The sequence below is a fragment of the Phocoena phocoena genome, chromosome 10 (assembly GCF_963924675.1).
Source record: "Phocoena phocoena chromosome 10, mPhoPho1.1, whole genome shotgun sequence".
NCBI lineage: Eukaryota > Metazoa > Chordata > Mammalia > Artiodactyla > Phocoenidae > Phocoena > Phocoena phocoena.
In genome coordinates, this window is record NC_089228.1 from 56295453 (window position 1) to 56439631 (window position 144179).

Consider the following 144179-nt stretch of genomic DNA (forward strand, 5'->3'; position numbering starts at 1 on the left):
TCAAAAGATGTATTCTCTTTCCTCTAACAGTAAATATTCGTCACAGCTTAGAAATATATAGCTCCCACTAAAAAAACAAAACACAACAGCACTTTTTTTCATTGTTTTAACATAGTGCCTAATTAAACAAAAAATAAGATTTGAAGGAGCTCTAATGATGCACAGTTGCCTAAAAACAGAAGGAGGCTGAGCCACAGTCAAGAGTTGTGCCAGGGCCTATATTCTTTGTTCAGATATTGCTTTGAAATCCAACCTACCCCAGGGTAAAGGGAATCTCACTGAAGCCAGTCCTCACTCTATCCTTCAGGAGCAGCTCCTGATGGGAAATATCAGGACCTTGGTGAGAGGATGGGAGAAGGTGGGACAAGGTGGGGGAGAATATCTTGTGTTACCTATTTTTTTGTTTACTACAACCTGTAAAACAGGACCTTTTAAAAAGTGCCTTGTGTCAAGTATATGTTTATAAAGACCTGAATCGTTTTGAAAATTTCAGACTTCATTTGTAGTTATAGAAGATGTAATAATGGTTTTTAAAAAATTGTCCCAAACCTGGCCGGTACAGATGTTTTTTTGGATGACTGTAATTCACAACTCCTCTCTTGCGGTGAAATGAACATTCCTGAAAAAAAAGCCTAAGCAACCTTCCAATAAACTTTAATAGAATTAAGATTTGCTCTGGAAAACCATCCACTCACCTAAGCAATTGACTATCAGTTAAGAGTCTAATGTCCCCCAAATTCCTTTCTTTCTGTTATCTACTTTAATGATAATTATCTAACCATTTTCTTTTCCCATAAAATGTCCCTACCAAGACTGTATCTTTTATTTGACTTATCAGAGGTCTTTTTCCTTACAGCAAGATTGTAATAAAACTTCAACTTCTGCTTATAACAAAGCATAAGTGTGGCAAGTTTTCTTTAATAATTTATTTGCTAAACTTAATTAAAGCGGATGCATAAGTGGATAGAAAGTGACCATTTCAGCTCAATTTAACAAATATCTGTATTACATTTTGTCATAACCTACCGTGGGTATGACTCTCCCCGCCCCCATTCCCTGGCAAAAAAAATTAGGATGTTTTACTTGACTAAATTGATAGGCTTATGCATTCTGAATAAGCAAATAGTATTGTTAATAAGACCCACTTTTTTTCATTATTATAATAGGGAAGTGTGTATTATTAAAACGAAAACAGACTGATCACATATAGTAAAATACTAAGTCATCTTATTTAGTCAGAGAGATAAGATAAAAATGAATTTTCCTTCTTTTTCAACAAGTCTCAAATTATTCTAAATTGTGAGTAAAGATTCAACATTTCTAGATCTACAAATCAGAAACCAGATTATCATTTTACTTTTGATGATTTTGGGGTGCCTCAACCGATTTTGTTAGCATTCTTCAAAAACTAGGCAAAATATACCTCTTGGTGGTTTGCTTTTATTCTGTAAAGCGCATTACCGAGCCAATCGAAAAAGGATTCTTGTCCAAAATATTAAAAACACTGCTCTTACGTCCCAGCCTGATAAACTGAAGTGAGTGGATCTTTCTAAATGATTACATTAATACAGATTTTAAAGTATTTTTTTAAATGTCATGTCAACTTTAAGTTGTGCTCTTTGCTCATAACAGCTGTGAATTTTCACTTAAATCTAAAGCAAAACGAGAGGCTTAACAACAACACAAAAATATTTTAAAGTAAACCCTAGAGCCGAATCCATCCTTGATGAGCTGACTGTTGGTTGATGAATTAGAACTGCGATGCGGGGCTTCGCTGGTGGCACGGTGGTTAAGAATCCACCTGCCAATGCAGGGGACACGGGCTCAAGCCCTGCTCTGGGAAGATCCCACATGCCGCGGAGCAACTAAGCCTGGGCACCACAACTACTGCGCCTGCACTCTAGAGCCCAAGAGCCACAGCTACGGAGCCTGAGTGCCACAACTACTGAAGCCACGCACCTAGAGCCCGTGCTCCGCAACAAGAGAAGCCACCGAAATGAGAAGCCCGCGCACCGCAACGAAGAGTTGCCCCCGCTCGCCGCAACTAGAGAAAGCCCGGATGCAACAACGAAGACCCAACGTAGCCAAAAATAAATAAATAAAATAAATTAATTTTGTTAAAAAATTGATGCAGAAACATCTTCCAACAGAACACTGACTCCAACGATATTTAAGTCCTTAGTCGAAAGGGCTGGGGAGGAGTATCACTGTTGCTAACTGGCAGTCAGTAAGGATAAATGCCCTATAATTAAACATTTTCTCCTTTATTCGTTTAATCAAAAATAGGCCTACAGCTGGAGGGGTTCCGTCTGCCTGCGACCTCAAAGGACGGCCCCCCAACTCAACTACTCGTGACCCCACAGCTCAGGCCTGTCCATCCTCTACCTGGCGCAGCCGGGTACACCCTCCGAAGTCAACAGCTTCCACAATGTTAACAAGAGCTGTGTGCCGAATAACTAGGGGACCCGGAGCAACGCCCCGAAACTAGTCGGGTTAACAGCTCCCCCGCAGGCGCGAATCGTCACGGGTCCCCAGTTCCCGGCCACGGCGAGGCGAGAACTAGAAACCTACAAGAGCGCTACTATGCGGAGCCAACACGCGCTACAACGTTCGGGGACCCCCAAGCGGACGCTGAGGGAAAAAGACGGCGCTGTAGGAAGCCAGCGACTCAACCTCCGCCAAGGCGGATAACGTCTTACCACACTGCGGCACCGCCTCCACCTCCGGCGTCGCCGGGGCCGCGCCCGTCCAGTCGCGGGAGCTCACTATACACGTAGTACGCCGCGGCCCCGCCCACCCTGCTGCGTAAGCTCACGACACGTAGCACGCCCCGGCCCCGCCCACCCGGCGGCGGAGGCTCACGGGGCGCGTAGTACGCTGCGCCCTCCTTTTCTGCGCACTTTTCCCCCACCCAGCCCCAGCACTGGCTTGGCGAACGCCCTCCCATCTTCCTCCGGCCTGACTTCCGGTTTGCTTGCGCGGCCCAGGCTCCGAGCCGTGGATTACTGGAGGCCCCGTTTCCGGTCGTGCGTCGGACGCCCTCCTGGCCAGCCCCGTCGCTGCGCTCCCCCTGTGCGGCGCGGGGCTAGGGCGGGCGCTGACGGGGCCGGGTAACCGGCCTTCTCCGGCGGTGGCTCGGCCCTCGGCCTTGGCTCGGCTCTCCTTCCAGACCCTCCCGGGCTGTAGCCGACTGGCCGGCCGCGCCGGCCCTGGCGCCACCGAGGCGGGAGAAATGGGAGTCCCTCCGCGGCGTTCCCGGAGCGGCTGCCTTTGCCGGGGAAGCGGCGCTGTCTTTGAGGAAACAGGAAGCCCGCGGTGACCCCTAGCGACCCGGTTTGTTTTTGGTCCGTTTCCAAACGCTGGGGAATCGAAACTCGGCGGCCCTGGGGGCGGCCCCACGGAGCCTGTGTTCTGGGTGAGTGACGCGCTTTGGCCGGCCAGGGGGCGCGGGCGGTGCCGGGACCACCCTCTGCTGCCGTCGCCGGTGAGGAGAGACGCGTCATTTCTCCAGACCTTGGACCAGGGAGCGGCCCGCCTGGCATCCTCGACCGCGTCTACTCGGCGCGAGCCGGGTCGGGCCCCGCTTGGTCCTCGGTTCTCCCTAGTGTTTGTTTTCTTACCGTGCTCTGGTTTACCGTGGCGCCTGCAGTTTTATTTCATTCATTGGGGCTGCATTTAAATGGGATACCAAAGAGGGGTGTATGGTTAGGACGGTCCTGCTTGGGGTGATGTAAATCGACCCCTGTACATCACCGAGGGCTAACAGTAATGTTAGGTTTTTTCAGGATGGTTTTCCATCATTTGTTGAGTGGCTACTACATGCCAGGTAGGCTGAGTCTCTCGTCCCTACAAACAAGGAACTCAGATACTTAGAAGTGAGAAAATACAGAAACTGTAATACAGATGAAAACAAACTGCTCCAGGATATATTGGAGATATGCTGAGATGATCAAAGACAACCTACTAGGATTGAAATTGATCCTTGCCTCTTAAACATAGAAGACGCTTGCTTTTTTACTTTTAGAGTTTTAAATTTGACTGAATAAGATCTCAAGACATGGTTTACATTACTGTTATCTAAACTTACCGTGTCTAATTTACCAACCTGTTGTGATCACTCCTTACATCGTCTGTAAGTTACGAATGGTACATCCTTCACAGGGTTGTTAAATTTTAATGCTGTGTTTTTCTAAGATGGAAAGTTGTACACAAATGTAAGGTTTTAATGTTAAAGAGACATTGTAGTGAAATGGGAAATGCACTGGATTAAGTCAGAACGTTAACTCAGAATCTGAGTGCTGAATTTAACACTCACTTGACGCTGCCTAAGAAACCAAAATTCATTTTCCCTATCTCTAAAATGGGAATAATCTTTCTCTCCAAGGCATCAAAGCATAGTTTCTAAGAGTTTGCAGCTCTAGAGTCAGCTAACCATTTTTTCATTACTGGCTCCCACTGTTTCTTTTGTTTGTTTTTTGTTTTTTTTTTTTGCTGTACGCGGGCGTCTCACTGTTGTGGCCTCTCCCGTTACGGAGCACAGGCTCTGGATGCGCAGGCTCAGCGGCCATGGCTCACGGGCCCAGCCGCTCCGTGGCATGTGGGATCTTCCCGGACCGGGGAACGAACCCCTGTCCCCTGAATCGGCAGGCGGACTCTCAACCACTGCGCCACCTGGGAAGCCCGCTCCCACTGTTTTAATTGCTCCATCTGTGATATAAGGGAATTCTTGCTCACCTCGTAGGTCTTATGTAGATTTAATGAATTGTTATGGAGAACAAATGAGCTAGTTCCCCTAAAAGTCAAGGCACACTGCCTGACATGCCAACACAAAGCATTGTCATGATTATTAAATAAGATGATTTGATGGAAGTACTTCATAATTCTTGAAGTAATGAAACCAGTGTAATTTAATTTTTTTCTTTCATTTGGTACCTATATTTTGGATTAAAATACAGTTGTCATATCACTATTAGAGAGTAAATAACACTAATACTAGTAACATTTAGTGGGTGAAGATGCTCAGTTGCATTGAGATGTATTATTTATGAAAGGAATGAAAAGAAGTAGACTGCTTTTCATACCTGTGCTAACCCAGAAAGAGTCTTACAATTCCGTAGCCAGGGTAAGCTTTGCTTTTTTTAAATTTTAATATTTCGTTCATCTTTCTCTTACGGTACTTTCTCTATAGCGCCATTGGTGATTAGATTTCTATCTACTATACTTTAGATGTATGGTGAATGTTTTATTTGATTAGTTTATGGTAGTAGTAGCGGTGGGAGGGGCTATGGGCTAGGTATGGTTCAAGATATACACGGATTGTGGAATCTTCTAGATGTAAACTAGATGCTTTGTTTAAGCTATATCTTGTTTTGTCCAAGCACACTTTCCAGTATGCTTACCTTGTTACAACTTGTCTCCTCTCGTATAGTTGCTTAGCATGGGTTAGTGAGCTGGGGCTTTGCTGTGATACTTGAGGAGGGTGACGGGCGGTGTGTGCGTGCTTCATGGCCTTATTCAATTAAGCACTCTGCTCTTAATTTACTACTAAATCCTCCTTAAGTTTTTAGATTTCATAAAAACTTTCGTGTGGATATAAGGGGTGTTCTTAATATAGAAAATGTAGTCCATTTTTTCCCATCCCATAGGTTACACCTTGACCTAACGTTTTTATTTATGGTAGTTATGCTTACTTTCTCTCCCTTTTAGGGTTTGCTGAAGATGGCGGTATGTAGACTGAAGTAGCAAGGGTTGGTGAGGTTAATCGGGGTTTATCGGTTACAGAACAGGCTCCTCTAGAGGGATATGAAGCACTGCCAAGTCCTTTGAGTTTTAGGCTGTTGCCAGTAGTACTCTGGCGAATAGTCTTGTTTTGTGACTATTTAGGTTTACGACTAAGCATAGTGGGGTATCTAATCCCAGTTTGGGTCTTAGTTGTCGTGTACTCAGATTGTACTAAAGTCACTTTCGTGGTTTAGCTTAGTTTTAATTATGGCTTTTTACAGCTTAATTAGGATTTGACTTTATTTTGTATGATTCCTTAACACTCTTTACGCCGTGTCTCTATTAATTTGGGTCAGTCGTATGACCACGGTGGCTGGCACGAAGTTTACCAACCCTAGTTAACATGACTTAGTCAAACTTTCGTTCATGGCTTAATTTTTATCACTGCTGTGTCCTGTGGGGGTGTGGCTAAGCAAGGTGTTGTGAGCTGCTAGTGTAGCGTGCTTGATACCCGTTCCTTTTGATCTTTGTGATTTGGAAGGCATTCTCACCGGGATGTGGATGCTTGCATGTGTAAGTCTGTTAAGAATTAATAGAAAGGCTGGGACCAAACCTTTATGTTGATGGGGCTGGCGAAGCCCATCTAGACATTTTCAGTGTCTTGCTTTATGAAAAAATTTAAGCTACATTAACCCATGGGGTGTAAAAGATGTTCGTATAATTTCATTACGGGGCTTGTATCAAATTTAGTATTGATTTATGAAAAAAATTGTTCGTAGATCTAGGGACGAAGCTGTCTAGGGGGGTGGTGAATATCTAAGCAGATGGTTAGTTTTGTAGGGGGTAAGGGGGGTTTGATCCACTATGAGATACAGTTTTTTGAGCCCGGGGGGAATAATGGAGTACTGTGTCCTGTAACCATTAATTTAATTGCACATGTTGGTTGTGCTAGTCAAATAACAAATACATACAAGTCCAGCTACAATTTGCTTGCCTGTGACGAGACCTTTTAAGGTCATAGCTGAGTCTGTGCAGCCCCCCCCCCCCGCAAAAATAAAAAATACCAAATGTATGGAGTCTCAGTTATGTGTGAGCATGGGCTGATTAGTCATTAACCCATCGAGATGTCTTATTTAAGGGGAACAAGTGGGCGATTTTAAGTTAAAATGGTCCTGAAGTAAGAACCAGATGTCTTATAAAGATCACCGTTAATGACATGTCCTATGTATGATCAATAATATTATGTAATATGTAAAATTAATAAAATTTAATATGACCTTTAACTGCTCGTGGGGAAAATAAATGAATGCACAGTAATACATAGTATGTATATGTATACATTTACAGGAAGACGCTATTATTGATATGTGGACATGCATGTGTATATGATTTACACAACAAAAGTATTATAAAATAAATAATTTTCAATACTGACATAGTACTGTAGCCTGGTGGTTATTCTACAATAAACCTTTTCAAGGAATAGTTTATGTAGAATTTCAGCTTTGGGTGCTGGTGGTGAGGTTTAATGCTTCTTCCTTGAGTCTTAGGGAGGTGTGAGTTTCTCCTTTTCCGGTTTACAAGGCCGGGGTATTTTGTTATACTACAAAGACTTCATTTTAGGAGTTTATTTTCAATAAGACTAGTTACTGGTATTAACACTAGGGATTAAGAGAAAATATAAGATGGATGCTAATTGGCCTACAATTATGTATGGGTGTTCTACGGGTTGGCCTCCAATTCATGTTAGAGTTAGGAGATCTGCGACTAGTACTCAGAATAAGAGTTGGCTAAAGGGTCAGAATATTATGCTTCGTTGTTTAGATGGAGGCAGTTAGTGGGTAGGCAGTTAGTGAGATAACTCGGTGAGGGTTATAAAAATGAAAGTGGGGTTTTTCATACTCTATATCTGGTGCTGGGTACATTTTTGGGCACTCACTGAATTATAGGGCATTGAAAAATGGCACTTGACAGTCCCTTCTTTATAAACCAGTTAGCTCATTCCTGCCCTTAATTATTTCATTAAAAAAAGGGAAAGGTGTTGGTTTCTCTCTGTAAGACTTAATCCTTATTCCATAGAAGTGGGCACAGGGATAGTCTGGCTTTTGAGGGGTAGAAAGATGATGAAAATTCTAGATAAGATTCAATTCAGGAGGCAATGTAAAGTCGAGGAAAGAGCCTACTAAATAGGCCTTGATTCAGACCCTAGCTCTGTCACATACTGCCAGTGTGAGTATAGACAAATTTGCCTCAGTTCTTTGAGCCTCTGTTTGCTCACCTGTGGTGACAATACCTTTCTAGTCAAGTTTGGTGTTGGCATAATATGTGTACTGTATCTTTTACTCAGTTCCTGGTAAAAGTGAATTCCCTTCTCTCTGTTTAGGTTGCCATACTGTATTTGCATTAAAAGTTTGCCTTCACAATATAGGAAGGGCAGCAGCATCTCAGTGATGTAGTTCAACCCTGGCATTTTATTAGTGGGAAAACTTAGATCTGGAGAGGTAAACTAATCAATAATAAAGGTGGCAGTTCTTAGACTAGAGTCTGGGTTTCTGAATCTCAGGCCATTGTTCTTTCTACCACTGAGTTCTGCCTTGTCCAGATTCTTATTGGGAAAATAAGACTCAATTTTGTATTGCCTCTCAGAATGTGGTATTAAAAGCATAAATTTGGAAGATGGCTTATCTGGGTTCACATTCCCACCTTTGCTGCCGATTCTTTATGTAGGTGTAGGTAAGGTATTTTAATTTTTCTAAGATTTGTTTATAAATTAGGAAGATAATACCTACCTGAGAAGTAGGAAAATGCATGCTGTCCAGAAGAAATTTTCCTCTACCTTAATATTATTGGAGCCAACCTGAGGATTATAATCCAGGAGACAGTCTTTAAGAAAGCTCTAAGGACTGTTCTGCCCTTTAGAGGTCAAAGCATAGTTATATATAAGTTTTTGAGACAAAGGATTATATGTCAAGTGACATATTTTTGACAGTTTACACAATCCAGATCTAAATGTACAAAGTGAGTAATGAGTCATGGGTCATTGTGGCCTCTTACGAGATTAAGAAGGAGGTTATCTCCTAGGGAGGTCTGGTTAATGCGATGTACAACACACCAAAGGGAGGGAGGAGGCCCAAAAGGGTAGAGAAGAATTTTATGTTTAAATTTTTCTTATCTTCTATAAAATATAAATTTTATCTCATCACTTCCCCCTTTTGATCTTTAATCTTTTGATAGCATTAGGTGATCAAATATTTGGTTGCCTTATGCCAGGGTGGTTGCTTATGTGCCCTGGGTCCATCATGTCCTTTGGTGTTGGGTCTTAATAGCTTGTTTTACAGAGTGGTACTAGTGAGATGTCTGTCAAGGACTAATGGTCAATTCCAGTTGTCCAATAGGACTTATGCCAATTCTACCTTGCAGGTGCGTTGTGCGTGTTCATTAATTTATAGAGAGCTATATAGGATTGACAATAGGAGTAACAGTGTCAGTAGTAAACGTTTAAGCCAAGATCCTCCTAAATCATAACATTTTCCTAGTATTTTTTCTAAATTGGGGAGAGGAGTATTCAGAGTGGAAATTTGACTCTTCATAGGTGTTATGAGTTAACAAATATCTCGGCCAAATGGTCATACTATTGGAAAAGTGATAGAAACCCAGCACACTAGCATTAAAGGCAAATTGGCAGTGGCTGTTTCCAAGGCTACCCATAGGTGACCTTTAGCCCAAGGGAAACCAGTTGCACATCTTTCTAACCATCCTGGAGACAGCCAAGGCCATAAACTTGTTCCATGAGTCCATTAGGTCCCATTAGGAGCTACCCAATATCTTTTCATCTAGTGAAAAGGAGTGTTTAGCACGTTCAGAACAGGTGTCATTAATTGGCCAGGTAAGAGGGTCCCACTTAGTGATATTGAAGGTAATGGGTAGCTTGCACAATACTAGAGTTTCTTCTAAAATAAAATAAGGGCCATCCAGTTAGAGCCTTGGAGAGGAGAAATCCTCCAAGGAAACTAGGAATACTGGACTTAGGTCCACAAACCTATGGTTTGTTTGGATTGATTTTTTTGAAACTTGCAAATGATTGAGCCCAGGGAAGAAATACATTGGATTCATAAGCAAAAGTGTGAGCAATTGTCAAAGTAATAGTGTGCAGGCCTGGGTCATCTTGTGTCAGCTGTCTACTTCAGATGTCATTGTCTTGTTCTGGTCTGGTAGTGCTGGTCCTAGTTAGTCAAAGTCGGGTGTCAGAGACAAGAGTTACAGTTCATTCAGGAGAGGAAGCCTGATATGGCCCTGTCCCACATGGCTGTACAGAGTCTTTTATCTTATGTCTTTTCCAGTGTGCATAATCTCCTGGTTGCAGGTCATGGTGAATCTGATCTTCATCCAAAAATAGATTATTGTGATCAGCTTTAGAAACAAACTAGAGTATTGTTTTAATAATTCAATTAAACTTTACAGTAATAAAGCATAACAACAAGGAGCCATCTAAGAAGTGAGTCTTAGGTGGTAAATATAAAAAAAAAGCCTCATTTAGCAAAACTAGAATTTAATATCCACTGAAGCATAATCTTTTTCTCTAAAATTACCCTTATTTCTACCAAATATAGCCATATTAATTTGTTTGCGAAATAAGTCTGTAATTGACCACATAGACTCATAAATTGGCTGTGTTGGAACTTTTCATAAGGAATCTTAGATTAAACCTTTAAAAGACCTCTCAAGGCCAGATAAATTACACCAAAGGCTTGCCACAGATTCTGCCTGCAATATCTATAGATCTGGGTGAAGTTCTCTCTTTTTGAGATCCCCAAAATACCTTGAGATTCCTGTACCTATCAGGAGGTGGCCTTCCTTATTTACCTGATAAAGGTGCTGGGAACCTAAGAGTTTCCAATTTCTGGAGGGAGTGGTTGGATAGAGAGAAAAGATAAATGTTTCAATTCTACTTACAAAGGTGTAATTTACCAAATTGCTGTAAGTCATAATTAGCTCGAGGGGAAAGGTTTCCTTGTATCCGGAAAGCACAGATTAAAAACCAGTGGTGTTTTAGCCAAAAATCAAAGGGAAGTTTTGGGAGTGGTAAAAGGACTGGTGGGCTTTAAATTGTGGAGCCACACCTCTGGTTCTGTAAAGACTGGATTTGTAATTTAAAAAAAAAAAAAGACACCTGTTTTTTGTTTTTTATGCGGGCCTCTCACTGTTGTGGCCTCTCCCATTGTGGAGCACAGGCTCCAGACGCGCAGGCTCAGCGGCCACGGCTCACGGGCCCAGCCGCTCTGCAGCATGTGGGATCTTCCCGGACCGGGGCACGGACCCGTGTCCCCTGCATCAGCAGGCGGACTCAACCACTGCACCACCAGGGAAGACCAGACACCTGTTTTTAATTACTCAAAGAATTGGATTGCCACAGCAATGATATCAAGACCTACCCATCCACCTATGTTGGAATGTTCTTTCCCTCACTGAGCTTAGAGGAGAATGCCAAAAAAAAATTCCTATCAGGCTCTGAATATCAGCTCTGGTCAGTTTAGTCCAACCAGTGGCCTTGCATCTTGGTAATCCATTTACAGAAACTTTTGAGGATCCTCCCTGGGTTTAAGAAATTCTTTAACTGTGGCCCTCAGTTGGCCTCTGATCTGAACTGGCTTACTTATAGCCTCGGGTGATTCCATTTCTAATGGTAACCACTTAATAGTGTCTTCAGAGTGGAAGGCAATTCAGACAGAGGATTACAAGAATGAGTACTTGAAGGGAGGTTAGAGGAGAGCAGTAGTTATGTCAGTCTTTTTTTTTTTTTTTTGGCCATGCTGCACAGCATGCGGGATCTTAGTTCCCAACCAGGGATCATCAGTCTTTAAAGGATTTTTTTTGTTTATTTTAGGTACTTGTTATAACATTAATATTTCATTAGCTTTCTACAACAAATCTTTCAATGAAGCTGTTTTGGCATTTTGAAGCCTTCTGGGGCTTCTGCATACCAATTAAAATAGATAAAATAATTTAAGATGAGAGCTCTCTAAAACTTCAAATTTACAAGTCTTTCTAATTCAAAGGAACTGAGGAGCTAGCCCTACAGATATTTTCTCATGCTAATGCTAATCTAATTTTAGAAACGGGAAAAACTCTTACCACTCTTGTTTCCAGTAGACCCTGTAGGCAGTGTTCCAGGAGACTGACTGACAGGGTAAGAACTTAGCTTCTGCTGGCTTTCTTTAACTGTGCATGCAAAAATCAGTTTTGGAAAGCCAAAAAAGAGCCCCATCTTGGCTGTTTCAGGGCAGGATATCCTTTAATTCTCAATTAAGTAAGCACTTGCAAGCATAGGTAAACCCAGCTGGCATCCCCATAGGTGGCAGTCTTTCTAGGAGCTGTTTGGCCTTTAAGGCACAGTTTCCCATTATGAATTTGGTAGTCTAATTCAGATATGAGATATGCTCTGAACAACTTTCTGAGGATAGAAAGGTGGATGGGATGTGTGCTGCTTCTCTCTCGCTCCCTGAAGAGTTACTCTTGGATTAGTTCTACTCTTCTACATGTCTCGGTTTCTCCCTCCCCCAGTAAAGCCTCTGAGAGTGTTCAGAGTGAAACTGAGTAGGACACTGTGGGGCTCCTGGGCACAGAAGCCTTCCTTGTACCCTGTTTCTTAACTCCAGCCTCCATGACTCTCCCTGAGTTCCAGAGGGCAGATTCAAACAGTTACTAATCCAGGAAGGGAGGGGATGCAGAGAGGAGGGAGGAGCAGCCAAGAAACAATTGTGCAGCCTTGGGGCAGGGTCCTGGTTCCCCCTCAAGGGATACACATAACAATGTCTTTAAGCTCTTTAAAATGTCAGCATTCTTCATACCAGAGAAAGACCACCTGAGACTACATTAAAGGAACCAGAGAAGCTCATTAAGCAGATTACCTGAGACCAGATGAAAGGAGGCACACCCTAATCTTATCAGCAACCTCACCCTTGAACCATTGCTATAAACTCATCATATCCTCCCAGGTCAGGACACACAGTTTTTTGGGGCAGGAGCCTGCTTTGTCCCCCTTTGCCTGGCAAAGCAATAAAGCTATTCTCTTCTACTTCACTCAGAACACTGTCTCCGAGATTCGATTTGGCACTGGTACACAAGAAGCTGAGTTTTCAGCATCAAGAGCACAAGACAATCAGTCTTTCTAGTGTGCACCTCTGGAAGAGCAGTATTTAATGGTTGTAGTGGGTTCCCCTTCCTCTGTAGGACTGCAACATCATGAGAGTTGATCCTCAGATACTTAAACTAGGTTCTCAGTCACTTGAGAATACCTTGTGGCTGGAAGGAGCAGCTGTCCCTTGTTCTTCAGACCTGAATTAATTCAGTTTCTCATTTCACTAGCAGAAGTTTTGTTCAGACCATGTATTGATTTGTTTTTTAAAATTTAACTCTAACAAAAACCTAGCCACCTATGTTTCCCTGGGCCTCCTGCCCAGCCCAGATCCCCTTAGGTCCCCTGCCTGGGAAATGCACCGGTTACCCTTAAGACTCCCAAGTCTTAAGTAAAAACAGCCTGAATAAAATTTATAGGATCATCGCTTAAAAGTAATGAGATCTGAATATCAGAACTCATCAGAACATCTGAGCTGGTGGGGCTTAATGAGCCCATGCTGGTACTGAGCACTGGTTCACAGTAGATGCCAGGTGTCCTCTGGTGGTAAGACATGGATGTCAACAAAAAGATTAATCAATAGTCTATCTAAGAAAGAAATGGGAAATATTATTTGAGCCAACCTGGTGATTGTACTGGAAGACAGTCTTTTAGAATGCTCTGAGGGCTGCTCCACCCATTAGAGGTCAAAGCACAGTTACATGTTTTTGAGACAAAGGGTTATACTCTAAATGCTGTGTTATTGACAGTTTATACAATCCAGATCTGCCAAGTACAAAAAGTGAGCAGTGGGTCATGGGGTCATCATGACCCCTTAAAGATTAAAGGAAGTTATCTCCTAAGGAGGTCTGGTTAATGCTGATGCACAACACACACTAAAGGGGAGGGAGGAGGTCCAAAGGGGCAGAGAAAACTTTTATGTTTAAATTTTTCTTGTCTTGCCATAAAATACGAAGTTTATCTTATCACCTTCCACGTTCCTTTGGCTGGTCTAAGAATTAAATTGACATGAGGGTAGGTTAACAGGAGAAAATGAAACAAAAGTTTACTAATAAGTATACATGGGAGAGACCCAGGAGAACTGAGTAACTTGCCAAAATGGTCAAAGCCCTCGCCTTAAATATTACCATTCTCAGCTAAAGACAAAAGGGGATGTTAAGGGTGGGGAAGAGTCAGTTATGGGAGGTTCCTAGAATGAGCACAGTAAACAAGGTTGTTATAAGAGTTTCTAGACATTTGGTCATCCTTGCTTTCTGGAAGAGAGAGGGAAACACCTTTACAAATGGATATTTCCCTTAAAAATGTGAATGTTTCTTACAAAACAGTAACTCCTACTTGGTCTTCACAGTTTTTCCCCACCTCTCTTATTTCTTAGAACATAACCAAAGAGACATATTTTGGGGGGGTGAATTTTCCCCTACTATGCAGAAGCACTAGTACCTGTCATATGGTTAGTGAGCAATAAATAGGAAATATTAAGATGATTAAATACAACAGGATAATCATTTTTTTCCTAGAAAAAAGACTAATCTGGTGTCAGAAAATAATTCTATGTTTTCTAGTCTCTCACACCCCAGTATGTATAGCATACCTCAACTGAAGTCCTCTCAATGTTGATTGTAGAAAAGAGTGAAATTTAAGGTCTTCTGAATTCTGATTAATAATGTTTGAATTTTTTTCTTCTTTTTACATCTCTTCCCTAGCCTTCAGCAACTGCTATTCTCTTTTCTACCCACCTCATCTGGCAGATTGTGCCCATCTTTCTCCATTAATATTGTGATATTGTGATATGTAAGAAAAACATATGTGGTCACTCATCTGACCAAAATATATTTCTCATATACATTTGGTCTTCATCCATGGTTCCTTGGCTCACAGCTCCCCAAACCCTTGGAATTACCTGAGGGATAAGAGCCATGGGAGCATCTTTTGCCATAATATTTGGTCTCTTGTCCTCAGTTTCTGAAACCTTTTCAGAGCCATCAAGGTGACATAAATGGATATCTTGTTACTTATAACAAGAGACTTTCCACCTTGACTGGATTTATGTTAATGAGGTGACTTTTGGAAAGCACAGCAGGATGAGGGCTGGTTGCCAGGGGAACTCACCAGGTGATTAGAGAATTAGAACTTTCAGTCCCATTGACCAGGGGGATGGAGGGTGGGGGGGTGAGATATGTTGAATCAGTTGCCAGTGATTTAATCAGTCATGCCTATGTAATGAGGCCTCCATAAAAACCCAAAGAGGGGAGGGTTTAGAGAGCTTCCAGGTTGGTGAACCAGAACATTTCCACATGCCACTATGCTGGCCCCAAACTCCAGGAGGCCAGAAGCTCCTTTGTTAGCACCTGGCCCTGTGTATCTCTACATGTGGCTGTTGATTCATACCCTTTAATATCCTTCGTAATAAACAGTAATCAAGTAAGTAAATGGGTTTCTTTGGTTCTCTAAGCTGCTCTAGCAAATTAATCAAATTCAAGAAGGTTGTGGGAACTCTGATTTACAGCCAGTTGATCAGAAGTACAGGTAACAACCTGGACTTGCTGATCGGTATCCTGAATTGGAGGGAATCATTGGAACCTCCATTTTGCAGCTGGTCCCTCAGAAGTACAGGTAGCAACTTGGGCTTGCCTTTGGCTTCTGAAGTAGAGGGAAGTCTTGTGGGACTGAGCCCTTTACGTGTGGAATCCCATGCCATCTCTAGGTAGATAGTGTCAGAATTGAGTTGAATTGTAGGGCACCCAGCTGGTGTCCAGATCATTGCTTGCTGATGTGGAAAATGCCTCCTCCCCAACACTGGAATTGGGTGATCACAACAACTGTTAATCGTTCTTGGGAATTTCATTGTTCTCAGCAATTGTCAACATCTTTCACCTCAGTCCTTTCTAATTCTCTTAATTTGTACTTCTCTTATGTAAACCTCTGAAAAGAAACAAAATCTAATTGCCAAATATATAAAATGTTTTCATAATTATATATAAATTTGTCTATAGATAAATATATCTCATCCTCCTATATTATTGTGGTTAGATGAAATGATGAATATGAAGTAACTTTCTGTAATAAGAACAAAATCTCCATGCAAAAGTTAGGTGATGACACTGTTGTAAAGCAGTTATACTCCAATAAAGATGTTCAAAAAAAAAACAAAAGTTAGGTGATGTTTACCAACTGATAACATAGAACTAACCATGCGCACAAATGTTTAAGAGTACTAGTTATCATTGGGATTCTGTAAATCACGTAGTATCCACTTAGCTCTGTTTCCACTACAGTAGCGGTCCTTAAATTGGAATGGGACTTAAAGTCACATGGACTGATTACTGACAGTTCAGTTTGATGATTTTCACCCCAACATTCTGATTTGCATAGATCTGCACTGGAGCCTAGCAGTCAGTAGTTTTGAAGAGAACTCTAAATGATTCTAAGGCAGTTGTCCATTCCTCACTTTGCAAACACTGCTCTAGGTCAGCTCCAGTTTCTTAGAATATTCTTGTAAAAGACCATTTTTTGTGTTGCATGTCCCTGTAGGATACATTTATCATTGACTTTCATGATAGAGAGAGGCCCACTTAATCTTGTTTTGGGATAATATTTTTGACATTTGTTAAGTTTTAAAAATTCATATTATCACTTCCTGCTAGGCTATTTAAAATACTATCTAATCTTTTGATCATTCTAATCTTTGATAATAATCTGCTCATTGTACTCACTTTTTAAAGATTAAAGTAAATACAGGTTTGTTATTTTAAGATAATTTAAGTTATGGTAAATAAGGTTAGATACAGTATAAATTTTCGCGAATGTTCTAGCTTTGTCTAGTGTAAGTCTAATAATAGCCAATTAGGCTTTTACCATTTATGCAGAAAATCAAATTTTCTGGGCCGGATACTTTGGATACCCATGAAGAGGCATTTCATCACAAAGTATATAAAACTGAATCTTACTTTACTGTGAGTTAGGCTACTGCAGCTCCCTTTATTTCTCTGTAGAAATAAGGTTGAGGAAGGATGCTTGCATAAGCAATAAAGCCAAAGGTTACACATAGCCTATTTTGTTACTTTGCTAGCAATTTTCCTTTCAGTATAGTAATAAATACAGTGGGATATCTGCCTTCTATTATTTGGTACCTTTCTGAGATCTCATTTTCCCTGGCCCTGCAGCTTTTAATCTCCAGAAGTTGGGTGTGTATGGAGTAATATGATAAGCATTAATATTTCTGATACTTATGTGATTTTATATTTATTTTTGCAAGGATAGAAATTAAATTTTTCATTTTCATTTCATAACAAATTTAAATGACAACTATTAAAACAAAATTTGATGCGTATCTGTGATGCAAGTGGATTTTCTCTTTGGTGTGCTTGGCTATTTCTCATATACTTTTTAAGACAGATGAGCAATTTTTTAGGACAGTGCATTCCAAGTCATGTTTATAGTATATAGAATAAATATATAGAATAATGATATAAAACTTGAAAAAAGATTTTTTAGGCAAATAATGTTTTCTTGTATTTAGAGAGAGACCATATGCAACTTTGGGTGATTTATAAATAAAATAGGAAACAGATATAAGTATATAAAATAAGCAATCTGACTATGCATTTTATCCTAAAAATGACCAGTTATCATACTTTATAAAATGTGACATCGTTAAATCATTACACTCCCTTCCATATAAGGTACTTAAAAACCTTCCAAAAGGTTCCCACTTTTGTAGTTCTTGATGAATTTAGTGTGTAAAAGATTCATTGGGTGGGCTTCCCTGGTGGTGCAGTGTTTGAGAGTCTGCCTGCTGATGCAGGGGACACAGGTTCGTGCCCCAGTCCGGGAAGATCCCACATGCCGCGGAGCGGCTGGGCCCGTGAGCCATGGCCACTGAGCCTGCGCGTCCGGAGCCTGTGCTTCACAACGGGAGAGTCCACAACAGCGAGAGGCCCCGCGTACCGCAAAAAAAAAAAAAGATTCATTGGGGAGGGAAAAGTACTAATAGTTCAGGCTCTGAAATCCAAGTTTTTGTGCTGATCTTGGTTAAACTTCATAACCTTTATGGGTCCCAGTTTTTCCGTCTGTGAAATGGGTGTAATAAGATTTTCCTACCTCATAGGGTAATCATGAGAGTTAATGGGGATAACATTTGTAAAACACTTAGCACAATACTACATTTGATTATGAATATATTTTATAGTGGCTGTATAAGTATTCCTCACATTCTTGAATCATGTCCAAGTTTTTCTTAAATTCCACAGAATAGGGACCAAATCCTATAGTCTCTTTATCATAAAGGACGATCTCCGTTGGTCTCCATTCTGTTTTTCCAATCTCATCTCTTGTCATTCCCCTCCTCATTCTTTTTCCGCATACTCTTTCAGGCCCTTGAACTTGTTACCCCTGCTGTAACTTAGCAAACTGTTAACATTTAAGTACAGAAAGTACAATAAAAATAACCACGCTCTTCACCTAAGAATGCAGGGTTAAGAGTCATTTGATCTTTCCCTGTACCTTCTTTAAAAACTCCTCCTCCTCCCCACTCCTCAATCCTTTTAGCATTCTCTATTATCTCAAATATATTACTTCCCTTTATGGCATAACAATTATTTTACTGCACAGCCGTCTCCCACATTGGGTTTTCCTTGCTGAGTAAATGATTGTTTCATGATAAAAATGAATGAGTAGGAAGTCACACTGCTGACCTAGTTAGAACTTTGCGTAAAGCAAAAGCATATAGGCTTGGATCCTCAAAGTGCACAAACTGTGGGACACCATCTGTTTCAACTCTGTAGAGCAGTTTTTCAGCTGTCTTTAGGGAAAAAAAGAATGATTCCAGTTGAATAAATCCTGTCCACTTGGTTGGATAGTAAGATATTTTGATTTAAGTCGATGTCTAAGATAGGCACAATTTTACTTCTCCTTAAGCTAGACTGCATCCTATCACTTAACTAGCCATGTGCTCTTATTCTGCTTGTTCCTCTTTTAAGATATAATGTGTGTGTGAAAGAGTGTTAGATAGAGACACATATGCCTACTTGAGGTTTGCAGTATGGGAATAACCCATACTTTCCTTTTGGAAAGGAAATATGAGGATTTCAGCTACTAGCAATGTGATTCGAATGATGTTTACTGTTATTTTGGAACAGAGTTGAATCCAGAGAGGAAAAAGTAAACCCTTCAGAGGAAGAAAACTTTACTCTTTATCCATCATTAGGAGAAAGTGCAGTTTTGTACTGGAAGCAGCAGGAGTTAATTATGGTTATGAGGATCTGCCATTTTGGGGGCATATTGGGGTATTTTTCAACTTTCTTGATAAACTGGCAAAGAATCTAACTTAAGGAGTTGTCCTACATGGTTAGAAATTGTTAAATTGGTGTTGGTGAAGAATGACTGAATCATAGGTTTCAACTACTCAGATTTGTAGTAAACACATTTATTTTTGCCTAACTTTCCTATAATCCTAGATATAAACAAATCACTGGACATGCCAAACTCTGACTTTAGTTGAGAGCAATTGGAAGCTTTCAGTTATAAAATCAGAAAAGCAAATAGATGATGATGGAAGACCAGACCCTGAAAACAACAAACAAAACCTTCCCTTAGTATTCCTGTTGTCTGAAATAAAGCAAAACAAACGTTACAGGCATGTGTGTGTGTGTGTGTGTGTGTGTGTGTGTGTGTGCGCATATTATATATACATAAACTGAATCACTGTGCTGTATACCTGAAGCTAACAGAACATTGCAAATCAACTATACTTAAGTAAAAAACAAAATTTTTTTAAATAAAGTATACAATGGAGAAAAGACAGTCTCTTCAATAACTGGTGCTGGGAAAACTGGACAGTTCATGTAAAAGAATGAAATTAGAGCATTCTCTAACAAGATATACAAAAATAAACTCAAAATGGATTAAAGACTTAAATGTAAGACCTGAAACCATAAAGAAGAGAACAGTCAGAACGCTCTTTGACATAATTCATAGCAGTATTTTTTTTTGGATCTATCTCCTAAAGCAAAGGAAACAAAAGCAGAAATTCACAAATGGGACCTAAATAAACTTAAAAGCTTTTTCACAGCAAAGGAAATAATCCACAAAATGAAAAGACAACCTACTGAATGGGAGAAAATATTTCCAAATGTTATGACCGATAAGGGGTTAATATCCAAAATATGTAAACACCTCATACAACTCAACATCAAAAAAAAAACAACCTGATTAAAAAATGGACAGAAGACCTGAATAGACATTTTTCCAAATACAGATGGCCAACAGACACAGGAAAAGATGCTCAGCATCATTAATCGTCAGAGAAATGCAAATTCAGACTACAATGAGATATCATCTCACATCTGTCAGAATGGCTATCATCAAGAAGCCATTGGTGCAGCTACTATGGAAAAGAGTATGAAGGTTTCTCAAAAAACTAAAAATAGGGTTACCATATGACCCAGCAAGTTCACTCCTGGGTATATATCCAAAAAAAGTAAAAACGCTAATTCAGAAAGATACATGCACCCCAGTGTTCATAGTACTATTTACAATAGTCAAGATGTGGAAGCAACCTAAGTGTCCATTGACAGATGAATGGAGAAGAAAAGATGTGGTATATATGTACAATGGAATGAATACTACTCAGCCATAAAAAAGAATGAAATTTTGCCATTTGCAACAACATGGATGGATTTGGAGGGTATTATGCTTAGTGAAACAAGTCAGACAGAGAAAGACAAATACTGTATGGTATCACTTATATGTGAAATCTAAAAAATAAACTAGTGAATATAACACAGGTATAGAGAACAAACTAGTGGTTACCAGTGAGGAGAGGGAATGGGGGAGGGGCAAGATAGGGGTAGGAGGTTAAGAGGTACAAACTACTATGTATAAAATAAATAATCTACAAGGATATATTGTATAGCACAGGGAATATAGCTAATACTTTATAATAATTATAAATGGAATATAACCTTTAAAATTGTGAATCACTGTGTTGTACACCTGAAACTTACATAGTATTATACATCAACTGTATCTCAATAAAAAAATGAAAAAGAAATAGGAGTTTTAAAACATTTCCCCAATATTCACATTATTCCAAATATACCTTCTTTTTTCTGCTCATTTATTCAATGAGACATTCTATTTTATGTTCTTAAATAGCTGTCATGGATGCACTGGTAGAAGATGATATCTGCATTCTGAATCATGAAAAAGCCCATAGGAGAGATACAGTGACTCCAGTCTCAATATATTCAGGAGATGAATCTGTTGCTTCACATTTTGCCCTTGTCACTGCATATGAAGACATCAAAAAACGACTTAAGGATTCAGAGAAAGAGAACTCTTTCTTAAAAAAAAGAATAAGAGTTTTGGAAGAAAAGGTAATTTATCTGTTTACCTTCATTATGTTTGTGACTTAATAATTCAAAGCATTTGAAATTTTAAATATTTTTCTGCTCTGTCTTCCATGAGTACCAAATTTCTAAGGATAACTCACTGCTAATCTCAAAACCCTGGGCATTTTACTTAGCCTACTGTGTTTCACTTATCATAGTGCTTGGTGAATGTTTGCAAAATAGGATTAACAACATGAAGGGATTAAAGTTCAAATATTTTTCTTACCTCTTTTTATCAGATTGCCTTACCTTCATAGCTGTATGTATTTTATTCAGGATTTTTAAATATGTGCAAAAAATTATATACCAACAAAGGAAATGAAGTGTCAAAGGAAGAAGTTCCTGGAACATTGTTCTGATATGTTTAATAATGTTTTCGTCAGTACTAAAATTTTACCACGACTGACATCTTTACCTCAACATTCTCCTTTGTTCTTGAACACATGTAATAAGAATGCATTTAACTGAAGAATTAATGTCTTCTGTTTACACCTTTTAATGCAGAAACTGTTATGGAATACATAAGCAAGGTAGCTGATTCAATTATAAATCATCAGATCTACTTAGTTTATTGGGAAATCTTCCTCACTCATCCATTTATTGGGAAATCTTCCTCACGCATCCATTTATTTTTAAAGTTTAACTTAGTTCATTATTCTTCAGATCATAGTTTATGATCCTTAGATCTTCAGTGTAGTGGTACGTTACAGACAGCAGCTTGCACAAAGCGGGAAGGAAATGATCTAGTTATAAAAACTTAAGGATAGGGCTTGGTAGAGTTTCACTCATTTGGAGGAAGTAAGAAAAGACTCAGTTGTAAAAATAATCAATTTCTTTGTATTCGTATGAATTTTCTTAATGACTATTAAATAAAATTGTGACATACTGGATAGAGTGACAAAAGGTAACATTTTGGAGCTTGTAGTTAGGTTTATTCTAAAAATCAGTAGAAAAATATGATTTGGTATAAGTAACATTGGAAATATTTTTGTACTTTGTGACCAACAATCCTAATAATTTCTCTTCTGGAATAATATAGGAATTGAACTAACACGTCTATTCCTTAAAATGTCAGGTACACACTAACTTGTTACTTTTCTGATGATGGAAATTAAATACTGTGTGCTGGCTTGGAAACACATAAGCACTATGAAAGAATGCTGTACTGTGTTTAGTATGACGAATTAATATTGTAAATAGTTACTACAAAGTATAAGATACTGATTAAGTAAAAGCCTGAAAGAAGAGTTTTAAAAGTATCTGTTCTGTACTTTCTTAATCAGTAAAGCTTAATTGTGTGGAAGTGAAATGTTCACTTAATTGTAGTCCAGGCTTTATTCCCTGAATTAGAGTAATTAAGGTCCAGGCTTTATTCCCTGCATTAGAGTAATTAAGGTAAGTTGTGCAGCCATAGAAGACTGACTTATTTTCTTATGTAGAATATCCTCTTAAGCCTTGTCTTCTAATTTTATACCATTAGCTTATAGGAGCTCGAAAGGATGAAGAAACAAGTTCTGTGGGACGAGAACAAGTAAATAAGGCCTACCATGCATATCGAGAGGTTTGCATTGACAGAGATAATTTGAAGAGCAAATTGGATAAAATGGTAAGTTGGTTTGAAAAGGATGGTATTTGTATGTCGTAAATGAGTTTTCTCCTTCAAGAGGTTAAAATTAGAAATGAGAGATATTTGCACTTATTAGATAAAAAATTTGCATGGTCAAGGCAAAAATAGAACATTTTGATAGGAATATTTCTAAGTTATTTCTATACAAAATAAGTACTCAATATGTAATGATGTTTAGGTCCTTTTTTTTTGATGTTTAGGTCTTAAGTACATCTAACACCACTAACTTCTTTTGAAAAATCATGACTTAGTAGAGTTTATCACTGTGTTTTTTTTTAAAAGCCAGTGAATAATATGTCCTAAGTTAGAAAAAGAGATTAGTGAAAAACTGAGTTCATTTCCCACCTTGCTTTTCAAAGGATAGAATCAGTTTTTTCAACATCTACCTGAAAATTAATATATAATACCAACCTATAGATTTTATTGAATGTAATTTGGCATTTTCTCTACTTAACTAGAATAAAGACAACTCTGAATCTTTGAAAGTATTGAATGAACAGCTACAATCTAAAGAAGTAGAACTCCTCCAGCTGAGGACAGAGGTGGAAACTCAGCAGGGTAGGCCACTTAAACGTGTTACAATTATTCTAACGCAATTAATACATTTTTCCATTCCTGTGTTATATCCATGATCAGTTTGCTATATCTGTATCCTAAGGACTTATTTTTTAATTTTTAGGCTTATATTAATTGCTCTGCTTTTACAAAGTATCAACTTTTAACTTTTCCTTGGATATAAATTGTACTTTTCCTAGAGAAAATTTGATGGTTTTTATTCAGGGCTAGTTTGCAGTGAAGTAGATGAAGAAAGGAGTAGAACCCCATCCTCTACAAAGCCTCTTGCCCACTGCTAGACACCCTGTCATTGAGTAGTTACAGTTGCTTCCCCCCGCCCCAATTTCTAAAGGTTGTTACAATGTGCAGATGAGATGCTATGTTGAAAAGTTAAGAGTGGGAGGTATGGGTATTAGCCTGCTCCCATGCACATTCATTCTGATGAGACAAGCTGACGAGTAGGCCTCTGAGAGACCTTTTGATGGGAGGTTGAGGTGAGATCTCTCATGGCAGCTGATTGGGTCTTTTTCTATGTACAGAGCCTAAGGAACCAAGTCAAGGGTTAGTCCATATCCAGTGGTATTGAGTTTGTACAGTGGAATGTTTATGAATAAAATTGTTTGGAAGTTATGTTCTAGGCCTGATGGTCAAACTTTATACTTTCTAAAGGGACTAGATGGAGTGATGAGCTGAGTGAGCATCAGTTTACTCACTTCATTTAATTCTTATCACTCTCAACCTTGACGTATATAGATTATTCATCCATCTATAATTTCAGCATATGCTTGATATGTGTTGTATATTTTAAAGTTTCAGGCTGACAAATTTGCTCTTTAACCTAAACCAAAAATCAGGGATGGGGTAATTAATACATTCTAAAATAAGATTGCTAGATTTCTTATTAGCATAGATACGTGAAAGTAATTACTGTTTTTCAGAAACTTAGTAATTGTTCATTATTTATATTGGTTTTTCTTTTAACCTGCATTTTATTAGCATAATCTTTTTCGAATTGCAACCAATGTAGAAGTCAGAAATAACAATTTTAATGTCCATCCTTTTTGTAGTGATAAGAAATTTAAATCCACCTTCATCCAACTGGGAGGTGGAAAAGTTGAGCTGTGACCTGAAGATCCATGGTTTGGAACAAGAACTGGAACTGATGAGGAAGGAATGTAGAGATCTCAAAATAGAGCTACAAAAAGCCAAACAAACGGTATTACAGAATTATTAAATTGAGAAATTCAGCATGCATATGTGTGCATCATATGTAGGATTTATAACTAAGTGTTAAATCATAGAGTTGACATAAATTATAACTACTTAGAGAGTCACATTATCTGAAAATTCACCTTTATCTTGCCCTTTAATCATTTTTGCTAAAATATGATAACTGTATACTTTTAGCATAATCCCAGAATTATATTATGATTTTGTTGTTTAAAAGCTAATTTTTAAAAACCTTATTAGTTTATTAATTTATTAAAGCTGTTCTTTCAGACTTCCTTTCCTTCAGTTTCCTTAAGTCATTTTTTTCTCTGTAAAGTTTAAAGAGAACTCAGGTTTTAAGTTTCCCACTTCATTTAACATAATAATTTGATTAATTTAGACATGACAGGAGACTTGCTTTTAGAATTATTAAAACAAAACTTTACAGCATCCACTAATTCTCAGAAGTCTAATACTTTTGGAGCAACTTTAATTTTCAGCTAATAGCTGAGAATGCAAGAATTGGGGTTGGCGGAGCGGGGGTGGGGGTGGGGAGCAAAACAAAAACCCTGCTTGAGCTGCTAAAGTGTGGTTAGCCTGAAGTCATCCACTGAAACACAAGTTGCCTCTCAGGTCCTCACCCAGAGTCTGTCTGCTAATACAGTGATCCCTGGACAATGGGGTTGTGACCCGTGGAGGTCTGCTTATACAAGGATTGTTTTCAGTAAGTATACAGTCGGTCTTTGGTATCTATGGGTTCCACATCTGTGGATCGAGGCCACCACAGGTTGTAGACTACGCTATCCGTTGTTGGTTGAATCCACGGATGCTGACCCGAGGATACAGAGGGATGACTGTGGGACTTGAACATACGCAGATTTTGGTACCCACTGTGGATCCTAGAACCAGTGTCCCATGGATAGGATACCGAGGGACAACTTTACATTGGGTTCAGAAAAGCTTGGATAAATGTTTTCAATGTCATGACAATGCTGAGAATAAAAAGAAGGAATGATAGAGAAGCAGAGCAGTGTGGGAGCAATGCTCCAAACACAAAGTTTATTACAAGAAATTGAAAAGTTTAATAGTCTGGAGTTCAATAGCCATTATATACATTCTATACACTTATGTATTTCAAACTAAGGTAGCCACGTAGATAATTATTTCTCAGGTCAACATTGTGCCCATCAGAGTATCCAGCACTACTAAGGAGCTATGTCCCCACCCTAGGTTCTTCTGAGCAGCCACCATCTGAAAGAGGAGCTCCGCCCACGCTTCCTGACTGCCAGCCAGCACTCTGCCCTGAGTCCCAAGTGTCCTTAGATGAGCCGACAGGTCTCTCGTCTGTAATGTGGTCTTTACTGAAGGTGACCACTGGTTAAGAATGAGACAGGCATTAAGAATAATATAGCATCCTACCTTGGCCTTTACCCAGTGAACTCCTCTGAACTGGACAGTGAGAACTTGATTTGGAGCCCCCAGGCCTGATAAAGGGGAAACACCCACTATAAAAATTACTATCACCTCCCATTAGAGAAAAAAAAAATTGTTTTTCCTACTTGACATCTGAAGTTGATTTTCCTAGCTTTGCACCCGTGATCACATGCACGATTCCTTTAGCAGCTTCCAGCATCCTGTCCTGCAAACCCAGTTGCCCGTAGCCCTTGAGAGGCTTCTTTTAAAAAGATGTGCTTGCAGGAAAAGATCTGCATCTTGAAGCTCTGAATTACAATTGTCAGTATATACTTTCTACTTGAAATGATTTGATAGCTTTTATAAATAATGGATATCTCCTTACAGAGTAGGAAGCAGAACCATGGAATCATAAAAACTTGGTTCATGATTGTGTTGCTTATTGTGACATTAGCAAACTCATTTAACTGAACTTTTTTCTATAAACTTGATATTAAATATCTAAGCAGCATGGTGCCTAGTACATAAGGTATTCAGTAAGTGAATGTGTTTCAAAAATTTTAATTAGGGTAATCCAGAAAAGCGCTTTAGGGGTGTATATGTGTATATGTGTTAATACAGTTCAGTTCTTATTATTTGTTTTCCACTAGGTGGTGCTAGAGGATAAATTTGCTTTTAGTTTAATTGGTCTTTCACAAATCACAGAAACAGACTTGAAGGTAGAAGACACTTTAGAAATCACTTGTTTTATTGCTGATGATGTTGCTTTATTGCTGAGTCCTTATTGCTGAGACTAAGAAACTTTAAGAGTTGAAGGTGAGGTAAGGGAGGAATTTGTTTTTTGAAAAGGGGATTTAAGACACGGTCCCTTCTTCACAGGAATTTATTTGGCTGAAGGAGGGGAGATTTAAAGTCAAAAATGCTCACAACTAATATAGAGATATGAACCAAGGAAAGATGGAGTGGAAATTTATCAATTTATCAAGGGTTCCAAGTTTAAATCTTGGTATTGTGGGATGTGTACATTTCAGTCTTGTTTCAAAGGTGTTACTGGTCAGAGTCCTCTTGGATATGGGAGTCAAAGAGCAAGCTATGGAGAGAAAATTTATTTTCACATTAATAATCTTATATCTACTGTAGCCATACTTACAGATATTTTTAAGATGGTACTTTCTGTGAAACATATTTTATAACACCTTCTGAAGTGTGAAATAGCATCCTACATGGACAGAATAGTGGGGCTTTGGGGGCTTTGCTTTTTTTTAAAGTACTTAGTGAGCTCAGTTGATTGTTTGGTATTAAATGAGGTCAAGGTTCCAGGGTCAGTTCCACTATGGGCTGTCTTTACTTTCTGTATCCTCCAGTTTTCTAGCCACTTATATTCAGAACAGTGGATTCTTTTAGAAAAACAGACACTAGGACTGAAGCGTAGGAAACACTGGCTCAGTAAATGGAGTTGGTGTAGATGCCTAAGGTAGCCAATGACAGCCTCTTTGGAGATGCACAGTGTGCTGTGTGTACTAAAGGTTCTGAGCAGTCCTGAAGTACAGGAACCTATTTAACTTGAACAGTGTTTCCGAGGATTTTGTAGCTATGGGCCCATTTATGTGAAACTCCAACATCAGATGGCACAAGTTGGGAAACATATCCATTACTGCCTTTAGAACATAGCAAACTGATGACTGGCCAGGGACAGGGTCTTTGAGTATTAGAGACAATTCCTTTGTGCTTTTTGCTAATTTACGTTAGATTTTCTGAATTGTTAGGTGGTAGCTGGAGAAATACTTCACCAAGCAAAACTGTTAGGTTTTTTGTTTTGTTTTGTTTACTATCATTGGCTTTAAAAACAAGTAAGGTTGGGCTTCCCTGGTGGCGCAGAGGTTGAGAGTCCGCCTGCCAATGCAGGGGACGCAGGTTCGTGCCCCGGTCCGGGAGGATCCCTCATGCCGCGGAGTGGCTGGACCCGTAAGCCATGGCCGCTGGGCCTGCGCGTCCGGAGCCTGTGCTCTGCAGTGGGAGGGGCCACAACAGTGAGAGGCCCACGTACTGCAAAAAAAAAAAAAAAAAGTTTCCATTGTGCATATATGTATAAGTATACACTAATTAAAATGTGTATTTTTAATTAATTATACAGAGAAACGAAAAGTGACTTGATCTGATTCCTTCATTTCCTATGAGGAACAGGAAAGGAAAATGTCCAAGGTTATGTGCTTTGTTAGTGGTCAGACTTCCTCTGACTTGTGGGCCAGTTCTGTTTCCCCTCTCCACAGGGCTCCCTGAGATGCAACTAAATCATTTACAGTATTTAGTTGGTATTTTCTGAACAATCAGATCCAAAGACACTTTAACTTCTGTAGTACATTTTTTTTTTTTTGCGGTACACCGGCCTCTCACTGCTGCGGCCCCTCCCACTGCGGAGCGCAGGCTCAGCGGCCATGGCTCACGGGCGCAGCCGCTCCGCGCGCACGTGGGATCCTCCCGGACCGGGGCACGAACCCGCGTACCCTGCATCGGCAGGCGGACTCCCAACCACTGCCACCAGGGAAGCCCTCTGTAGTACATTTTGATATTTTACACTCCCAAACTCAGAGGACTCATGAAGTCCTTTTGTGGCTTTTTAGTGTTCCGCTTTAAAAAATATCATTTAGATTATATAAATAAGAAATGGTAAAGTTAAATTTTGTTTTCTTAGTTTATACTGGCCATTTCTGCTAATAGAATTAGTGCCTGTGGTAGTCATTTTTATTTGTTATAGACCCAAAATTGAATGCATTGCAAACAAGTGTGTTACAGAGTTATCTTAAATGTATTAAGTCCACTTTTAAATATCTTTTATAGGTTCTTTTTGTCATCTATAACCTAAACTACTAAAACTTGGAAGTATATAAGGACTTTATGAAGTCCTTTCCCTGTCATTTTCTTGTGGAAAGAAGAAATTTATGTTAATCTTTTTAAACAATAATCTGTTAAATTTTGGTACTTCTTTGTAATAATATCAAAAAGTGAAATACCAATAAACTTCCATTTTCTGGTGGAATTCACTCAGCTATACCTGAAGAAACAGTAATTTGATCAATTTGTTACCCTTTTTTGAATATAGATTTCAGATTGGTATCATCAGAAATAGATTTTGTAAGACTCCAAGGTCTTTTATGTGAGAGCAAGTGTATTTTTTAAAGAAAATTAAAGCATTAATGACTTAAAATAATTGGAAATGATTTAGAAATACCTGGTATAAATTTGGAGTTATTTCATTAAAATTGAATATAAGATACTAGTTTTATGCTGTACAGTTACAGATGTATTCTGTAAAAGCTGAAGCACGTGTAGGGTAATAAAGTATTGAGAATAAATAGAAGGTAACAATTACAACTTTTAAACTGTTTTTTAAACAATGACAGTATCCATCTCAGGAAGACAATCTGAAGAGCAGAGATCTCCAAAGACTAAGCATTTCAAGGTATGAACATCTTTCAGCATTTAATAATAATACATTATATAACAATAATAATTATTCTGTAGGCCGCTTTGTATAGGTACATAGATTTCTGTTATGATTTAACCTTAAAAACAGGTTGACACTATTTGGGTACTGCATGTAATTTCTGATCACAATGTATTTATAAAAAATATTTAACTGTTCCTTAACAACAGGCTTGAACTTGAGCAGTAGAAAGGTGCATATTGTGATGCCTTAGATAAAATTTTTGAACATTCAGTAATATTTTAGATAGGATTTTAGGGAGCTAGTTGTACAGAAGTATTCTGTAATTCTGATTTTTACATGAAGAATTATGCATTTCCATACACAGCAATATCACTTTGTCTTAAGGGCAAACTTGGACAGCCTTACTCTTTGATAATGACATGAATTTTAAGAGAACTATTCTCTTGGGGTAGGAATAAAAGTAGCTATCAGAGTTCATGTATGTTACTTCGGCCCTTTTTTTCCTCAGATATATATATTATTTTTATTTAAGTAACATAAGTGCATTGTTTTATCTGATAATTTTTGTTCTGCTATGTTAACATCCCCTCTCTCCATGGATGCTTCCACCCAATGAAACATACTCATTTGACTTCATGGTTTGCTCGTTTGGCTTCCAAAATTTACTGAATTATCTCATACCTATTCTTCCTATCAAAAATCTAATGGAGAGAAATGCTCAGTTGGGGAAAACAGTATGAGGAAACATGGTGCAGCCCCTCTTCCTGTGTGAAGGGCCAGCAGTAAGTATTATAGGCGTCATGGGCCAGAGTCTCTATTGCAGCTTCTCAGCCCTGCCATTCAAACAGTAGTTCACTTATACCTTCAACTTTCATCTAAATATACAGCAAGGAAGTTTTTCCTTTTTTTAAAACATGTGTCTAGTATAGCATCCATGTGAATTATTTTTCCAAGGTGTCTTCTATGTCAGTTACCTTCTTTCTTCCTGTCAACCTAGGTTTCCCCTTATTAATTTTGTTGTATTTGTCATTTTTATAAGCTTTCTTAAACCATTTTTGGAAAGAAGCATGTTAGAATCAGTAGGTCAAATAAAAGGGCTTATATAGTTTATTAGAAGTACATGGTATAGAACAGGGCTTCTGCTTCCATTCATGGGCAGTGTTACATAATTTGGATCACTTCTTTTGAGAATAACTTGAAAAGTTGTCCGCCACCCACCAAAAAGATGTGTGTTTGAAGGCATCATATAACTAAAAAGATAGTGAAGGATCTCTAGGCCAGGATTTGGAGGAGGAGGAAGGCCCCAAAAGATGAGTCTGGTTTCTGAGGCTGAGAACTATGTAATTGTGGCTTTGAAGTACAGTTTTGAATTCTCTAAAGCTCAGTATCAATTCAGGGTATCAACTGAGAAAAAGCTTTTAGAATGAATTAAGTTCAGTCTAAGAGTTTCTGTATGTTAAAGAACTGTGTAATTAAAGCGGGTCCTAATGGCTCCCCAGTGCTCAAGTACATTTCTGTGTTTGCAGACCCATAGCAGTGTGGATTGCAGAACTGATTAGCTCTCCCTCTTCTGGTTAGCAACTAGAAAACTAATAACCAAACTGTAGCTTACCCTTGGTAAACTTTATATCATGCATTTTTATGTTAGCCTCATTCCTGACTGCATTTTATCTTGTTTTTCCTTTACCTTATCATTTATACCTATTTACAGTTTATAGTCCTATGTTTTATTAGTCTTTAAGTTACGTCATCCACTTCTAAATGGAACAATTCAGATGATAAATTAAGTTTACTATATTAGAAAAGTACATAGGAATGTTTCCATAAAACCATTAACTAAAAGTTCAGGTATTTTTAAGGATTATTTTCCAGTTATTTGGAAAACTCCCCTTTTTGGAACACCTCCTTTTTTGCATTTCCTCCATCATATTGCCAGGGGAACAAGGTGGTACCATATTGTTTCCTGAGTGAACATGTTAATTATTGGAGGCCTTTTATATGTTCCTCATTGTATACAGTATCATTTAACAATAACAGCCCTGGCATCAGAAACTTGGCCAATGTCCTGCCAGTGTACTAGTTGGGGTTACCTTTATGTTGTTGCCTTCAGTTCTTAAGCCAGATCTAGGTATGGGGTAACTTCTTCAGATGCAAATTCTTGGTTTAGAAAATAGGGATTAGGTTAGTGTTTTTCACACTGTGCTGTGTTGCCTTAGTTGATCATGAAATTTTGTGAGTTAAGACAAGCATTTTAAAAATAAGAAAACAGAATAGGACATAACAGAATATGGGTTGTAGTGTAAAATGATTGCCTGCTGTGCCTTACAATTAAAAATATTTGAAAGATGCTTGTTTGAAGAAATCACAGTTGTCAAGATATACATTTCAAAGTCTCTAGTTCTTGGCTAAGACTATCCCATACTTTCATTTTAATTCCTCTGGGGAATGTAATAGTTCAATAAATTTTCAAAAGCTAAAGAAAAATAGGGCTGAAGTAAAAAAAACAAAATCAAGTAGATTTTTCTTATACAAGGAACATTCAGTATTAAAGAGTTGAATGTACAGTGTCAATTAAGAAAACTGAGCTTTTACACAGTTTTTACTATGTAAGCTGGACATGTGCCCCCTTGTTGAGATGTGGATAAGCAGGTTTCATTACGTTTAAAATTTAGAGGTGTGGAATTTTATACTGGGACGAAGAAGGTTGTGTTGGAAGTCAGTAGTTGGCAAATGTGATGAAGCTGAAGGTTATGATGATTTGAAAAATGTTACCCACAAAGGGCAGCAGTCAGTCACAGGACTGGATAGCTGAAAGGCAGCTTTGAACAGCAGCTTGTTAGAGTCAGGAAGTTCTCTGGCACCTGCTTCCTTGTGTGTGAAGTGAGCTCCCAGGTTGCTGCGTTTGTGTGAGAACCGGGTGAGGTGCCTGTCTAGCACATAGTACATGCTCAACCACCGTTATCTTTTTGTCTCATCTGTCTTATTTCTTAGGGTTTTCATTTGGGGTGCTTTGGTGTTGCATCTCAGTGTTCAAGTAGCTTTATGAGTTCTTTGTACACAACTATATATATCATTAGGATTTTGCTTGTATGGTATTTAAAGCAAAATTTAACTAATTTATATTCCCAGCTGGTGGGAGGTAGAAGGGGAACAGTTTATAGGCTCAAAAATACCTGGATAAGTAAAGGTTAGCTGGAGCTCTGCTAAAGATCTGTGGATGACAACTGTCCAGTCTTACTTAAGCAATGATTTGTTCAAGTAGAATTTTAAAAATTTTAACACACTTTGAAGACTATAGCACTTTAATATAAATGAAGTGTAAAGTAACTGCCATTACTTTGTTATCCACAAGAGGGAGAGCTCATACTTAGTAATAATTTTAGTTTTTTATATCTGTAGTTTTCTATTCAGGTGACATTAAGGGCAAAAGAAAAAGATTAGACATATGTTAAACTAGGTGACCTAGTTTTTGGTGTCACCTAATTTATACGCAGTCTTCATTAAATTGAATTGGAAAATGTGTATTAGTGCTGCATTAACACCTCTATTTTAATTTTCTCTTATTTTATATGGGTAGCTATTTTGAATGATGCAATGTTTGATATTCCAGTATCCAAACACTGTCTTGAGTACTGTACTTGCTTTTCTCCAAGTCAGGTACTGATTTACAATCTTAAGCCACTGTTTTTAATCTGTATGATTCATATCATGACTGTCTGCATGAATTAGCACATGTACAGTGTTTACACTTAGCTGCTACGTAATGTGAGTAACTCTTTTTGGGAAGCATGCTGAATGCCCAGAATTGCACCAAGGAACCACTGACTCTTCACACTTCAGACAGTTCCTACGTGAGACACTCATTGTAGCACACGGCTCAGATGTTGACTGCCGAAGCAGAGGTGGTTAACTAATTTTTGTGAAGTAATTATTTCATACCTATCAAAAACCTGCAAAAATCCCTGCGTTTTTTAATAGACTACTGGTTAACAAATGACGTTACAACAGATTAAAACAAGTAGATTTTTCTCAAAAGCAGTATAAAGTTTATTCTCCTGCTCCTATTGAAAGAATTATAGTCTGAGTGGAATGGGAATATTTTGACAAAAAAGGAATGTCATAATTCAAAATAACGGTTTTTGAATATATCTGTTGTTTCCATAATTAGAATAAGATATTAGATTTAGATATGAAGAGTGTTATCCTTGTAGTTTGTTTAAAGGTTTTTGTTTATAGCTAGACAGAAATTGAAGCATGACGTGACATGTTTGTTTAATTTGATTTCATTATTACTAAAATTATACTAATATCTTTAAGAGGCAGTAGGAGTTGTTTGAACACTATGAGATCAGTTCTTAAATATGTGTTGAAGATTTTGACTTATTTAGTTGGCAACTAAGAACCTAAAAAAAATCATGAATATGCAAATAAGAATGCTTAATGGAAGATGAAACTCAATAAAATTAGGTTTAAAATAACTGATTTATAACTTTTCAGATAATTGAGGTAAAATGAGAGGTATTTGTGAAGTTTTTATTTCTGTTTCATATAATCCTCTCTCCAGCTCCTTTTCCCTTACCAGGAAATCAGCTGGCTCTTCATGTCTTGTGCTGTCATGTCACATTGGTTTAGAACCAACAATATGAGACAGCCCAGTCAAACATAAAAGACTGGAATGCATGAAACCTAAATTTTATTTTAATGTGGGCTTCGGTGTACATTCAGAATTGATAACAGCATTTCAATTCACAACATCAGAACAGAATAATCAAAAGATAAATACAAATTCAAAATCCATCCATGAATGAATGTCACTTTATTTATTTATTTTTTTTTGCGGTACGCGGGCCTCTCACTGCTGTGGCCTCTCCTGCTGCGGAGCACAGGCTCCGGACACACAGGTTCAGCGGCCATGGCTCACGGGCCCAGCCGCTCAGCGACATGTGGGATCTTCCTGGACCGGGGCACGAACCTGTGTCCCCTGCATCAGCAGGCAGACTCTCGACCACTGCACCACCAGGGAAGCCCTATTCTTGATCAGATTTGCAAGTGAAGACCATATTCCTTACTATTAAATATATTAACGCCACTGCACATCATAGGCTATCTATCATAAAATCTCAGTCCTGAGGAGAGCACTATTAAACTCATCGGTTAGAATACTTTTTATAATACCCTTCTGTTTAATATAGTTCAGTTAATTGATAAAAATTAGGTCAGTGTTATTGTGAATAAGATTTTTTCACTTGTTATAATGCTCTATTTAAATATTTTAATTATTTAATGAGGACGTTTTATTTAATTTGTATTATTTCAAAACAATTTGAGCAGAAATGAAGATAAGCTCATTTCTATTTTAAAGTTATTCCCTTCTCTCCACAGAGAATAATAACCATTAACTTTTTTCTTTTAAAAAAACACAACCCTGTATTTCAGTGATAATATGCAAAGTGCATACTGGGAACTGAAGAGAGAAATGTCTAATTTACATCTGGTGACTCAAGTACAAGCTGAACTGCTAAGAAAGCTGAAAACCCCAACTGCAATCAAGAAAGGCAAGTCAGGGTTTGCCGGAAACCACTGATTCCAGCCAAACTGCTCAAAGAGCAACTCGTTATCGTATCTTATCGAAATCTCATCAAATGAGTTTGATAAGCCAAAGTATATGTAGTCTATTCACAGCCACCCATTCTCTGCTCTGGCTTCAGCCTCATACTGGTCAACTTCACACATAAAGGTGTTGCTGATGTGTGTTTCTTCAGTACTGTATTCTTTTCCCCTTGTGGCTTTTTTCTCAGCCAAGTGTTGCTTATGTGTTCAAGGCTGAGGTGTTAAGTTTGCTCTAGTTGACCTTTTACCACAACTACTTCATATATTAAAAAAAAAAAGACACCAAAAGCTACTTTCATTCCAGTGCTACAGAATATACCAAAGACGTAGCTCTTTAAATTGTTTTTAAAGAGAGAACTCTGATTCGTTATTTGGTTATTTTCATTTTTTGTAAACTTAATTTTTCTTTCCTTAAAGGACAGATTGTTTTGAATAGAGACTAGATGCTATATTCACTTAGCCTTTTCAACCAAACAAAAATTTTCATTGCTTTGCATATTTAACTGCTTGGCTGATTAAACCTTTTCTTGAGTTTTGTGTTAACTAGTAGTGGCTACTTTGCCAAAGCTATTTCTATACTGAGAAAAATCAGTGCGTTTGTACCTTTTATTACGTAATGATTGTATTCCTGTAAAGTTGTGTAATGTAAATTTGAATGCTGTAAACTTTATTTTTAAAGGAATGAGATGTGACTTTTTATTTTTTAAAAAATCATTAATTTAAAATTGTCATTTACACCTCAAATTGTCCCTAAAGAGGGCACAAGAGATTTTATAAATAGTTCTCCTCAGAAATGTTTCCTGTGGGGTGGGGGACGTTGCATGTTGGGACAGAAAGCTAAATTCAGAATTGCCTTTCTGTTTCTAGGGTTAGTTACTTATGAACCAGGCAAAACAATAAGGTACTTGGGCACACCCCAACTTAGTTTACGGTTCATTTTGTCCTCAGGTTTTCCAGTGACCAGGGTTACATATGGGACAACTTTAAGTTGATGGTAGAAATAAGACCTCTCTTAAATGAGACTCATGGAGTAATTTTTCAGTGAGCCTCTTATATACTAAATAGAACTTCCAAAAAATAATTAAGGAGAAATGCTCTCTACTCATTTGGAAATGCTTATTGTCGTGTCGTTTCTGAGCTGGTGAATGATTGATCTTTGCTTTTAACCGTAAGTTTCTAGCACGTTTCCTACGACAGTGCCAGGCCTGGGGCCACCACTCTCCACAAAGAATTGAGTGCTTTGCGGAGTGGACAGAGATAAACCCAGGTCACCTTTTCTCTAGACCCACATGTCACCCTGTCCAGAAGCTGAGCACTGTCACCTCCTCCCAAGAAAAGGGGCAGTGAGCTTATTTTTTAATGTGGTTCAGTTTCTTTCTCCTTTAAAACTAGAGTCAGGCCTTGGTGGCACTTGGTATCCGTCCAGCGGGAGGGAAGCACACCCTTGCTTTGTGTTGTCTGTGGCTGAACAGCAGCTGGAGAGCATTCTGTTTTCTAAGCCATTACATGTTACTAAACTCATTTTTTTTGCTTTTTTTTGACCTATATTGTGACCATAGCAGAATTTACATTTACCATTATATATATTTGACAAGAAATGAGATGATTTTATAGCTTTTAATTTAAATTGTTTTATCCATAAAAGCCTTTAATATATATCAAATTTCAGTTGGGTCTCACCAATTCACAATGTAGTTATTTCTGGAAAAATTTACTTTTGGACCACCTATGGAAAACAGATTTGACTAAGCTAAGGAATATTATATCTAACAAACAAAATTATTAAAACTTAAGAACAGCTTTCTTAGTCTCCACTGACACATTCTGCAAGCCTTCTCCAGCCATATTAAGAGCCAGGAACAGGGTCTTTACTTGTATTTTAAGTGAATTGGTTTCCAGCTTTTTAAAATAGGAATTTCCTCATGTTCACTATGATATGGGCGGGACAAGATTCCTGTGTCCATTTTGCAGACGAGAGAAGTGACACCTGGAGCAGTCAAGTGTCACCCTGTCAGTAAATAGCGGATCCAGGATTAGAACTGAGATCATCTGTCAACTTCAAGTCACACTGCCACAGTGATCGCACTAACTTGGAAATGTCCATTTCCAGTTCTAGAATCAACCAAATTAACAAAGTGTTTGTTTACTGTTTTGTGATCATAAATACCAGGACAGCTGATGCTTAGCCTGTGCTTTCTTTTCAGCTTGTGCCCCAGCAGGATGCATGGAAGACCTTGGGAAAGACAGCGCAAAGCTGCACTTGATGAATTTTACTGCAACATACAAAAGACAGGCCCCTCTCTCACCAAATGGCAAAACTCTTTGTCATGCCACGTCTTCCCCTTTACCAGGAGATGCAAAGGTTTTATCAGAGAAAGCAGCTCTCCAGTCATGGACAGATCATGAGCGATCCATTCCTCACGATGGCACAAACTTTCAGGAACACAATTCTTATGGCAGAAATTCTCTGGAAGATAATTCTTGGGTATTCCCAAGCCCTCCTAAATCAAGTGAGACAACATTTGGGGAAACTAAAAATAAACCTTTGCCTTTACCCAACCTGCCACCACTGCATTACTTGGATCAACATAATCAAAACTGCCATTATAAAAATTAATTATGAAGAGATTTATGATGTTCTCACGAGGTTGCTGTATCTCCCTCAGTGGTTTTCTTGGGAAATCATTAACAAACTGAAAGCAGATTTTGATTAAACTTTTGCAGAGTTCTTCAGTATTTACATTTGCACATAATGTACCATATTATGTAGTTGATTTTTCAGTATGAAAGAACACCCTCCAGCTCCATATTCTGGCTAAGAATCAGATATGTGTTACTAATTAATAAACCTAAGGTATTTCACAATGACAACTCTACCTTTGATGATAATTGTACATTTCTGCCCCTCACATGAAGAATGGAATTGAAAGTTTTCAGACACGGTTTTACAAAGCATGTGAAATGCCTAACTCATAAAAATAAAGGAGACCATTGTTCTCAGAGAAAAAGCATGTTAATTTGCATAAAGGAGTAAAATGGCAATGTGACTTAGGTTATATTTCTGCTGACCTTACAACGCGTAAGGATAAGGAAATTACAGTGGAACAATATTATCTGGGTTACTGCATCTATATGTGCTATTGTGTCTCAAAGTATAAGATTTAAAGTCATTTTATAATCACGATGTTGATAAAATTTAAAGTACAATTTGGATTTTAAGACTTGAAATCTGCTCGTTGAAGCCAACTCTGTCCTGGTACATCCAAGTCTTAATTGAAAAAAAGTGATGAAATAGTTGGAAAACTATGTGGTGTGTGAATAAACTATTACAGTCATATACATTATCCAGTTAGAAGTAGGAATAGTATCACAAAGGCTTCAGTCTAATCTGTCCTTCAGTGCTATAGTGAAAATCCCAATGGGTGTGTAACTGTATAAAGCCGTTTTCTTCAAAGGGTCTACACCTGCTTGTTACGTAGAGCAGCTTATTAACTGGTTAAACTTTGTTTTGAAATGTAATGATTTTACTTATTGAGAAAGTGGTTTTCAATTAATTAGAATCCTAGAAACCAAATTCTGTGCTGTATTGATATATGATAACAGTATAATCATGAAATGTCCCCCAACGCTTTGATTCTAAGAGCCTATCATTTATAAACAAGTAACAAGGATAGCTTCATATGGAAATTTCTCTGTATTCTTTCAGGGTGGTGGTATTAAGAATATTAGTAATACATGTCTCCGTTCCTACATCTTTTGCCTGAGATAAAGCGTTTCATGTAGAAGGCCTTTATCCTTTTTGATAGACAGTTGCAAACACCTTGGACTCAAGAATATTTCAAATCTCTTCTACATTAACTGAATAGCATACATATATAAACAGTGTTCACCATTCACCAGATATTTGTCTTTCTATTATCTTACTCACTTACTCAAGCTTGTCTGTGATTAATGGAGTTGGTGTCAGATGCTGGAATTTATTCTAACCAATGAACACAGCTGACTCGAGGGAGTACAATCTCCTGCCAAGTAATAGAACAAAACCCAATATGCATAAAACAAATACAAGACCCCAGGCTTTAGCTGAAGGAAGCAACTACCTGTGTAATAACAAAGCAGCAGAAACTATTTGTCATGTGGCTGCATAGGCTGTACATTATATCTAATCTCTAATGTAGCTTACTGGTTTGCCTTTTTTAAAACCAAGATTGAGTATTTTCCTTTGTAAAGAAAATAAGTCATATGACATAATGGCTTGATTAATGTTTTGAACAATGCCAAGACATTACTTAAAATAAATTATTTTTGTTTGAAATTGAAGTGGAAATATTGTCCTTGCCTAAATATTCCAGGGTCATGTACTAATTATAGGTTGTTAATCTGATTCATGTAACAGACATTTGTCTTGTTAAACCAACTTCTGAATGGAGACAATGCTTTTGCATCTAAACAATAGGGTAGCTATCAAACAGGTATGCTAGATGTTCTTGACAGTTTAGAGTGCTAAACAAATGATGTAAAACGATTTAGGAAAGGGTAACCAAAAGAAATTTTCCCAGTCATAAATTTTTAAATGTATTTTATGATCATTTCTGTTATTGGTAAGATTCAAAGAGAAGTGAGAGAATGGCCCATTTGTAGCTTATTTAAAATGGAAAATTTTGTTGACTTGTTTCATACTAGTTGAAGCTTGCTCCAAAGGACTTCCCTTGAAAATTTCTTTAACCTCCAGATTTTCATAAGGATAACCCAATTCAGCACATCCATAACTCAACAGAGTGAAAAGAACACGGATAACAACAACAAAAGCCTCTCAATCCTCCCCATTAGCTAAAATAGCAGTTACATCTTCTCTAAAAGGAAACTGATGTTCTGCTAAAGTGGAACCTAATTCATAACTAGAGCAGGGATGTACCTCTGTGGAACACAAGAACCAAAGTAGAGGGGAGAGTTCAGGCTTCAAGCACTAAAGGACTGAATCCTGTGAAAACAGTCATGGTCTCATGCAGAAACGCTGTCTGGAGAAGGCAGATCGTACGGGTAGAAGATCTGTGGCCTGTAACTGAACAGGAGAGGGTCAGCAGAGGTGCAGGGGTACCAGCCAGAGGAAGAGCCGAGTGGACGGGGATGGATTCCCCAGAGTACCATGCATGCAGTGGACATTTTTATACTCTATAACCTAGTCTGTCTAGCACTTGTTGGGAAGCAACATCTACATAGATGAGTTTTCCACATAAAAATGAAGCTGGCCCCTCTAATTCTAATTAAAATAATTATAAAATAACCACAAGTTGTATATTTTTAGTAGCTTTTTAAAGTAACCATTTTGCCCTTTCCTCACTTAAGTCATTGAAAACAAGCTAATTCCTGTGCTCTAGGAAATCAAAAGGCCCCCAGAGAGCGTGGGCTTGTTTACCCCCATGCCGTGTGTTCTCTGTGGCTGTATCTTCTTTGCTTGTCTGCTCCTGCTGTCTCCCTCCTTTTGATCTGTATACCTGGAAAATGTGGTCTCTCTGGGTTTCAAGTAAGAGTCAAGTAGTTCCTTTGAGTGGTCTACTCAAGAGCAAAGTGTGGAACTTGAACATCGCATGGTTCTTTAGGGTCCTATTCACTTTTAACTCGATGGCCTAAGTTAAATCTTGTCCTAGTAGGCAGGAATTTCTATTTGTGATTTTAATAAAAACTATGTAAATACATAAAAACTTTACTTACCTGGAAACTAGTTGCAATGGCTATGGTGAAGAGTTAACAGCTCATAGGAAAAAAAGCAACTTTTAATATAAAAGCTGAACCTGGGATCAAATTATTACATCGGGGCAGAAATTTTTTACACTAGTTCCTGAAACCACTACTATGTTACAAAATGGTCATTCATCCTTATAAAGAAGACTTTTTAAAAGATTAAAATATTTTCAGTAGCAGAATTAACAGGTCAAGGAATGCCACTACATTTTAGGAAATTTTCTATTAAAGATATAAGTAAAACTAATTCATGTACAAGCACTTATCTCCTCATCTATGTTTCCAAATAAGCCTTTACTTCTACTAATAACCATTAAAGCGCATTTACCACGTCCAAGACTCCAAGTATGTCCAAGTACATACTCTACTTACCTACTCAGTTAATCCTCAGTGGTGGAGCCAGGTTCATGACCATCCTGCTATACTGCCAAGTTTTTAACTCCTTTGAAGGCTGTCCATTCCTGCTTTCCTTTAGTTACTTCTGGCCCCATGATTAGTCTATAGATTGAAGAGTAAGATTCATGTGGAAGCCTAAAGACTGGTATCACTGTTAGAGAACTATAGCTGTTCTCTATATGAAAAACCCCATTACAACCCAGGCAAACCATGTCCCATTTCCCTGCTTATTCCTATGCCATTCAATAAACTCAACTTTGAAGTTTAAAAAAAAAATATTTATTTTAGATAAAATTATTTCCATAATTAAGGATAAACCCATTATGCCCAGGTAAACCATGTGCCAATTCCCCACTTACTCCTATCCCATTCAATAAACTCAACTTTGAAGTTTAAAAAAAACCTTTATTTCAGATAAAATTATTTCCATAATTAAGGATAAAGCAAACACTTCTTTGAGTCCATCATTTCAGGTGACTGATTTCCACGAACATTGGCATTACTGAGTATCATTTGAATATTTGCCTACATGCTTGTGGGAAGCTTCTGCAGCCTTTTCTTGGTAGGAATTCCAGTTTTTCTGAATTCTTCCCTTTCCTTCAGGTATTCCATTTTGCATTCTTCATAAAAGGCTGGATCATTATAGCTATGAGAAAGAAAATGAAAATCTTTTAAAGTGAATCACTTTGTAAGCATATAAGCTTATTTTAACAATAAATTCAGACATCCGGTTCATCAGGCACAACCTTTAGAAGCAGGCTTTTAGTAATGGTCATAAATTCATTGTAAACATTAGGCTACCAAATTAAAGGAAAAAAAGACCTAATGGTTCTTTTCTGAATACCAATGTCCCAGGATAGGACAATGGGAAGTCAGGACACCCATCCTCAGGTATCCACGAGAGCAGACAAGACTGCATCACAATTATGTACACAAAGTACTACGGCAGTTGTGGCCCGAAACATGGGGCAGAGTGGAAAAAGGGGAGCTGTCAGGGGGAGACGTTTGAGTTGCATTTTGAAGGACCAACAGAAACCCACATAGAAGGCACATGTGGAAAATCCCACAGATGAGGAAAAACTGTGATGCATGAAGAAGTACAAGTAGATTAGTACCACCATAGCAGATCATGTGCAGGAGAAAGGGCATGAGATGCTGGAATGGGGAGGGCCAAATCATGGCGATTCATTCATGCCCCACTGAGAAGTCAAATCTACCCTGAACGGGCACTATTCACAAAGCAACTGTAAGATTAGTTCTGTGCCTTAGATCGGGGGCCCCCAACCCCTGGGCCACGGGCCGGTACTGGTCTGCGGCCTGTTAGGAACTGGGCTGCACAGCAGGAGGTAAGCAACGGGCAAGGAGCAAAGCTTCATCTGCCGCTCCCCATCGCTCGCATTACCGCCTGAACCATCCCCTCCCCGCCCCCACCGTGGAAAAACTCTTCCTCGAAACTGGTCCCTCGTGCCAAAAAGGTTGGGACCACTGCCTTAGATGACTCTGACAGCATGTGGCAGATAGGCTAAAGGTGGGCAGCAAGGGTGTCCAATAAATAAGCTATTACAATAATCCAGACAAGAAATGAGGAGGACCTAAGCCAAAGGAAGCACAGTTCTGATGGAAAGGATGAAGTGGATCTGGGGGAGAATGACGAGATGAAATCAACAGGAGATCAGGAAGATTCTAGATCCAAGACAACTATAATTCACAAAGACACGAGGCAGGAGTCAAAGGAGCTCAGTTCGGTTTCGGACCGGCAAAGGGAAGTGGAGACATGGCATGACCCATAGGAAGCAGCTGAATTCCACGGGTGCAAACTGAGCTTTCTCAGATTTAAAACGGAGAAGAGAACCTGGGGAACCAGCTTTAAGGAAGAGGTTAAGGAAGAAAAGGTGGAGAAGAAATAGGTAGAGATGCCGAGGAGACAGGGAAGAGCTTAAAGAGGGAAGCCAGATGGAAGGGACTTCCAAGGGCTTCCAGAGAGGGGTCAAGTATCAGAGAAAAGATGGAACCTCCGGGAAAAGCAGTTCCAGTGTCGTGAGGGCAGAAGCCAGACGGCAGTTTACTGAAGGATGAGTGAGAAGAGACGGGGAGAAATAATAGAACACAAAACTGACTCAGGGTGTCACCAGGCGGAGATGAGAGAGGGTAGTGGTTCCACCCATGGAATGTTGACAGTAAGTAAAGCAGAGCCCCCACTCAAGCAAAGACAAAAAAGCAGTATTTCTTAGAGTATGTTGAGACTTGAGGTCAAGTAGAATTCTTCCTAATAGCTCTCATTTCTTTCCCACAAATGTCAGTCACTCCTCTTGGTTTGCTCCCCTCTCTTCTAAGCAGTTACAGCCTCCCCCTGCCCCCCAGGATGGACTGGGACCTGTTATCTTCTCCATCTCTAGGGGGCGAGAGATGGCAGGATATGCCAATGATTAATATCCAGATAACAAAAGCTAACAAATAACACAGACAAACTTTTAAAAAGAGCTAACAATTACTGAGTACATAGTATCTCCTATGTGCCAGCGCTGGGGTGACGTGTTTCCACGTGAGGAAGAATCACCCCACCTGACAGTGAGGACCCTGCATGGGTTGCAGGGGGAGCTACGCCCCGGGGTACCCAGGAGACACCAGCTCGCTGCCTTCCCCACGGTCCCTGCTCCTGGCTCCAGTGCTGCCCTGTCCCAACTAAGAATAATGAGTCCCTATGATATGATGACTGAAACCGAGGTGTCAAAATCCTTCAATCAATGTACAAAAGGGAATTTAACAAATTCAGTCACACAAATGTGAAAGAGGTTCATCTATTCATTCAACATCTCTTGGCAGCTCTAGGGACCAGAACTCTTACTTCTCCACAGTTAAACACTTAGTGCAGGTCTGGGCTTATAAAAAAGAGCAGCTATTAGAATTGTTTATTGACTTGAGCAAAGACATGCGGACTTGGAGTATGTTTCCTCATCTATAAATGTAAAGGTTCAGTATTCTGAAAGAGTCTATAAACTCATGTGTACATTATTTGTTATTGAAAACAATTTAAGATTCAGATAATCACCACATTTTATGTAATTGCCTAAGAAGTATCAAACAATCCTGACATAGATGCTTCACAGGCTAGGGGAGCAGAGTACAGAAGGAAGTAAGGGTTCGCCAAAACTAAGATCTCACGGACAACTACCAACTCCCTACTCACTAAAGCACTATATCCACAACACTGCCTGTCAATAATGTGGGTGATAAAACATGTGGGGAGATGAGCAGAAAGCAGCTGCATTCAAAGACCTCTGCATATTTTTACTTTAAGATTCAAGGAACTACAACAGAATATCAGTGAACATGATATTTAAGAATTATTTTTCAAAGTAATTTAACTTCAGAAATCTAAATTTACCTTTGTAGCCTTCATTTGATTTATTGCAACTCTCCTAGAAGTTAAATTACATTAGTCCAAAAGATCCCAAGGCTGGCAAAAGTACCTTTTCATTAGAAGAGATAAACATATTCTATTTTCTGTTCATGAAAAGGAATTTATTAAATCATATGAAAAATCATGTATTTTAATCAGATAAAATGCTGACAAACACACAAAACTTGAAAAGACCCTTCATAAATATGTTGTATCGTTTTTCTTAGAAGAATCTTTAACAAATTAAAATTTTAGACTCAGCCAACTATATGACAAATTTGGTGGGGAGAAGTAGAGATTACATGTAATGAGTTAAATAACATACTCTTATCTACTACACATACTACACACACACATTATACACAGGAGCACAAACGCTGAGGTAACTACTTACTAAGCAGTTAGACATTCTTTCAATGCAGAATTTTCTTTGCGGCATTTTACTACCATAAGGATTCCAGAGTCCTTGCAACATTTAGTGAAATCTGAAATAAAAAATTTGGAAGAAAAAAAATGACTTGTAATTTCATCACTGTAATCGTTAACAGCTCTAAAATATTCACTCATTTAACATCTATTACCTAGACTGTGCTTGGCTCACAGGACATGCTCCACGAAAGACGTGTACATGGATAAAAGGCAGATTAAAAGTCCTTTACTCTGTAGATTTGAAAGGGGCAGAGGAGACCTCTGAGGTGAAGAGTGAAGGGACTTCACAGAGGCAGAATGTAGAGAGTAAGTAGGATTTCTAATTCAGACAGACTTCATTGTATTGCATTTTACTACTGTGCAGACACTGCATTTTTTTTACAAATTGAAGGTTTGTGGCAATACTTCTTCAAGCAAGTCTATCGGCACCATTTTTCCAACAGCATTTCCTCACTTCATGTCTCTGTGTCATATTTTGATAATTCTTGAAATATTTCAAACTTTTTCAGTATTAATATAATTGTTACGGTGACCTGTGATCAGTGATCTTTGATGTTACTATTGTAACTGCCAACACAGAGAAGATAGCGAGAGAACTGGAATTGGAAGTGGAGCCTGACAATGGGACTGAATTGCCGCATCTCCTGATAAGACTTGAACAGAGGGGAAGTCGCTTCTTATGGATGAGCAAAGACAGTGGTCTTGAGATGGAGTCTACTCCTGGTGAAGATGCTATAAAACTTGTTGAAATGACAACAAAGGACTTAGAATATTATATAAACTTAGTTGATAAGGCAGCAGCAGGGTTTGAGTGGACTAACTCCAGTTTTGAAAGCAGTTCTACTGTGGGCAAAATGCTATCACACAGCACTGCAGGCTGCAGAGCAATCATTCATGAAAGGAAGAGTCCTTCGATGCAACAAACTTCATTGTTGTCTTATTTTAAGAAATTCACCCCAACCTTCAGCAACCCCACCCTGATCAGTCAGCAGCCACCAACATCAGAGCCAGATCCTCCATCAGCAAAAAGATTACGACTCACTGAAGGCTCAAATGATGGTTAGCATTTTTTAGCAATAAACTATTGTTTAGTTAAGGCATGTACATTCTTTTTTTGGACATAAGGCTATTGCACACTTTAATATAGTGTGAACATAACTTTTAAATGCACCAGGAGACCAATGAATTCGTGTGACTCACTCTATTATGATATTTACTGTATTGTAGTGGTCTGAAACCAAACCTGCAGCATCTCCAAGGTCTCCCTACAGAGAAAAAGAGTATATTCTATGGATGAACAACAAGGTTCTACTGTATAACACAGAGAACTATATTCAAAATCCTGTGATAAACCATAATGGAAAAGAATATTAAAAAAAGAATGTATATATATGTGTAACTGAATCACTTTGCTGTACAGCAGAAGTTAACACATTGTAAATCAACTATACTTCAATTTAAAAACAAAAAGAGTATATTCTAGAAGAGATGAATAGGAAGAGTAAAAGGGGAGTTGTGTCCAGACACAGGCCTCTGGGGGCCAGTTTCTGTGTGTCTTCTGATGGCATCAAGTTACCCTCTTTCTTTCACACAACCTGCCATGGTCCTTCACTTCTGATAATAGGGCTCCCATCCCATTCCTGAGTCAACTCTGAAATGCCCCAGAAAATCCAAACGGCTTTCTATCACATTTCCATTCTGGTAGTTTCCCTTTTAAATTGTACTGGCCCCTTGGCATCCTGCCTTCTCAGGACCACCAACCCAGAAAACCCAGGTGCCAGAGGCCAGCCACAGTGGGGCCCTCTGCTTCTCTACTGCGTCTGCTTTGGGTCAGACCAGGTCCCTCCTCAGGACAGTGTGTGGGGTTCCCCTGCTTGGGCAGCAACTCTCCTGAACTCTTCTGGTCCTTCTCCTACCCACTGGGGGTTCTAGTCCCAGCCCCGGCCGCCTCCAGTCTGTAACCAACCATGTCCATGTCAGACCTTAAAATATGACATCATCCTCACAGAGAAGCTGGAGAATAGCTTTTATAACTCTTTTAGTACAAAATTATCAGGATTCCCCTCTTTGCTTGAGCTCTGTATTACCCTTTCAGCTACTAAGAAATAAAATTTATAATCATCTTAAAGCAAGCAAGTAATTTCAGGAGTCTCCATGAAGACACAAAATGTGTAACAAAAGTGAAATTTTAAACCACAAGCAAACTGAAAATGATTGAGATTTGTAAATGCACAAGAAACTCCTTCGAGGGGCTGTGCCAGACCAAGAGGCCTATGGCACGGACGTCCAAGTCCACTGCACAGTCTGCAGGATGAGGGGAGATGGGAGTGAGGACAGCTGATGTGGGAGAAGACCTGACTTCAAACGGTGTGTGTGTCTGGTCACACACAGCGGGGCAGGGATGCTCTAGCTCAGAGCATGGGCTCCTTCAGCTTGCTGTTCACCAGTCTCAGAACTGCCACTGTTTACTGAGTCCTGAACCAAATCAGGCATCTTTTTCACTCAACTACAAATGTTCTTGTCATCTCTTCACTGATGAGCTGGGCACGTGGGCCAAATCAGAGCAAGGGGACTTCCTGTGTCCTTTGATGAGGATCCCCTATGACTCAAAAAGGCAGAGCAGACTTACAATCAGCTCGTTCTCATCAAAGGTCCTGAATGGGGGGCCACAAGGTTATTGAAAAGTCCACTAACTTCCACTCTGGAAAGCCATTAGCATCCCTACATATGAACTGCTCTTCGTACAGCCTGATGTTAAGACCTGCCTTTCTAGAGGCAAGGGTTATGATCCTAAATAAGAATTAAGACAGGAGCAACCCTCAAAGGGAATGTGAACATAAAGTTAATCCAGAAGTGACTAAATGTTAGATGGTGGTGACAAACCGTGGGCTGACTCTTCGCAGCCTCACCATCACTCAGAGACCTGGATCAACCAGCGCACTCAAGTATCATCTACAGAAAGGTCATGAGCATTGTGAACTTTACCTCATGAACATATGCTAGTTGACCAAACCCCAATCCCTTGCAGGAAAACATGAATACAAGGGCTATTACCAAAAGTACACTTTCTGAATTTAACACACCCAATACCTTTACACTTGACAAATTCACAACAGAAGGCTTAGGCATTGAAATATGCTAAGATTTGTTTTCCCTAATATGACTAAAAATGTCCTCAAGTAGGGACCTGCCTCCAGATAGCATTTATGTGTTCTGATTACAATAAAGGCACAGTCTCTGTATTTTCACACTTGTCCAGATCTCTTCAGGAGTAACTGTGACTGGCCTGAAGCCTCAAGCTGTTTGTAAGGTTTCTGTCACTTGTTTAGCAACAAGATTTTAATGAGGATCCTTCTTTCAAACCACATTAGCAAACATTCATATATCAGTGATGCTGCCAGATTCCTAGGATGGTATTCTGAAACAAGCCCAATTTAAATCTCTTCTGTCTCTCAATATTAAGTGTTAAAGAGCTTGTATACCTGTATATAAATTATTCACCATTAAAGACTATGAAAATGAACTTTCATTCACTTACATATATCTTAAGGTAATGCAAATAAATATCAATAAACAGTGAGAGAGATGATTAAAAGTTATTCCAAACTTTAAAGAAATGTGCTTAAAGATAGCACTCAAGACTTTTTTCTTCAAAATATCAAGAACATGAAAGTCTATCCTTCTTCTGTAAACACTCATTTCTCTGAAAGAAACCACCTAATAAATAAACTATGGGTAAAAATATTCTGTGGGCATGATAAAATTTGGATCAAGTGAAGCTAGGGAAAACAGAAAGACATAAAGTTGTCTCCTATTAGTCTAGGATAATAGGCAAAATAATCATACTGTGATTAAATACAAGAAGTCCATATAATTTCCAGTTTATATAAGAAAAAACTTGGGGAACCTCCATATAAAAGCAGTAAGAGAAAGAAATGGTCTGGAATTCATTGCTTTTCACACATTTAATTTATGGAACTTCTGAATGTATTTTAATATTTAAATAACCTCCAATAATAAGGTTTCTTGATTAAGCCAAAGGATGAAGGGCAAGGCTGTGCGTGGGAGCAGAAACGCTTACCTTCCACACGTTTCATTTAGTCAGTTTCAAGCAACGTATTATTTTGCAAAGGCAGTCATACAGGTAGAACTAAAGCATTCAATGAGAAATGACAATTTAAAAACATATGATATTAAAAGAAGTAATTCCAATGTTTCATATCTCTGACCAGAACCACTCCTTTTATGATTCCACTAACTTATATTTTCTAAAAAATCCTGAGCTTATGAATTTTTACACAACCATCTTTAGACATAGCACTTACTTCTAACTTTCTAGTACTTTTATTTCCTCAATCAGTAAAGTACTTATAGAGTACCTATTTTGTTTCCAGCATTACAAAAAGCAGAGCTCTATTTGGGTACCAACGTAATTTAGAATTTTAACATATAAGCTCTGTGTAATATTTCCATGACTACACCACCATCTTGATGGTTTCACTTTTAAATCTGGAACTTCAATTTAATCTAAAGGAAAGACATTTAGGAGGTCTTGCTTATTAAAGAAATGTAGTAGGCAGATTTTTAAATCACCCTAAATTCAAAACATATAATCGACTCTACAACTGGAAATCTTACGCATAAAACGGCTTCCTTATAGTGAGCTAGATAATAAAAACAGAGATGTACTTGATACAATGTATAAATGATCTGTTGACCAGTTACTGAATCAGAAGAGGTTTTTAAATGATACAATTTGGGGACAGTCTAGGTAGGTGTCAACTTTTCTTAAGATTTCACTTCAGACAAAGGTGTCTGTGAGTTTTAGATTTATAATAGAAATTGAAATCTAAAGCTAATTTTCCCAGGAGAAGCTATCTTCTAAGTGAAGGCCTGTGTGCAGAGCCTCCTCAAGCTGTGGAGGCAGAGGGCCCTGGGTGCTGAGCTCACCAGCGTCTCGTGCAGGGGTGAAGACCCGAACCAAGGCATGTGTCCTCTCCCTCCTAATGGCTGCTCAGAGAGGGCAGCCATGGCCACAGGCCACAAAGCACATTATCTATATAATCAACAGTATTTCATGAAGTTCATGGGAAATAGTTTGTAAACAGCTCTGACTTTATGAATACATTTGTTTATAAAATTTAGTAATGAAACTGTAAGAGCTCTTCACAACCTCTGAGTCCATGATACCAGTAGTATGGCTTCTGGAAAGAATTCAACCCAATCCAACCTACAAAAAAGCCAAATATTATAAATAATTCTAGACTGGGTGAGAAGCTACTTAGGACAAGCTCAATTTAGTTGCAAAAAGTGTATTAGTGAGTATCTGCCGGCAAACACTGTAACAACAACAAAATTCCATAGACAATTTTTCAAGAGATCCATAAAACTAACCCTTCAATGGAAAACATAACACGCAGAAGCCACCTCATCTTTTATGAGACACATTCACTGAAACACTGGTTTCTTCACTGCACTCACACCTCAAAATGTTTCCATTTCCAAAGGTAAATCAAAAATACTGGGGCTTCCCTGGTGGCACAGTGGTTGAGAGGCCGCCTGCCGATGCAGGGGACACGGGTTCGTGCCCCGGTCCGGGAAGATCCCACATGCCGCGGAGCGGCTGGGCCCATAAGCCATGGCTGCTGAGCCTGTGCGTCCGGAGCCTGTGCTCCGCAACGGGAGAGGCCACAACAGGGAGAGGCCCGCGTACCGCAAAAAAAAAAAAAAACTGCAGGTGGGAAATCACCAAATCATGCCATCACCTTAATGTTTAAGAAGAGATCCAACTGCAAATATTTCATTTCTTTTTATTTTTTATTTTATATTGGAATATAGTTGATTTACAATGTTGTGTTAGTTTCAGGTGTACAGCAAAGTGAATCAGTTATACATATACATGTATTCATTCCTTTTCAGATTCTTTTCCCATACAGGTTATTACAGAGTACTGAGTAGAGTTCCCTGTGCTATACAGTAGCTATACAGCTCCTTGTTGGTTACCTACCTTAAATATAGTAGTGTATATATGTTAATCCCAAATCATTTATTTTTTTCTTAAATTATCAGAGTAGAATGAAAAAGAAAAAAGTCACTTACATTCCTGCCTCATAATAGTAACAACAACAATAATAGCTAACATTGTACTCATTACAACCCAGGCACTATCCAATGAGTTAATTCAGGCTTTCAGTTATTAACTGATTCAATAAATTAAAATTTAAAATTTTTTCAAATATTCTTTCAGTACTTATCCCATAGGCTCATAAAATATCAGTCATTCATTCATTCAACAAACATTTTCCAAGTACTTACTATACGCCCAGCACTATGCTAGGTTCTGTGGTTTCCACGCTGAACAAGACAGAGGGAACCAACAGTCCCTGAGGAAGACAGACAATTAAAAAGTGCTACCGGGCGAGTGTGGTACCCACTCAGGGGAAGGCAGGGAGGGTGCTGTGGAAGCACAGAATTGGGACTCCAAACCCATCCAAGAGGGGCTTACCATCCTTGTAAGCTATGATCTACACTGAGTCAGCTGGTGGACGGGAGGTAGAGGAGGACAGGCATGTACCACTATGACCAGCAGGCAGTGCTCAATGTTTAGGCTTTGTCCTGAGGGGAAGGGAAATCCTTAGAAGGGTTTTACACAGTGAAATGCCACCATCAGATTTTCTTCTGCAGAGAACTATAGGAGCTGGCAGGGAGGCAGGAGTGGGAATAACAGGGAAACTGGTTAAGATGTGAGTACAATAATCTGAGCAAGAGATGGCAAGGGGGTAAAAGGCAGAGGAGTAGAAGCATCAGTTCAGGGGGTAACAGACAAGGAGTCAGGGATAATGCCTATACCAGGAGGCCCCAACCCCCGGGCCGTGCCTGTTAGAAACCCGGCCTCACAGCAGGGGGCGAGCAGCGGGCGGGCGAGCGAAGCTTCATCTGCTGCTCCCCATTGCTCGCATCACCACCTGAACCATCACATCCCCACCCCCACCCCCCCACTGCCCCCCAGCCCATGGAAAAATTGTCTTCCACGAAACCGGTCCCTCGTGCCAAAAAAGGTTGGGGACCACTGGCTTGCACTTTTCACTGGGAGCAGACGGCTCAGTCTGATGACTCAAAACACCAGAAAAGAAACACATATGACATTGTTCTGTTTTGGCTGCAGCCCGTGGAGGGAGATGGGGAGCAGACGAGAACGAGTTTCAGACACAAACAGCTGGGGGACCTTTGAAATATCCAAGTACACCCATCAGAGCAACCAAAACTCATTTCTATCTTGCAATTATCATAGAGGTTCATTGCATCTTTGTATAAGGCTAAGACACAATATAGACTCCTAATGATCTTAATAAAACATTTTACTATATTATCCTAGAACTTATTTCATCATGACTCAGCAATTATTCCCAACTATGCTAAAAAAGGCTAAAATAATATGAAAACAAAATGATGGAATCACCTAGAAAAATGATGCCACAGTGAAATAAACCATTATTTTCTCAGTTTTTTTATTGTACTGCTTGATGTATTACATCAACAGTCATGAATACATGAGTAGTCTTTTGGTTTTTGCTTTCCTTGAACACAGTTGAGATTTGAGATTTTTTTTTCACTTTCTGATTATGTTAGATAGAATAGCCCCCCAAAATGTCCAAATCCTAATCCCTGGAACTGGTGAATGTTAGGTTACATGGCAAAGGGGAATTAAGGTTACTAAGCAGCTGACCTTCAAGTAAGATTATCCTGGATTATCCAGGCAGGGCCCAAGTAATCACAAGGGTCCTGGAAAGTTGAAGAGGGAGGCACAGATGAAGAGAAAGAGACGTGATGATGGAGGCAGGGTCAGAGGGAGGTTATCCTGCTGGCTGTAACAATGGAAAAAGAGGAACACCAGTCAAAAAACTGGGTGCCTTGCAACAGACTGAATGTTGGTGTCCCCACAAAATCCATGTGTTGAAACCCCACTGCACCCCCACGACCCTGCCACATGATGATATTAGGAGGTGGGGCCTTTGGGAGGTAGTTAGGATGAGATACGGTCAGGAGGGTGGTGTCCTCATAAATGGGGTTAATGTCCTGATAAGAGTCAAGGGAGAGAGCTGGCTTGCTCTCTGCTCTCCACCATGTGAGGACACAAAGGTCTGCAGCCCGGAAGAGGAACCCAACTGTGCTGGCACTCTACTCTAGGACTTCCAGCCTCTAAAGCTGTGAGAAATGAAGTCTTGTTGTTCATGAGTCCTCCATTTGTTATTTTTGTTAGAGCAGCTCTGCTAAGTAAGACAGGCCTCTAGAAACTGAAAAAGGCAAAGAAATGGATGTTCCCGTAGAGCCTCCAGAAGGGAATGCAGCTCTGCCAACATCCTTTTTTTTTTTAATTATTTATTTATTTATTTTTACTTTCTATTTTTTGTGTGTTTTTGGCTGCATTGGGTCTTAGCTGCAGCGTGCGGGCTCTTTGTCATGGCACTCGGGCTTCTCTCTAGTTGTGGCATGCGGGTTTTCTCTTCTCTAGTTGTGGTAGGCAGGCTCCAGGGTGCGTGAGCTCTGTAGTTTGCAGCACATGGGCTCTCTAGTTGAGGCGCATGAGCTCAGTAGTTGTGTGGCGCGGGCTTAGTTGCACCGTGGCACGTGGGATCTTAGTTCCCCAACTAGGGATTGAACCTGTGTCCCCTGCATTGGCCCGTGTACCGCAAAAAAAAAAGATACAGCTTATGGCTCTGATTTCTTGCTCCTGAGCAATCACCTAAAATAAAATAACACCGGATACCTCACCCTCTGGCTCCACACCTCCTTTTCCAGAATGCCTATAAAAGATATTTAAATATTTAAAATAAAACTTGTAAATACTTAAAATAAAACTTTTAAATATGTAAAATAAAACTTGTAAATATGTAAAATAAAACATATTTAAATATTTCAAATAAAACATTTAAATATTTCAAATAAGGATTTTACACATTAGAAAGTGGCTTCTCCAAACAGTAGACAATGAAATGCTAAATTCTGTGCTTGGGATTCTAAGTGCTATCAGAATTGGAAAGGTAGACGTTAGCACAGCCTAGTGTGCCCAAGGAAAGCACCAAATCACCCCATCTCCTAAAAAAAACTGCACATGAGAAAGGCTTTCAGTCTCCCCTGATAAGAAAATCCATGCATATTACTGACAATGACAGAGGAGGAGGATTTAGAAAGTGACAAAGCAAGAGAAATTAAGTGAATGAGTCTGGTTTACACCACACATTTTTGCTACATGTTCCCTCTTTGCCTGCCCCCAGCCTCCAAAGTTAAAGACCTATTCATGAATACACACCCATCAGAGCAACCAACAAGGAAGCCAGCCCCTTTCTGAACATGGAGATTTCCGGGCTTCCTTGCCATCCCCTAATAAGAAGCAGGATTACACAGAAGCAGTATCAATGCTATAAGTAACACAAATAATGCAAGCAATAAACCAGCCTGTTGTACCTTCCCATTCCAGGAGATGGCTTTACAGACTATTCTGGGGATAAGCATGGGTCAATGGGGACCATTCACCACCACTCATGGAGGGTCCAGGAAAGGACCTTGTTCTAGACTTCTGGGGTGGAAATGGCCAGAGGAGGAAGGACTTAGAAACCATAAACCCTTCCTCAATTCAGAAAGTCCTTTCTAATCATCTCACTGTGCAAACACTGTGGGGACAGAAAACTCCTTATCTCACAAGGTAGCCAGTTTCATTGGGGTGTGTGTGTGCATGGAGGGGGGGATTTATAGCCTGGAAAACTAGAGTTAAGTCTCCTGCTGCTGCCTTCCTGTCAAATACTACAGACAATAGCATTCCTATCTCTTCCTTTTCCTGGCTCAGAACCAATGTGAACACTGCTCCCTCCTTGTCGGATGTAGTTTCCACACTATTGACAAAACCTGCTCACCCTCTTCCTAGTCTGCTGGTTTGTCAAGTTTACTGATGTATCTAACACCTTTGCTTTGCTCCAAAAAAGGATTTGAAACAGCCTGACATTTCCCTTAAGACACAGCATTTGAAAAGACGGTAAGTTCTTCATATCCAAACACAGGAGACAACTAAAATATAAAAATTACTATGGTTATGCCTTTTTTTTTGAATTTTAATTTATTTTTTTTATACAGCAGATTCTTATTAGTTATCCATTTTATACATATAAGTGTATATATGTCAGTCCCAATCTCCCAATTCATCACACCAGGCTATGTCTTTCTTAATGAAAATAAATACATAAATAAATACATAGCAAAAATCATTTGCAGAGAATCATTAAAAGAATGGCATATCACTAGCCATTCCTCATCCTGTGTTCTCTTAGCTGAGGCAAAAAATACCTTCACATAAGTAAAAAATAGCATTTGGCACCATTCAAAGCCACTTATCAGCTTTCTTTTAATCTAACAGTCACACCAACAGCCAGAGTAGAAATACTAAACCACAAAGCACTATCTGGCTGCTAAAGAAAGTGCACTGATCAGGGATGATCTCCAAGACTCAAAGTGAAAACAGCAAGGACACACACACACACATGTGTACATATGTGCACCTATACAGACAGATGCTTGTGTAACACAGAACGGCTGGGTGGGTTGTGGGGGAGGATATGAGACTGGTGGTGGTGGTGGTCTTAGGAAGAAACCTGGGGCCTGTGGGAAGAACTTCAGAAATACGTTCCTACTGTATTTTGGTAGTTTGTCCATGTGTCAACCTTACAAAATGTAATTTAAAAAAAAGAAAGAGAAGAAAGTAACACCTTTGGGTAGAGGAGAGGGGAGAAAGGAGCTTTGACTTTGATGCGCAGAGTGAAAGGTCATCTCTTGATTTTTTTCTTAAACAACCCTTTTCCCTTTTCCTGGAATTGCTGCTTACCGACAACAGGGTGGAGACCCCTCTTTCTCTCACCAAGAACACCCCGTTCATCACACTCAACGGATACTTCTACCTGGATGGCTTAATTTCATTAGATGCTAACTGTTCGCAAATACAAATGTGGTCATTCCTTTTTGCAAAATATAGAGCTGCAGAGATCCAACTATTTCCATCCCACGGATGCTAAGTGAAGCAGTCGTCCAAGGTAAAATGACACCATCAAAAGTCACACTCCTGGTTTTATTTTAATTTAACACAGTCACACCAACCGCCAAAATGGAAGAAATCTGACACTGATAACACGTGCTCCCTTGCTAATAAATCGGTCCCAATTCTCAGTTTTAAAGAGGAAAAAAAGAATAGAAGACATGTGATGCTAAATTTAATTAGGCATTTAATAAGTGTAGTATCCCTACTTAACAAGGCAAATCCATCCTTTCCGTTCTGGCTGCAGTTTATTTAAAGACTTTACAATTTTACTACTTAAGGGAGAGTCCTATGGAGGTGTTATCTCACCATTTATATTTTCACAACACTTATGATATTGCTATCACACTCTTAAAATAAATAAAAAGCCCATGCCATGTCGTAGACCAATATAATGTTACATACTCTATTTTTATTTCTGGAAATAAACATTAAAATTTTTCTGTATTGCTCACTTGATTCTTGCAATGTTGAATATTAAAAAAAAAAAAGAGTAAAGCTAAGTTTTTTTTTTTAAGTCCCAGGTATTACTTGAAAAGCAGAGGTTTTATCACTTGGATTTTTAAATTAGGTACTAGAAAATATATCATTAGAAAATTCTGACAAAAGCATTTTATGACAAAATTATTATGCTTTTAATTTTCTATTAAATTGTGATTTATTAGCTTGCTACTTTAAACATTAGACTGGGTACAGAATGAATTTAGTGGTGCATTTAATGAGACAAGCAAGTAGAGGATGAACATGGAAAGATGATTTAACATGGTGGTGCATGAGCTATTTGATAATTCTAACACAGCACAAAAGAAAGCTTCTCTCTAGATTGACCATGGTTCGCTTAACATCACTGAATATCTAATACCTCCAACTCAATTAATTCTCACCTGATTAAGATCAGACTGATATTCAAACTAAATCATCTCTCCAGTCAAGTAGAAATCAATATTTCTGATTTTACTTTTAAATTACAATAGAAATAAAATGTGCACGTCTTCAATATGCCAAGAGTAGCTTTTCTATTCTAGTCTACCATGGCATGGATGACACAGTTGATTAAAGAATTATTCTAATTTGAGCACGAATATGTAGTCAGAATCTGATTAATTTGAACACAGAGATGGAATAAAGTAATTAAATATATCTTATACAGGGCAAATAGAAAATTGACATAAAGTAAACTTGACTTCTTAAAAACAAACTTCACTATTTATCATCTCAAATAGTTAGGAATGTGCTTTTATTACAGACTGATTGCTCTCAAAGAGGAGTCTTGTTTCGGGCACAGATATTTACAAGGTGGGCAAAGAAAAGAAACAGTTCTTTTCAGGTCATCCTCTTTCCATGACAGCCACCTCCAAAAAGCATGCACACACCTAAAAACCACCAGATTACTTTTATGACTTTTCTAGAAAAAGCAGGATGTACTGAGCAGGGTAAAAATGAGTGAATCCTAAAATGACAAAAGGCTGGCACATCTGTAACTTACACAACTAAAGAGAACATGAGATAGATCCTCCTTCCCTTTCACTCTTGAACACTCTTCAAATCCAAGACGGGAGAAGAGGAAAGCCCATTTGTTGGGTTAACTGAACAGAAAGTATTGTTTTGTTTGTTAGCAAACTCAACAATTCAGATGAAAATGACAGAAAAATTGCAAATTTTAAACAATACATTTAACAAAGCAAAATCACAGCTAAATGTACTATTTATTAGAACTGAAAACAATATGATTTAGAGTACTTAAGGCATGTCAAACATTGCTCATTATATATATTATGTTATATATAATATGTAAAATATTAGATTTTATATAAAATATATGAAGTATATATTTATTATCTATTATATTTAAACCTCACAAAGTAGGTTATTACTACGTACTAAATAATTCACAGGTATTACTTACCTTAGGTGTACCTTTTCTCGTGTCTTAGATACCGTGTCATAGGAAAGAATTTGAGGAGCCAAAGAACTATGTAAATTAACCTGGAAATTTATATTTCCAAAACTCATATCCCATGAGAAACAACCAAACAAGTTACTTATAGACCCTAACTAGGGGCATGAAAATCAAAATTTGTTAAGATATGACACTCTCCAAAGACTTGTAGAATTTGAGGCTGGGGCTGCCTGTGCAGCATGGAAGGTGGACCATCTGCATGTCAGACACAAAAGAATATTCTTGACTTTCATGAAAGACTCTGTCCTATTTTTCTTGAACCACACAGACATGTCAGTTGGATTTTCTTACAACTGAAGCGTATTTTCAGAGAAATATTTTTCTAATATAAACATTATATACGTATAATGTATTATATATGTATAATATCAAACAGTATATTTATAATATAAAATATTTCATATGTATATAAAATCACAGTGCAAGCACAAAGACTACTAAACCAGTGTACATGCCCCATGTTTAAAGGGGCAGCTGTTGCTTTATTCCAGATACTGTCTGCCTTGCAGGAATGGCAACAGAATCCCAGATCTGAGGATTCATGTTTTTTTAAAGCTAGAATTTTTGTTTTATGTAAAATCTCACAATCTTAAGTAGCTCGGTTAACTTTGTTTTCTAAGACACCATGCACAGGAAACACAAAATACAAAACACGTATGTCTGCATAGTGGCTCCTGGTGAAGGCTGATGGTCTGTGTCACCAGCTTGAAAGACTCTCATGAACACTTCAACTCCAGAATAAATACGCACATGTGGTAATCCCCTCAAATCCTACCATCACGCATTCAACAACCACTAAAGCAGAAGTCTCCTAATAATGCTAAATAGCATCGCAGCCCTAGAAACAGAGGAATTAACTAACTCCCCCACCTCCTATTCTACAGACCTCAGCCTTTCTACGGTCCCGCAAGGCTGTGATGGATGGAGAACATTCCTTTTGGGAACGAAAAAACAGGGCATCGAAATGGGCCCTTCACTGAAAGTCTACATTCCCTCCAAGCCTGGGCTGGAGGGATTCCGTGTGGGTTGCTGAACCTCTCTGACTGTGAGCTCCAAGAAGCACCTGAGCTAAGAAGGGTGCTTCAGTTGGATGGACACTACTTTATAAAATAAATATGGGGATTCTTTTCGTCCTCTATTATATTACCAGACATTTAGTAAGCTAACAAGTAGTTTGTTTGCTGTCCTCCAGAAGTTTCCAATGGAGCAGCAGAGCAATGACATGTAAAACTAAACAGCAATTATGGAAAAATACAACAAACATCACACGGTGATCGCCCAGGAGGGCAAGTGCACTGACTATAATAAGAGTCTGAAGGGCGGGGGGGGGGCGCGGGGAGCCCTCACCACGACTGCAGAGAGGAAGCAGGAAATTTAAAGGGCTGTCCCTATGTTTGCAAAGATGGATGGAAGAGTCCCAAGAAATGCAAAACTACAATCTTTACCTTTCTTCTCCTACTAAATAGTCTATTAAACAGTCTGTGAGTACAAATGATGAAATGAATAATTATTTTAAATATTTCTAATAATTTTACACTGTCAGAATCCAATATAATAGCTGTTCATTATATTCATGCATTATGGCGAAATCTAACAGGTCATATACATGGGGCTTGGTCTTAAGAAGCTACTTTACATAAGATACTGCTAAATAAGACTTTTACTTTTGGTCTATATCTTATTAGCAACTTTCATTAAAATAATAAAAATAAACAGTGAAAATTAAATTAAAATATAAAATATTCAAAGTATAAAAATAAAGGATTTGGTAATTTTCTGTCATAAGAACAGAAGAAAGTAGAGAAAGTGGCTGTCACAGAGTTTTATTTGTTAAATTCCACAAAGAATATTTTTAATTTTAAAATAGAATGTCAACAGGGTTGATTGAAATAAAGAGAAATAAATTAATGCTAAATAATTACTAAGGAAGTTTTGTTTATGGAAATGAATAATTCAGTGTTTTGCAAAGTAAATTCAAACAGCAGCTGATTTGCTGACATTAAGCTAAAAAGAGCTTTGGCAAAATGTACAAACTTTAAAACTAGAGAATCATCATATTTTTTAATGTCAAATAGAAAGAGTTATTTCCTGGGTCTTCTGGTTTTAGTGTAAAATAATACACGGTTACAATGGTAATCGACCAACCACTTAAGGAGTCTCCCCATTACGTTTTTCATGGGGCATATCTGTCACATTCTAGTTAACTGAATATATGCATTATTCCTGGCCTGTTGAGTCTTGGGACAGCTGGGGGAGATAGGAATTTAGATTTCTAACAGTCTGCTCCTAAGCCACTTGGTCCTGGATTCTATTCAGATCTCGAAATGAATCTATCGTTGCTTTCCACTCCACTGCAGTTTCATTTCTGTCTCTGAACTACTGGCTCTGTTTATGGGGAAGGAACTCTTCCTCCTTCAAAAAGAAATGAACCCAAACGTAAAAAAACAAACACACTTTAGAGGAACTGCATATATTACAAATTAAGTTCATTTTTACTAAATAATTTATCCATGGTTTTTTAAGAATCAGTTTCTCAAAACAGCAGTAATATAGAAACATGAAAAATACTCTTAAGGACCAATTTGAAATGAAAAAAAAAAAACACTTCCAAACAGTCACGTAAGACAAAGAGGGAAAACCAGGTTCTACTTACACAAAAATTTTTTAGGTTTATCTATTGCCTAACGCAAACTGAAGTCTGTACCCCTTTAGTGGATCATGAAAAGTTAGCAGATTGCAAACAACATTTGTTTTTAAAAATGAAAGAGAAGAGGAAATAATGTACACCGTGCATTTCATCTATATAAACACATACATAAACACAAAAGTGCATATGTCTGTATACACTGGGTTGTACTTTAAAATGTATTTCTTACCATCAGCCGGGTGAAAAAATATTTTGAAAGCCACTGGCCTAGTCCACGCTAATTCTTATCTTCTACAGCAGTAGAAAAAGAACTCAGACAACATATTCTGACTTCATTCTTTTGTTAAATATTTACCATTTCTATATGTACCTATTCTAGGTACTTGGAATAAATGAGTAAAACAAACCAGACTCTCTGTCCTTGTGAAGCTTACTCAAAAGAACAAGACAGGCAAGAAATACAATATTGTACAGCAGGCTAGAATGTAGACAAAGTTATAGGAAAAAAAGGAGAGAGAGGATCCGTTTTATGTAGGATCGTTGAAGTAGGACCCTCTGACAATTTCGGGGGGAAAACTTAAAGCGAGTAAAGGAATCAATAACATTTGTATACCCAATGATAGCATAATACAAATACTGTAGTTTCTAATTCCACACATGAGAGCTCAAAAAATATCTATAAGGAAAATGGACATGAGGAAAGAATAACTGTAGATAAGACTAAATTTCCAGAACTGGATTCCTAAACACAAGGCAGGTGCCCCCTCCACCAACCACCAAAGAGAAGGCATAGCTGCTAATGCCAACTACATGGCTCTTGTGGAAATCAGGCAGGGCTTAATTTTTTTTTTTTTCCATCTTTTTTTTTTTTTTTTTTGCCGTACGCGGGCCTCTCACTGTCATGGCCTCTCCCGTCGCGGAGCACAGGCTCCGGACGCGCAGGCTCAGTGGCCATGGCTCACGGGCCCAGCCGCTCCGCGGCATGTGGGATCTTCCCAGACCAGGGCACGAACCCGTGTCCCCTGCATCGGCAGGCGGACTCTCAACCACTGCGCCACCAGGGAAGCCCCAGGGCTTAATTTTAAGATGCCATGAAAATGAAGGTAAAGACTCAAGACAAAAGAAATACATAAAAACTGATTTAAAATCTTAAAGCAAACTGAGCTCAGATTAAAACACATCTATTGAAGAAACATTCAGTAACAGTATTTCTAGGGCAGCAAAGTGTGAAAAGTGCATTCTCTATGCCTTCCAGAGTTAGATTCTTTATCTTTGTTTTGCTAAAAAATCAGTAACATACAGTAAACATCTCTGCAACTTCTACCACGGTAACAAAACAACGAAGAAATAAGTTTGGCTAATTAACCCAAGCCTGATTTCTAATATAACTAGTGCCCTGAATAACAGGGAATGTGAGTACTGGCTGATGTTTTGGAATGATAAATCTAGACGTTACCCTACTAGCATCCACTAAGAACTTAAGTCCTCTATTTTGTGTAAGTCAATGAACACAGACAGATTTCCTGAAGAGAAGATGGGAAAAATAAGATGAAAGGATGTCAGGTTAAAATGAGTTTTTAACTTGTAAATACAGAGTTTTCTTTCTTTTTATTTATGAAACACAAGCAGTTTAGTAGTTAACTTCTGCTATTCACTACTGTCCATGCAGCCATACAAGTTCTTTATCTTACTTACTTTGCAAAAGCCTGTGAAAAACTCTCCTAAATCCATCTGACATCTGAAATGGTTAATAAAAGTTTGCTTGTCATATATTGTAGATGGAAGAAATTTATTTCATATAAGAAAAAGAAAATACTGGGACTTCCCTGGTAGTCCAGTGGCTAAGACTCTGCACTCCCAATGCAGGGGGCCTGGGCCTGATCCCTGGTCAGGGAACTAGATCCCACATGCCACACCTAAGAGTTTGCATGCCACAACTAAAGATTCTGCATGCCACAACTAAAGATCCAGCATGCCGCAACTATAAGATCCCGCATGCCACAACTAAAACCCGGCACAGCCAAACAAACAAGCAAATATTTTTTTTAATGCTAAAAAAAAAAAGAAAGAAAATACTTTCTCCCAATTTTGCTATATAACTCCATATGTGCAACACTAGAAAGCTGTTCAGTAAGAAAATAAAGCAATTACAGAAATTTTTGTATATCAGTGGGAAACAAGCATGTCTCTTTGCAATCATAACACTCGAGTAAGGCTCTCAAAACTGTAATGCTCGTTCTATCTATAATTTTTTTGATGGAATTCATTTACGTCATTGCCCCACAGCCGGCACTGGCAGAATCACTAATGGGCATACATCGTGCTATGGTAAACAGAAGATCCTGGGGCAGCCCTTTCTACATAACTGGGCATTACTATTGTAAAGACCTTTTTTTTTTTTCGGTATTTGGGCCTCTCACTGTTGTGGCCTCTCCCGTTGCGGAGCACAGGCTCCGGACGCACAGGCTCAGCGGCCATGGCTCATGGGCCCAGCCGCTCCGCGGCATGTGGGATCTTCCCGGACCGGGGCATGAATCCGTGTCCCCTGCATCAGCAGGCGGACTCTCAACCACTGCGCCACCAGGGAAGCCCATAAAGACTTTTTTAAAAAAAAAATTACTAACTTTACATTTATTTTACCCAATTTTTTTAAAGATGTGGACAATATTTTATTTCAGCTTATAAATACGTAGAATTATTTTACCCAATCAAAATGAGTTCTTAAAAAACAATTCTCTTCCCTTAGTTGAAATCCACACAGTTCAAATTTAATCATACATACAAAATATAAAAGGTCTTAGGGAAAAAATGAACACAGATTTTACAGGACTCAAAACAAGGTTTTGAGTTAAGAAAAAGAATACTTTGAAAAGGTGTTTGTTTTGCTTTAAAACCTTATTGTAATGCCTTACATTAGAAACCTAAGACTAAAGCAAATTTCTGCTAAAAGCTGGGTATCTTGCTGGATATGTTACAACCATCTACCTCAGACCTAAGGCGTCCAAGTTCACTGCTTCTGGAGAATCATATGAAACCAAACTTTTGTTAAGTGTCATCAGACCTCTCTTCAGGGGCCTCTTCAATCATCAATTCCTGCTAATGTCTCCTCTGATTAAAGGTGAAATTTCTGGGCTTCCCTGGTGGCACAGTGGTTGAGAATCTGCCTGCCAATGCAGGGGACACGGGTTCGAGCCCTGGTCTGGGAAGATCCCACATGCCGCGGAGCAACTAGGCCCGTGAGCCACAACTACTGAGCCTGCGCATCTGGAGCCTGTGCTCCGCAACAAGAGAGGCTGCCATAGTGAGAGGCCCACACACCGCGAGGAAGAGTGGCCCCCACTTGCCGCAACTAGAGAAAGCCCTCGCACAGAAACGAAGACCCAACACAGCCATAAATAAATAATCAATCTACAGTTACAGAAATCTTGTAAAAAAAAAAAAGAAAAAGGTGAAATTTCTCAGGAATAAATACAAATTCCTGCATTTACATTTTAAAACAACATTCAAATTTTAGAAGAGAATGACAGATAAAGTCAATGTGATCCCATGATATGAAAAACAACAGGACACCTGGACCACTCGTATTAAAATCAGTGTCACAGTTGCAGTGGCAGCTCACAGCCTATCTGTGCTCTTCTCTGGGGACCACACATTGAGATGGATCTGGACAAATGAGCATGTTCCTAGAGAAAGGGATCAGAAGACTGGGAGGTCTAAAAACCGCAGGGGTACACAGGCCATGTTATGGACTGGCCATGTCTTGGAAACCGACCCAGGGTATGTATGGGAAACTGGAAATACTTAAATTTAGCCAGAGCCGAAGCTCAAGAAAAAAAGCAAGACTGTGACTAGTAGAGCAGGCTTAAGTAACATCCTGGAAGACCTTAAATGTAAGAGTTTAGACTGGACCCTACAGGCAGTGGAGAATGACATGGACCAAACAGTACCCTTCAGCAAGCTCTACCCAGCAGCAATACTTAGTTAGGGTAAAGTTGGGGAAGGAAAGGAAATTTTCTAGAAAGAGAAATCTAGTCTATACACTAAGAAAACAATTCAGGCAACAGATACTGGGGATAGTTCTGGCTACAAACTGCAGGATATTTCAAGTTCATAAACTCTTCCTCAAAAAAAGTAAACAAAAGTTGTTTTAAAAAAGGAAACATTGGCTAGCTTCCACAATAAAGTAAAAAGGTATAGCTATGGTCTTATACCATAATTTAAAAAGGAATAGTTGAGAAAGAAAAGATTCTGGCAAGGCTCAGCCCAGCTTCCACCCCCACTTTACCCCCAGAATACACTGGGAAGAGAAAATGAGCTAAGAAAGTCCTGAGAATTCACACTACTAGCACCCCTCATCCTTGAGAGAAGCAGACTAAGGGCATAAACGGGAATCCTAGAGAAAAGGAAAAAAACAAAACAAAAATTCTAGAATAAAAGCCTTCAGCCCCTCAGAGGACCCAGCAGGGGAAGAAGAGCCCCCAGGGCTGCCATTCCCCAGGCTCCCCAGTTAACAGAGATGGGCACCCAGAGGCAACCCCATAGGAAAGAGGACACAGCCCCAAGGGCTATTTAACAGAAACACTGCACTGGCCTGCGAGCTCCTTCTCCCTTCCCTCCAGGCTCCCACTAGGGATGAGAAACATCAGAAAAAGGTGGCAGGAGTGTTAGAGAGAATTAGCCCATAACTTTTCAAAGAAACAGCAGGGAAACTCTGCAAACACACCCTAAGGAAAAGAAGATTCATCTCAGATGTCACACTACATAGGAACTGCATAAAACATAAATTCAAGAAAGCTAGACTTCAAGGAATGGCTGATAAAACAGAGTGAGATGAAAGAAGAGATAAAAATATAGACTGAAGACCAAAACAAACCCATAATAGTGGTAATAAATAATAGGGAATAGAGTAGACACAGCTAAAATTCAAGTGAGAGATTTTACAAGAATGACTTAGGATAATCACCATAAATACAGAGGAAAATTTAAAAAGGTCATGTAAAGGTAGAGAAAACCAAGGTGTGGTAGGCAATTACTGTAGGCAGATTCTAAGGTGGCCTGGAAAGACCCCAGCCTCCTGGCACCCACGCCCTGTTTGAGTCCTGACCCACAGAAACAGAGAGAAGATAAATGTGTGCTGTTTGAGGCCACTGAGTTTGGTGTAATTTGTGATGCAGCAAATAACATCAAGTGTTAATCCCATGTCAAAGTTCATGTCAAAGGATGACTGGCATCTTAGAGGTAGAGAATTCAAAAAAGGAAAAGAAAAAAAGATATTTTAAATGACAATTTAAGAAAAGTTCTCTGACATGAAGAATTGAATCTACAAAGCAGAACACCCGAGATGCCAAATTCAGGGGTAAAGAAAGAATTTTTCTACTATCCAAACACAAAAAGTCAAATCATCTATGGCAAGATGGTTGCAAGGTGGAGCGGGGACCAAAGTCAGGCTGGCCTCTGACTTCCCAGAGCAACATCCAATGTCATAAAACATGAATGCAACATGTGCAAAGTTCTGAGGGGAAAAACATGACCTGACAATTTTACACCCACCCTACATGTCACACACGTATAAGGCAACAAGTAGTCATTTCCAAACATGATAGTAAGGATTCTAGACCCCAAAGATTCTTCTTAAATAAACTATGTGACAATGAAATCCAGCCCATCAAGCAATGGATCAAAACAAAGAAATACAACTAGGAGAAGATGTGGTGAGCAATGAATTCATAGTTATAGAAAAGAAGTATTATAAATTGAGACCATGTAAAAATACAACTTACAAAAACCGGGACCCTAAAAGTCAGGATGTGGAGGGAGTATAATACTATTTTCAATACTGTTCATAACTAGAATATGAAATTTAAAAAACACAATGACTCAAGTTTATGAATGGTTTTTATATAATCTTTTCTTAAGATCTGAGGCAAATTTGGAAGTAATACATTTTTTAATCCAGAAAATTTTACCTGAACTTCAGCAAATCTTTCAGTTTAGTTTTGTTTTGCTAAATTCAACTTTTAAAAATCATGTATTTTATGTTATCCCTTCCATATATGTTCACAGAGAGATACCTGTATTTGTAAATGTTGACATTTAGGGTAATTTTGTGGAGGGGGTTTCATACTTTCGATATTCCTTACATTATATAAATTGAGAATTTATAATTTTTATTGAAAGAATGATGTTTTCTAAAAAACTAACAATCAGATGCAGGAGGAGGTAAATAATAAAAGTCTGAATTGGAGCAGAGCTATTGAAAACGGAAAGTCTCATATATTGTTGGAAAGATTCCTGAACTGGGACTAGTTAACCTCAAAAGCTCCATCTAATGCTAAGTTTCTAAGATCACAGAGTTTCCCTAAATAAAAAGCTTTGCTACATGGAAATCCCTGTTTTCTATTATATTAGGTCTAGACTTTTTTGCTAGGCTTTCAAGGAGCTCCAAAACAGGGTCCTAAACTAGTCTTATAATTAGGCTAATCTCTGGTCACTGTCCCAAAAAATGCTACATTGTATTCAGCTCTCATGTTTTAACTCCTATTCGGGACACCTTCTAAATAGGTTATTTAGATGTTACCCATTTATAGGCTATTTCTTCCCTAATAGTTAATAAGATAAACAAACGGAGTTTAGAAAGGAAAAAAAAAATCTATCTAAATCTAACCTAGCTTCAAAGTCTATTTGTTGCATAAAATTCTTCCTAAATTCTTGGAATTTAACTAAAATTTTCTTTCAGAATTCCTAGAGCATTCATACTTTCCCACATAAAAACTTAACTCTAAATTAATGTTGCTTTGTAAATTAATTAGTTAACTAAAAAAAAAACACTTAAGCTAAAAGAATATAAAAATTAAGAATATTAGGTTAAATATAATCTGTTAAAAAAATTTTTTAGAAATATTTTTAATTATTTAATTTAAAATATTTTAAATAAATCTGATTCAAATAAATCTGATTTTAAAGTATGTTCTTAGGGCTTCCCTGGTGGCGCAGTGGTTGAGAGTCCGCCTGCCGATGCAGGGACACAAGGTTCGTGCCCGGGTCCAGGAAGATTCCACATGCCGCGGAGCAGCTGGGCCCGTGAGCCATGGCCGCTGAGCCTGCGCATCCGGAGCCTGTGCTCCGCAACGGGAGAGGCCACAACAGTGAGAGGCCCGCGTACCGCAAAAAAAAAAAGTATGTTCTTAAACCTTTGATATTTCATACTAGGATTTAAAAAGATAATTTTATGCATTTATATGGAATGCTATAGTTTACAAATTGTTTTAATGCTCATTTTAAAATTTACTTCCAAAAATAATTTTACAATGATAATTATCCACAAAACCGCTGAGTACATTCAAAAACTAGAAACTTTAAAAATCAAAAGTATTTTTAAAAAAACTATTTGGCAGTAAGAAACAATTCATGGAACTTCATAGATTTATCACAGAAACATATTTACCATAATCCTCTTTAACAATAAAAAAACTACATCTGCACATAAGCAGCTAAAGCTCTCATATTTGTTTTTCTCTCAACCATGACTAAAATGTTTGTATTCTTTGTTTTAATATTCCAACATATTCGAATGGCAGCTGTAGTTCTGGATTTCCCCCTTAATAGTAATTATAAAATCTGAAATTATTTTTAACTGGCTCCTTGAATAAGACCTAAAACTTTGTTAATAAACACTTAATTCATTTACAGTAATGAGAAAGAGCAGGGTAAGTCAGTGTAAAGATGTATACAGTTTAACTATATTCTTAAGAACAGGATTTCCATATATTTCTACCACAAGATGGAGATAAAGTAGATACATTTACATATTTCAAAAATACATAATTTTTATTACAGCATTTGATATCACTTAGCTTGTAATAAAGGCTGATCTTTAAGATAAATAGAAAGGTAAAAGTATTTCATGTGTGATCCGTTTCAATTAGTTATTTCCAAAATATTCTTTTGATTAAAGAGAAGAAAATATAAAGGCATATAATGTTTATACGTTTCAGTTCATTTTACACAGGGGGCTACCAATATTAAGATGTTTTAAAAAATACACTGAAGAAGATGCTGTCCCATAAAACTTTCTGCAGTGGTGGTGATGATTAGTGTCTGGATTATACAGTATGGCAGCCACAGTCCACATGTGGCTAGTGAGCATGTGAAGTGTGGGTAGTGTCACTAAGAAAAATGAAGTAGCTCCTGTGACTAGTGACTACTAAACTGGACAGCACAAATCTACACCACAGCCAATTTAATATTTTAATATATATCAAAATCCAATGAGTTTTCAGGTATTAAAATAATTAACAGATAAAACCCAAACTTTAAAAATAATTACAAATTAATGATAAAATAAAGGTTCTGATGGTTAGTAATCAAGGTTTTTCCATAACCATGAGAAAAAGAATGGAAAATCTCAATATAACTACAGAGGTGAAAAATATATATTTAAAGAAGTAAAGTTTTATAGCACCCTTCCCAAAGGGAATCAAAGAGCATTATTAAAACATACATGTGCACACACACACACACACAATACACACTAACGATTTAAAAATATATCAATAACCATGTGAATTTTTATATTTGATATACAAATGTGCTGAAATATACAGAACATTTAAATATCTACACACAAAATAAACTCCATATTTACCATTTACTCAAGTCCAAGTTCAGTTAACACTTTCAATAACGGAAAAAAAAATTGCTCCCTCTTTCTAAACAGTAAAGAGCCTAACTCTACAATTACACAGTAGAGCACTTTGTGCCAGAGACAGAGTCCAAAGAGAACTGGACCTCAAGCAATATAAAGCTGGGCACCATTTAGGCTGGAGACCCAGTCCACAAAGATGCCACTCAAATCTCATTATCACATCCTCAGAGAATTAAGATTCACAATTAAACCACTTCACTAGGGTCTACACTGGGTCTGGGCAGAAGAGGGAAGGCAGCCGACCTAAAAGTGCTTAAGAGGTGACACTGAGGAGGCAAAGGAGTATCAGAAAAGAATTCGTGGATCAATCACCAAATAATTCTTGAAAGTACGTTGATGGCTGGATTAGTCTGGCCCATATGCTCTGACTTTAAAAGCAAACCAAAAAATCCCAAAAAGGATGTTTGATTAAACTGCCTGTAGGTTACAAAACAGGGACATTCTCATTTTAACTAGCGAAGTCAGCTTACTCTGACTAGTCACAGGACACAGAAAATGAACAGACTCCCCATTCAGCAAACGGACCCCTCCCCCAAAGATCTCATTACTTATTTCAAAATGTGTTGTGTCAAAACTGAACCCCTAGAGGGCAACTCAGCTTCAATTTTTACTCCATAGTATACGTCAGTTCCTAACCAGTTTATAGATGCCATGACCTTGGAACTTTTCCTTTAAAACGAAAGGGAAATAGAAGAAAACTGAGATATTCCATCTACTACTGAAAAATATCATTACGGAATGTATTCTTTAACAGTGATAATTTGAAGGTGAAGAATATGGTATATTTTTATTAGGCATATTCCCGAATAACCCCCATCACAAATGAATATTTGAATATTAACACTCTCAGTAGGAACCATGTAGCAGATAGGAAAGACATACTTAACAAGTCTATTTAATATGAATGCTTTGCATAACTTTACATTCATTAAATTGCACGTTAAAATGTGTAGGGAAAAAGGTGAAGAATCCAATCTCAATAACAATTAACCCTATAAATTACCCAGTATAAACCACTATGTATAGGAAAACCAACGTTCCTTCAAGGTCAAAAACATGAAGAGGTTTGCTGGCTGCCCATCTAAACTGACTCTGCATTGTGAGGCAGAAGTGTTTATATTCAAATAGGCCCACTCAAAATACTGACATAGCAAAAGAAAGAGTCATCGTATCAATGTGAAAAGAATATTACCCACCAAGGACACTAACTAACCTATAAAACTCAACAATGGTATATTGGACTCAGCCTCTTTTTAGTGAAACTCAGAAACTGGGCATATACAAGTCTAATATACATCTATGACCAGAGTTAACAGAATGAGCTGAGAGTTTCCCTGGATGATATACAGGATTACAATAATAACGTAATAACTTGATAAGTCATATATGTGTGTTTTTTAATACAAATAAGATTTTTAAAGGACCAACTCTCATGCTTGTATATATACTCTATAATACATACTCACTAACTAGAATAAAATTTTAACTCAATTTGTAGACAGTTTTTTTTTAACATTTTTATTGGAGTATAATTGCTTCACAATGGTGTGTTAGTTTCTGTTTTATAACAAAGTGAATCAGTTATACATATACATATATCCCCATATCTCCTCTCCCTCTTGCGTCTCCCTCCCACCCTCCCTATCCCACCTTTCTACCTGGTCACAAAGCACCAAGCTGATCTCGCTGTGCTATGTGACTGCTACCCACTAGCTATCTATTTTACATTTGGTAGTGTATATATGTCCATATATACACTCCCACTCTCTTTGTCCCAGCTTACCCTTCTCCCTCCCCATGACCTCAAGTTCATTCTCTAGTAGGTCTGCGTCTTTATTCCCACCTTGCCCGTGGGTTCTTAATGACCTTTTTTTTTTTAGATTCCATATATATGTGTTTAGCACATGGTATGTGTTTTTCCCTTTCTGACCTTTTTTTTTTAGATTCCATATATATATGTTTAGCACATGGTATGTGTTTTTCTCTTTCTGACTTACTTCACTCTGTATGACAGACTCTAGGTCCATCCACCTCACTACAAATAACTCCGTTTCATTTCTTTTTATGGCTAAGTAATATTCCATTGTATATATGTGCCACATCTTCTGTATCCATTCATCTGTCGCCAGGACACTTAGGTTGCTTCCATGTCCTGGCTATTGTAAATAGAGCTGCAATGAACGCTGTGGTACATGACTCTTTTTGAATTATGGTTTGCTCAGGGTATATGCCCAGTAGTGGGATTCCTGGGTCATATGGTAGTTCTACTTTTAGTTTTTAAGGAACCTCCATAATGTTCTCCATAGTGGCTGTATCAATTTACATTCCCAACAACAGTGCAAAAGGGTTCCCTTATTTCCACACCCTCTCCAGCAGTTATTGTTTCTAGATTTTTTGATGATGCCCATACTAACAGATGTGAGGTGATATTGCATAGTAGTTTTGATTCGCATTTCTCTAATGATTAATGACGTTCAGCATTGTTCCATGTGTTTGTTGGTAATCTGTATATATTCTTTGGAGAAATATCTATTTAAATCTTCTGCCCATTTCTGTATTGCATTGTTTGTTTTTTTTGCGATTGAGCTGCATGAGCTGCTTGTAAATTTTGGAGATTAATCCTCTGTCACTTGCTTCATTTGCAAATATTTTCTCCCATTCTGAGGGTTGTCTTTTCGTCTTGTTTACGGTTGCCTTTGCTGTGCAAAAGCTTTGAAGTTTCATTAGGTTCCATTTGTTTATGTCTGTTTTTATTTCCATTTCTCTAGGAGCTGGGTCAAAAATAGAGTGTTCTGCCTATGTCTTCCTCTAAGAGTTTGATAGCGTCTGGCCTCACATTTAGGTCCTTAATCCATTTTGAGTTTATTTTTGTATATGGTGTTAGGGACTGTTCTATTCTCATTCTTTTACATGTAGCTGTCCAGTTTTCCCAGCACCACTTATTGAAGAGGCTGTCTTTTCTCCATTGTATATTCTTGCCTCCTTTATCAAAGATAAGGTGACCATATGTGCGTGGGTTTATCTCTGAGCTTTCTATCCTGTTCTATTTATGTATATTTCTGTTTTTGTGCCGGTACCATACAGTCTTGATTACTGTAGCTTTGTAGTATAGTCTGAAGTCAGGGAGCCTGATTCCTCCAGCTTCACTTTTCTTTTGCAAGATGGCTTTGGCTATACAGGGTCTTTTGTGTTTCCATACAAATTGTGAAATACTTTGTTCTAGTTCTGTGAAAAATGCCAGTGGTACTTTGACAGGGATTGTATTCAATCTGTAGATTGCTTTGGGTAGTATAGTCATATTCACAATTTTGATTCTTCCAATCCAAGAACATGGTATATCTCTCCATCTATTTGTATCATCTTTAATTTCTTTCATCAGTGTCTTATAATTTTCTGCATACAGGTCTTTTGTCTCCTTAGGTAGGTTTATTCCTAGGTATTTTATTATTTTTGTTGCAATGGTAAATGGGAGTGTTTTCTTAATTTCATTTTCAGACTTTTCATCATTAGCGTATAGGAATGCCAGAGATTTCTCTGCATTAATTTTGTATCCTGCTACTTTATCAAATTCATTGATTAGCTCTAGTAGTTTTCTGGTAGCATCTTTAGGATTCTCTATGTATAATATCATATCATCTGCAAACAGTGACAGCTTTACTTCTTTTCCGATTTGGATTCCTTTTATTTCTTTTTCATCTCTGATTGCTGTGGCTAAAACTTCCAAAACTGTGTTGAATAATAGTGGTGAGAGTGAGCAACCTTGTCTTGTTCCTGAGGATGATGTTGGCTGTGGGTTTGTCATATATGGCCTTTATTAGGTTGAGGTAAGTCCCCTTTATGCCTACTTTCTGGAGAGCTTTTATCATAAATGGGTGCTGAATTTTTTTGAAAGCTTTCTCTGCATCTATTGAGATGATCATATGGTTTTTCTCCTTCAATTTGTTAGTATGGTGTATCACATAGATTGATTTGTGTATATTGAAGAATCCTTGCATTCCTGGGATAAATCCCACCTGATCATATTGTATGATCCTTTTAATGTGCTGCTGGATTCTGTTTGCTAGTATTTTGTTGAGGATTTTTGCATCTATGTTCATCAGTGATATTAGCATGTAGTTTTCTTTTTTTGTGACATCTTTGTCTGGTTTTGGTATCAGGGTGATGGTGGCCTCGAAGAATGAGTTTGGAACTGCTCCTCCATGTGCTATATTTTGGAAGAGTTTGAGAAGGATAGGTGTAGCTCTTCTCTAAGTGTTTGATAGAATTCACCTGTGAAGCCATCTGGTCCTGGGCTTTTGTTTGTTGGAGGATTTTTAATCACAGTTTCAATTTCAGTGCTTCTGATTGGTCTGTTCATATTTTCTATTTCTTCCTGGTTCAGTCTTGGAAGGTTGTTCTTTTCTAAGAATTTGTCCATTTCGTCCAGGTTCTCCATTTTATTGGCACTGAGTTGCTTGTAGTAATCTGTCATGATTGGTCTGTTCATATTTTCTATTTCTTCCTGGTTCAGTCTTGGAAGGTTGTGCTTTTCTAAGAATTTGTCCATTTCTTCCAGGTTGTCCATTTTATTGGCACAGAGTTGCTTGTAGTAATCTCTCATGATCCTTTGTATTTCTGCAGTGTCAGTTGTTACTTCTCCTTTTTCATTTCTAATTCTATTGATTTGAGTCTTCTCCCTTTTTTTCTTGATGAGTCTGGCTAATGGTTTATCAATTTTGTTTATCTTCTCAAACAACCAGTTTTTAGTATTACTGATCCTTGCTGTCATTTCCCTAATTTCTTTTTCATTTATTTCTGATCTAATCTTTATGATTTCTTTCCTTCTGCTAACTTTGGGGTTTTTTTCTTCTTCTTTCTCTAATTGCTTTAGGTGTAAGGTTAGGTTGTTTATTTGAGATATTTCTTGTTTCTTAAGGTAGGATTGTATTACTATAAACTTCCCTCTTAGAACTGCTTTTGTTGCATCCCATAGGTTTTGGGTCATTGTGTATTCCTTGTCGTTTGTTTTTAGGTATTTTTTGATTTCCTCTTTGATTTTTTCAGTGATCTCTTGGTTATTAAGTAGTGTACTGTTTAGCAACCATGTGTTTGTATTTTTTACAGAGTTTTTCCTGTCATTTTTATGTAGTCTCATAGCATTTTGGTCAGAAAAGATCCTTGATGCGATTTCAATCTTCTTAAATTTACCAAGGCTTAATCTGTGACCCAATATATGATCTACCCTGGAGAATGTTCCATGAGCACTTGAGAATAAAGTGTATTCTGTTGTTTTTGGATGGAGTGTCCTATAAATATCAATTAAGTCCGTCTTGTTTAATGTATCATTTAAAGCTTGTGTTTCCTATTTTCATTTTGGATGATCTGTCCATGGGTGAAAGTGGGGTGTTAAAGTCCCCTACTATTATTGTGTTACTGTCGATTTCACTTTTATTGCTATTAGAATCTGCCTTATGTACTGAGGTGCTCCTATGCTGGGTGCATAAATATTTACAACTGTTATATCTTTTCCTTGGATTGATCCCTAGATCATTATGTAGTGTCCTTCTTTGTCTCTTGTAATAGTCTTTGTTTTAAAGTATATTTTGTCTGAAATGAGAATTGCTACTCCAGCTTTCTTTTGATTTCATTTGCACGGAATATCTTTTTCCATCCCCTCACTTTCAGTCTGTACATGTTCCTGGGTCTGAAATTGGTCTCTTGAAGACACCATACATATGGGTCTTGTCTTTCTATCCATTCAGCCAATCTATGTCTTTTGGTTGGAGCATGTAATCCATTTACATTTAAGCTAATTATTGATATGTATGTTCCTATTATCATTTTCTTAATTGTTTTGGGTTTGTTACGTTAGGTCTTTACCTTCTCTTTTGTTTCCTGCCTAGAGAAGCTCCTTTAGCATTTGTTGTAATACAAGCTGGTTGGGTTGTGCTGAATTTTCTCAGCTTTTGCTTGTCTGTAAAGGTTTTAATTTCTCCATCAAATCTGAATGAGATCCTTGCTGGGTAGAGTTATCTTGCTTGTAGGTTTTTCTACTTTATCACTTTAAATATGTCCTGCCCGTCCCTCCTGGCTTGCAGAGTTTCTGCTGAAAGATCAGCTGTTAACTTTATGGGGATTCCCTTGCATGTTATTTGTTGTTTTTCCCTTGCTGCTTTTAATATTTTTTCATTGTATTTAATTTTCGGTAGTTTGATTAATATGTGTCTTGGCGTGTTTCTCCTTGGATTTATCCTATATGGGACTCTATGCACTTCCTGGACTTGACTATTTCCCTTCCCATATTAGGGAAGTTTTCAACTATAATCTCTTCAAATATTTTCTCAGTCCCTTTCTTTTTCTCTTCTTCTTCTGGGACCCCTATAATTCGAATGTTGGTGCGTTGAATATTGTCCCAGAGGTCTCTGAGACTGTCCTCAATTCTTTTCATTCTTTTTTCTTTATTCTGCTCTGCAGTAGTTATTTCCACTATTTTATCTTCCAGGTCACTTATCCATTCTTCTGCCTCAGCTATTCTGCTATGCATTCCTTCTAGAGAATTTTTGATTTCATTTATTGTGTTGTTCATGAATGTTTGTTTTCTCTTTAGTTCTTCTAGGTCCTTATTAAAACGTTTCTTGTATTTTTTCCATTCTATTTTCCAAGATATTGGATCATCTTTACTATCATTATTCTGAATTCTTTTTCAGGTAGACTGCCTATTTCCTCTTCATTTGTTAGGTCTGGTGGGTTTTTTCCTTGCTCCTTCCTCTGCTGTGTGTTTCTCTGTCTTCTCATTTTGCTTAACTTACTGTGTTTGGGGTCTCATTTTCGCAGGCTGCAGGTTCGTAGTTCTCGTTGTTTTTTGTGTCTGCCCCCAGTGGGTAAAGTTGGTTCAGTGGGTTGTGTAGGCTTCCTGGTGTAGGGGACTAGTGTCTGTGTTCTGGTGGATGAGGCTGGATCTTGTCTTTCTGGTGGGCAGGTCCACGTCTGGTGGTGATTTTGGGGGTGTCTGTGACCTTATTATGATTTTAGGCCGACTCTCTGCTAATGGGTGGGGTTATGTTCCTGTCTTGCTAGTTGTTTGGCATACGGTGTCCAGCAGTAGAGCTTGCTGGTCGTTGAGTGGAGCTGAGTTCTGGCGTTGGGATGGAGATCTCTGGGAGATTTTCGCCACTTGATATTACAGGGAGCTGGTAGGTCTCTGGGGGACCAATGTTCTGAACTTGGCTCTCCCACCTCAGAGGCACAGCCCTGGCGCCTGGCTGGAGCACCAAGAGCCTTTCATCCACACGGCAAAGGAGAGAAAGGAAGGAAGGGAGGGAGGGAGGGAGGAAAAGAAAGAAACAAAGGAGGGAGAAAGAAAGAAAGGAAGGAAGGAAGAACAGAAGGAAGAAATGAACAAAGAAACAAAGAAAGAAAGAAAGAAAAAGAGAGAGAAAGAAAGGAAGGAAGGAAGAAATGAAGAAAGAAAAGAAAGGAAGGAAGAAAGGAAGGAACGAAGGAAGAAAGAAAGAAAGGAAGAAAGGAAGAAAGAAAGAAAGAAAGAAAGAAAGAAAGAAAGAAAGAAAGAAGAAAGAAAGAAAGAAAGAAAAGAAAGAGGTAAAATAAAATAAGTTATTAAAATACAACACAAAATAATTATTTAAAAAAAATTTGTTTAGGTAATTAATAAAAAAGAAAGTAAGAAAGAACAAACTAAAAAACAAATCCACCAACGGTAACAAGCGCTGAAAAGTATACTGAAGAAAGAAAAATGGACAGACAGAACCCTAGAACAAATGGTAAAAGCAAAGTTATACAGACAAAATCATACACAGAAGCATACGCATACACATTCACAAAAACAGAAAAAGGGGGAAAAAATATATATATATACACATATATCATTGCTCCCAAAGTCCACCTCCTCAATTTGGGATGATTCGTTGTCTATTCAGGTATTCCACAGATGCTGGGTACATCAAGTTGACTGTGGAGATTTAATCTGCTGCTCCTGAGGCTGCTGGGAGAAATTTCCCTTTCTCTTCTTTGTTCGCACAGCTCCTGGGATTCAGCTTTGGATTTGGCCCTGCCTCTGCACTTAGGTCGCCTGAGGGCGTCTGTTCTTCACTCACAGGACGGGGTGAAAGGGGCAGCTGCTTCGGGGGCTCTGGCTCACTCAGGCTGTGGGGAGGGAGGGTACAGAGTGCGGGGCGAGCCTGCGGCGGCAGAGGTCAGCATGACATTGCACCAGCCTGAGGCGTGCTGTGTGCTCTCCCAGGGAAGTTGTCCCTGGATCACAGGACCCTGGCTGTGGCGAGCTGCACAGGCTTCCGGGAGGGGAGGTGTGGATAGTGACCTGTGCTCGCACACAGGCTTCTTGGTGGCTGCAGCAGCAGCCTTAGCGTCTCATGCCCGTCTCTGGGGTCCACGCTGATAGCCGCGGCTCACGCCAGTGTCTGGAACTCCTTTAAGCAGTGCTCTTAATCTCCTCTCCTCGCGCACCAGGAAACAAAGAGGCAAGAAGAAGTCTCTCGCCTCTTTGGCAGTCCCAGACCTTTTCCCGGACTCCCTTCCGGCTACCTGTGGCACACTAGCCCCCTTCAGGCTGTGTTCACACAGCCAACCCCAGTCCTCCCTGGGATCTGACCAAAGCCAGAGTCTCAGCTCCCAGCCACCCACCCTGTCCCAGCAGGTGAGCAGACAAGCCTCTCGGGCTGGTGAGTGCTGGTCGGCACTGATCCTCTGTGCAGGAATCTCTCCGCTTTGCCCTCTGCCCCGCTGTTGCTGAGCTCTCCTCCATGGCTCCCAAGTTTCCCACCCCCCCAACACCCCGTCTCTACTAGTGAAGGGGCTTCGTAGTGTGCAGAAACTTTCCTCCTTCACAGCTCCCTCCCACTGGTGCAGGTTCCGTCCCTATTCTTTTGTCTGTTTTTTCTTTTGCCCTACCCAGGTACGTGGGGAGTTTCTTGCCTTTTGGGAGGTCTGAGGTCTTCTGCCAGCGTTCAGCAGGTGTTCTCTAGGAGGTGTTCCACGTGTAGATGTATTTCTGATGTAACTGTGGGGAGGGAGGTGATCTCCACATCTTACTCTTCCGCCATCTTGAAGCTCCTCCTGTAGACAGTTTTTGAGTGTAAATGTGTCGTCACACAAGGCCTGCCTTCCAGCAGGGCATCACTGGGGGCTCCTCACCTGCTGTGCTCAGGGCCAGGACCACCACAGTGGGGAGGGCAGAGGACAGGCACAGGTTGGTTAAGGACCACATCTCCAAGTCACAATAAGTGTCTTAACTGAAGTTGAAAACTGATTACTCACATGATATCCTATGAATTCAGGGATCTTAGACAACCACAAATCAAATCTCTGCTCACGTAGATTAGAATCTAGATTTGCAATTTGACAAACCAAAGACTGTGCTGATGAAACACAGAGAAGGGACCATTACGTAGGGTGAAGTTTGTGGGTTAGCGACTTTCTTAACAGGAAAGAGGGAAAGGGGGTAGCCATGTAATTTACAGGATAAAAGGGGTTAGGGTTGAAGACTGCAAAAGTATACTTGGAAAATGCAAGAAACAGTTAACAAGGACCTAGAAGACATAAAGATGAAACAAGCAACGATGAACAACGCAATAAATGAAATTAAAAGTACTCTAGATAGGATCAATAGCAGAATAACTGAGGCAGAAGAACGGATAAGTGACCTGGAAGATAAAGTAGTGGAAATAACTACTGCAGAGCAGAATAAAGAAAAAAGAATGAAAAGAACTGAGGACAGTCTCAGAGAGCGCTGGGACAACATTAAACGCACCAACATTCGAATTATAGGGGTTCCAGAAGAAGAAGAAAAAAAGAAAGGGACTGAGAAAATATTTGAAGAGATTATAGTTGAAAACTTCCCTAATATGGGAAAGGAAATAGTTAATCAAGTCCAGGAAGCACAGAGAGTCCCATACAGGATAAATACAAGGAGAAATACGCCAAGACACATATTAATCAAACTATCAAAAATTAAATACAAAGAAAGCATATTAAAAGCAGCAAGGGAAAAACAACAAATAACACACAAGGGAATCCCCATAAGGTTAACAGCTGATCTCTCAGCAGAAACCCTACAAGCCAGAAGGGAGTGGCAGGACATACTGAAAGTGATGAAGGAGAAAAACCTGCAACCAAGACTACTCTACCCAGCAAGGATCTCATTCAGATTTGATGGAGAAATTAAAACCTTTACAGACAAGCAAAAGCTGAGAGAGTTCAGCACCACCAAACCAGCTTTACAACAAATGCTAAAGGAACTCCTCTAGATAAGAAATGCAAAAGAAGGAAACGACCTATAATAACGAACCCAAAACAATATAGAAAATGGGAATAGGAACATACATATCGATAATTACCTTAAATGTAAATGGACTAAATGCTCCCACCAAAAGACACAGATTGGCTGAATGGATACAAAAACAAGACCCTTATATATGCTGTCTACAAGAGACCCACCTCAGACCTAGAGACACATACAGACTGAAAGTAAGGGGATGGAAAAAGATATTCCATGCAAATGGAAACCAAAAGAAAGCTGGAGTAGCAATTCTCATATCAGACAAAATAGACTTTAAAATAAGGACTATTAAAAGGGATAAAGAAGGACACTACATAATGATCAAGGGATCGATCCAAGAAGAAGATATAACAATTGTAAATATTTATGCACCCAACATAGGAGCACCTCAATACGTAAGGCAAATACTAACAGCCATAAAAGGGGAAATAGACAGTAACACATTCATAGTAGGGGACTTTAACACCCCACTTTCACCCATGGACAGATCATCCAAAATGAAAATAAATAAGGAAACACAAGCTTTAAATGATACATTAAACAAGATGGACTTAATTGATATTTATAGGACACTCCATCCAAAAACAACAGATTACACATTTTTCTCAAGTGCTCATGGAACATTCTCCAGGATAGATCATATCTTGGGTCACAAATCAAGCCTTGGTAAATTTAAGAAAATTGAAATTGTATCAAGTATCTTTTCTGACCACAACGCCATGAGACTAGATATCAATTACAGGAAAAGATCTGTAAAATATACAAGCACATGGAGGCTAAACAATACACTACTTAATAATGAAGTGATCACTGAAGAAATTAAAGAGGAAATAAAAAAATACCTAGAAACAAATGACAATGGAGACACAACGACCCAAAACCTATGGGATGCAGCAAAAGCAGTTCTAAGGGGGAAGTTTATAGCAATACAAGCCCACCTTAAGAAGCAGGAAACATCTCGAATAAACAACCTAACCTTGCACCTCAAGCAATTAGAGAAAGAAGAACAAAAAAGCCCCAAAGCTAGCAGAAGGAAAGAAATCATAAAAATCAGATCAGAAATAAATGAAAAAGAAATGAAGGAAACGATAGCAAAGATCAATAAAACTAAAAGCTGGTTCTTTGAGAAGATAAACAAAATAGATAAACCACTAGCTAGACTCATCAAGAAAAAAAGGGAGAAGACTCAAATCAATAGAATTAGAAATGAGAAAGGAGAAATAACAACTGACACTGCAGAAATAAAAAAAATCATGAGAGATTACTACAAGCAACTCTATGCCAATAAAATGGACAATCTGGAAGAAATGGACAAATTCTTAGAAATGCACAACCTGCCAAGACTGAATCAGGAAGAAATAGAAAATATGAACAGACCAATCACAAGCACTGAAATTGAAAGTGTGATTAAAAATCTTCCAACAAACAAAAGCCCAGGACCAGATGGCTTCACAGGTGAATTCTATCAAACGTTTAGAGAAGAGCTAACACCTATCCTTCTCGAACTCTTCCAAAATATAGCAGAGGGAGGAACACTCCCAAATTCCTTCTACGAGGCCACCATCACCTTGATACCAAAACCAGACAAGGATGTCACAAAGAAAGAAAACTACAGGCCAATATCACTGATGAACATAGATGCAAAAATCCTCAACAAAATACTAGCAAACAGAATCCAACAGCACATTAAAAGGATCATACACCATGATCAAGTGGGGTTTATTCCAGGAATGCAAGGATTCTTCAATATACGCAAATCTATCAATGTGATAAACCATATTAACAAATTGAAGGAGAAAAACCATATGATCATCTCAATAGATGCAGAGAAAGCTTTTGACAAAATTCAACACCCATTTATGATAAAAACCCTCCAGAAAGTGGGCATAGAGGGAACTTTCCTCAACATAATAAAGGCCATATATGACAAGCCCACAGCAAACATCATCCTCAATGGTGAAAAACTGAAAGCATTTCCACTAAGATCAGGAACAAGACAAGGTTGCCCACTCTCACCACTCTTATTCAACATAGTTTTGGAAGTTTTAGCCACAGCAATCAGAGAAGAAAAGGAAATAAAAGGAATCCACATCGGAAAAGAAGAAGTAAAGCTGTCACTGTTTGCAGATGACATGATACTATACATAGAGAATCCTAAAGATGCTACCAGAAAACTACTAGAGCTAATCAATGAATTTGGTAAAGTAGCAGGATACAAAATTAATGCACAGAAATCTCTGGCATTCCTATATACTAATGATGAAAAATCTGAAAGTGAAATCAAGAAAACACTCCCATTTACCATTGCAACAAAACGAATAAAATATCTAGGAATAAACCTACCTAAGGATACGAAAGACCTGTATGCAGAAAATTATAAGACACTGATGAAAGAAATTAAAGATGATACAAATAGATGGAGAGATATACCATGTTCTTGGATGGGAAGAATCAACATTGTGAAAATGACTCTACTACCCAAAGCAATCTACAGATTCAATGCAATCCCTATCAAACTACCACTGGCATTTTTCACAGAACTAGAACAAAAAATTTCGCAATTTGTATGGAAACACAAAAGACCCCGAATAGCCAAAGCAATTTTGAGAACGAAAAAAGGAGCTGGAGGAATCAGGCTCCCTGACTTCAGACTATACTACAAAGCAACAGTAATCAAGACAGTATGGTACTGGCACAAAAACAGAAAGATAGATCAGTGGAACAGGATAGAAAGCCCAGAGATAAACCCATGCACATATGGACACCTTATCTTTGATAAAGGAGGCAGGAATGTACAGTGGAGAAAGGACAGCCTCTTCAATAAATGGTGCTGGGAAAACTGGACAGGTACATGTAAAAGTATGAGATTAGATCACTCCCTAACACCATACACAAAAATAAGCTCAAAATGGATTAAAGACCTAAATGTAAGGCCAGAAACTATCAAACTCTTAGAGGAAAACATAGGAAGAACACTCTATGACATAAATCACAGCAAGATCCTTTCTGACCCACCTCCTAGAGTAATGGAAATAAAAACAAAAATAAACAAATGGGACCTAATGAAACTTCAAAGCTTTTGCACAGCAAAGGAAACCATAATCAAGACCAAAAGACAACCCTCAGAATGGGAGAAAACATTTGCAAATGAAGCAACTGACAAAGGATTAATCTCCAAAATTTACAAGCAGCTCATGCAGCTCAATAACAAAAAAACAAACAACCCCATCCAAAAATGGGCAGAAGACCTAAACAGACATTTCTCCAAAGAAGATATACAGAATGCCAACAAACACATGAAAGAATGCTCAACCTCATTAATCATTAGAGAAATGCAAATCAAAACTACAATGAGATATCATCTCACACCAGTCAGAATGGCCATCATCAAAAAATCTAGAAACAATAAATGCTGGAGAGGGTGTGGAGAAAAGGGGACACTCTTGCACTGCTGGTGGGAATGTGAATTGGTTCAGCCACTATGGAGAACAGTATGGAGGTTCCTTAAAAAACTACAAATAGAATTACCATATGACCCAGCAATCCCACTACTGGGCATATACCCTGAGAAAACCAAAATTCAAAAGGAGTCATGTACCAAAATGTTCATTGCAGCTCTATTTACAATAGCCCGGAATTGGAAAGAACCTAAGCGCCCATCATCGGACGAATGGATAAAGAAGATGTGGCACATATACACAATGGAATATTACTCAGCCTTAAAAAGAAATGAAATTGAGATATTTGTAATGAGATGGATAGACCTAGAGTCTGTCATACAGAGTGAAGTAAGTCAGAAAGACAAAGACAGATACCGTATGCTAACACATATATATGGAATTTGAGGGGAAAAAATGTCATGAAGAACCTAGGGATAAGACAGGAATGGAGGCGCAGACCTACTGGAGAGCGGACTTGGGGATATGGGGAGGGGGAAGGGTGAGTTTTGACAGGGCGAGAGAGAGTCATGGACATATACACACTAACAAACGTGGTGGGGTGGATAGCTGGGGGGGAAGCAGCCGCAAGGCACAGGGATATTAGCTCGGGGCTTTGGGACAGCCTGGAGGGGTGGGAGGGGGAGAGTGGGAGGGAGGGAGATGCAGGAGGGAAGACACATGGGAGCACATGTATATGTATAGCTGATTCACTTTGTTATAAATCAGAAACTAACACACCATTGTAAAGCAATTATACCCCAATAAAGATGTTAAAAAAAAAAAAAAAAAAAAAAAAAAAAAAAGTATACTTGGGTTTATCACTTCCTAAGATGAGTTTGCTAAGAATCTTTGGCGCTCTGGAAAAGAATTTGAACGCTGGCCTACATAATTTGGGGCTCGACCTCCATGATGGAAGTAAGGGAAATAAAGATTCAGGAAATAGAAAACATACACACAAAAACTAAGAATAGCTACAACAACAGAACAACCAAAACATATATAGTTAATACAAAAAAGAGTACCCCAGGCAGTGAAGTAGGTAATTTTAGTATATTCAAAATGACCTGAGAACAGAGTAAAACCCATATGGCTAATTACTATACGCTGCTTTAAGGGACAAGTCTGTGCCTTTGGCTAATCCCTGTTTCTCAACCTTGGCTGCACATTGAAATCACCTTGGGAGCTTAAAAAAAAAAAAATACTAACACTTTTCTTTGAAGAGAGAAACCTGTGCATTGGTATTTTAAAAAAGATTCCCAGATAATTCTGATGTACAGCAGGGGTTGAGGACCACTGATCTGGCCTATGTGACAGATGACGATCAAATGCACTTCAATCAGCAGGGCAGAGCAGAGGTTCCACTGTAAGAATATGATGAGTTGAATTTCATCATCTAAATAGATCTGACCAGGGAAGATATGGAAGGAAAAGATAACACAGAAGAACTCACATGAAGCCTTTATCACTGAGGCACTGGACAAATAGGCCCACTCTGAAAATCACAGGGTACTAACAGAGAGTTCCTTAATACATTCAACAATATGGTCTGTTGAGGCCAAAATAAGAGAAAAACAAACAGTTCAGATTTTTCACAGTAGTATATCCAAAGGTATGGATATTTGTTACATTTGATATTTTAAATCACCAATATACCCAACACTCAGAAACAACTTCTGTTAACATTTCTTCATAGCTCTCTCTCCATACTATTAGTCATAATTTTGGTTTAAACATTTATTTCGTAACTATCCCCCTACCATACTTAAACTCCATAAGGATGCAGACTGACTTGGTTTCAGTCATGCTTATGTACACAGAACAGTGCTAGGTACACAGTAAGTGCCCATAAGAATTTATGGAATTAGTTAATTTTGGTAAGCTCTTCTGTATTTTTTAAAAACTTAATTTAATTAAACTAGGGATCAGGAAATTTTTTCAGTAAAGAGGTATATGGTGAATATTTTAGGCTTTGTGAGCTATGTTGTCTCTGCTGCAACTACTCACATCTACTATAGCAGCATGAGAGCAGCCACAGGCAACATCTAGGTAAATGGCCATGGCTGTGCTCCAATAAAAGAGAGACAAGCAGAGGGAAGGATTTGACCACTGTAGACCAACAACCCTGGGTGAAAATGATACATTATGCTAGTCTCTCATATGAGTAATGCATCATTATTATCACAAGTTTGTGTATATCATCATTTCTAGTACCATAATTTTTAAAACCAGACTCTGTTGACATCAAAGTTTTTGACAATATTTTATATTATATACAATGCTATGTCACATCTCTGATAATTTCCTTACAACACATTCCTACCAATAGAGTTGCTAGGTGAAACAGTAGCCACATTTATGAATTTTTGTTAATTACTTAAAATACTCATAAACCCCTTTCCTGACATCATGCTCATCTATATTCCAAGCCAGCAGTGTAAATACCTGCTTCTCCAAAGCCTCATCAACGTTATACATCATATATGTTTTCTTACCCACAAATACTTTATTATGCACATGATTAGAGTTCTATATTTACTTTTTCTTATTAGATGACATTTATATACAGTGAAATAAACAAATCTTAAATAAGCACTCAACAAAAGCATACACCTGTGCAACACAAATCAAAATACAGAACATTAAAATCATTCCAGAAAGTTCCTTTAAAGTCCCTTTCCAATCACTACCTGTCCCACTAGCACCCCAACAGTGCCACCATCGTTTGGATTAGTGCAGCCTATTCTAGAGCACCATGTAAATGTTGCCTGTTCTAAAATATAATATTTTTTAAAAGTATGTACTCTATTTCCTTCATATTTACATTCCACCCAGAGAGACAGTTTTGAGATTCATCTCTGCTATTAACACTATAACACTAGTTTATTCCATTTTACTGCTGACTAGTATCCACTGCGTGAGTATACCACAGTCTACCCCTTCTCCTTTGGAAAGATACCTAGGTTATTTTTAATTTTTGGCTATTTGAATAAGCTACTATAAGTATTAATTGTACAGAAATGAAACATCAGTTTCATTTCTTCTGGGTAGAGTTGCCAGGTCAGCAGGCAAGTGTATGTTTAGTGAATGCTATCAGTGTTTTCATAGTAGCCATTCCGGTAGGTATGCAATTCCAATTACGTAAAGGTTACTATCTTCATGATATCTTCCTACAGGTCCCTGCAATTCGGTTCACTTTCAATCTTTTTTTCTCTGTTCTTTAGATTGACTATTTCTATTGATCTATCTCTAGATTCATGACTTCTTCTGCCATTTTTATTCTAAAGTTTTTACACCAGATATTGTATATTTTCAGTCCTAGAAGTTTGATTTGGGTCTTTTTTATTGTTTCAGATTCTCTTAAGATTTCTTGTCTTTGTATTCATTGCAATCATATTTTCCTTTACATTCTTAAACAATTACAATGTCTGAGATAAAATCCTTGCCTGCTAATTCCAACATCTTAGTAATCTTGAAGTTAGCCTCTGATGATTTTATTTTAAGAATGGGTCATATTTTCCTGTTTCTGTGTACACTGAATAACCTGGCATTGATCGTGAATATTGTGAATGATATCATGTAAAAAGTCTGGATTCTGTTGTTTCTCAAGAATTTTTTTTCCTTTTTCCCTTAAGCAGTCAATTTTCTTTGCTGAACTCAAATGCAGAAGCCTGTCTCCCTGGCAATGTATAGTGGGTAGCAGCTCAAATTTTGGTTCAGTTCTTTTAGCCTTAACTAAGCTACCTGTCATGTGCCACATACATGGACTGAGCCAGGGTTTATGCACAGAATTTGATGCTCCTCTTCTCTGGCTTGATCCTTGTTGGGATTTATGCTCTTCCCCTTCCCTCCATGTATAAATACAAATTTGCCAGGGCCTGCAGTTACACCAAACCCTGTGCTTGGTTCTTCAAACCATCAAGACCAACATGTTTTTGTTTTTGTTTTGGTCAGTCTCAGCCACCCTACAGGGCAGAGAGTCACCCAGTCCTACTCCCTTCCTTCAACGTTTGACTCTCCTATGATTTCCATCTGCTTTTGCTTACCCTCCAATGCCTTCAGGTAGTTGTCTTGAATATATTTTTTTCTACAGAAGGATGTGTGTGATAAGAGCTAGTAGGCCAGGTCAGAAGCAGAAAGTCTCCATTATGAATTTTTAAATCATATCAAGTTTACAGGTTACATATAGTAATATGTATAATATACTGTATATGGGTGTATACTATATGTATAATATAGTAATATGGGTGTGGTTTGCAATTAACCCACTGAAAGTGAGAGCATGTTTAATAATATACTTAATAATATGTAATTTATCAGGAAGAAACTTTGTGTCCTTTGCTCATTTTTTAAACTGGATATTCACTGATTCCTTACAGATAGTAAATATTTATATACTAAGGATATCAAATCTTTGTCACATATGTTAGAAATATTTTCCTAGTTTGTGATCTTTCTATTATGTTTATAGAATGTAACATACAGAAAAATTTACTTTTTCCATATTTATAGTTTTGTTGTATTATAAAATATAACATGATTCTTATATGTTCATTATGAAGAACAATCTATAAAAATAAAAAAAATCACCCATAATCCACACTCTTCCTCCCATATCCCTTTAAAAAAAAAAAAGTAATGTTTTCATTTTGGAGAATATGAAAAAAACTACACGTAGGAAAACAAATAACCTATGATCCACCTTTTTCCTTCCCACATTTCCAGGTATTAATTTTTTTTTTTTTTTTTTTTTTTGCTGTACGCGGGCCTCTCACTGTTGTGGCTTCTCCCGTCGTGAAGCACAGGCTCCAGACGCGCCGGCTTAGCGGCCATGGCTCACGGGCCCAGCCGCTCCGCGGCATATGGGATCTTCCTGGATCAGGGCACGATCCCGTGTCCTCTGCATCGGCAGGAGGACTCTCAACCACTGCGCCACCAGGGAAGCCCCTTATTATTAAATTTTGAATATATTTTTTTCTATATGAATCTATCATTTTGTTATAATTAGTATAATACTAGGTATACAATTTTATATCATGCTTTTTTAAACTCAGCATTATGAACGTGTTCAGATTTGTTAATGATCCTTCATAAAATCAACTAGTAATTACCACATAATATTTTGAGTGTATTTTTCATATGATTAACAAGGTTAATAAAAATCAAGAAGACTCAATTTCACTAAAAACTAAACATCAGAAAGTATTGTTTTTTTTTTTAATTGGGGTATAGTTGTTTTACAATGTTGTGTTAGTTTCTACTGTACAGCGAAGTGAATCAGCTATATGTATACATATATCCCCTCTTTTTCAGATTTCCTTCTCATTTAGGTCACCACTGAGCATTGAGTAGAGCTCCCATGTTATACAGCAGGTTCTTATTAGTTACCTATTTTATACATATTAGTGTATATATGTCAATCCCAATCTCCCAATTCATCCTGCTCCCCCCTTACCCGCTTGGTGTCCATACGTTTGTTCTCTACTTCTGCCTCACAAACTGGTTCATCTGTACCATTTTTCTAGATTCCACATGTACGTGTTAATATATAATATTTGTTTTTCTCTCTCTGACTTACTTCACTCTGTATGACAGTCTCTAGGTCCATCCACATCTCTACACATGACCCAATTTCATTCCTTTTTATGGCTGAGTAATATTCCATTGTATATATGTACCACATCTTTATCCATGCAACTGTCTATGGGCATTTAGGTTGCTTCCATGACCTGGCTATCATAAATGATGCTGCGATGAACGTTGGGGTGCATGTGTCTTTTTGAATTATGGTTTTCTCTGGGTATGTAACCAGTAGTGGGATTGCTGGGTCATATGATAATTCTATTTTTAGTTTTTTTTAGGAACCTCCATACTGTTCTCCATAGTGGCTGTATCAATTTACATTCCCACCAACAGTGCAAGAGGGTTCCCTTTTCTCCACACCCTCTCCAGCATTTATTGTTTGTAGATTTTTTGATAATGGCCATTCTGACCGGTGTGAGGTGATACCTCATTGTCGTTTTGTAAATTATGAAAATAAACATTTAAGTTCAACATGTACCTCAAATTATTATGCTATGTGAGTATGACCACATTTTTAATGAGTGAATGGTCTACAGTGTATATATGTTAGGGCTACAGCCTCCAAAAAGACTGTTACAGAAAACAGCCTTAGAGGTCTTCCCAGAAAATGAAGTGAATAATAAAAACTGCTTAAGCTATTGGAAGAAAGTAACTTTTTAATCTAGGTGAAGGCAGGGATAAATAATACACAGCAAACAAGATCCGTAACTAAAAAGCAGTTAACTACAAATAAACTAGCACGTAGGCTGAAAGGACAAGTACTAGACAAAGCATATCATCACCTACCAAATCCACCACTCACGTCTGACACAGCACCAGTGTGCTGGGCAGCCACTTCCAACTCATCAGAGTCGGCATAGAGAAATGGTATTTGCTGCCTTTGACCACGCGTCATTTGACACAAATGGCTAATTCAGCCTCTTCACTGTGGTGTGAGACCAGGTACCCAGCACCAGATACTGCAGCCAGCAGTACTGAAGGACAGTTTGATGAATTAACAAATCAATGTAATCATGAATTAATTCTGGAATGAAAGTGGTCCAGGTAGAACCTTAAAACCAAGGAACAAAAATGTCAGTCTTTATCACTGTCCAAATCGACGTGCATCAAACACAAACCAAGAGAATTGACACTTACACAAAAATATTAGAAAAATACCAGAACCACCACAATTGGATAAACATTCACCTCCTTTGTTTCCCTTGAAAACAATGACGAATTTTTATTACTGTCCAATACAGTGGCTTCAAACTTAGACGTCTACCAGACACCTCAAAGTTCACGTCCAGAACTAGACTCCTGATCTATCGATCGCCAAAAACTAAAATAAAATAATAAAATTTCTCCACACACAGGCTTCCCCGTCTCTGTTAACCACAACTCCATCCATTACTTGCTCAGGACAAGTAACAGGGAGTCGTCTTTTTCTCTCTTAACTCTGTCTTCAAAATACACCCTGGGTGTGCTCAGTCTCACCATCTCCACCATTACCACCCCTCCACTTCACCACCCTCTATCAGGTGGACCATCATGGTAATATCCCTAAACTGGCGCCCCTGGTCTGCCCTTGCCAGGGCATCTACTCTTAACGCAGCGGCGAGTGATGCTAGCACATTGCAGATCAGACCCCGTCTCCTTCCACTGCTCTAAGCCATCACTACCTTTCATTTGGCTCCTCAGTGCCCACAAGACCCTGATTCTATCCACTGTCACCCTCCTGAACACTCACTTCCCACTCTCCTCCTCAACTCATCCCACCCTAACCACAGGGACCTTTCTGGTGCTCAAACATGCCAGCCGCATCCAGTGCCTCAGCATCTTTTCACGTGCTACTCCTGTTCACATCATTCCTCCCAGAGATACTGCACATCTCACTCCTTCACCTCCTACAAGAATTCTGTTCAAATGTCACCATCTTAGTGAGACCCATGCTGACCACCTACTAAAAACTGCAGCCCCGGGGATTCCCTGGTGGTGCAGTGGTTGAGAGTCTGCCTGCTGACGCAGGGGACGCAGGTTCCTGCCCCGGTCCGGGAAGATCCCACATGCCGCGGAGCGGCTGGGCCCGTGAGCCATGGCCGCTGAGCCTACGCGTCAGGAGCCTGTGCTCCGCAGCGGGAGAGGCCACAACAGTGAGAGGCCTGTGTACCACAAAAAACAACAAACAAAAAACTGCAGCCCCTTCTAACACCAGCACCCTCCCCACGGCCTTACCCAACTTTATTATTCTCCAGGTCACTTGTATTTACTTATAATAACTTACAATATTTATCTCCCTCCTTTCCTGAAACCTAAGGGCTATCATGGCAAATGTCTTTGTCTGTTTTATTCACTGTTCATATAATGGTGACTACTAAGTGGGAAATACTCAGTAAATGTTTTTGAATGACCACGTTCCATATAACCCTAAGGGTCCATTCAAGTGCCTAAGAGAATCTGAAAATTCCATTTTGGCTTTGTAAAAATATATTTTTAGTCATGTAATAATTGACCAACACTAAAACATATGCAAATAGTATTATCAAATGCTAACACTTTGGAGACAGCCAATATAGTAAAATATGATGCCAGAAAAACTTGTTTATGGGCCTCAGAACAAAATTTTTCTATTATATCTATTTAATTGAACAATACTCTGAAAATCTGAGTAAATCATAAGAAATCATTACTATTTAGAACTACTTCCTTATGTGATTTCAGATTTACTCTATATTTTGCTTCCCTCAAAAAACTGAACCACAAAAATTAACTGGGAGATACATACTAGGCAACAACTGTTATAACATCTGATTTCAAATTTGCTTCCTGAAAATAATTGTTTTCATGTACTGACTCTGTAAATGTAACAAAATCAGTAACTTGTAATGATACACACAAAAATACTGCTTTTATCTGTTTTAGACATTACAGTTTGAAACAAATTCTAGCCCCATCCCAAAAAGAACTGATTATTTTTTAAATAGTTCTAAACCTACCAGTCTAGTGCATTCCAGGGTTCTGTACAAACCAAACTTCCCCTTTATTTTCCACAGACATACAAGATTTCTCTAAGAATGTATTTAGTAAAAATATAACTATTTGTGTGTATTTGCAAGAAGTTTACCAGTCACAGGCTCTGATTAGAATCCCAATCACAACTCAAGGATCATCAGATAGCTTAAATGAAGTGTGATCTCGTACTCAGATTTTACATACAAGGGCATGGTACTGTTTAAAGATGACACTTAGTTTTGGATTAATTGCTCATAAGATGAAAGGATTTAAGTCTATTACAGTAGCAAAGTAATTGAAAGTCAAATAGCTAGGAAACTAGGAAAATAATACAAACTTGTTAATACTGATAGAAGTTATAACACATTTTTATTAAGAATATTTACTCATTTTAACAAATATTTCTAAGTTTCAAGCCATGTAATTTTTTGGTTTTGTGTTCAAATGTAGACTTTTCACTCTTATACCTTCAGAGATGAGTTGCATAAATCAGTTGTTAAAAACACTAGATTCATCTGCTCTGACAATATTCCCTGCTAATTTAGCCAATTAAAGATTTAGCTGAAAGTGGGGGGGTGGGTGATGAACTGGGAAATTTATACACTAATATGTATAAAATGGATAACTAATAAGAACCTGCTGTATAAAAAAAATAAAATAAAATTCAAAAAAAATTTTAACTTAACTTCTAAAATTAAAACATACTGCACCTTTGTGAAAGAAGAACTAGCCATTTTATTCAAGAGGAGTACTAATGTCCAATTACAGATAATTTTATTACAAAACTGCCATTATTCAGAAACAAGACCAATAAGTCAAGACAATCATTAAGTCCTACAACAGAAGTGTGAATTAATAAATGTAACTGAGAACTACTAAGTCAATGAGCAATGACCATATCATATACTTTGTTCAGTTTTAAAAATCATTCAGCTGTACTTGTGACTGACAGAGGTCTATTATTCGTGATGCCACTGGCATGACATCAGCCCAACAGACATACATAATAACTTTGATTGAACACAATTATTTAATTAAGTATTGTAAAGTTATTAAATACATAATAACTTTTACTGTGTCCATGTGCAGAAAAGAGTTACCATGGCAGGCCTGACACCGCTCTCCTTAGAAAGGCCTGCTTACAAGGCTGGCCCTTAGCTGGTGTCAGAACCTGGATTTGGGAAGAATTCCCACCATTCCCTAATTGATGAGAGCTGCTCACTGCGCCTAAACTGTCTGGGTAAACCACGTAGTTTGTGTTCAACACCTGCTTTCCTTCTGGGAGTCTGGAATTTTGGTACATGCTATGCAGAGGCTGCCACATTGACTGACTCCCAGTTAAAAGTCTGAGGACCGAGTCTCTAACGAGTTCCCCCGGAGACATTTCACACGTTGTCACAATTCAACCATGGTGGAATTAAACTCACGCTGAGTGACTCTACCAGGAGAGAACTCTAGGAAGCTTGCACCTGGTTTCCTCTGGACTTCGTCCCATGTGCTTCTTCCCTTTGCTGGTTTTGCTCTAATAAATCTTAGCCATCAGTATGACTATATGCTTAGTACTATGAGTCTTTGTAGGAAATCACCAAACTCAGGGGTGGTCTTGCGAACCCTGACACAGACCCGTGTAGGTCCAAAGAAGAGGACTTGTGCTTTAAATCTCTTTATATTTCTTAGAATATATAACATACTCCTATACATAAAAGATACTCATATTTTGTGATTTTATATATTATCCTCCTAACATATCCAAACCAGTCTAAAGATGTGTTGAATCTCTACATCAGTGTAACTTAACATTGGTGAACCGGTTAAATGGCAAAAATACATGTGATAATACAAGTACAATTCAAACAACAAAGGAAAAGCTTTGGGCAGGTTCAAGTAACAGAGTTGGTTAGAAGATTGATTACTTTGACCATTTACAGTCTGCAGCCATCCAATTTGTTTTAATGATGTCTTGATAGTTCTCTGCCTGCAAATATCCTAAAGAAGATCCTGGGGCTTCCCCGGTGGCGCAGTGGTTGAGAGTCCACCTGCCGATGCAGGGGACACAGGTTCGTGCCCCGGTCCGGGAAGATCCCACATGCCACGGAGTGGCTGGGCCCGTGAGCCATGGCCACTGAGCCTGCATGTCCAGAGCCTGTGCTCCGCAACGGGAGAGGCCACAACAGTGAGAGGCCTGCGAACCGCAAAAAAAAAAAAAAAAAAAAAAGAATATCCTAAGCATTCTTAATTTGAATTTCTTTTTTTGTTAATTCATCCATCTTTGGAATTTAGCAAAATATAACATATTTCAGTTGTGTGTGACTGATAAAGACGGCAGGCATTTTATCAAGCTTCTGTGTTATTTAACGACAGTTCTGTGATGTGTCAAATAAACAATCCATGCTTCCTTATACTTGATACAATTCCTTTAGAACCAATCCTACCTATTGGCCAGTAGATCAAAAAGACTGCCACAGAAATCACTGATAAAAAAGAAACACTGAAATATGATAAAAGAAGGCCCAAGGGATGAAAGGAGTGAGTTGGAGAATATATCCAGGTTAAAGAAATTTCCAGGCCACCCCTGATGTCAAAGTACTTTTCTGGTCTTGATCTGTCATAACAAAAAGCAAAAAAGGTTCTTACTATTTTTAAGGCAAACTTCTTTACTCAGCATAGAGATGTTATATCAAATGCCAATTATGCATTTCAAAAAAGCAAAGAAATACAATGAATTTTTACAAAACACAGCAATTCGGTGACTCTTTTTCTTATGAAGGCTCTATTTCCAGAAAAAAAATTATAGCACTAGAATGCATACTTTACCATTATGTATGAACAAACAATATTTTTAAAAATATTACTAACACAGAAAATATAAATCATTAAATTAGTGAAGAGTCAAACACATGGGAAAAGTCACAGAGCGGGAAGTAGCCTCCAGAGGTCATCAAACCATCCTCCTAAAACACTATACACATTGGTAAGTCCCCGATTCAAGAAAAAGCAATGATTCCACCATCACACTTGATGGAAGGGGACTTCTGTTTTGGCTTTTGGGAGGTGGGGAGATTGAGGGGAGAAAGGCAGAGACTGGCCATTCTAGAATTTTTCTTCTGTACCATTCCCAGTGTATTCAGCATTCATTGTGTTACTTTGGTCGTTTATTTTAGTGGCTCTACTCACTGCCACTAATACCACTGGCAAAAGAAGAACATTATGAAGTTTTCTATTTAAATCCATTGTTCAACTGCCTTTCTTTTGATGTATGCTTTACCAACAGAGTTTATAATCTTGTGAAAGTTTATGTAGTAGTGAGATCCAGATTCTCAATTCTGTATCTAATCACCAAGTCAAGCCATCTTTACTCATCAAATCAAAACTAAGCTATAAAGGAAAAAAGTGATGAGCATTCTTTTTCTCTTCAAAAGGAAACAAAAAAAATCTATTTTATAAAGACAAAGATTCTCAAGTTGACACCAGTTTACTACAACACTGCTTAACTGTCACCCAAAAGCTGAGACTTTCTTGTTTCAGGTTATAATTTTCATTATATGGAAACGGCAAGGTTACCATGACTTCATAAAAATTAACTGTAGAATTAGAATCTTGTAATTATAGATAAAAGTTAAATTTTATTAGTATCAGGGGCTATAACAATGAAACATTCTAAACATTATCCACTACTTAAGACAAATTTTAAGTGTGTTTAAACATAAGGTGAAATGTGCAATGCAGACTAAATCAGTGTAGAGTAAAAACCCAATAGTGTACATATAGATAATGAAGGGATCAGGGAAGCTGGTTAAAACTTATAATGAAGAGAGAACTAGTAAGAATATAGCAACCTGGCTGAAATTGATATTCATTAGGGTACCCTCACATCAATAGGGAGCATTTGGATGCTGTGGTCTTTATCAGTGTCCCAGCTGGTAATGGTTGAAGGTTAATGCCTTACCCCATTCTGTTCAATTTTCTATCCTAATTAGCCCTCCAAATCTATAGCTGTGAGCACCAAGTGTCTGTGCTCAAAAGAAACTAATTAATGCTAGCAAATTAGATCAAGTCCAAAGATCCAACAGCCAAACTCTTAGTTAAATGCTCCTTGTTAATAGGAAGTGTAGCTGTCAATAACTGCTGTTGGTGACTATAATGAGGCATCCTTTTTTTCATTGAAAGTGATTTCATTTCTCTTTGTCACTGGAAAAGCTGTTCCATTCCCTTCACAAACCTAAGTTGCTGGCAGCCTGACCCAGTTCTTATGATCAGCCAGGTTGAAATGACATGAAAAAATAAAATAAAATCAAACAGAAAAGCTTTCCTACATAATCATGTTTCAGGCATTTAACAGAAAATCAGATCACTTATTAGAATTCCTATATCTTTACTCAAGAACTGTACAATTAGGATGCATAATGCTTTTATGTAAAATCCTGTAATTATTTAATAAAACAAAGGCTATAAACAGTAAATAAACCACAATGGAAGTGTTCTGATTCTAAATTCCGTCTTATTGTTCAGTTTAAATGTAGCTGTTCTGCTCCCACTTGAGCAATGCCAGTTTATGTTCTATCCTAGTTCACATGGTTAAACAGGAAGATCATTCTTTTATAAAACAATCAATTTTAGATTCTAAAACACTGTTTTGGACCATATGGCCTGACAAAAAATCAATATATGACATCTATAAAAATTCAAATACTCAAAGATCATTTGTTATAACGTGTTCTAGTAGGGACAAATGCATTGAAATCACTCAAATGGATTTCAAATTTTAAGATGCTTTCAGTCTTCAGAAGATTTTAAGTATGGTAAAAAAAAAAAAAAAAAGATCAACATCCTAAGCAACTTAAGTTTTTATAAAGAAGCAAAAACTAAACATTTTCTTTTCTGTACCATTACAAAGTAATAGGTGTGTAACACAAATATTTTAAAGTTATACTCTATTTCTTTCATTTCAAAGACCAAAGTTTCATTGTCTAAGAGCAAAGCAAAGGTAGTTCTGAAACCCAAACTCGACCATTTCACATTTTCACCTGAATCATGTAAGAAGTCTATAATTGAGTTATCTAGCTTTCTTTCATTCTAGATATCAGAATAACATGTTACAAAACCCTATAATTTTATTATCCATTTTTAAGTTTTATCCTCCCTCACCTGAATCAGGATATTTTTTTAAAGTCCTATGAGGCAGGTGGAGGGTTACCTCTTGAGACCATCAGCATGACACCTGCTGACGCCAGGTGTGCACTGAACCCTACCCGCAGGTGCCAACGGAGTAACTTCTCCTGACATCTGGGGGTGGGGGAAAGGAAGGTGCTCTGATTATACAACTAATTCATAATGAAAGCAAGACCATCAAATGATAAAAATAAATTACTGATAACTTGTTAATAAATTTATTTACAGATGGATTTAATTCAAACCTGATTTATAGGTGGATTTAAAATGGGAATAGCTCATGATAAATCATTTAAGAAAAAGAAATTACCATCACACAATGTCAATTCTGAGGAACTATTCTTTTATTGGCTTTGTCCATCAGTCCCAGAGGTCATTCTCTAAGGAGATAGCATCTAAGGGACAGAAATGTGCCTAGCACCCAAATGTTATTGACACAGTCCCCAAACTACAGCTGACACAGCCTGGCTTCCTGCGGAGAAACTTGCCGGGCACTGCAGCCCATCAGCCTCACTAAGCATTACTGTGGTCCCTCAACGAAGGCTACAAGGGATGCTGGGAAAACAGTCCACATCAGCACAATTTTACCACTGTTTCTTTGCCATGGACATTCCAAGAGGAAGATTTTTATTAAAAAAACATTTCTACAATAATACTGCTATCTGCTTTTCTAATTACCCATCATTTATGGCCTCATTTTTCATCTTCTACGCCTTTGTATTTTTCACTATAATATTACATATTAATCAACATATATCTAGATTTATAGAATACAGGCATATTTTATACTAAAACATTTTTCAAAGAATACATGCATATGTGGGTGTCTAGTGCATGCATTTACATAGATATCTTCTGCTCAGAAATGTAGAATATAGAAAAGTTTTTAAAAAGACTTGTAAGTACTACTGAGATTCCATTAACAATTCAATAATAGACAACAACGCCAAAGAAAATCATCTTAGACTATATTCCTATATGAATATGTTGATAGAGGAAAAACAGGCACACATTACATTTGATGTTTCTTCTTTCCCTATCAGAATCACCAGAATAACTTGTTTCTCCAAAATATGAATACAAGTTTTTCTCTCTATATAACTGTACATCTGGGAAAAAATGCTTTTTACTAGGAATCTGGGAGAATATTTTTAAATTGTAAATGAATTGAACACTGCCTGGAAGTTCTGAAAGCTGAAATACTGGTATCTGAGTGAAAGGATAAGAAGCAATTCATACATATTAATTCATTGACTACTTGATTCCAAGGCTAAGGATTAAATTCAGATCATGATATAAAAAACGTATTTGATCTTCATATGAATATTTGAATCTTACCTTGAACTTGTTCAGAACATCTCTCTCGGGCCTTTTCTCTCATTATTTTGGGGATCAAAACATCTTTTTCGACATGTCTGAGATGCTGCTCTGAAAAAAAAAAAAGACCTTCCTTTAATATAGTAAAGTCTCAGGTAAATCACCAGTTTGGGGAAAAATGAGCACTCTGGTCTACTTAAAATAAAAGCCTAGGCAAATATATTAAAAAGTGACTCTTCTATGACCTCATGAAATTGTGACTCTTCAGTCGCTGAAAATCATTCTAAATATTGTTTTATATACAAAAGAAAAAATGTGAGGGTGTAGGCAACATCTTTTAAAACATTCTGCAAACTATGTTGCAACACTTTTATTTGATAACACATTCCATGTAGTCTTGGCAAAATTAAAGTCATAAAGTGTTATAATTTTTTAATTCATATAATCCACAAAAAGAGGATTTTAACAATACAGTACTGAGATCCAACGATAGATGAAGAGATCCAAGATTAAGAGACATGTGAGTAGTTTCTCTACCCAGTAACAAGAGTAGCTTAAGAAAGAGCTGGCAGAAGAAGAAAAAGTGGAACTCGTGTGCATAGAAAAACAAACTACAGGAGGTTTCTATGCACTTTAAATAGAACTACCTCAGTTAGACTAACACAGCAGCCGGAGCACCTGCTCCAGACTCCCACCTGCTCCTCAAATTCCTAGAGAACCCTGAAATCCAAAGGGGTAAGTATCCTCCAAATGATCAGGAATTCTGAAAGGCAAAAGGCAGATGAGATCAGATTAAAGGAGGCAATCTTATCCCCAGAGTTTTTTCCCAGGAAAAAACTGATACCAAAAGTAGGAAGTGGGCTTCCCTGGTGGCGCAATGGTTGAGAGTCCGCCTGCTGATGCAGGGAACACGGGTTTGTGCCCCAGTCCGGGAAGATCCCACATGCCACGGAGTGGCTGGGCCCGTGAGCCATGGCCACTGAGCCTGCGCGTCCGGAGCCTGTGCTCCACAACGGGAGAAGCCACAGCAGTGAGAGGCCCGCGAAATGCATAAAAGAAAAAAAAAAAAAAAAAAAAAAAGTAGGAAGCATGCTCCACGCTCTGAAGCAGGAGAAATGGGGAGGAGACATCCCTAGAGGAAACCAAAGCATTAGTGGTCGAAATACCACAGCAGGAGCCAAAGGAGGTCACTCTTCTGCTGCCTTCAGACCACAGACAGGTAAAATAAGTAAATACAGGCACTTATCTCCATAAGATCAGAAAGTCTCTCAGTATCTATCTAGTGACACTTAAGACCAGGAACCCCTAAACTTTTCCTGGTTCCCAACATCCTCTGGATGCAGCTATGAAGTGATACAGTATTTGTAGAGAGGGTAAGAGGGCATCTCAAAAAGCAAACAAAATCAGCAATAACCAAACAGCCAAGAATCACCTAAATTTGTTGAAGGACAACACAGTGAAAAGGAGAACCCAACTGTAATTAATCAAGAAGTAAACAACTCCTAAGAGGGTGAAAAGAATAAAGAAAATAAGATTTTCAAATAAATATAATATACTGAAGCAAATAAAAAGACATGAGTCCTCAGAAAGAAACAAATCATAGGTCACCTAAATGCACTTTGATGAAATATCTGAAGCTCAAAAATCCTAAAAGCTTCTAAAGGGAAAAAAAAAATCACCACACAGAGGAACAGGACCAGATTTACATCGTGTTTCACAGGCAAGATGTGGATGCAAGAAGATAATGACGAAATAACATCAAAGTTCTCAGAAAGAATTACTTTATATCCAAGAATTCCAGAGCCAATTAGGAGTGAAATTAAAGATATTTTCAGATATGTAAGAACTGAAAAGTTTCTCTCTTTCAACCCCACCAAAAAAGAAATGATCTTTATCATAGTGTGACAAACCAAGCCACTAATCCAATGTGGTGATGGAAAACAAGAATCCTTCTGTATGCACAGGGAGCACATGGGCAGGAGTTCAGGCAGGTAGAGCAGAAGTGACTCTTCTCTGCTTCTGTGTCTGGGGCTCATCTGGGAAGACTCCAGCCACAGGCCCTGACTTCAATAGCCACAAAAGCTGGGGCTGGAGGATTTACTGCCAAGAAGACTTCTTTCTTCACATATTTATCTGATGTGTGGACTGGAAAGGCCAAATCACCTACACAGGGTACAGTGGGTAGGTGGCCTTTTCTGTTGTGGAAGCCGTGCAGCCTTGTTCCTGCTACCTTATATGTTGATTTCAAGTCACTGGGCTCAGCCTACACTCCAGTGGAGGGAGGGCCACATCACACAGAGCCTGAGGGAGGGAAGATACTGTTGTAACCTTCTTTGTAAAATAAAATCTGCCACAAGAAGTAATAGAGAATGTATTCTGATCAAATAAAATGAATCCATGATGTACAAGTGTAAATATATAAGGCATAATAGAAAACATACATTTAAATTTACATGTTAAAACTGTAGAGTACTTGAAAAACATCATCAACTAACTTGACCTAACGTTTATAGAATACTCCACTCAATAACAGCTGAATATTTACCAACATAAACTATAGTCTGGGCTAGGAAACAAATCTTAATAAGTGTAAAAGAATTCAAATCATACAAAGTATGTTCCCTGACACCAGTGTATTTAAAGTAGAAATCAGTAACAAAAGGATCTCTTGATAATCTTCAAACATTTGACACTAAATAACACACTTTAAAATAACCCATGGGTCAGGAAGAAATGAAAAGGGAAATTAGAAAGTATTTTGAAATGAAAGAAAATATATCAAAATTTGTGTGATGCAGCTAAAACAGTACTGATAGAAAAATTTATAGCACTAAAAGTTTACATTGGAAAAAAGGATGGTCTTAAATCAATGACTTAATCTTCCACCTTGAGAAATTTGAAAAAGAATAAAGAAACACAAAGCAAAGGAAAGAAATAATAAAACCTAAGCATAAATCAATGAAATAGAAACCAAAATAAACAAGCAAAATGATAAAGAAAAGCAATAAACCAAAACTGGTTCTTTGAAAACATTATTAAAACTGATAAACCACCTTGCCAGTAAAAAAGGAGGTCACAAAGATCAGAAATGATACACATTTTTATATAATAATAATGTATTTAAGTGATCTTTAAATGTAGGTCAATAAATTTGACAACGAAGATGAAGTGGACAAATTCCTTGAAAAACACAAATAACCAAACCTAACTCAAAAGGACATATAACCAGCAGAGCCCTATATCTATTAAGAAAATTGAATCTGTAGTTAAAAGCTTTCTCACAAAAAAATTCCAGACCCAGAGAGCCTCACTGGTGAATGTGGCCAAACATTTAAGAAAGAAATAATATCAATTCCATACGAACTCTTTCAGAAAACTGCTCTGAAGCCAGCATTACCCTGATACCAAAACCTGGTAAGACATTACAAGAAAAGAAAACTACAGTCCAATATCCCATCATGAATACAGATGTAAAACTCTTTACAAAAGATGAGCAAATTGAATTCAGCAATACAAAAAAGGATAATACCTCATGACTAGGTGGGGTCTATCCCAGGATTGCAAGCTTCACTTAATATTCAAAAGTCAAGAAATGTAATTCATCATATTAAAAAACTAAAGAAGGAAAGACAAGTGGTTATGACAACAAGCCACAGAAAATACATTTGACAAAAACCTAGTATCCATTCCTAATTAAAACCCTCAGTAAAGTAGGAACAGAAGGAAACTTCCTCAACAGGATAAATGGCATCTAAAGAAAAACCCACTGCTGATATCATATTTAATGGTGAAACACTGAAATGTTTTCCTCCTAAAACAGGGAACAAAAGATAAAGAAGTCTGCTCTTACCATTTCTATTCAGCATTATACTGGATGTTCTAGCCAGTGCAATAAGGCAAGAAAAATAAAAGACTTCCAGATTGAAAAGGAAAAAATAAAACCATAGTTACTCAAAGATCATATAATCATCTATATAGAAAATCCAATAGAATCTACAAAAAGTTACTAGAACTAGTACATGAGTTTAGCAAGGCTTCCAGATACAAGATTAATATACAAAAATCAAATGGAAATGACATAATAAAAAGTCAGAGGACTAGAAAATAATTCAATAATAACCTTCCAATCTATAAAATACAAAATAGCTTTTTAAAAAATGAGCTGGGGCTCAGGAACCTGCAAGACAAGAAAAGATCTAACATTGATTTTACCACAGTCTCAGAAAAAGAGGTAAAAAGAATGCAGGGCTGAAAAAATATTTGAAGAAATGACTGACACCTTTACGAACTAGTCAAAAGACAAAAACCTATTAATTCAAGAAAACAATTGAAAACCTAAAGAAATACACACCCAGACAAATCATAATCATACTTCGGAAAATGAGAAAGAAAAATCTTCAAGGTGCAGGGCAGAAGTTGAGACACAGATGTAGAGAACAAAGGTATGGACACCAAGGGAGGAAAGCCACGGTGGGGAGGGGATGGTGGTGTGCTGAATTGGACGATTGGGACTGACATATATACACTGATGTGTATAAAATTGATGACTAATAAGAAACTGCTGTATAAAAAAATAAAATTCAAAAAAAAAAATCTTCAAGGCATCAGAGAGAAATATAGCAGAACAAAAATTCAAAAGACAAAGGCTTTCTCTTCAGAAACCAGAGGCCAGAAGGAAGTGTCACAGTATTTTCGAGTACTAAAAGAAAAGACCTGTCAATCAAAAATTCTATAACCAGAAAAAATGTTTTTCAGAATTGAAGATAGAATAAAGATAACCCAGAGGAAAGGAAGCTAAGGTAATTTCTTGCCAGCAGACCTGTTGTAAAAGAATGGCTAGAGGAAGTTATTCAGACAGGAAGGAAATATTAACAAAAGGAAACTCAGAACAACAGGAATGAAGAAAGGGCAACACAAAGAATAAATGTAATAAACTATTCTTTTCTTGAATTTCAAAAATTATTTTTGACAGAAGCAAAAATTACAGCATTCTCAATGTATATAGAGATAATATTAAAGATGACTTCCAGATAAAGGAAAGAGGATAAAGCAACTTCGGTGGTAGTAAGATACCTACATTTTATTTGAAAGATAAAATGTTGATGCTAGTAGACTGTGATAAGCTATGTATGCATAATGTAATCTTTAGAACAACCACTTAAAAAAACTAAGAAATAAATTCAGAAACCATACAGATAAATCAAGTGGAATGGAGTTAACCAAACAGTAGTAACAGAAAGATAGCAGGAAAACCTCCTGACACCTGGAAATTAAATGACACGCTTCTAAATAATTCATAAGTCGAAAGAGGAAGTAAAAGAATACACTGACCTGAATAAAAATGAAAGCATAACATATCAAAATTTGTAAGACAAAGCTGAAGCAGTGCTTACAGGGAAATTTATAGCAATAAATGCTCATATTTAAAGTCTCAAACCAATACAGTTGACCCTTGAACAACACGGGTTTGAACTGTGAGGGTCCACGTATATGCAGACTTTTTCCAATACATGGGTACTACAATATTACACAATGGCAGTTGGTTGAATCCACCACATTTTATTAGGACAGCATTACTCAGATACCAAAAGCAAAGCAATATTTAAAAAAAAAAAAAGCCCTAATATCCTTCATGAATACAGATGCAAAAATCCTCAACAAAATATCAGCAAATCAAATCTGGCAATATATAAAAAGAAAAATACACCACACCAAGTGAGCTTTATTCCAAGGATGCAAGGTTGGTTCACTATTTGAAAAACAACCAATGTGACCTATCATATTAACAGTGTAAAAAAGGAAAGCTATAAGATCACATCAATTGACGCAGAAAAAAAACATAAAATTCAATGCTATTCATTAAAAATGAACAAACAAAACTCAGTAAACTAGGACTAGAAAGGAACTTCTTCAATCTAACAAAGAATCTGCAAAAAATCTATAGCTAACATTATACTTAATGGTAAAAGACTGAACGCTTTCCCTTTAAGAGGAACATGGAGTAAAACTGCATAGACCCATACACACAAATATATGCATGTATATAAAAACTGGTGAAAACCGAAAAGGTCTACTGTCTAGTTAACAGTATTGTACCAACGTCAAGTTTCCTGCTTTTGATATTTGTACCACAGTTACGTAAGATTTCACTGTTGGAGGAAGCAAGGTGAAGGGAACAAGAGACTCTACCCATTAATACTTTTTATAACTTCTGTGAGTCTGTAATTATTTCAAAATAAAAAGTTAAGGGGAAAAAACTGCTAGAAGAAATCATAGGATAAGATCTTTATGTATTTGCAGAATATTTAGACTTGCTTACCCTCGACCATAAGAAAACAATCCAATTAGAAACGGGCAAAATATATGGATCTAACAAAGGACTTGACTCTAGAATATATTTAAAAACTCCTAATTATCAATAACAAAAATAGAAACAACCCAATAAAAAAGAGGCAAAAGGCTATAGTGGACACTTCAAAAAGAAGATACACAAAACTGTAAATATATACGTGAAAAGGTGCTCAAAATCATTAGTCATTAAGAAAATGCAAATGAAACCTATGATGTCATTTCACACTCACCAGAATGACTAAAATGAAAAACAGTAATGACACCAAATGTAAGGAAGAAACATGGAGCAACTGGAACTTTCATACATGCAGGCAGGAGTGTGAGATGATAAACTTCTTTGGAAACCTGCTTGTTAAGTTATAAAGTTAAATATACACCCAGCCTATTTTCCACTCCCTAGGTGTTCATTCACCCAAGATAAACGAAAATATATGTCCAGAAAACAACCTGTACAAATCAGTTTATAGAAGCATTATTCATGATAGCCCCAAACTGGAAACAACCTAAATGTCCACTGAATACTATTTAGCACTACAAAAGGATGAACTACTGGTTTACTCAACTTGGGTGAATCTCAAAAATTATGTTGAGAAAAAGAAGCCAGGCACAAGAGTACATACCATAGGATTCAAGAACATGCAAAACTAATCTACAATGATAAAAATTAGAACAGTAGTTATCCATGGGCATTGAGACGGATATTCTCTGAGGGATGTCCTGTTTGGGGTATATGCATTTATCAAAACTCACAATCTGGGCTTCCCTGGTGGCGCAGTGGTTAAGAATCTGCCTGCTAACCCAGGGGACTTGGGTTCCAGCCCTGGTCCGGGAAGATCCCACCTGCCGCGCAGCAACTAAGCCCACGTGCGCAACTACTGAAGCCCGTGCGCCTAGAGCCCGTACTCCACCACAGCGAGAAGCCTGCACACCGCAATGAAGAGTAGCCCCACTCACCGCAATTAGAGAAAGCCCTCATGCAGCAATGAAGACCCAAAGCAGCCATAAATACATTTTAAAAAAAAACTCACAATCTGTAAATTTCACTGTATATATATATTTTTTTACTTCAATTGACAATATGTTAACATTAAAACATGATACGAATCTATACTCAGTGGGTGATTTTAACAAGTTAACTATCAGAAATTAAATAATTAAGTAGACAAGAAGTTTTATAACTTTCTCCTTCAAGATACTATTCATCTTTTATTAGATTTATTTCTATCAGGAAAGGTATCTTTTCATAAATAATATGTAATTATTTATTGCTGGTACGTAGGTTCAACTAAATTTTTTATATTGTCCTTGTAACCAATACAACCTTACTTAATTCTCATTAATTGTAATAGTCTATCAATAGATTATCTTCCAATTTCCTTTTTTTTAAATAAATTTATTTATTTATTTTTGGCTGCGTTGGGTATTCATTGCTGCACACGGGCTTTATCTAGTTGCGGCAAGCAGGGCTACTCTTCATTGTGGTGCGTGGTCTCTAGGCACACAGGCTTCAGCAGTTGTGGCACATAGGCTCAGTAGTTGTGGTGCACGGGCTTAGTTGCTCTGCAGCATGTGGGATCTTCCCGGACCAGGGCTCAAACCTGTTTCCCCTGCATTGGCAGGCGGATTCTTAACCACTGCGCCACCAGGGAAGTCCTCCAATTTCTATACAGACAATCATCAGGAAAGCTCTGTACCTTTCTTTTTCAATTCTATGTCTTTTAGAAGAACAGTGAGTAGTAACCAGCAGCACCTGTCTTGAGTGCTCAAATTCTGCTTAGAATTTTTGAAGTTATCCTCATGTTGAGATCTGCCTGTGACTTTACTCTCCTATCTTTGTGTTGTTTTGGTATCAAAGTCACATTATTTAAACAATACATTAGGGACTTCTTTTTGTATTCTCTGGAACCCTTTGTATAAAAATCAAGATTATTACCAGTCCTTTGAAAGTTTGGTAGAAACCACCTGTGATGGTCAGCTTTATGGGTCAATTTGGTGAGGTGCTAGTCCCCAGGTATTCACACAAACTGTTGCTGGGAGGGTATTTTGCAGATGTGATCAACATCTTTAATCAGCTGACTTTAGGAAGATCATCCTAGAAAATCTGAGTAGGCCTGATTCAATCAGTTGAAAAGCCTTCAGAGCGCACTTGAGATTCTCCTAAAGAATTCCACCTGCAGACCATAGCTTTGGCTCATGACCAAGAGTTCCAGAGCTGCCCTTCCTGAAACCCTGCCCTACACATTTCAGACCTGCCCAACAGTCAATCACATAAGCCAATATCCTGCCATGTATATGTGTATATGTGTGTGTGTACCTGGTTTAGTCAGGTTTTGGGAGTATGTATGCCTGTGGGCGATAGACACAAAGAGAGTTTTAACTACTGATACAATTTTCTAAGGGCTTTCTATTTATTCTTGAGTCAGTTGCAGTTTTTAGTAAGTTTCTATTTCTCAAGGAAACTATCCATTTCATCTAAAATTTCAAAATAATGATATGAAGACGTTCACATGACTTCTTCCTCTTTACTACACCTATAACTGTATCCCAATTTTCACTACCTATGCCAGGGGGGTCAACAAACTTTTTCTGTTAAGGACCAGAGTGTAAATACTTCAAGCTTTGTAGGCTACAAACCATCTCAGTCATGTATACTCCTTTTATTTATTTATTTATTTATTTTTAACAACCCTTTGAAAATGTTACTAACCATTTACAGCCTACAGGCCTTACCAGATTCTGCCCAGGGTATAGATTGCTGAACTCTGGCTTACACTATTGATTTATGCCTTCTCCTTTTCCTTAGCTTTGCCAGAGCTGCTATAAGATGAGAAAAAGAACACTAGCATACAGAAGGAACTGCAAGTATGGGTGGAGAGAAAAGGAAAGATTGAGAGGGAGGCTCTGGAGGAGTGGTGGGACCTGAGGGGACTAAGGAACCAGGATGAGTCAAGGCGAGCTTCCCAGTTTTCTGGCTCCAAATGAAATGATGTGACCACTCACTGAGACAGGGAGACAAAAGAAACCCCAGGTGCTTCAGGGTAGACAAGCTGAATTTGAAGAGCCTGTGACACATCCTGTGAGTGGAAAGCTGGTATCTATTTGGAGGGAAGACAATAAAACTGGGGCAGTCTCCACACACTTCTTTTCTCCTTGTCTACAGTGAAAACCATATTTAGGCATCAGTAATTGACAGTATTATTACTGAAGAGATTAGAAGAAATACTGTGATATGCTGATCTACTATATATAATCAATTTCAAAATGTGATCTCTTCCTTTCACTCATACAGTTTTAATCTATACAACTCACCTATAATGTGTCCTGATGAACCCACTCTTTCTCTACACATCTTGCAGTGGTCTTAGATAAAGCACTAATTTTTTAAATTAGTTCCCTGAATAAAGACATAGCTTTGTGATACTGAACCATTTTTTCCATAAGTAAATTATAATACTGATTACCTAAGTTTACCTATATTATAAATTCAAGGTTATAATATTCCTCCAGAAACATTTTTTAAATGGCTTGCAAGAACTCCTTCTGATCATTCTTCTAAAACCTATGGCAAAGAAAATTCTAGAATCATATAAATATTGCTTTAGATTTTCTATACTCTTGGTGTTAAATCAGAAATAACAGACTTGAGAGTTCCCTGGAGGTCCAGTGGTTAGGACTCTGCACTTCCACTGCAGGGGGCACAGGTTCTATCCCTAATCAAAGAACTAAGATCCTGCATGCCATGCAGCTCCCCCCGCAAAAAAAAAACAGACTTAAAAATATATAATTAATTCTGATACCACTTGGTAGCACACTGATCATTAAATGTCAATTTTTAATTAATTATGATTTTATACATATTTCAAAGTTTCCCTCAACACTACAAATATTACAGATATGGCACTTTTTATTCACAAAATTACAGGGTGATTCCCTCAATGTCAATATGATGCATATGTTATACATTTGCACCAAAGCCTACAAAAAAAATCAAATTTTGAGAATTTGCTACTCTATAGTCACATGAATTTATACTGAGATGAAGAATCAGGATAACACCACCAGGGAAAATTTCCAAAGCTCTAACTTCTCAACATTCTATCATCACCTGAAAGTCAATTTTCACCTTTTTCACTAGCTGACTTTGTTAGTTCAGACTTTGCTCTGGGGCTCACGTGTTCCTGCAACATGCCATCCTCAATTACAAGGCAAATGACAGCAGCACTTGTCATGAATCCACAAAAATAACAGTGACGCAACTCAGAGCATCACAGAATCTTCCACTGGAAAGAAGTGACACCACCGGAAGGGCAAGGAATGCCTTTTCAACACTGAAAATGTTCTAATTTAATTAATTTAATTGTTATTTAGATAGTGCCACTTTTTTGGTCTTTTTTGGAACCTCCTAGCTGCACTTACTTGTTCCCGCAGACATTTCCATGCTACTGTTTACTCTGGAGGAAAAATAAGAAAAATGTTTGTAGTAAATGTGCAAAACTGTTCTTATTAGCAATGGTTTCCACTTTAAGTCCCTCTTCTATACCAGCTACCAAGAATCTCCAAATGAAGGGCCCAGGCAGATAGCATTGTGTACAATACAGCAGGACCAGAGCTCTCCACTGGTACCTTTGCACTGCGTGCTTCACACCAGGAGCCCGGGAGGACTCCGGTCTCAGTGCTCAAAGACACTGATGCCCCAACCAGACTTCCCTGTGTCTGCCAGCTCGGTCATACCCATTTCTACAGCGACAGTGTAATATGAAAAAGGGGTGGGTGGGCAGGGGTACGGAGACTGGGAAAACAAAAACAGGGAAGATCAGTGTCCCTTTGCCACCGTCTTCCCTTCAAGCCACACTTGAATTGACAAAACAAAGAAAATCCATAGCAGGAAAGATTTTCCCCCCAACAGTCCGGCAGCCTCTGGCTATGAAACCTCAAGATGAAGACCAGGAACACCCTTTAGTCTTCTTAAAGGCCCCTCAGGTTAAGTATTTGGATTCTGTTTTGCACATAAAAACATGGAGACTCACAGAGGGGATATAACCCAGGCCTCTGATAAAAGGGCAGGCCCCAAATCTTCTTCCACAACCCGACCCCTCACCTGGGGCAGTGGCCTATTTCAGGGGACTTCCGCAAACAAGGTCCCGTGAGCTTCCAAAGTCATGGTGAAGCCTGAAAGAACCCTTGGACAAGAAGATTGTTGGTTTCAGAAGCATCGTTTTGAACAAGCAAAATTCAAAACTTCACATTTCTTAATCAGAAGGTAAAGCTAAATGATTCTGACCATGGAGAAAATTATTTAAAAAAAAAAAAGCAAAAGGACTGATTTGTCAGTTGGCTGAAAAGTACCTTCACAGAGAATAAACATCAAATATCAGGTCAGTCAGTAACAACAGAATCTTTTTATAAGCTCAAACTTACAAAACCCAGAAAGCACATCAATGAAGCAGATGTGCCTATTTCTGCTCTGCTTCTGGGTCACACATCACGGACTTCCCACAATCATTGTGCTACATTTGTACTCCTCTGTCCTATCAGCTTCCACTGGTAGTAACCACCTCGTTCACACCACATGTGCCCATTTCCCCAAAGCACCTATTTCTTGGACCTCAGATTCTGCAGATTGCTAGGTGTGAAAACTTCCTCTTCCACCCACATTGCTTTAACCAAGATGAGGCCAGAAAGGGACAAGACTAAAAGTATACCAAAGCAGGAAATCGACTTATGCAAGAAGACATGCCAATTTTAGAAAAGCACTGCAATCTCCATTGTGGCCATAATGTCTTAAATGAAAAGGCTTCACATTTACTTTATTTGGTAAAACTTCAAGACTGTCTTTTGCTACAAGCACAATTTCCCATTGATACCTAATAGAAAATCAGCCGTGTTATTACAGGAAACAGAAGGAATAAATGACAGCATGCCTGGGCCTCCCAGCAACACACTCCTGATTTATTTTCCCTCCGGTGTCTGTCTGAAACACAGTGGGCTACTTGCATCCTTACAAATGCTCCTCAATGCCTCTGGCCACACTAGCTCTACCAGTTCTTCCCCTCCACCTTGTTCATAAAATTTAACAAAACACATGGACCACTTTGATAACACAGCAAGGGAATTATTTTTATATTGAGACCTTATTTACTTATTTCAAAGATTCAACCCTTGCTCAAATCACTCACATCTTTCTCAGGATAGCCTACAGAGCCAGTCTAAGTTCTGAGTTAAAAACAGTTCCACAATACAACTTTCTTCCTACCACCTTCACCAGACTGCCTCTGGCTAACCTTGGCTGAAATTCAAGTTCACCTTCAGAACAAAAATTTATCAAAATGAGGATATTAAGATAAATAATTAAGATACGTGTACTGTAGAGGCTGAAAGCAAACTCTAAAGGAGTCTCAAAAATATTCTGAACTATGGTAACACTGAAAAAAGTATAAACACTCCCTAGGTAAGCTCTGCTCCTATTCCTCCCGTGGCAATCCCACAAGGCTCCACCTTAAAAATGGTACTTTTTATGCTGTGCTCTCAGTGCTTGTCTATATCTCCAAATCTACTCGGCCCACATTTTCAAGTATCTGTTAGTAATTCCCAAGTCCCACCAGCATCAGAATTTCCACTTAAAATTTCTATAGTTTAGGGCTTCCCTGGTGGCGCAGTGGTTGAGAGTCCGCCTGCCGATGCAGGGGACACAGGTTCGTGCCCCGGTCCGGGAAGATCCCACATGCCGCAGAGCAGCTGGGTCCGTGAGCCATGGCCGCTGAGCCTGCGCGTCCGGAGCCTATGCTCAGCAACGGGAGAGGCCACAACAGTGAAAGGCCCTCGTTCGGCAAAAAAAAAAAAAAATTTCTACAGTTTAAATCTTTATTCTGCCACCCCAGTGGTTATATTCTCCTTCTTAGCTTAAAAAAAAAAAAAAGCCAGCTTAGATTTATATAGTACACAGAAAAAGCACAATAAATATTTTCAGAAGAAAGGAAAAAGTGGTGGCAGAAGGGATCATTTTACAAACGCCATCACAGGCACGAGCAGGCATTATGAACCTGAGGCTTACAAAGCTCAAAGCAATCTTGCATCACCACCCAGGGATCAAATTTGGGCACACTTTGTGTGGCCCACTTCTATCAAGTCTAAGGTACTTGCGTTTTTGACATCTATACACCTAGAGTTTCCTACAAATATAGCATTAACACCCCTAGAGATAAATAACCATACTAATCGAGTCAATGAAACATGAACTTTCTGTGCTGAGTCAAGAACCCCTTGAGACCAGCTGGAAGTATTTAAAAACATACAAGTTTAAGGCTTGAAGCAGCCTCAACTTCTGATACATATTACTCTCCCTGCCCCTCATCCTCAAATCTCAGATTATGCCATTCAGAATTCTTAAAGGACCTGAGGTTACTGGCAAAGTCTGAAACAAGTCAGTCCTACTCATTCGCAAATTCAATTCGGTGCTAAATGCATAACAGTACAGTGCCTCCTGGGGCTGGTGGAGAATGTCTTGCAGTCTAGGTGTAATTAACTGGCCTATCCTTTCTAATCATCCTTTCGCTAATATAAAGATATGGAACCATATGAAAGACATTTACTGGTCACCACGCAAGGAAATATTCCCATTTTCACATCAGATTTTTCTTCATCTCTCAAGTTATGTGATACATATAGACATACCCCGTCTATAGGTTTCATTCCATTTCTCAAGGAAAAAACTCTAGATTAGAATGAAAGAAACTCCATACCCAGGTTATTTGATATTTTGGTGGTTTTTAAACTTCCAAATATTAAAAAAAAAATTGCAAAACACTGGAGGGTGGTGACCATCAGGGAAAGCATCCTCTGAAATTAATTGTTTTTAAAAATGAACAAGACTTGGACAGGTGTGGGGGTGGGGCAGAAAGGGAAAAATTCCAAAAAGAAGGAACAGCATGTCAAATGGCCTAGATGAAAAACAAAAACAATTTGGCATATGTTAGGTATATTTAAACTTTTTTACCACAACCCCGAGATACTTTACACCTGGACGCAGTACACACATCTATGTGTATTTATGTATGTGTGCAACGGTACCCCTTCCTACCTGACCTGCCTACCTGATCCAAGCTCTCACTACCCAAACTAAGGTTCCTAACACATAAGTTATTTTTAGGATGGAGCTGGTATCCCTCCCGTAGTGGGGAACACAGGTGCCTCCTGAAGGAGAGAACCTGAAGCATCACACCTGCAACCTTCCCAGCACCGCCCTGGGGCATGGGAGCACTTGGCAGTTTTCCTTCTCAGGGTCCCCTCTCCCTACCCCTGCAGCAGGCCTGGGCTGACAGGCATCACAAAGCCCAGCTCCCTTGCCTCCAAAGCAGGACAAGCCCTGCAGCACACCCTTACTCAGCCTCCTCCCCTCCTGCTCCTGTTCCCCTCCCTCCCTGGCAGGTTTTTCCTAGGAACACTCCATGAATAAATCACCTGCACATAAAACACCCAAGTGGTGCCCAAGTGCCCGAATCTCGTTCCTCAATACCGTGCCCAAGTAAAGGAACCACGGCTTGTCTGAGAAATGAGTAATTCTATGGCTGGGCCAGGGGAGGCCCTACAGAAGCCAGAGATATCTTGTGTGAGAAAAAAAAAGGAAATGCTCAAAAAATGATGGGAGCACACCCCAAGGACCCAGAAGCTGGTTTGAACAAACTCTCACTGGCCAAATCTGAGAAAACGTGAGTACCAAAATAATTATACATAGTAACAAATGATGAACCATGGAGAAGATAGAAATTCATGAGTCCACACCAGTAACAAATCTGTAAGTTTCTTGTCTACAGCAAAATGTCAACAACCATCTAATAAATGTGGAGAGAGCACTGGAGGTAGAAAACCATCATTCTGTAACCATCATAGGAAAGACTGAATCAGGCAAAAATCATCAATGGAGGCTCAATCAAAGGGAGATTTTTGATGAGGAATGCACATCTGCATGGTCTTCAATGGTCTCCCCACTGATTACTTATTAATTACAAGAGAGGAAAAAACATAGCAAAGAAATGGGACAAGACCTTGGCCGGGTGGTCAAAATTACAACCACTGACACGGACCTCCCATGCCTCCAGGTGTGATGCCCCGATGCAGATGGTTCAGCTGAGATCTCGCTTGGGATCTGAATAAAAGTCAGATCAACACACAATGAAGGAAAGTTCTACCTGTCACTCTCTTGCGCTTGCAGTGTCTTCCTGTTATTCTTGGATAAAATTCAAACTCCACCAATGGGTTTAGGAGACATTGCCTGATCACAGTCCAAACCCCACAGGGCCTCCAAAAACATCCCTCTTTGACTTCAATTCTTCTCTCTTTCCTGTGCTCTCTGCTAATGCCAGCATTTTTAAATTTTGGAGAACAGAGGACTTTCCTGGCAGTCCAGTGGTTAAGAATCCGCCTTCCAATGCAGGGGACTCGGGTTAGATCCCTGGTCAGGCAACTAAGCTCGTGGGCCACAACTACTGAGCCCATGTGCTCTAGAGCCTGCTCGCCGCAATGAAAGATGCTGCATGCCGCAACGAAGATCCCACGTGCCGAAATAAATAAATTTCAGAGAACAATTTCAGGTTGTTAATCTAATGAGACAAAAGCAATATATTTTCTAGTGCAAACATGATTTGAGCTTAGCAATACATAAAACGTGGGAAGTCAGATTTTTAGCTCTCAACTTTAATATAATTTGTGTGTAACCAGATACTGTGAAAACACAGAAGCAATAAAATAAAAAATCTTCTAATCAACTACATTATAGTATTTTTCCATATTAATCACACAATGCTCAGAAAAAAAAAAAAAGGATTCTCCCAACCGTTTAGATGTCTAACTTGAAAAGCAGAATCTTCCAGTGACTGAGGGTGCTGGTATACCTAAAGCTCATCCACCTCCATCTCCTTGGCAACCACTAAAAGAACCCATGCAACCTAAGTATTCCAAGAGCCGCCACAATGCCATCCTCCCAAGATACACACACCTTACTCATGGATTCCTCTTATTCTTCCCCACGTTCTTCCCCTTATTAGACTTCTGGAAGAAAACACCCATGAAGGGAGACACATGCACACACTTAACGGAACTTCTCTCCTGCTGCCCCCACTGTGAATCCACCCTAATAGACGGGGCAGGGAAACTTCCTACCCTACTCAAAGAGGAAAAGGTAGAAGAAAAACAGAGGAGAAGGGAATCTCTTCCAGTTGTTAGAAAAAGTAAGAAATCAAACTTCTCAGGCCCAGGTTCCTGTGAGTTGTCATCTTGGAATATAATAATGTCAGATGATTTCTCTGGACTCTGGAAGCAGCAAAGGCTTAACTGGGTGTCCTTTCAGGACAGCACTGGGCTGGACTTCCCATGACTTGGCTATTTTACAACTTGTTAAGGGCAGAGGTTAAATTCTAGAACTTTATCCAACAGAGATAGAAATAATATCTGACCAGTGGGAAAGATAATGCCCAAAATGACAGTTTATGGCCCTATTTAAATTAACCAGTTTTTATCTAAGCCAACAATCTGTGACATATTCTAGTATCTACCTTCTCAATGCTTTCTGGAGTGTTTTTTCCATTTTACTGGTTCCCTTACTAATTACTGAGTTGAAGAAAATCTTCAACACATATTCACTTTGTATTAGCATAAGTAATCATTTTACCTTTCTGGAAATTCTACTTCAACAAGCTCCACTTGTAACACCCTTTCTATAAGTGATCAATAAACAACCTCTAAAATTTCAATCACCTAAGCTTGACTGGATTTTTAAAATAAATACAATACTTGCAGAAAGAGTTATAAATTGGTAAAGTTATAACTTGGAATAAGACTAACTGCTTAAGTCCTTTTATAGGAGAATGAACTATACTGTATATTTCTTGAATCATTACTATGTGATCAAAGGTCCTGTTTACAGCTACAGATGTAGGGAGAACTTCCCTAGGAGCCGGGAGATTAGGCTGATAAGAAAACAAAGCTGAAGATCAAGTCAATAAACCTGGGAGATTTCAGAGCTGTGTTTCTCTGCAAGTTAGAACTGCCCCTGGACTATTTTAAACCGCCAGAGCCTTGGGCAAAGTAATTCTGAACATCTGCAAGTGCAAACAGCAACTAGTATTTTTTTAAAATTTCTCTCTCCCTCACACTTTCCCTGGGTGTTTTGGACTCTCCTCCAGCTTTTCCTCTTTGCACTCAAATAGTAAGAGAAAATAGGGAACGTAATTATGGCTGATAAGCTTCCAAAGAGTGCTGGTATTGCCTCTACATTCACAGAAAGGAAAATTGCTTAAATAAAACTACATATAAGTATGCAACCTGCATTTCATTGTTGGGTTCAGAATTTCTTGAGAAAAATGGACAGTTTGTTAAAATGGCAGTTAGTTAAAAGCCGCTGCCAAATGAAAATCAAACTTGTATGAAGATTTTTTAAAACCTAACATAAACCAATGAGAAAACAGATTTTGCTATATAAGCTTCATTTGGCATATCTACTCATCTCAGAAACATACCACTGTGTACTGTAAGAAGCAAGAGGAATATCAAAATATGAACCTATGTTTCAACCTATGAACCAAACAAAAATTAAGTTTAAAAAGGAAAAAGCTGACTTCAATACATTTGTATCCTGATATTTAAACAAAGAAATATTTAAAAAATCGTCCTACTTGCTGAGTCCACTTTCTTACTTTCCATTCCAATTTTGTTTCCATGTCTGCTTTCATCTGAATTTCCAATGAGCATCATGTTGTTAGACTGGACCATCACCAGCCACCCAGCTGAAGTCAAGAGCCTAGGAATTACTCTTCATGCCTCCCTTTCGCTCACCACTCTTCTTCTATTCAACAGCAAGTCCTGTCAATTTCTCCTCCAAAACATCTTCCGAAGCTTTGTCTTTCTTTCCATGTCTTCCTAATACCAGCTCAGGCCAATACATACCAACATATCTGGCCTGGACTGCTGCTACCATCTTAACCTTCCTCTCAGGGCCCCTCTACAATGCTACCACTGCTACCAGGGTAGTAAAGGCATAACGTATCATATTATGTCACTGCCCTCTTTAAAACCTTCCACACGTTTTTGATAACATCAGGAAAAGTCCAAATGCTTACTTATCACCGCTCAAGCCCTGCAGCATCCAGGTTCTGCCTACCTTCCCAGCATCTTTCCTGACAGATCTCCTCCACACTCTGGCCCTCACTGCAATCAAATCATTTAAGCACTTGCACCTTGGAGCGCCTTAGCATACTGGTTCCTTACCTCTTTACAGGACTGCTTTCTCTGGTCCTTCAGATGCCAATTCACATGACACTTCCTCCTAGTGCTCTTCACTGACCCTTCCACCTACAGTGGTCCTCGCTTTACCATCTACCTCTGTCACCGCTTATTTTCTTCACGTTTACCACAATCTGTAAAAGTGTGTACGGGGAGAGGGGTGCTGCCTTCTTTCTTCCACCACCAGAACACCAGATCTAGACAGAGCAGGGACTTTCTGTCCTATACACTAGTTTCCTAGGGCCTAGAACATGACACGACACACAGTGAGGTGGCAACAAGTATCTGTTTACTCCATAAGGACTCAAACGGCGGCAGGGCCGGCAGCACGGCCTGCAGCCCGGGCTGGACGTGGGATTCTAAGTCCCACCCGGACTCGGCTCCCCCAGTCACAAGACGTCAGCTACGTCTATTTCCTTCTCCCTGAGTCACCAAAGGGGCTGTTTCACTTCTTGCTCTCCAAAGGTCGTAAGCCATTCCTCCTCCCACCGCCTTGAGTTTTCACATCCATAAAACGAAGGGAATGTCCTAAAGCCAATCAGCACTCCCCCCAGACCCGCAACTCTGCGAGCATCCTCCGCGCCGGGTACCGCAGGGGACCTCTGAGGACGGCGTCGGAGGCGGGCACTGACGCCGCGCAGCACCAGGAGGGCGCGCCGAAGTCAAGGGGACCGGGAGTCCGGGAACACTTTCCAGAGAAACGGGCCCTCGTCCTGACCGGTGTGTTCAAGTCGGACCACAGATATTTAAAGGAGCCTGTGCCCCAAACTGTGCAAAGAGCATGATGACAAGGAGGCAGGCGCTAGGGGGGAAACGTCCGCAAGCCACAGTCGGACCGCCATCCCCGAACCCTCCTGCCGAGGGCCGGCGGGCCGGGAGCCGGGGACGCGGGAGGGCGGGGCGGCCTCTGCGCCGCGCCACCTCCAGCCCGCCCCCTGCCCCACGCCCGCCGCACGCCCCCGAGGCTCCGCAACCCCCGCCTCCCGCCCCGTACCTGTGGGGTCGAGGGCCATGTCCGCGCGCGGGAGGTGGCAGCCGCGTGGCCCCCGCACAGGTGGGGCGGGGTTGGGCCCCACGTGAGATGGGGTGGGCGGCACGCGGGATCAGGAGGAGGAGCGCGGGGCCCTACGCAAAACTGGGCGGCCCCTACCCCTCTGACTTCCTGGTCGCGACTTCCGCCGCCCACTGCGCCTGCGCACTCCTAACCCCGCGCTCAACCCCGTGACCCGAGTGAGAGAGGACTTGGAGGGAAGGACCGGGGAGGGGGCGTCGCTGCGCGCCCGGGGTCGGGGGGGGGCCGCCTGGACCGCGCAGGCGCGCTGGGGGCCAAAGGGAGCGCCTGCTGGCCCATCCTGTAAGTAGCGTGCCCGGGGGATGCGCGTCCCGGGGCGATTCGGTTCAAGTCCAAGCCTCTCCCTGCACTCCCGCCTTCGAACCAAAGGAAACAGACTGCTCCTTTGTTTTTTCTTCGTTAACGTTCATTCATTCATAAGTGTCTATTTCATGCCTGCTAGGTTCCAGCCACGGTTCTGAATACTAGAGTGAAATAACTGGATAAAAATAAGGTCCTTAAGTCCCGAGGCGCACAGTGTTGGCGGGGAACCCGGGTATGAGCAGCACGCTGCTAAATGCGGCGAGCGGCACTTAAAGGCGGTGCAGCATCCTTGCACTGTGAGTAGCATCCTGATTCCGCACCCCCGCCCCAGATCGGAAGCCTGTGCCACCCCTGGAGGTTACAATTAGGAAGTGGGCGTTAGGGGTACCTCTGTCTCGTGAAATGATACCCTCAGGGCGCACAGTCCGACTTGGGTGATGCTACAAATCCCCACTCTGGCAATTAAAGCTGCATGTTTGTGAGAAAAAAATGAAGGAAGGTGATAGCCATCGTCCTCGAACCCCAACTGTCCCCTTCTCAGTAGAAGAAACTTTCTGAGTAGCAATGATGCTCATACCCACTCACCAACCAGCCTTCAGAAAGGCTCTCTTGTCGTATCTAGGTATAGCTAGCTCCAGCCCCTGAAGGGTGAGGTGAAGGGTGAGGTGCGGATGGGGACAGATGCGGATGGGGACAGATGGGACAGATGTTAGAAAAACAAGGAGCAGCTGCTTCCCTGTGAGGGATTTAAGGCTTTCAAAACGATCCCCTCCCCACCTACATGCAGGCCCTCCTCCCCTGCTGCTGCTTCCGCCTGGTCAGTTGGCAGAGAAGCTGACGAGGTGGAGCAGGGCTGGGAAAGTGGGTCTCTGCTCAGCAGGTCTTCCGTTTAAGGGCCTATTTGGGCATAACGGCCCTTATTACAGCTGTAGGATGAGGTGCCAAGCTGGAGAATTAATGTTTCATTCAGCCAGGCAGGAAACTGGGTATGTTTATAAATGTGTTTAGAAGCACACCAAATTCATTCTGGAGGTGAAGAATTTAATGTAGAAAGTAACTCTTTTTGAGGAGATGAGGTGAGGTATAAAAGCACAAGTCAGACACGCTTAAGTAGTTAAACAAAATTTTCCTTATACAAATGGGTGTCATGGTAAAGGCGGATCCTTGGAAAGCATCAGAGACCTAAATGCCTCCACCTGAATCCTGCTTTATGACCTGTTAGCTTGCTAGGTTGGCTAAGTCCCAACGTTTCTCTTGACTTTAGTTTCTAATTTGCAAGGTTGTTGTGAGAAATAAATGTAATACCATCTAACACTCTTTCAGTCATTCAAGGACCACTTCCACAGTTTTTGCCATCACTGAGTATCACTTGAACCATTATTATTTAATGTTTTTTTAATCAACTCACTTAAAAAAAAAAAAACCTAAATGAATACTCTCTACTTTAGCCCTTATCCTAAGCAAGAATATCTGTAAAATCATGGGTGGTGTGTGCCCCATAAATCAGTGTATGGTCAGGCCACTCAGAATGGCTGTTCTCTTGCTCTCTGTACATCCCCTGCCCAGCCAGTGCCTGCCTCACCTACACCCTACTCACATGACTGACCTTCCTATGTACTTGCCCCAGGCCCCAGGTCCTGCCCGGTGTCTGCCATATACGGTGGGATGTTGGTCCACTACCTTGCTTCAGACACGTAAGCTCTCTCATCCATTAAACCATTGATGTCTCTGTTGCTGACTCCAGGCAGACTCCTTTCTTGGGTCTTGAAGCTCTTCCTGCAACAGACTGCTAGACCATCACACTAGGAGCACTGGCAAAAACAGCACATCACTGCCTGGTACACAATAGCGCATTCCTCTCCTCCCTCATATCAAACTAGGTCGTGTGGGGGCAGTCTTTACAATCTGCATGGGAAAGAGAAGTCAAAATCATAAAAAGGCAATTGGCAATTCAAAAAGGAAGAAATTTCCTAAGGGATCACACGATGAATAGACAATTTGGGGGTGCTTACCGCCATAGGAGCAGAAGAGGGAGGAGGGTCCGTAGTCCTGGCAATGAGCAGCGATTGTTATCCAGCCACAATCCTGGGATTCAGGCATTGAGACCCTAACGGCCCCACAGTTGCTGTCCCAGAAGATTGAGTGCCAGGACGGTTAGAAAAGACGTCAAAGATGAGGAGAAATTAAGGTTGGCCTTGAAAGATGGGTGGCACGGGTAGGCAGAGAAGAAGGCTTGCCATGCTAGAAGAATGAGCAAAAGTGTCTGGGGTTCGAGCTGTTCTTGAGGGGGCGTGGAAAAGGAGGGAGGGAAGAGAGAGAAGGACACACGAGCAGGAGCGCAGGGGGAGCTCAAGGCTGCACTGCGGCTCGGGGGTGGGCGACACCCGAAACCATATTGATGAACATGGGGAAGCGAGGATGGTTATAAATAAGACTGAAAATATTAGAAAACCCAGATTCCCAAAGCCTTAAACATTAGGTTGCAGAGGATTTGAATGTGTTGCTATAAGCAGCTGAACGCTAACAAGTAGAAAAATGGCATTGTGGTCAAAGTGATGTTTTTCAAAGATTTTGCTGTAGGACAGATTTCGGGGGTGTGAAGAGAGCTAGCAGTTGAGCAGAACAGTAAGGAGCCTATTGCAGTCGTTGAGGCAGAATCAGATGATAACCTGAACTGAGGTGTGTGAAATGTACAAAGAAAGGGTGAGTGTGAGAGTAATTGCAAAGGGAGAATCTATACTTCCTAATTGTACTTAGTAGAAAAGGAGTCGAGAAGGATTTCCAGGTGATTCCATTCCTTGACAAATGTGTACAGACCAATGAGAAAGTCATGGTGATTTATTCCTGAGGGTCAATCTGCCCTTGACCCTCATTACTGGGGAGCAATACTGAGACCAAGGGGAAGTCAGGGAGAAGATGCAGGACACAAGGGAGCGAGGACAGCGGCTGAACCATGGCAGAGCATGTGAGGTGTGTAGACTAAACGTCTGTGTATGTGCATATATATATGTATACATATATATTTATTTTTTAGTCTAATAGCCAAGGAATGTGCAAGTACAAACAAATATCTTGTTTATCAAGTCAATTCTGACTGGATCTAGCATTCCTTTTTTTTTTTTTTTTCCCGGTACGCGGGCCTCTCACTGTTGTGGCCTCTCCCGTTGCGGACCACAGGCTCCAGACGCGCAGGCTCAGCAGCCATGGCTCACGGGCCCAGCCGCTCCGCGGCATGTGGGATCTTCCCGGACCAGGGCACGAACCCGCATCCCCTGCACTGGCAGGCGGACTCTCAACCACTGCGCCACCAGGGAAGCCCTAGCATTCCTTTCTGCTCTAAGTTGAAATCCAGTTATTGTTTTGAAATTGAAATGGTAAATCAGCCCTGGCTTGCTTCTAACTCCGCCTAGCTTCTGAATCAAAGACGATACCTTTTTGTGTGTGTGATTTTTTTTTTGAAGTACAGTTGATTTACAACATTGTTTTAATTTCTGCTATACAGCAAAGTGATTCAGTTATACATTCTCTTTTAATATTCTTCTCCATTATGGTTTATCATAGGATACTGAATACAGTTCTCTGTGCTATCAGTAGGACCTTGTTGTTTATCCATTCCACATATAGTAGCATACATCTGCTAACCCCAAACTCCTACTCCATCCCTCCCCCAACACACTCCCCCTTGGCAACCACCAGTCTGTTCTCTATGTCCGTGATTCTGTTTCTGTTTTGCACGTAGGTTCATTTGTGTCATATTTTAGATCCTATGTATAAGTGGTATCATACTGTATTTGTCTTTCTCTTTCTGACTTACTTCACTTAGTATGACAATCTCTAGTTTCCTCTATGTTGCTGCAAATGGCATTATTTCCTTTTTATAGCTGAGTGGTATTCCATTGTATATATGTACCACATCTTCTTTATCCATTCATCTGTTGATGGACATTTAGGTTGTTTCCATGAAAGACCATACTTTTTAATCCACCTATAGCTCTGCTCTGCCCTATCTTTGAGCCATTGAGAATTAAATTTGGAAGAATATTAGAAGCCCTGTTCCTACCAGTAGACAGACTTTGGAACTAGTTCTTGGTTAGGAAGATCTCTATCTGAGGGTCGCTGGTGGCCCTGTCTGCTTTCTGAGCTGTGATTTAGCTCCCGGAACACCACGGCCTGTGCCCTCTCCGATTTGAATGGCCTGAAGTCCAGGTTGGTACTTGTACTAGTTCACTAAGGCTGCCATTACAAAGTACCACAGGCTGGGTGGCTTAAACAACAGACATTTATATTCTTACAGTTGGAGGCTAGAAGCCCAAGATCAAGGTGCTGGCAGGGTTGGCTTCTGCTGAGGTCTCTCTTCCTGGTTGTAGATGCTATCTTCTCCCTGTGTCTTCACATGGTCTTCCCTCAATGTATGTCTATGTCCAAATTTCCTTTTCTCATCAGGAGACCAGTCGTATTGGATTAGGGCCCACCCTAATGAACTTCGTTTAACTTAATTACCTCTTGAAAGACCGTATCTCCAAATAAAGTCACATTCTGAGGTACTGGGACTCAGGAATTCAACATATTAATTTGGTGGGGACACAATTCAGCCCATAACAGGTCTTCCCTGAATCCCAAATTACTTGGCTGGAGCCCTGACAACCTGCCTAGTGTTAGCCTCTCCCCAGAGGAATATACTTTGTCCCTGTTTCGCTGGTGGTTAAATAGGACCCCTTTCACTCAGGATCAGCCCTCTGAGCCACTTCAGAGCTCCTGTCCGCCCCTCATTGCCCATATCCAACTGATCACAACTTCCACTCAACCTTTATTTCTTCTACAACCACACTGTCATCACTCTTAGTCCAAGATCACATTTGCAGAGATGATGACAACAGCTTTCTACCTCGCTTTCTGTCCCCAGGCCTTTCCTCCACCCACCCATCCATCCTCTCTAATCCATTTCACCCTCAAAGTCAAATATGATCATAAAACTTGTCATATCAAATCCTTCAGTGGTTCCCTGTACAAATAAAACCATTTGCTTTAACGAGCTCACAAAACTCTTTATAAACTAGTCCCAGCTACTATATCATCCTTTCATAATCATTCCTGTACTCTGCAATTTCTGCTATATAAACTTATTTGCAATTGTTTATTAAAGTATCTGTGAGACTATTCTGTGAACTATCCCAGGAAAATGGGTCAGATTCTGTGTTGAACATAAACATTTGAAACATTGCAGAAAGAGTATGTAGTGTAAGGAGAGGGCCTTTGGAACTAAACAGAGCTGAATTCTAATTCCATTTCCCCTTCTTTTTAACTTTTTTTATTGCGATATAACTTATATACAGAAAAGGGCACAAATATTTGTGCAGCTGAGTTTTTAACATATGTCCATACTTTTGAACCACCATCCATGTCAAGATATAAAACATTTCTCATCATCTAGAAGGTTCCCTGATACCCCATCATATCCAAACCCCACCCCACAAAAGTAACTACTCTCTTGACTTCTATGAGGATTTATTAGTTTTGCCTGCTTTTGAACTTTAATAAATGTAATAATACAGTGTGCAGTCTTTCATATCTGGCTCTTGTTCAACTTGAAAGCTAAGAGACTCATTCACATGTTGAATGGACCTACCCATCTCCTCTCCTACGTCTAATTTCCATTTGATAAGTCATTCTCCACCTGAGCCTCAGTTTTCTCAATAAGACTATCCCTGCATGACTGATGTGAGCGTTAGATGACCTATATCAAACCTTACTGATGCTTTCTGCCACAAAGCAGGCTGTTCCTGAATTCTAGCTATTGTTACTGTGATGAGTATCTTTTAGAAAATGGATCTTTTGAACTATTATTGCACTATATTCAGTTTTTTTGTTTTTGTTCTTATTTTTTTAACAGAGTAGTTCAGAGCTACTTTGCCTTCAGGACTGAAATCTAGGTAACAACATGTTTAAATCAAGATTATGTGAAGCACTCTTCAAAGGAGATTTAACAGTGTGCCCTATCACTTATCAGGTTAGAAAAGAAAAGTGTGAAAAAATCACCTCTCACCTCTGCAGAAGGCTTTCTGTATTTTATGTTTTATTTTTACTGTGTATCGTTTTTGGGGTGGCCTCCTATGAGAGAGACCACAATTTTCTCTGGGGTCAGAGACTCTTATTCCTAAAAAATACAATAATAATAAAGATCATGATAATATACAACATGACTTACACTGGAGATCTCTTACGTTGGTCTCCTGCAGATGCTATGATCTTTGGAAACTTTTTGACAGGAGCTGACAACCTTGACAAATAACAGTAGTGCTTTCTGTTGTACACTGAATCTGAAATATCAATGACATCCTAGTTAGCTGCACTGAAAACATCTCAAGGTTCTTTTGCTTATTTAGAGGGAATAAGCAGTGAGAACTTTAGTGACATACACCAAATAGCTCTGCATTGTTAACCTGACAAGGACAAACTTGCTGAATTCATTATCTATTTCTCCTCCAAACTGGAGAACCTACTATGTACCATGCACCATGCTAGTCCTGGGGAAACAAAGAGAAATAAGATGAAGTCCCTACCCTCAAGGAACTCAGAGTCTAGAGGGAGAGAGACAAACACATCAACAAATAATTACAGCCCAACATGAGAGAAGGTGATGTGGTAGCCTGGAGGAGGGAGAAATTAATTTGAATACCAAGGACTTTATATAAATGCTTATACTTGAATACCAGTGTCCTCATGTCCTGACATGACACCTCTCTTTAAGGTGCCTGACCTTAAATAAGTCAATGAAGCTTTGCCTCAGGACATATTAGATACGGGTCTAATTACATCAGTTTATTTCCTGAGGATGAAATTGTTAGATACAAAATGTAGAAGCCATTAAGAGACAAGTTTTCTATCATGTATAGAAAAGGTGATGCCTCTTTTCAGCCAAAGAGAGACAGACATTTGAGACTGAGAAAATCCAGATGAACTGGAACCTCTGGTTATTTTCACTGAGGTTCAGCTCTATTCCTGCCTTTCTGCGTCTTCACTCTTCTTTGAGCCACAAAGACTTGTGTATGGGACACGTCTGGTACACCCTCTCAGCCCCAGCTCTTGCTGTGGCCACCAGCGCTTTGTAGGTTTCAACCATCCTCAGACGCAACCTGGCGGCACCTCGTGTGTCTCACTCGCTCCTCTGACACCTTGGAGTGGAGCATCCACGGGCTCTCTCAGCTGTCATATACACAATGACTTGCAGAGGGAATTAGTGCCCAGGGGCCCACCTTGATCAAGGTGGGTGGGATCCAGTGGATAAATATGTCCTGCTTTCTATTCCCTGGGCAGACAGTTCTGAAGCACACTTTATACGACACCTCGAAGGCCCCATGGTATCCAGCCCCAGTGACCTGTAACATGGGTCCACGTTATTATCCTTCCCTCCTCCCCTGATTCATTCCTCCCTCTCATTCCTGCTCCTGGGATTGTACTCCAAGACAATCCACTTGTACATGATCTAGGCTACAAAAGCACTTGCTGATTGCTTACCACTTTTTGTTTAAGCTAATTCAAATTGGTTGTCCTAATAAATACAAACGCCTGCAATGGTTCCCTCACTGCCCACAGAATAAGATCATAAAGCAGCAGAACTGAATGGGAACCCGTGGAAATCCGACCCAGAGTTTACATTCTTTTTTTTTTTTTTTTTTTTTTGCGTCGCGGGCCTCTCACTGCTGTGGCCTCTCCCGTTGCGGAGCACAGGCTCCGGACGCGCAGGCCCAACGGCCACGGCTCAGGGGCCCAGCTGCTCCGCGGCACGCGGGATCCTCCTGGACCGGGGCACGAACCCGTGTTCCCTGCATCGGCAGGCGGACTCCCAACCACTGCGCCACCAGGGAAGCCCCAGAGTTTACATTCTTGACTTCTCTTCTGCCGTGTGAATGTCTGTCACCCTTTCCGCAACCATCAAATTCTAACTATGCAAAATGCCATTGGAAATACATAAAAATCCAGGCACAAAAGAACAGACGACTGTCCCCAGCCCACTATTTGCCTGCTCTTTTCCTATTGTGACCTGAGTCTACATTCCACACTTTATTTCACTGTTTAGTGTTGAAGTTTTAGGTTGTTTCTCATTTTCCGTTTAAAATTAACACTGAGATAAATATTCTAAAAATAAAGCTTTCACCTCTAGCTCTGTTTATCTCTGAAGGATAATTCCTAGAAGTAGAATTACTGTGTCAATTACTGTGGATAAATTGTCAACAATAGGTAAAGTCATTTAAATATATTGGCTAAATTGATACAAACAGGCATGTTGTTAAAGCTTATTGAGTCTCATTAGCAGTGATAAATATTTTGCATGCTTTTATTGTCCTCCTATGAATTGTGCATATTATTTCCCATTTAAAATTAGGCTGTCACTATTTTCCTTACTGATTTATACATTATCTTTCTATATAAAGCCTTTTTCTGTCCTGTTTGTGGCATTTATTTATTGTAATTGTTGTTTTCCTTTTACTTAATTTGACAGACTTACATATGGAGTATTTTTCTGTGTTGTTTATCCCATTATTTAATTCTTAGCGAGAGATAACTCATTCTCTCCTCTATGTTTCTTCTGTTTTCTGTTGGTTAAATAATAGATTTCTATTTTACATCTATTTCTTTTCTTCCTCTTTATTTCTTCTTATTACACTAGGAATTGAATATCTAACTTGACCACTTTTTCCAAATAACAAACCCACTTTCCTAACACTATTTTCCCAGAAGTAGTTATTGAATAACCTCTCTTTTCCTTTTCAGCTCTATCTTATCTAGGATCTATTTCTAGGCTATTCATCCTGTCCATCTCTCTGCCTATTTCTGTGACTGCTGTTACTGTCATAGTCTTTTCATTTTTCAACTGACTCAAGCTCTGGAAAGGTAACGCAAAAGGGGCCACCTGTGAAATACTGCTAATGACAGCCTCTTCAATTTACCATTAAGAGGGCAACATAAGCTGCATTTTCAGAAGGTATGAATAACCCAACTCTTACTTAATTATACTGGAAGTATATAGTATCCCAATTATAAAAAGTATTAACCATGAAAAATTGCATGCCCTGTTTACTTTCAGGGTAAACACCTTCCTGAATTTGTAGATTGGTTTTGCTTTGTAGCTTGGGTTTAAGTATAAATGATAGTATATTTCTCCCATAAACTAAATAGGTTAAAAACAAAGAAGAAACTGTCAACTTCTCTAAACCAGATACAAGAGATAACAGCTAAGCCACTATGTCAAATTTAAAATGAAAACTTTTAACTGGGACAAAGAAATTGACAGCAAAAAATCCTTACTCACAGAAATTATGGTATTATATAGGAAGCTCAATTTTATCACAACTAGATGAAATTCCCTATAATTTGTAATTTCAAATTATTATTGGTAACAAACAAGAACAATGGGCGATGTATGGCCTGATAAGCATTATTCTCTAGTGCTGACGCTTTTCTGATTTTGATTCTTTGATCTCTTGGTCCAAGAGTGGCCCATTTTCTCAGTTTCGAAAGTATAAAGATATTCCCTTCCACTACAAGGCAAATAAAACAACCCTGGGAGGCCACTCCAAAAAATGGGGAACAATAATTCCCAATTATGTCCAGTGTGCAATATTGTCAATATTAAATAAAGAAACAATGTTGGAAATGCTAGCCAATGTATGACATGCAATTGGTAGTCAATAAATGTTAGATGTCCTATAGTAGTACTTATGCAATCTGTGAATCCCGGAAATACCTTAGGCATATCGATGAGCTTACCCTTAGAAAATAGAAATGGCCATAAGCGATCACATTTTCTGGTCAAGAGAGTGAGTTGCTCTTGTAGTGGTCCTGAGAAGACTGTTGAAACACATGAGTACCCAATTAGACACCTGGTGTTCTAGAAAGGCTATTGGAGGAGAGAAGGAGTAGCTCTGCTCCTTGGGGGAGGTACATTTTCCACTATGCAGAATAGAATCACATTCCCTAAGAGGACGTTTACTGTCAAGGGATGACAGAAGTAGGAAATCATTAAAGGTGCTGCTTCCATAAATGGGTGCAGAAACATTCTCAGCCCCTCTGAGACATCCAACACTGTGGCCTACCCCCATCTGTCCTTTTTGAAAACCTTTTATCTCAGTAAGATTGATACTATACTCACCTACTTCTCCCATGAATTCTGCTCTTTTTTTTGTTCTTTGACTAACCCTCTTCCATTAAAAAATTTTTGGCTTTCCCATTACGTTCAATTTTGAGAGCTCTGGCCTTCTCTGTGGCCTCTTAGAAAAGTGATCCATCCTCAGGGATGCAACTGTTGCATTCTATGTGGAGGGTTCCCAAATGTTACTTGAGTTCTAATTTCTCAAGTTACAGGCTTGCATCCCCAGCTCTCCACTGAATAGTTCTGATGTCTTACTGATAACCTCAAACTCGGCACATTAGGAAAGACTTACCTTCTGTCATCCCTATTTCAATCAATATTGTCAGAGCTCAGCTAGTACTTAACATCTGAGTCATCTTTGAATGGGAAGTTCTGTATTTCACTCCCTAAATCCAAACTATGTTGTGTAACTTCCTGTAAAACCATGCATCTTTCTTTCCTCACAGTCAGTGTATCTGTGCAGACCCGTACCCCTTTACTAGCCAGACTATTTCTGTAGCCTCCCAACTGCTTCAGACCTGCAGGTTTTCTTCTCTCCCATTCATTCTGTGCACAACTACATGATGCCTTGTAAAACCATTTTCTATCTCATCATGTCATTGTTTCCTGCAAGCCCTTTAATGACCCCAGATTTTCCACAGGCTAATTTCCAAATTACCAGGCCTACCTCTGGCCTGATTTGAGTTTATAATCCCACTCCTTCCCCCTTATCTCCATCCCTCTGGAGCCCCAGTTCATTCCATTTATAGTAAGTTTCAGAAAGGCAGTTACTCTTTAAAGAAAGGGTGAAACAGAGCCCTAAAACCTTTCTGAGATACTTTGTATTCTGTCCAGGACACCTCCTTATGATTACAAACCCCTTCTTTAGAGATACACTTTGATTCCACAAATTCAAAGTAGCACTAGTGTTCTAGAAGTCACCCCAATAAGCACCCTTTGACACTCCCCTTATAATCCGAACCTTGAGAACATGTAATTTTCCCAAGTTTTTTCTTCATTCATACAAAGATCATAAAAAGAAATAGATGCTTCAATGTTTGTATTTTCATCACTTTAGGTTTATTTTTATTATAAAATATTTTAAATAAAAAGTATAATAGGTAGTCCTGTACCATCACTAGATTTATTAGATGGGAAAGGTCAAAAGACATATTTACTGCAGGTCACTTTAGAAAATGTTTTTTACTTTGGTACATTCTAGTGAATGTTTGCTCATTGACAGCTATTAATGATTGGATATTATAATTTTAATCTGTTGATTAAGAAGCAAATAAACTTGCATTGATTTCTTTGGCAGTGTCTCAGGGATCACAAGAATGAGTCCTGTGACCCAAACTTCTAGTTCACCTGAAGCTCTATAAGTTAATACTGTGGCAATGACCAAGAAGATACAAAATATAGTGAAATTTGTGTAATGTTTGTGTTAAATGTTGTCTATGGCTTGATGGGAATGGAAAAAGAGTCCGTCTAGGAAAGAACAAATCTGTAGGTATTCTTTAATTAGACGCAGAACTAAGTTATCCAGTGAGTTTCCCATCATGTCTTAGCTACCAGGAAACTTGCAGTATTTTAATTGCTAAGTTTCATAAATTAACTCATCCCAGGTCCCTGATACATCTGTTATTCTCCTCTTTTTTAACAGGTTTTTGTACTTTTAATTCTTAATTGTCTTATTTACATGCTTTAAAAAATGAATTTAATCATTTATTGAACATGTGGGTATTTTTAAAAAAACACAGAAACATACTAATGTGACATACTGATGAAAATCAGAGAATTCCAAGATACAATTTTTCACCTCAAATTTAATCAAGTTTCTTATAGAGATGACATTGATAGTTACTTGTTTTAAAAGAGAATAATAACAAAGCCTAATTTTCATGAAATCCACAGTAATCTAAAAGCTTTAATTTCATTTTACCATCCACTTTCTCTTAAACACCAAACTTTTTACCCAAGCTAGTAGCAAAAGAATTGATGAAGATGTATCAACTTTTCTTGCCGTTTTGATAACACAGTCAAGGACTCAAATTGAAATTTTAAAAAATGGAAAGAGAAATAAGATCACTGAATTATTTACAAATGGAGAACTATGTTGCCCACTAAAGTCCCTCATTGTAAAAGTGAGGCATCTCAGTCTCTGTTCATGGTCCACAGATCAGTCTGGCCACTGTATCCACTGAAGCAAAGCAATGGGAAGAAGCTATAGGACTTCAAGGAGAGGGATCAGTAGATCTTAAATGATTGCCCAATGGAAAAAAAGTCCAGTCTAGAACCCAGCTTTCCTGACAGGGATACCTGGGATCATTAAACCTGGTTTGTGCAATGTTTCATGTTGAGGCATTCCTGTTTTCAGCAACAGTATTATAAGCCTATGTTGGCTAAAGTAACCACTGTTAAAGGTCAGGATTTATTTGTGTAAATTCTCTCATGTCTGTTGAATAGCTATGTCCACTGTTGAATCTCTCATTAATATCCTGGGCATTGACATAGGTGTTGATTCAGTGGTGAATAAAACAGTGCTTGTGGCCCTCAAGAGGCTTATGTCTACAAGTAAGTTTTTAATGATCATAATGATCTCGAGAAGTAGTGAGGCCTTATGGGGACTTGGTTGTATGTGCACAGGAGGGCTGCCTTATTCAGCCCTGCTTGTCTCATCATTTACTGTTTAGCACTGATTCTGTAGAAAAGGATGTATACTTAGTATAAAGCACTGGGCTAATTTGGGATGGGGTAATGAATCAGCTATGTAGCTGGATTTCAAGGCATTACAGGAGGGTTAATACGTCTTTCAAATACCACACTATGAGGCAACAAGTGATAGTGCCACAAATATGCACTTTGGCTTTAAAATATAAATATAGATAAATATTTTTATCTAAAGACTTTACTACAATGAACATGCAATACTGGTCTTAAATCTCCAATTATTAGATCTACATTCCTCCTAAAGTATCACTGCCTTTTCCCAATTATTATTTCTTAAAGAGAACATACAGATACACTTAGAAAATTAACAGAACAATGAAGATGAAGCTTATCTCTCAATTTGGTTTTTATGCATCTATCAAAAAAGGACTTGCTGTGATAGACTAGATGTTTAATTGCCTATTCAGATTAGTCTGCATTTTAAATGGAAATGACAAAGTCCAGAGGAAAAAAAGAACTGACTATTCACTCAAATATGATTCTCTTTTCTTGGTTCTTTCCGGTTTATGGTCCTGAACTATACCTCTCTTTCCCTTTTTAACCTCATGTATTTAAAAATGCTTATGGTAGCTCTACTTTTAATTTTTTGAGGCTCCTCCATACTGTTTTCCAAATTGGCTGTACCAATTTACATTCCCACCAACAGTGCACTAGGTTTTCTCCACGTTCACATCAGCATTTGTTATCACTTTTCTTTTTTTTTTTTTTTTTTTTTTTTTTTTTTTTTAACATCTTTATTGGGGTATAATTGCTTTACAATGGTGTGTTAGTTTCTGATTTATAACAAAGTGAATCAACTATACATATACATGTGCTCCCATGTGTCTTCCCTCCTGCATCTCCCTCCCTCCCACTCTCCCCCTCCCACCCCTCCAGGCTGTCCCAAAGCCCTGAGCTAATATCCCTGTGCCTTGCGGCTGCTTCCCCCCAGCTATCCACCCCACCACGTTTGTTAGTGTGTATATGTCCATGACTCTCTCTCGCCCTGTCAAAACTCACCCTTCCCCCTCCCCATATCCCCAAGTCCGCTCTCCAGTAGGTCTGCGCCTCCATTCCTGTCTTATCCCTAGGTTCTTCATGACATTTTTTCCCCTCAAATTCCATATATATGTGTTAGCATACGGTATCTGTCTTTGTCTTTCTGACTTACTTCACTCTGTATGACAGACTCTAGGTCTATCCATCTCATTACAAATATCTCAATTTCATTTCTTTTTAAGGCTGAGTAATATTCCATTGTGTATATGTGCCACATCTTCTTTATCCATTCGTCCGATGATGGGCGCTTAGGTTCTTTCCATCTCCGGGCTATTGTAAATAGAGCTGCAATGAACATTTTGGTACATGACTCCTTTTGAATTTTGGTTTTCTCAGGGTATATGCCCAGTAGTGGGATTGCTGGGTCATATGGTAATTCTATTTGTAGTTTTTTAAGGAACCTCCATACTGTTCTCCATAGTGGCTGAACCAATTCACATTCCCACCAGCAGTGCAAGAGTGTCCCCTTTTCTCCACACCCTCTCCAGCATTTATTGTTTCTAGATTTTTTGATGATGGCCATTCTGACTGGTGTGAGATGATATCTCATTGTAGTTTTGATTTGCATTTCTCTAATGATTAATGAGGTTGAGCATTCTTTCATGTGTTTGTTGGCATTCTGTATATCTTCTTTGGAGAAATGTCTGTTTAGGTCTTCTGCCCATTTTTGGATGGGGTTGTTTGTTTTTTTGTTATTGAGCTGCATGAGCTGCTTGTAAATTTTGGAGATTAATCCTTTGTCAGTTGCTTCATTTGCAAATGTTTTCTCCCATTCTGAGGGTTGTCTTTTGGTCTTGATTATGGTTTCCTTTGCTGTGCAAAAGCTTTGAAGTTTTATTAGGTCCCATTTGTTTATTTTTGTTTTTATTTCCATTACTCTAGGAGGTGGGTCAGAAAGGATCTTGCTGTGATTTATGTCATAGAGTGTTCTTCCTATGTTTTCCTCTAAGAGTTTGATAGTTTCTGGCCTTACATTTAGGTCTTTAATCCATTTTGAGCTTATTTTTGTGTATGGTGTTAGGGAGTGATCTAATCTCATACTTTTACATGTACCTGTCCAGTTTTCCCAGCACCATTTATTGAAGAGGCTGTCCTTTCTCCACTGTACATTCCTGCCTCCTTTATCAAAGATAAGGTGTCCATATGTGCATGGGTTTATCTCTGGGCTTTCTATCCTGTTCCACTGATCTATCTTTCTGTTTTTGTGCCAGTACCATACTGTCTTGATTACTGTTGCTTTGTAGTATAGTCTGAAGTCAGGGAGCCTGATTCCTCCAGCTCCTTTTTTCGTTCTCAAAATTGCTTTGGCTATTCGGGGTCTTTTGTGTTTCCATACAAATTGCGAAATTTTTTGTTCTAGTTCTGTGAAAAATGCCAGTGGTAGTTTAATAGGGATTGCATTGAATCTGTAGATTGCTTTGGGTAGTAGAGTCATCTTCACAATGTTGATTCTTCCCATTCAAGAACATGGTATATCTCTCCATCTATTTGTATCATCTTTAATTTCTTTCATCAGTGTCTTATAATTTTCTGCATACAGGTCTTTCGTATCCTTAGGTAGGTTTATTCCTAGATATTTTATTCGTTTTGTTGCAATGGTAAATGGGAGTGTTTTCTTGATTTCACTTTCAGATTTTTCATCATTAGTATATAGGAATGCCAGAGATTTCTGTGCATTAATTTTGTATCCTGCTACTTTACCAAATTCATTGATTAGCTCTAGTAGTTTTCTGGTAGCATCTTTAGGATTCTCTATGTATAGTATCATGTCATCTGCAAACAGTGACAGCTTTACTTCTTCTTTTCCGATGTGGATTCCTTTTATTTCCTTTTCTTCTCTGATTGCTGTGGCTAAAACTTCCAAAACTATGTTGAATAAGAGTGGTGAGAGTGGGCAACCTTGTCTTGTTCCTGATCTTAGTGGAAATGCTTTCAGTTTTTCACCATTGAGGATGATGTTTGCTGTGGGCTTGTCATATATGGCCTTTATTATGTTGAGGAAAGTTCCCTCTATGCCCACTTTCTGGAGGGTTTTTATCATAAATGGGTGTTGAATTTTGTCAAAAGCTTTCTCTGCATCTATTGAGATGATCATATGGTTTTTCTCCTTCAATTTGTTAATATGGTTTATCACATTGATAGATTTGCGTATATTGAAGAATCCTTGCATTCCTGGAATAAACCCCACTTGATCATGGTGTATGATCCTTTTAATGTGCTGTTGGATTCTGTTTGCTAGTATTTTGTTGAGGATTTTTGCATCTATGTTCATCAGTGATATTGGCCTGTAGTTTTCTTTCTTTGTGACATCCTTGTCTGGTTTTGGTATCAAGGTGATGGTGGCCTCGTAGAAGGAATTTGGGAGTGTTCCTCCCTCTGCTATATTTTGGAAGAGTTCGAGAAGGATAGGTGTTAGCTCTTCTCTAAACGTTTGATAGAATTCACCTGTGAAGCCATCTGGTCCTGGGCTTTTGTTTGTTGGAAGATTTTTAATCACACTTTCAATGTCAGTGCTTGTGATTGGTCTGTTCATATTTTCTATTTCTTCCTGATTCAGTCTTGGCAGGTTGTGCATTTCTAAGAATTTGTCCATTTCTTCCAGATTGTCCATTTTATTGGCATAGAGTTGCTTGTAGTAATCTCTCATGATTTTTTTTATTTCTGCAGTGTCAGTTGTTATTTCTCCTTTCTCATTTCTAATTCTATTGATTTGAGTCTTCTCCCTTTTTTTCTTGATGAGTCTAGCTAGTGGTTTATCTATTTTGTTTATCTTCTCAAAGAACCAGCTTTTAGTTTTATTGATCTTTGCTATCGTTTCCTTCATTTCTTTTTCATTTATTTCTGATCTGATTTTTATGATTTCTTTCCTTCTGCTAGCTTTGGGGCTTTTTTGTTCTTCTTTCTCTAATTGCTTGAGGTGCAAGGTTAGGTTGTTTATTCGAGATGTTTCCTGCTTCTTAAGGTGGGCTTGTATTGCTATAAACTTCCCCCTTAGAACTGCTTTTGCTGCATCCCATAGGTTTTGGGTCGTTGTGTCTCCATTGTCATTTGTTTCTAGGTATTTTTTTATTTCCTCTTTAATTTCTTCAGTGATCACTTCATTATTAAGTAGTGTATTGTTTAGCCTCCATGTGCTTGTATATTTTACAGATCTTTTCCTGTAATTGATATCTAGTCTCATGGCGTTGTGGTCAGAAAAGATACTTGATACAATTTCAATTTTCTTAAATTTACCAAGGCTTGATTTGTGACCCAAGATATGATCTATCCTGGAGAATGTTCCATGAGCACTTGAGAAAAATGTGTAATCTGTTGTTTTTGGATGGAGTGTCCTATAAATATCAATTAAGTCCATCTTGTTTAATGTATCATTTAAAGCTTGTGTTTCCTTATTTATTTTCATTTTGGATGATCTGTCCATGGGTGAAAGTGGGGTGTTAAAGTCCCCTACTATGAATGTGTTACTGTCTATTTCCCCTTTTATGGCTGTTAGTATTTGCCTTACGTATTGAGGTGCTCCTATGTTGGGTGCATAAATATTTACAATTGTTATATCTTCTTCTTGGATCGATCCCTTGATCATTATGTAGTGTCCTTCTTTATCCCTTTTAATAGTCCTTATTTTAAAGTCTATTTTGTCTGATATGAGAATTGCTACTCCAGCTTTCTTTTGGTTTCCATTTGCATGGAATATCTTTTTCCATCCCCTTACTTTCAGTCTGTATGTGTCTCTAGGTCTGAGGTGGGTCTCTTGTAGACAGCATATATAAGGGTCTTGTTTTTGTATCCATTCAGCCAATCTGTGTCTTTTGGTGGGAGCATTTAGTCCATTTACATTTAAGGTAATTATCGATATGTATGTTCCTATTCCCATTTTCTATATTGTTTTGGGTTCGTTATTATAGGTCGTTTCCTTCTTTTGCATTTCTTATCTAGAGGAGTTCCTTTAGCATTTGTTGTAAAGCTGGTTTGGTGGTGCTGAACTCTCTCAGCTTTTGCTTGTCTGTAAAGGTTTTAATTTCTCCATCAAATCTGAATGAGATCCTTGCTGGGTAGAGTAGTCTTGGTTGCAGGTTTTTCTCCTTCATCACTTTCAGTATGTCCTGCCACTCCCTTCTGGCTTGTAGGGTTTCTGCTGAGAGATCAGCTGTTAACCTTATGGGGATTCCCTTGTGTGTTATTTGTTGTTTTTCCCTTGCTGCTTTTAATATGCTTTCTTTGTATTTAATTTTTGATAGTTTGATTAATATGTGTCTTGGCGTATTTCTCCTTGTATTTATCCTGTATGGGACTCTCTGTGCTTCCTGGACTTGATTAACTATTTCCTTTCCCATATTAGGGAAGTTTTCAACTATAATCTCTTCAAATATTTTCTCAGTCCCTTTCTTTTTTTCTTCTTCTTCTGGAACCCCTATAATTCGAATGTTGGTGCGTTTAATGTTGTCCCAGAGCTCTCTGAGACTGTCCTCAGTTCTTTTCATTCTTTTTTCTTTATTCTGCTCTGCAGTAGTTATTTCCACTACTTTATCTTCCAGGTCACTTATCCGTTCTTCTGCCTCAGTTATTCTGCTATTGATCCTATCTAGAGTACTTTTAATTTCATTTATTGCGTTGTTCATCGTTGCTTGTTTCATCTTTATGTCTTCTAGGTCCTTGTTAACTGTTTCTTGCATTTTGTCTATTCTACTTCCAAGATTTCGGATCATCCTTACTATCATTATTCTGAATTCTTTTTCAGGTAGATTGCCTATTTCCTCTTCATTTGTTAGGTCTGGTGGGTTTTTATCTTGCTCCTTCATCTGCTGTGTGTTTTTCTGTCTTCTCATTTTGCTTATCTTACTGTGTTTGGGGTCTCCTTTTTGCAGGCTGCACGCTCGTAGTTCCCGTTGTTTTTGATGTCTGTCTCCAGTGGCTGAGGTTGTTTCAGCGGGTTGTGTAGGCTTCCTGGTGGAGGGGACTAGTGCCTGTGTTGTGCTGGATGAGGCTCGGTCTTGTCTCTCTAGTGGGCAGATTCACGTCTGGTGGTGTGTTTTGGGGTGTCTGTGGCCTTGTTATGATTTTAGGCAGCCTCTCTGCTAATGGGTGGGGTTGTGTTCCTGTTTTGCTAGTTGTTTGGCATAGGTTGTCCAGCACTGTGGCTTGCTGGTCGTTGAGTGTAGCTGGGTGCTGGTGTTAAGATGGAGGTCTCTGGGAGATGTCCACCGTTTAATATTATGTGGAGCTGGGAGGTCTCTTGTTGATCAGTTTCCTGAAGTTGGCTCTCCTACCTCAGAGGCAGAGCCCTGCCTCCTGGGCTGGAGCACCAAGAGCCTTTCATCCACACGGCTCAGAATAAAAGGGAGGAAAAGTAGAGAGAATTATTAGAAGTATGAGGAAAGAAAGAAGGAAAGGAGGAAAGGAAGGAAGGAAGAAAGAAGCAAAGAAGGAAAGAAAGGAGGGAGGGAGGGAGGAAGGAAGGAAGGAAGGAGGGAAAGAAGGGGAAAATGTAGAGAGAATTATTAGAAGTTTGAGGAAAGAAAGAGGGAAAGGAGGAAAGGAAGGAAGGAAGAAAGAAGGAAAGAAAGGAGGGAGGGAGGGAGGGAGGAAGGAAGGAAAGAAGGAGGGAAAGAAGGAGAAAATGTAGAGAGAATTAGTAGAAGTTTGAGGAAAGAGAGAAGGAAAGGAGGAAAGGAAGGAAGGAAGAAAGAAGCAAAGAAGGAAAGAAAGGAGGGAGGGAGGGAGGAAGGAAGGAAGGTAGGAGGGAAAGAAGGAGAAAATGTAGAGAGAATTAGTAGAAGTTTGAGGAAAGAAAGAAGGAAAGGAGGAAAGGAGGAAAGGAAGGAAGGAAGAAAGAAGCAAAGAAGGAAAGAAAGGAGGGAGGGAGGGAGGAAGGGAGGAAGGAAGGAAGGAAAGAAGGAAAAAAGACAGAAAGAAAGAAGATACAGTAAAAATAAAATAAAGTATAATATAGTTATTGTACTAAAAAATATTTAGAACAAAAAAAAAAAAAAGAAAAAGAAAAAAAAAAAAAAAAAAAGAACAGATAGAACCCTAGGACAAATGCTGGAAACAAAGCTATACAGAGAAAATCTTACACAGAAGCATACACATACGTGTTCACAAAGAGAGGCAAAGTGGGAAAAATCATAAATCCTGCTCCCAGAGACCACCTCCTCAACCTGGGGTGATTCGCTGTCTAAAGGAGGGAAGGAAGGAAGGAAAGAAAGAAAGAACGAAGGTAAAGTACAATAAAGTTATTACAATTAAAATTAATTATTAAGAAAAAAAAATTTTTTTTTTTTAAAAAAAAAAAACATGGACGGATAGAGCCCTAGGACAAATGTTGGAAGCAAAGCTATACAGAGAAAATCTTACACAGAAGCATACACATACACGTTCACAAAGAGAGGCAAAGGGGGAAAAATCCTAAATCCTGCTCCCAGAGACCACCTCCTCAACCTGGGGTGATTTGCTGTCTAAAGGAGGGAAGGAAGGAAGGAAAGAAAGAAAGAAAGAACGAAGGTAAAGTACAATAAAGTTATTGCAATTAAAATTAATTATTAAGAAAGAAAAAAAAATTTTTTTTTTTTTTTTAAAAAAAAAACCATGGACGGATAGAGCCCTAGGACAAATGTTGGAAGCACAGCTATACAGAGAAAATCTTACACAGAAGCATACACATACACGTTCCCAAAGAGAGGCAAAGGGGGAAAAATCCTAAATCCTGCTCCCAGAGACCACCTCCTCAACCTGGGGTGATTTACTGTCTAAAGGAGGGAAGGAAGGAAGGAAAGAAAGAAAGAAAGAACGAAGGTAAAGTACAATAAAGTTATTGCAATTAAAATTAATTATTAAGAAAGAAAAAAAATTTTTTTTTTTTTTTTTTAAAAAACCATGGAAGGATAGAGCCCTAGGACAACTATTGGGAGCAAAGCTATACAGAGAAAATCTTACACAGAAGCATACACCTACACGTTCACAAAGAGAGGCAAAGGGGGAAAAATCATAAATCCTGCTCCCAGAGACCACCTCCTCAATTTGGGGTGATTAGTTGTCTAAAGGAGGGAAGGAAGGAAGGAAAGAAAGAAAGAAAGAACGAAGGTAAAGTTTAATAAAGTTATTACAATTAAAATTAATTATTAAAAAAAAATTTTTTTTTTTTTTTTTTTAAAAAAAAAAACCCATGGACGGATAGAGCCCTAGGACAAATGGTGGAAACAAGAGTATACAGACAAAATCTCACACAGAAGCATACATGCCCACATTCACAAAAAGAGGAAAAGGGAAAAAAATCACCGATCTCGCTCCTAAATTCCCCCTCTTCAATTTGGGCTCACTCCCTGTCTATTCAGGTATTCCACAATGCAGGGCACATCAAGTTGATTGTGGAGCTTCAATCCGCCGCCTCCGCGGCTGCCGGGAGAGACCTCCCCCTCTCCTCCCTGCTCTCACAGCTCACAGGAGCTCAGCTTTGTACCCGGCCCTGCCCCTGCGCGCTGATCGCTGGAGGGCGTCTGTTTTTTTTGCTCGGACAGGACGGGGTTAAAGGAGCCGCTGATTCGGGAGCTCCGGCTCACTCAGGCCGGGGGTTGGGGGATGGGGGAAGGCGGGGCACTGCGTGCGGGGCGGGCCTGCGGCGGCAGAGGCGGCGTGACGCTGCGGCAGAGGCCGGCGTGACGCTGCACCAGCCTGAGACCCGCCGTGCGGGAAGCTGTCCCCAGATCCCGGGAACCCGGCAGTGGCGGCCTGCACAGGCTCCGCGGAAGAGGGGCGCGGAGAGTGACCTGTGCTCGCACACAGCCCCCCTGGTGGCGGCAGCAGCAGCCCCAGCGTCTCCCGCCCGTCTCTGGGCTCCGCAGTTTCAGCCGCGGCTCGCGCCCGTCTCTGGGGCTCGCGCTTCCCGCCGCGGCTCGCGCCCGTCTCGGGGGCTCGCGCTTCCCGCCGCGGCTCGCGCCCGTCTCGGGGGCTCGCGCCCTCAGCCGAGGCTCGCGCCCGTCTCTGGGGTTTGCGCTTTTTAGCCGCGGCTCGCGCCCTTCTCTGGAGTTCCTTTAAGCAGCGCTCTTAAACCCCTCTCCTCGCGCGCCAGGAAACAAAGAGGGAAGAAAAAGTCTCTTGCCTCTTCGGCCAGTGCAGGCTTTTCCCCGAACTCCCTCCCGGCTAGTCGTGGCGCACCAACCCCTCCAGGCTATGCTCAAGCCGCCAACCCCAGTCCTCTCCCCGCGCTCCGTCCAAAACCGAAACCCGAGCCTCAGCTCGCAGCCCCGCCCGCCCCGGCGGGTAAGCAGACAAGCCTCTCGGGTTGGTGAGTGCCGGTCGGCACCGATCGTCTGTGCAGGAATCCCCCCGCTTTGCCCTCCGCACCCGTCGCTGTGCTCCACTCCGCGGTCCCGAAGCTCCCCCCTCCGCCTCCCGCAGTCTCCGCCCGCGGAGGGGCTTCCTAGTGTGTGGAAACTTTTCCTCCTTTACAGCTCCCTCCCACTGGTGCAGGTGCCGTCCTTATTCTTTTGTCTCTGTTTTTTCTTTTTTCTTTTGCCCTACCCAGGTACGTGGGGAGTTTCTTGCCTTTTGGGAGCTCTGAGGTCTTCTGCCAGCCTTCAGTAGGTGTTCGGTAGGAGTTGTTCCACGTGTATATGTATTTCTGGTGTATCCGTGAGGAGGAAGGCGATCTCCACGTCTTACTCTTCCGCCATCTTCCCCGAGAGAGCTCACTTTTCTTTTTGATGATGGCCATTCTTATAGGTATGAGGTAATATCTCATTATGGTTATTTGCTTTTCTCTAATGACTAGTGATGTTAAACATCTTTTCATGTACCTGATGACCTTCTGTGTATCTTCTTTGGAGAAATGGCTGTTCAGGTTCTTTGCCCATATTTTAAACTGGGTCATTTGGTTTTTTTGCTATTGAGTTGTATGCATCTTTATATATTTTGGATATTAACCCTTTATCAGATATATGGCTTGCAAACATTTTTTCCCATTCCATAGGTTGTCTTTTCACTTTGTTGATAGTTTCTTTTGCTGTACAGAAGCTTTTTACTTTGATGTAGTCGCACTTCTTTATTTTTGATTTTGTTGATTGTGCTTTAGGTGTCATATCCAAAAATCATAGCTAAGACCTAAGTCAAGGGGCTTTATTCTTATGTTTTCTTCTAGGAATTTTATGGTTTCAGGTCTTACATTCAAGTCTTTAATCCATTTCGAGCTAATTTTTGTGAGTGGTGTAAGATATGGATCTAGTTTTATTCTTTTACATGGACTTTTTCAAATATCCCCAGTATCATTTACTGAAAAGATTATCTTTTCTCCATTGAGTATTCTTGGGTCCCTTGTCAGATATTAGTTGACTGTATATGCTTGGGTTGATTTCTGAACTCTCGATTCTGTCCCATTAGTCTATTTGTCTGTTTTTATGCCAGTACCATACTGTTTCAAAGACTATTATCTTCATAGGATAGCTTGAAATCAGGAAGTGTGATGCCTCCTGCTCTGCTCTTCTTTCTCAGGATTTGTCTATTTGGGGTCTTTTGTGGTTCCATATAAATTTTAGGAGTGTTTTTTCTACTTCTTTAAAAAATTGCCTTTGGAATCTTGATAGGGATTGGACTGAATCTATAGATGGCTTTTGGTAGTGTTGACATTTTAACAATATTAATTCTTCCAATCCATGAACACAGGATACCTTTCCATTTATTTGTGTCTTCAATTTCTCTCATCAATGTCTTATAGTTTTCAGAGTAGAGATCTTTCACTTCCTTGGTTGAGATTATTCCTAAGTTTTTTATTGTTTTTGATGCTGTTGTAAATGGGATTATTTCGCTTTCAGAAAATTTGTTGTTAGTGTATAAAAATGTTACTGATTTTTGCATGTTAAAAATCATTTTTTGTATACAGCAACTTCACTAAATTTTTTGTATACAGCAACTTTACTAAATTCATTGATCTAACAGTATAAAAATGTTACTGATTTTTGCATGTTAAAAATCATTTTTTGTATACAGCAACTTCACTAAATTTTTTGTATACAGCAACTTTACTAAATTCATTGATCTAACAGTTTTTTGGTTGAGTTGTTAGAATTTCTGTATATAAAATCATGTCATCTGCAAATAAAGACAACTTCACTTTTTCCTTTCCAATTCTGATACCTTTTATTTCTCTTTCTTACCTGACTGCTCTAGCTAGGACTTCTACTACTATGTTGAATAGGAGTGGTGAGAGTGAGCATCCTTGTCTTGTTCCTGATTTTAAAGGAAGAGGTTTCAACGTTTCACCATTGAGTATGATATTATCTGTGGGCCTGTCATATATGGCCTTTATGATGTTGAGATATGTTCCTTCTATGTCTAATTTCTTAACAGATTTTTATCTTGAATGGATGTTGAATTTTGTCAAATGCTTTTCCTGCATCTATTGAGATGATTATAGGATTCTTTTCTTTCATTCTGTTAATGTGATGTATCCCAGTGATTGATTTGTATATGTTGAATAATCCATGCATTGCAAGGATAAATCCCACTTGATCATGGTAAATGACCTTTTTAACGTGCCTCTGAATTTTGTTTGCTAGCATTTTACTGAGTTTTTTGTATCTTTGCTCATCAGGAACATTGTCCTGTAGCTTTCTTTTCTAGTAGTATTTGTTTCTAGTTTTGGTATCAGAATAATGCTAGTCTTGTAAAAAATGAGTTTGGGAGTGTTCCCTCCTCTTTCATTTTTTCAGTCCTTGAGAAGGATTGGTATTAATTCTTCTTTAAATGTTTGGTAAAATTCACCAGTGAAGCCATCTGGTCCTGGGCTTTTCTTTGTTGGGAGATTTTTGATTACCAGTTCAACTCCTAGTAATTAGTCTATTCAGATTTTCTATTTCTTCCAGATTCAGTCTTGGTTAAGTTGTATGTTTCTAAGAATTTTTCATTTCTTTTAGGTTGTCTTGTTTGTTAGCATACAGTTGATCATAATAGCCTCTTATGATCCTTTGAATTTCTATGGTATCCATTGTAATTTCTCCTTTTTCCTTTATAATTTGATTGATTTGGGTTCTTTTTCTTTTTCCCTTGGTTAGTCTAGCTAAGTATTTGTCAATTTTGTCCATCTTTTCAGAGAACCAACTCTTAGTTTGGTTAACCTTTTCTATTGTTTTTCTGTTCTCTATTTCATTTATTTCTGCTCTAATCTTTATCATTTCCTTTCTTCTGCTAACTTTGGACTCTTCTTTTTTTGCTCCTTAAGGTATAGTGTTAGGTTGTTTGTCAGGGATATTTCTTGCTTCTGAATGTAAGTGTTTATTGCTGTGAACATCCCTCTTAGAACTGCTTTTGCTGCATCCTACAAGTTCTGGTATGTTGTGTTTCCATTTTCATTTATGTCATAAATTTTTAATTTCTCCTTTAATTTCTTCTTTGATCCATTTGTTGTTAAAAATTAAAAATAGAACTACCATATGATCCAGCAATTCCACTTTGGGAATATAACCAAAAGAAAAGAAAGCACTAACTCAAAAAGATATCTGCATCCCCATGTTCATAGCAGCACTATTTACAATAGCCAAGACATGGAAGCAAACCAAGTGTTCATCGATGGATGAATAGATAAAGCAGTTGTGGCATACAATGGAATATTACTCAGCCATAAAAAGAAACGAAATTGAGATATTTGTAGTGAGGTGGATGGACCCAGAGTCTGTCAGACAGAGTGAAGTAAGTCAGAAAGAGAAAAACAAATACCATATCCTAACACATATATATGGAATCTAAGAAAAAAAAAAAGGTCATGAAGAACCTAGGGGTAAGATGGGAATAAAGACACAGACCTACTAAAGAATGGACTTGAGGATATGGGGAGGGGGGAGGGTAAGCTGTGACAAAGTGAGAGAATGGCATGGACATATATACACTACCAAACATAAAATAGATAGCTAGTGGGAAGCAGCCGCATAGCACAGGGAGATCAGCTCGGTGCTTTGTGACCACCTAGAGGGGTGGGATAGGGAGGGTGGGAGGGAGGGAGATGCAAGAGGGAAGAGATATGAGAACATATGTATATGTAT

At 39.0% G+C, this 144179-nt stretch overlaps 2 protein-coding genes across 2 annotated transcripts; one reads left to right on the forward strand and one right to left on the reverse strand.

The window, feature by feature from the left end:
• The first annotated feature begins 2992 nt into the window (after nt 1-2992).
• Nucleotides 2993-37956, forward strand: AZI2 (5-azacytidine induced 2). Its single transcript, XM_065886140.1, has 8 exons — nt 2993-3415; nt 21011-21231; nt 22727-22852; nt 23332-23431; nt 24496-24644; nt 29452-29510; nt 34935-35053; nt 37313-37956. The coding sequence occupies exons 2-8, from the start codon at nt 21016-21018 to the stop codon at nt 37723-37725; spliced, it is 1182 nt and encodes a 393-aa protein (XP_065742212.1). The 5' UTR covers nt 2993-3415; nt 21011-21015; the 3' UTR covers nt 37726-37956.
• A 3674-nt stretch (nt 37957-41630) lies between these two features.
• Nucleotides 41631-98362, reverse strand: CMC1 (C-X9-C motif containing 1). The gene is made up of 3 exons (XM_065886192.1): nt 98279-98362; nt 45041-45131; nt 41631-41892 (listed from the first exon to the last, which is right to left on the reverse strand). The coding sequence occupies exons 1-3, from the start codon at nt 98319-98321 to the stop codon at nt 41772-41774; spliced, it is 255 nt and encodes an 84-aa protein (XP_065742264.1). The 5' UTR covers nt 98322-98362; the 3' UTR covers nt 41631-41771.
• Between the last annotated feature and the right edge of the window lie 45817 nt (nt 98363-144179).

What these genes read in the sequence shown, in the direction of transcription:
- CMC1 (XM_065886192.1), bottom strand. Translation starts at nt 98,321, where the DNA reads ATGAGAGAAAAGGCCCGAGAGAGATGTTCTGAACAAGTTCAAG. An exon ending in ATGTTCTGAACAAGTTCAAG is followed by an intron (nt 45,132 to 98,278) that starts GTAAGATTCAAA and finishes TTTTTATTTCAG; the next exon opens with ATTTCACTAAATGTTGCAAG. An exon ending in AAAGAATGTCTAACTGCTTA is followed by an intron (nt 41,893 to 45,040) that starts GTAAGTAGTTAC and finishes TCTTTCTCATAG; the next exon opens with CTATAATGATCCAGCCTTTT.
- AZI2 (XM_065886140.1), top strand. Translation starts at nt 21,016, where the DNA reads ATGGATGCACTGGTAGAAGATGATATCTGCATTCTGAATCATGAAAAA. An exon ending in TACAAAAAGCCAAACAAACG is followed by an intron (nt 24,645 to 29,451) that starts GTATTACAGAAT and finishes AAACAATGACAG; the next exon opens with TATCCATCTCAGGAAGACAA. An exon ending in CAAAGACTAAGCATTTCAAG is followed by an intron (nt 29,511 to 34,934) that starts GTATGAACATCT and finishes CCTGTATTTCAG; the next exon opens with TGATAATATGCAAAGTGCAT.